We start from the raw sequence: 144,179 nt of genomic DNA on the forward strand, positions 1-144,179 counted from the left end.
CCCAGATTTAGACTTAGGTAAGGGACCTACACAATCTACAAGCAGCCTTTCAAACGGTTCGTGAAGAACAGGAATTGGTTTTAGAGGAGTTACCGGGATGGTCTGATTTGGTTTCCCCACTAACTGGCATGTATGACATGAGCGGACAAATGTAGAAACTGCAGACTTCAAACCAGGCCAAAAAAAGTATCTGCTGATTCGATGGAATGTTTTTGTTACTCCCAAGTGTCCTGCTAGAACATTCTCATGAGCTAACTCTAGTACATGATGTTGATAATCAGTGGGTAAGACAATCTGGCGAACCTCTTGCCACTTTGCATCACAATGCAGAGGTTTCCACTTACGCATCAGAATTCCATCTTGCCAAAAATATGCAATTCTAGCTTTAGGAACTTGGCTGCAATCTACTACAGCATCTCTACAAGTAGCCAGGGAAGGGTCAGTAATCTGTGCAGCAGCTAACTCGCCCTTACCTATTTTCAATGTAATTTTCGGTAACTCAGGGGACTCAATGTTTTCTAACTCAACCTTAGATGTAACTTTTGTCACCTTCTCTATGTCCTCAGGTTGAGAAAACAACACAGTATCTGAAAGATCTGAAACATCACCAAATTTCAGTGACTGAGCTCGTGTTACAGCACAGGCAGGGAATACAGATCGATGCTGAGTCGCAAGTTCAGATACTTCAGTAGCAACAGGTTCATGAGTAACAATAGGACGAGGAAAAACTTTGCCACCGGCAAGATCATTTCCTAGAATGAAATCAACTCCATCTACAGGTAACTGTGAACATACCCCCAGCGTCACTAAACCAGTAACAAGTTCCGACTTCAAATACACTTGATGAAGAGGAATATTGACACAAACCATTCCAAAACCACGAACTAGCACATCAGTACCCGTATACGACTCAGCAGAAAAAGGAAGCCTGTCTTCTAAAATAAAAGACTGCGCAGCCCCAGTATCCCTTAGAATCCTTAACTGTCGTTCCTCTGACTCAGATGAAAGAGAGACAGTACCAGTACAAATAAATGGCTGATAAGTGGTAGCATTCACATCATATGCTTTTGGAACCGATTGCACAAGCGCCACACTTTTGGACTTGGAAGCAGAATTTTTTTGCTTCCACGCCTTACATTCTGAAATTAAGTGATTGGGGTCAAGGCAAAAAAAACATGCTCGCCCATCACCTGCACGTTTAGGACTCAATTTACGTCGTGAACTATAGTCTTGACCGGTGTTAGTATTACGACTAGGTGATCGGAAAATTTCAGAGCTTCCCCCCATGGAAGACTGGCTTTTGTACGATCGTGTTCCTGAAAACACATTTCGATGAGTTAACACAAATTCATCGGCTGCAATAGCAGCATCAGCTAGAACCTGCACTTTTTGTTCGTTAAGATATACAACAACGTTTTCTGGTGCACACGTTTTAAAGTCTTCCAGCAGGATCAACTCCTGAAGCTGCTCAAAAGTTGTGATACCACTGGAAAGACACCACTTATCAAATAGTGTTTTCTTCTCTCTGGCAAATTCAACATATGTCTGTCTGGCTGATTTCACATGCGATCGAAATTTCTGACGATACGCCTCAGGCACTAGTTCGTATGCTCTCAAAACCGCCGTCTTAACTACATCGTAATCGAGAGCTTGCTCGATTGGCAATGCAGCTGAGACCTCTTGCGCCTTCCCTACAAAATTACTTTGCAAAAGTAGAACCCACATGTCTTTAGGCCATCGCAGCTTAACAGCTATCCGCTCGAATGCTGTAAAATATGAGTCTACCTCAGTTTCTCTAAATGATGGCACCAAACGAATGAATTTACCTACATCAAAATCAGGAGGGGAGTCAAACGGGAAATCAGAGGAGTTACACCTTGAGTTTTGAGCAGAATCCACTTCTGGCATTTTCACTGACACAGAAGGTAATCTGGATTGAGGCAATGGAATGGGCCTACGCAGCTTTAAAGCTTCTATCTCTAATCTACGCAGTTCGATATCACGATCTCCTTTCACTTCTACCATACGCAACTTAATACGCTCTGCCTCACATTCTTCCTGTTTTAGCTTCAATTCAATCTCCTTTAACTTAATGGCTAGTAATGGCTCAGAACAAGTATCTTTGGGCTCCATATTAGGATTAGAATCAGAAACTGCAGACTCCACCACAGCATCGGACTCTACCCCAACAATACCCTCCTCACCTGGTGGTACTAGAACGCCAACTTTAACTAGCTCTCCAAATAATTCCTCCTTGATTACCTGTTTACTCGCTTCTTTTGGAATATTAATATGAAAGAAATTTGCCATTTCAATCAAATCTTTTTTTCGGCAACGATTATATACTTCCCAAGAAGGATATAATGTGAACGAAACTAGATCAAATTCCATAGTCTACACAGACTACTCCTCCCTCATCAAAAGTGAATCAGCCAGGCAAACAAATGTGAACAATGCAAAAAGAATGAACACACTTACCTCAAAGAGTTGTCACACACGAAGTAGACAAGTTTGCGATACTACAAATCAACAAAGGGACGAGCCCCCATTTACTGTTACGATTTCCTAATTGGTCTAGGGGAGGAATGAAACAGTAAAAATGGATGGTGGTGAAATGAATGTGCAACAGCATGAAGCCACCCCGTCTCCAGACCCAGAGTTGTTTCACAATAACCACATAGTGATCTCATCCAAGAAAGTAGTTTTATTTACAAATTAGGCAAAAAAAAAAAAAAGAGAGGTATCAAGTTCAGAAGGGGGTATAGCCAAAACAACAAACATAAATCAATCTTACTCCTCATTAATCAGACTACCTAAACTAAAAGAAAAGAAAACAAAAGTACAGCAAAATAAGCTAACTCCCTTGCTAGCATAAACAGGAGAAAAACGTATGATTCAAAATAAATGGCACCCACCTCCCTACTAACCTCACAAAATAAAGAAATAAATGATTAAGTAACAAACTTCAAATAAACCAAGAGAAAATTATCCATTAAGTCAAACAATGATTAAACCATTAAAGGTAACACTCACTTCTGCCTTTAAAGTCTCAATCAGGGATTGAAAAAGAAAGAGACTAAAAAGAGAAAACTACTTCACTAAGTAGTACACACAATATAAGGTAGAGATACACTGTTCACTACTGGCTTCAACAAAGTCTCAGGTCTGGGGTTGAAGAAGGGACCTCATTGCTGCTGCTGCACAGTCAAGCCACCACCAACACAGCTCTGATGGTGTTTGCAGTTTAAATACTCCCAGCATCCAATCACAGCAGGCCATTGATTATCTGTACCAGGTGGAACCATTTCTCCTATGAAGAGAGACAGGGATAGAGAAAGAGAAAGCAGCACAGCTGAACACACACAAACAGAACCTTACGGCTCTGGACGTAACAATTCATATTTAATGTCTATTGTGAATTTGATGTTAGCATTTGTTAAACTAGGTGACAGACTTCAGTGTCCTTATTGTCATTTTAGTTGTTTAGATCAAATTCTTAAACCATTCTAAATTAAACTTAAACCCTTAATTTCATTTATTTATGTTCTGCAGAGATATCTAGTGTAGGTGGGAATTCATGTGGGAAACCATGCCATTTCCCTTTTAAGTTTGGTGATAAGTGGTACGCTGATTGCACTGTGGATGGCAGGGAAGATGGTCGGCTGTGGTGTTCCACAGAAAAAGATTTCAACATCGCTGGAAAGTGGGGCTTCTGCCCCCCAAAAAGTAAGACAACACTGCTATGTTCACTAAAGAAACAAACACTGCGAAAACATTTTGTTCTGGTGGCTGGCAGGAAGTCTGGCCCAGTGTGAAACCGGCATGAGCGTGCGATTTCGAGTTCACTCAGGCTGTACACTCTTCTGTAGACGGGTGTTTTGTGTTGTGTAGCACGTGGTTCGTGTTTATATCGGCCACATGCTTTCATGTCATGTTTTGCCTTGTACTTTAGTACAAGTAAAGAATTCTCGGTTATCAGTATCGGCCAAAAATGTTCATATCGGTGCATCCCTACAATACGCCCATCCTTACTTGGCCATCAAATCTAGTCCCGTGCCGCACTCTGTTGCATTGGGTCCCGCGGTATAATACCAGGGGAGTAAAGGTCTCTAGTTTGAGAGGTGGCTTTATGCGTGCGCCATTTTATATAGAACGATGGGTGAGCGCAAAACCTGTGGTAATGAGTAAAATTATGCCCAGTATTTGCAACCCAGTGCTGAAATTTAGAACCTAACACAAACACTATTCAACTGGAGCGAATGAGACGAGTGAATGAGAGGATATATATATATATATATATAATATTTTTTGTTTCATCTTGACTCTCTGTTTGATGAAAAAAAATGCTAATAAGCATGATGTGTGTTTTATTTCAGATGCCCCAGTGCCCAGCATCGCAGTGTATGGGCAGATGCAGGACAGAGAGCACGTGATAGTGATGTGTTCATTCGGCTGGAGGTTCACTAAGAGCTCTTTCCAGCTGTCAGTGGCGGGTGAACACAAACACACTGAAGAACCCACTGTGTTATTCGAATGAAAAGTGTGTGTTTGAAGTGAAAGTGAGTCCACCTGTTTCCTTCACCTGTGTGCATGAGATTAATTCTGCGGTGAACCGTCAGAGTGAGACGTACACCTACAGCCCATCTGGTAAGACATACTGTGAATACACTACAAATTACATTTTCAAAAGTACTGTAATCTTAATGCTGTTATGATGGCATGTTAGATTTTTACACCTCAACATAATTATGTCAATGTACCTAAACACTTTAAAATTATAGATTTTTCCTGTAGAGAGTTTAATGAGGTTTCCAATGGATTAATGGCAGTAAAACAGTGGCATGTTAGTACTGTTGCATTATTTCATGTTCAGCAATTGTAAAAAGTACATTTAAGCTCAGCCCAGTGACATGAGCAAAACGCATTACCACCGTCAGCATTATTCATTTTTTAATTTTTAATTAAAATTAATAAACTTTACTAGCCATATGGTCGCTACAAGTATACTACAAACACATTTATATTTATGTATTTATATATATTTAATCCTGCAATTAGGGCTGTCACTTTTGAGAAAAATCAAATTCGAACGGATATTGAATATCACGCAATGTATTCGAATATATTGCTCTCTGTGGGGAGAGGTTGTTCAGTCATGTAGTTTTTAAGCTCCTGGATACCATTACTGTTGCGTGTGGCCGAGTCGATCGATTTATACATGTCCCCAAACAAGCTTCCCATGGCACCTAAAGCTGGAGCCACTTCTTCCCTCTCTTGTGCACAGTCGCCGTCGGTCTCACTCTCAGCTTCCTTCAGCTCCTGAGATGAGCTTTCAATTGCGAGGTGTTTCTGCCCAGGCGAAAGGTGAACCAAACGGCTGAACCGGGGATCCAGAAGGGCCGCTTTATTGAGAAGCATTCATTCTGTGTTGTTTTCACTGTAGCGCGGTTTGAAATTGTCGACCATCCTCGCTAAGAATGGAAATAATAAAAATGAATTATTTTATGATTATGATTGAATGATTGTATCTGAAACTAATTGTTTTGTTTAGCTCGTGTTAATAACTGTCATATTTCGATATGTTATATTAATAGGCTTGGGAAATTAGGCCGTTAATGTTACGCATTAGCCTGTGCTAAAAGGAATAAGGAAAAGAAGACACGCGTACCTTTCGTTTCTTTGATAGAAGCTGTCTGTGTTGCGTCAGGAGCGGTCAGCTGAGAGAGCATAACATGTTGTAGAGGGAGGACGGCGGATGCTGTCGAAATGCTATATGCTATATGTTGTGTTCCATCTTGTGACGCAGTCATTTATCAGTCTCTCCTTTTTTAGTCCGAGAAGCTCCTGATTTGCCTCCAACAGGCAGCAGTCAGCAGGAGACTTTCAAAATGAGCTGCTGTCTGTTTATGGCGAGAAAGGGCAGTATCAATAGCCCTCACCTCTAGTCCCTTGCGCACGGCTAGGTTTAACGTGTGTGCTAAACAAGGTACATGTATGAGGCTTAAATCGTGTACAGCTTTCACATAATTCTGCGCATTGTCTGTGGTGACCGCTATTACTGCTTCACGGGATATATCCCAATCGTCCAGGGTGTTGCTGATGCTCTCTGCGACATGGGCAGCTGTGTGACTCCCCTTAGCTCTTTCGTGCAAAGAACGAAATTCTCTAGGTCCCATTTGTCTGAAATGAAGTGAGCTGTGATTGTCACGTAAGCATGTGTGGCCAGTGATGTCCACCCGTCTGTAGTTAGAGCGAGTTTCTTGTCCTGCAATAAGGTCTTAAAGGACAAGTTCGGTATTTTACACTTAAAACCATGTTTACAGATCGTTTCTGATGAAATAGAACGGTTAAGATTAAAATTTGGACACATGCTGCTGTCCCGAGAATTTTAGGCTTCTTTCCAGTGCACCTATACACCCATTCTAGAGGTGGGGGGAAAGCGAAAGAAGCCTAAAATTCTCGGGACAGCAGCATGTGTCCAAATTTTAATCTTAAGTGTAAAATACCGAACTTGTCCTTTAAAGGTTGTCTAAGCGATCCCGGGAGACGTTTCTTCTTGTTGACATTCGAATTATTGTCAAACAAAACGGAGGCTGGCTAGACCCTCCCTCCTCCTCATCCCGTCTCCTCCCTCCTCCCCTCCCTTCCGGCATAAAGGAAAGTCAAAATAGTCACTACAAAGTTAAGTTTTACTGATACTTCATTCAATGTGTAATGTCGCCAAGTTAGATAAATGCTTTTATATATTGCAGAACAGAATGCAGAAAAAGAGAAAAATTATCTTAAAATCGTTTTGCCACCTGAGGTTATAAATAGCTCCCATACAAGGACGCAATGATAGCAAGATAACGTTTAGCTTCGCGTTTCCCAGTGAGCATAAACAACGGCGGCGTTGTAAACCAATTTAGTCAAAGTTGTCAATAGCCTATAAATGAACATTCAAATTCACGACAAACCGTGGGTGAAAACAACCCTTAACTTACACAAATTGTCGCCCTACTGTGAATTTGCTTGATCATTTACAATAGAGATTGATCGCTGCTAGAAACATACATGTTGTATTCACCAAAGTTAACGCTGACTGCATAAATCTAGCTAATTACATCCTTGTGTTGGTTTGGCGAACATGAACGTCAGTTTAGAAAGAAAAGTGGATTTACCTGTTCTGCAAAAACAGAGCAACTGAATGTCGGATAGTAGCTGCTAGCTAATCCCTTCTGCCGGCGGAGGTCTCGCCACATTTCAAAGGTTTTTCCGATGTAAATTCGGGACTTCGCGCGTTCCTTATCCTTGTCCCTCTTGCAAGTTGTTCTGTTCATCGGAACGTCGTCTATTTGGTCGTGTGTCGGCCATAATTCAAACTTCCCTCTTCATCTCTCTCCTCCACACACCCACCTCATGTGCACGCGCACTAACCCCGCAAACGCGCAAACCCCACCCTTCAACACTTCTTGTCGGTTATTGGCTGGAGCTCTGTTTGTTATGTTTCGGGGTGCGGGTGAGCACAGTTTGTTTTTGTTGCCGTTTGTGGAGCCTGTGGTGTCTACAGAGACCGCGTTTTTTTACAGTGTGTTCAGGGGACAGGCAGCTAGCGGATAGTGAGGAGATGTTTGCTGTATGTGACAAAAAATGTTTTGGCCTGACATCGCTTAGACAACCTTTAATGTTATCTTGTGTGGTGTCATACAACTTTACTATGCGGGCTGACATAGTGGTGCGACATGGAATTGTATATCGTGGCTCCAGTTCCATTATGAGGTCCTGAAACCCGTCTCCCGAAATTACACTTATAGGTCTCATATCCCTGCAAATAAATCTTGACATCTTATCGGTGATGGCCTTTACCCGTGCATCTGGCAAGGTGCCGACCGGTTGTGCATGAAGGTATGCAGTCATACGATGTTGGACGCCCGATGCACTGGCCGTCTGCTTTGTCTCTGACTCCGCTGCCTCCTTTGGATGGTTACTCGACAGGTGAGCGCAAAGATTGGATGTGAATGATGTTCAAGTAAACCGTTTTTTGCAAATTCGGCAAACTACTCTATCTTTTACGGTTATTTTACCGTCTACGGTGTAGAACCCAAAATGTTTCCAGACACTACTTTTAAGATGCGTTGGGGTTGTAATTGTCCGCTCAGGCTGGCCGTTCTGTTCGTTGTCTTTCATTTTCAAAACAGTGTAGCTATTGGTATTATTCGCTTGATTTGGTCACGGGCTTACGCTACAATATGTCTAGAGCGCCCTCTACTGGATGAGATGGCAAACAATAAAATAAAAAACAAACGGTCTAATCATAGACTGTAAAAAATGCGCTACACATGGCACTTTAAAAACCGGATAGTTTATTTATAGTTCGATTACGGATATTTCACGTCATGTTCGAATGCATATTCGAATATCGAATAAAAAGTGACAGCCCCACCTGCAATTGCACTTTTAGTATACTAAATTGGTATGCTAAAAGTCTGCTTAATTGGAACAACTAATTTTGTACTAATGCACTTTAGTCAGGGCTCCAGACTAACTTTTTTTATTAGGAGCGCTGTAGCCCCTGACTTAAAATTTTAGGAGCGCAAGCAGAAAATTTAGGGGCACACCTTCACATTTTCCCCCTAAATAACTATTACAGACAAATGCTTTGATAATAAATAGATTAAGCGTACAGAAATTATGGTGCAGTTTTATTTTAAGATCACAGGGCTCCAGACTAACATCTGAGGGCCGCGGCTCTAAGTTCTACAGAAAGTATTTGGTAGCACTGTGGGATGACAAAGCACTGAGATAAATTTGAGGTGTATAGATAAAGTTAAATTTAATTATTATCCTTCATAATGTCTTAATATTATTTCAAAAGCAAAATGAGTGACAAAATAGATATTAGGGAGTGAAAATAGCCAATAAGCACCCTCAGCAGCTGTTTACAATGGTAATTTAGTCTTCTTTTTGAAAAAAATAAGTGTGAGTTTTCCTACTTCTTGAAACTTTCAGTTTTATAAATAGAGACAATCTTTAAAGGATGAACAAAAATGTTTTGGTCGACACATTAAAAAAAACAACATTTTAATAGGATATAGTTTTGAAGTGCTGTAAAAAGATGTGTAGGCTACTTTCATAACCACAGTATACCATAGTTATAGTTATGCCTGGTTCAGAATACGCAATTTTTTTGTCTGTTATTATAGTCAATGTATCAGATTACACGATTTCGACTCCTAAAAATCTTGTCATGTCCTGGACAAGAAACATTGTCAGACTACACATTGCTTTACAACCAGTCATCTCGAGCCGTCTCACACACATATTCACTCGCACATGTACACACGCACTCACTCACATACACGCACATAGACTAACGCACGCACGCACGCACGCACACACACACTCACTCACTCACTCACTCGCGCACACACTCTCTCACTCTCGCTCGCTCGCTCACTCACTCACTCACTTGCGCGCGGGCAGCCGGGCACACACACACACGCGCACACACACACACACACACTCATTCACTCGGAACCCTTCATGGAGGACCGTTAAAAAATTAAACATGCTAGCCTTCTTGTCGTGATGTCGTAAACAAAGCATCGCAGACGCGACGTCGGTTGTCGCCCACTATGAACGAGATGAAATTTACTGGTCGCACATGTGCGACTGGATGTAAAATTTAGTCGCACACTCTCAAATTTTGGTCGCAAAATGCGACCATTTGGTCGCAGTCTGGAGCCCTGTTAGTTGTCCGGAAATAGTGCTGAGGTCCAACTAAAGCTATACTTAAGTTTATTTGATTTTGCTAAAGTCGAACTATTGCAAGTATACTTTAGGTACACTTTAAATATCTTGCATTTAAAGAATTCTATTATACAGTGATCATACTATCCTTAATAACAGTGATATTAAAACACATTTTAGGCTTAATTTTAAGAAATGTGCATTGTGCAATAAAGTAGTATTCCAAATAAAGTTTAATTATACTTCTATTAGTAAGTGTCAAGCGAATGAAGTGATATGTCAGTAAATATGTTAATGGATTTGTAGTATACTTAGTATGAAATAAATGTATTTAATACATTTTTGTATAGGTTTTTTTTCACTAGGGAAGTCACTTACATTTTTCTTGTAACAGTTTAATGGCTATAAATACAGCTTTTCAAAATTGTAAAAAGTAAAAAAACTAAAAAAAATTCTTTAAGCTCAAAACACCCCCATCATGAGCATGTTGTATTACAACACGCAGAGTAAGTCAGCAGATTTGCTGTTGTGCTAATGCATAATTTTTGGTTATTAAAAGTAAGAACTGATTTTATTTATTTATTTCTAAATGAAATTAATCAAGATTACTAATCACCATATATGGGCACATCAGTTACAGCGAGATCTATACAGTCTATCTGGTAAAACATAAATATGCTACAAATGGCACTTTCATTAGATAAAAGAAGTATTGTAATCCTAATGCCTAATACTTGCATGTTGGATCCAGGCTCTTTGAAATAAATCTCATACTATATGGGGCGGACCCTGTGTGTCTCAAGACCTGGGAGTGTAATGTATATTTTTTCTATTACAGAAAAATCACATGAATTTCCCATGTTTTCCACATGTGATCACATAGATTACACATGGGAACTGTTCCAAAACCATATGTTTCCCATATGAAAAGTATGTGTTTCACATGTGACCACATATGTTTTTGCACATGTGAAATTCATGTGGTTTTGCTGGTCCATGTATTTGCTTTCAGATTTTCCTGCAGTCTTGGATCATCACGAGGAAGGAGTTTCTTCATTCTATATTGGATTTTTCTCCTTCATTGTTGTTGGTCTCGTCATCATGACTGCAGCCGTGATCATGGCCACCTTTAAGAGCAAAGCTAAAGGTGTGCATTTCACCCAAACAACTCATATTTCTGATATTCATTTGCACATATAAAATACATAATTTATGTTGTAGCATTTGGTTTTAGAAAAGCTCAAAAGAACAAGAAAACACATCTCAAAAGAGGTCTTTTTGTCACAAGAAAAAGATATTAAACCTGTTATAGTACGACAAATTATTTTTTTGCAACTTATTTCAATATCGTGATAATACTGTATACTGTATTTAAAGCTTTAGCGATTATCGCAACATGAAAATTTGATATTGTCACATGCCTATCCTGGAGTTGGTTCTCCCTCCACACACACGTTTATTTAGCTGTGTGTTTTGCCACATTTATGCTGCTGTACACAACACAATCTTAAACTGTTGCATCAAATCAGAAACAAAATCAGCAGAATACATTTGTTTTTCAACAGGTTCAAAGATTACTGAGGCAGATAACGACTATACGAATGTATAAGGCGGCATCAGAGTTTCTGAAGAGGAAAGAATGGACAACTAATCAATGAATCAATCAATTCAGATTAATCAAATAATTTTCTGCATGCTGAACTGTAATACTCAAACTCACTACTCTTTACTTTCAACATTCAAGTAAAATCCTTATTTCATACACTGTAATCCCAATGTTCAAAAAAATGACAGAAGGCACCTCTTCTGTGAGCAATTCATAACAATGAATCAGATCTCTATTCTCTGCTGTTCCGCAATTACACCTTTTCACTTTTTATGCTGGGGTACTCCTGAAATTCAGCATTGCAAATATTTTTGTATTTTGCTTTTTCCCTCATTTGCTTGCAATTTAGATAGAAGTGTGTGAAAAATGAATATAGGCCTATACATTTTATGGATCCTATGCGTTTGACATAAATTCATATTTTATGTTCTTAAGTGTGAAGTGTGAAAGTGTGAAATGTACTTACATTTGTATTGTTTTTACTAGATTTGTTTATTATTATTATTATTATTATTATTCCTACTAAAGTCTTATAAATGTCTTGCATTTTTTTATTGCACAATAAAAAATAAAAAATAAAGTAAAATATTGCCAAATACCAATATTGTGAATTATTATTATTTTGTACAGCCAGGCATTAGTTACCTCATTACTAAACTCAGTACTGCAGTAGAAATCTTTCACCATCTGTAACATGCCATATCACGAGCACAGTGTCTCTCTCGCATCTCTCTCCAGAGTAACAGTGAAGCTCCTCCCTCCCTCCCTCCCTCCCTCCCTCCCTCCCTCCCTCTCTCTCTGTCTCTCTCTGTCTATCTCTGCTGGTGTTCAGTGGCAGCGTATCTCTTCACTGCAGAGGCAGCTACATTCTCTCCTTCAGGATGTCGGGCCTTCTGACCAACTCTGTTCTGCTTTTCCTCTCTCTGACGCTGTTCCAGATCCTCACACCAGAGGCAAAGGTAAAGCAAACACCACAACAGACCCTCATCATGTGTGTTCGGTGAGACCGATTCCTCTATAGCTACATTTTAACCTGCATGTTTTCTTCCTTTTTGCCTCTATGCAGTTAGAATAAGGTTTGAATTGGCTGATAAATGCTGATTTCATTCTGTTTCATTACTATTTCATTTAGAATATATGTATCATGGCACATGTATTATTGTGAATATGGGAAAGTACACTGTGTACTATTTAGTTGCTTTTTATATGTTACGCTTAGCTGCGTGTTCATTTCTGCTGAACTGATCGAGATCACTCAAGCCAGATTGCGTGAAATAGGGCGTACAATCATCATTGCCTGGCAACAACAGAGCATAATCAACAGGGCTTTCCTGGCGAATAATGAATCCTCATTAAATTCTGGAAATTTCTCTGAAAGGCAGTGTCCAGAAATGGAGGCTCTTGCAAACAACCCAAGATCACATTAAATATTACATGCATCGTTCAATACAGAGCTCCATGTTATTTTATGATGAGAGACAGCATTTGTTGATTCTTCTGCTCTATTGCTGATTAAACCAGGACTGTACAATATTTCGTCATTAACTAAATGTAGGTCTATTCAGAGATTTTAAACATAGAATTATTCCATTTAATTCAATAACAAGTGTTAGCATTACAACAAGTCTTATTTGCAACAATAGGGCCAGTGGTATACTGGTCTCTAGGTCTCTAGATAATGTATTGCAGCACTGATGCATTGGAGAGATCTGTGGGCAGCTGTTGTGAATTAAAGTAACTAGTAGAGTTTGTTTTGACCATCTGTTGCACTCATTAGCGTGTGTGCTCAGGTTTTCAGCACCACGGACAGCGGCTGTCACTGATACAGAGCTGAATATGAAAGCCACAGTGATTTTGGAAATGTGTGAAAGATTATAGGCCGTATCTGAAGGACAACACAGGACAAAATCAATAGTAGAGGAAGCACAATCTCATTAGCAGAACAAACAGCCAGTCTTTCACTCCGAGCGGAGAGGAACGCTGCCATGGCAACAGCTTTCAAAGAGCACACTCAGTTTTCTCACATCCATCCATCCATTCATACAATCCATCTATACTGTAAAAATGCTTGTGCTTCATGTGGCATCATTTAATTAAAATTAAATTAACTGATTTATTAAAAGAAAAAGAAAAATTGATATGACTGAAACTTTATATTTTTTATTTATAAGCTGCACTATATATATATATATATACAATCGTTTTTAAATCAAACTCCTTTTTAAATCAATATTTTGTGTCAAATTATTGATTTATTTGGTGGGTAGCCATGTAATAAGCGGGATAATGTAAAGCGAGGCGGTTGTTATAGCGAATACATCAGCCTGTCGTGGTTGTATTCGCTATAACAACCGCCTCGCTCTACATTATCCCTTACATATAAAATAGTATTTATTAATATTTGAATTAAGGTTTTTATATTTTCAGTTTGCACTTTAATTTTAGTTTAAGTTATAGTAATTTTATAATGTGCTTTTGTTATTTTTATTAGTTTGTTTGTTTTTATATTTCTATTTAGCTTTATTTAATTTTTATTTCAGCTTTAGTTTTAGTAATTATCTTCAGTATTAATATTAGTATTTATTTAAATTAGTTCCCAAGACAACATTTCTATATGTGCTTTTTTTTATTAGCTTTATTTTATTTTTATTTCAGTAAAAATTTGTTTACTTTAGTTTTAGTAATTATTATTAGTAATAATTAGTGCTGTCAAATAAATTAATCACACCTAACCTATACTGTGTGTGTGTGTGTGTGTGTGTGTGTGTGTGTGTGTATATATATATATATATATATATATATATATATATATATATATATATATATATATATATATATACACACACATACTGTATATTAGGGCTGGGTAAAAAAATATTGATTTCTCGATTTTAATCGATTCTCATTTTTACAAAACGATATCGATTCTTAAATCCCAAGAATCGATTAGTCATCCTGTTTTCAGTTGATGAATGAATGTAACATTGTAGCGCGCATCCCATCCAATAAATCGCAATAATCTTTGTGCTTTGTTGCAACTGATATGAAACAAAGTCTCAGATTTCAGTAAATTAGCTTGTAAACAATGTCATGTAACGTCACATTTACCAGTGACCATAAACTCGTTAATCAGCTAGAAAAATTAACTCTAGAGAGGAGCATTTTGCTAAATATATGCACCATATTACATATTAATTATAATTTTTAATGTTCTTACATTTTTAATGCATGTTTGAATATATCTGGCAGGTTTTTATGACAGCCACCATTTAAATGTTTATATTTCATATAACTTTATTATTATAAAAATAAATAAAAGTGTAATTTAAGTGTTTGTACAAATCAGTTAATTTTTACCTTCAATATTATAGTAGGCAACTGACTCCCATAGTTTACAGCATTAGTTAAGAGATTTGTTTTCCTTAAGAAAATTTATCATGTATTGTACCTGATTTACAAAATAATCAATATTGAATCGAAATCGAATCGAATTGCAAGCTTGTGAATCGAAATCGAATCGAATTGTGAAATTTGTGTCAATACCAAGCCCTACTGTATATATACAAACAGCAAACACATTTACAAACTTATGTTAGATGTGATTAATCGATTTGACAGCACTAGAGTTAATAATATTAGTATTATTTTTACATTCTAATATTTGTTATTTTATTTCAATTACTGAAAACGATTTTTAATATTTTTAGTTAACAGTAACAACACTGATTGGCTTACACTTAAACTGTGCTGTAAAATGTTTCAATGTAAACAGTTTGTTACACTATTAATATTGATAATCTCTAGTACATTTTACAATGACACACAACTGCAAACTGATGTGACGCACTTTGGCTGGAGTCTGCGGGAGTTTAACTAGCAGAGGGTGTTTGTAACTTTGCAGAAAGTTGTTCATGTTAGAAATTTCTCCATTGGTGCAGTAATGCGGAGTAGAGCAGATGGTAAGGAACCGGAGGACATCAACACCACTTGAACTCATGGACAACAAGATCTTCCCACCACCCACACACACACACACACGTCAGGGGCGGGACAGACGTCATAATGCGCCAGAGAGTGAGTCATCAAATACACTCGCACATCAGCGCCCAGAGGAATCCTGTTCCTTTAGTTTCATACGTCACTATCTGCCTCATTTATTATGAATCATAACAGCCCTGAAATACCACACAAAGCTCAAACTGAAGAACTGACTCAACACAGAAACTGTTTAATTTATCATTCTGACACAACTGGTGCAGAATATGATCTACAATAACACAAATCTTGCACAGAGGGTAGTTTTTGAACACCACTGTCTCTCAGCACTCGCTTTGCGATTTCAAATTACGCTGCACACAGAGGGTGAAGGCAATGTCATGACTCAGCACTTCATTTCTAACCTCAGGCTTGAGCTGAGCTTTTCAGTGGCTAACATGAATAGAGAAACAGATTTAAGGCTCTCTAGACAATCAATCACTGCTGAAACGCAGGTCTCCTGTCAGTAATGGCTGACATAGATCATCAGAGCCAGTGACAGAACTAATACGCTGAAGAGGAGCTGGTTACTCATACTGTCAGAATGTGCTTGCTTTGCACACTACAGTGATTTCAGCTTCTTGAAAAGCATCTTTCTTTTCTTCTCAATAGTGTGCAAGTGTAATTGAATGCCTGATTCACTGTGGATGGAGAGAAGTGTGAGGATGAGAACAGAAGAGAGGAGAGGAAAACGTGCTTACTAATGCTTCCTCTGAAATGTGGCGAACTGTGACGAATGCATGAATGATTAGTATGTAAAGTGTCACATTGAAGAGGGAGGTGCGTGTTTCTGTGCTCTCAAAGGCAGATGTACTTCAGAACGAACAAATTTAACATATTCTACCCTTACTGCCATTCATCATACAGTTTGTCCTCTGAATATATTAACTGCTAAGTAAGATTCAATTACATTATTAAATTGCATTAAATTATTAACAATACAAAATTAAATTGCATTTATTCAAAATATGTTATAGATGATTTCAGTCAATTTGTTAATTTCCACTAAATTTTAAAAATAATAATAAAATAAAAGTTACAAATAATGAAATAAAAAAATGCAACTCAAATTGCTTAGAGCATCTATAACTATTTTTTATTAATTAAATGTCATACCCAGACAAATATGCATCACAAATTTACTGTCATAGACCAAAAATGTAGGCTATACTATATGAATGCTGAGCCCCATTCCATCATTATTGCTATAGATGATGCAAGCGATTTCAGTCACTATAGTACAAACTTTGTTGTTGTTTTTTACTAACAATCAGAGCTTGACATTAACCTTTTTTCTCACCAGGCAGCCACTGTGGCTAGAGGTTTTCCAAAATTACTAGCCACTCAGCATTTTCACTAGCCACAATTTTTACATCGATAACATGGGGAAAAACTGCCATATATTATCTGCTGTCACTTTAAAGCCCCCCTGAAATCAAAATAAAAAAAATTTAGCTCTTAGGATGAATATGTTATCCCTAATGTTATAAATAAGCTGGTGTGTTCCAAAACAATTACAAAATTCGCATTTAGGAGATATAAGCATTCAAAACTTAGTCTCTCACTTCCACTAAAATGGATCACAAATTTTTATGACGTCACCACAGACTTCAGCTTCTCATCACATCTTCTGTCCAATCCAAATGCTCTCTAGAATCTGAAGCGTCCCGCCCCCCTATGCTATAAACACCCCCTGGCCGAGTAACATAAGGATTGTTCGACTTGAAACGGCGCTGCACGGACCGATCGGTTTGTGACATCAAAGTACCGCGAGAGCGATTCAAAACCATAAGGAGTCGGTACTTTGATGTCATTCACCGATCGGTCTGTACAGCGCCGGTTCAAGTCGAACAAGCCTACGAGCTTCTATACGGTAATTTCTCTACTGTGCAACAGAGTCGCGTGGTTATGATGCAATCGTTAGCCTATTTTTACAAAAACTGCTTCTACAGGGCCATAACGTAAGATACAAGGTAATGGAGCCTTTTATACATTGTCGTGTTTCTTTAGAAATAAACAACGGATAAATAGAGTCTTTAAACGCCTCAGATGTAAAGTTATTCGCTGTAAAAAAGTGATGCCAAAATGAATGGGAGTCAATGGAATGCTAACAGCAGGTGATGGCTTGCTAACCAATGGCGGCCCCGGGGAAGGTACGCTTTCCAGGTGCTGGATTACCCCCTTGTATATACTCTGGGATATTGTTTATTTCCAGTCGGAGTGACTGTCAGGCACATGTGAAAGTGAGTAACTTTAGAAAACTGGATCAGCACTGACTCTGTTTTGAACGATTCAGTTCGATTTGGTGAATTGGTTCAACCGGTTCAAAAGAACGATTCGTTCACGAACCGGACATCACTACCGTTGTCACGTCACGGAGCATTATGGGTTCCATTTTCAGAATGAAATGGTTAGAATTTATTCACACCTCTAACATTACTATTGAATCCAATGTATCAGCGCTCGGATTCGTTTCCATGGTGCTGTCAAGTATGACTGGCAATCTGTGAGGAAAACTTAATGCTATTGGCTATTTGAAAAGGGGGAGGAGCCATTCAATATCTCCCACCTTAGCTTCCTGTTTCAGTGGAAATTATGTCAATGCATCATGTGCGCTTCAAGGCACTTCAGTGGGCCTTTAAGATCTGACACACGGATCCATTATACTGTTGCATATGTGTTTTCTTTCTCAACTGTTTACATTTACTTAAAACATGCCTGACTGTGTTTAAGTAAATACTTGCCAAGAAAGACCCGTAGTATATGCTGGTGCATATAGGCTATTGTTTATTGATGCTATTACATCAATGTCCCACTAAAGGGCAGTGTTATGAATGTTAAGGAAGCAAGTGCATTAAAAGACGATGTCTCATGTTTTTTATGTAAAAACCACGTAAAGAAACCAACGACAAGACCGGCATTTTTACATTATTTTGTGTGTATTTGACTGTTTAAGCGCAATAAATAGGAAACAAATAACTTAATTTAGTACTGAGAGCAGCTTTATGTGCGCGCACTTTGGGTGGGTGAGTAAAATTATGCGCAATACGCGTAATCCCAACTGAAATTCAAGGCCTGTAACGATAAGAGAGGAGAGATTTGTGTGTCAACAACTCACTGTCGGAGAGATGAGAGAGCTCGTAAAATTAGTATTGGAAAGCGTTTCAGATATTCAAGTATAGATAAGTAGAAAAATCGATATATATTTTTGACAAAACTACATTGCACTTAGTTAATTATTTCAGATGCCTTTTTAAAAGACTACAATTCCAAAATGTATAGTTATATAAATTTACTATAGCCTATAGTAGGATTGACTGCATTAACGTTACACGTCACTGCTGAAATCCACCCTAATTTGGCGGGTGTTAATGTCAAGCCCTAACCAAAATAAAAATAAAGTTTAGCTGAAACTGCCAAAATGATTGAAATCGATTATAGCATCTTTATCCATTTTTAATTCATGTAATTTCACAAATTTAACGCTGGCTAAACCAAAACCCCGCCCACCAAAGACATGTCACCAGTCAACGGAACTAATCTTCGGCGCCATATACAGAGTAGACCATTATAAACATAAACATTTATGAATGGAGCTCCCATTCCATCTTCCATCTACTTACCAATGTGCAGACTCCATCCTCCACTCCATCATATCACTGAAAATGCAGCTCTGTCGTTCAGCCTCACTTGTTTCGAGGTTTCTCTTCATCCCCTGGAGTTGCCCATCTCTAACCTAATAAACGTTTTTCAACGGCTCTGATTCAAACGAAAGGTGATACCAAAGGATACTGAAAACTGATTGGCTTGAATGGGCGTCATTTGAAAACTGATTGGCGTCATTTGAATATTCGTTCTGATTGGCCAGTTTAGTAAGTAGAAGCGTTTTTTTTTCTGTCAGCCTCCTCTAAAATTCGAATTGAACAATCGTTCCTTCAGTGATAAAAACGTGCCTGATTTACCGCGTACTAAAGAAAAACGTAGTGTAATTTTATGCTTTATATTATATTTAAAAATACATATATATATATTGTTGTTCGTTATAGGGTTTAAAATATGGGAAACATGATAAAGATTGGTTAGGCAGCTAAAAAAAAGTTTTTTAAAATAATGAAAAATGATATGCGTGTGTGTGCCTGCTTATTAGTATATGGCCTGTGTGTGTGTGGGCTAATATACTGTAGCTTTACAAATGGTATTTAAGAGTGCAATGCATGTAAATAAAAGTTCTCTGTACCAAAATGTGCACAAAGTTGTTTATATTGCTTTAACATGGAAACAGAAGACATTTTTCACCAATCAGCTGTTGGGTTTGTCTTCCTCCCTCTGTTTCTCAGCCTCTCTCTGCCATGCGTGGCGGAGGTCGCAGCTTTGACAGCCAGACAGGAGGAGTGCGTCTCCGAAGAGACCTGCGGGATTCAGTGCCCTACGAGGCCCAGATGATGGCTTATCCAGCTGCTGACTTCAAGAGTCGGAGCAATGATCTGTACTACCAGCCAGAGGTCCTGAGAGCTCAAGGTCTGGGACAGGCCCTCCAGCGCTTGGTGGAGAACGATCAGAGGCGGGAACAAGAAGCAGCTTATCTGGCATCAATGCTACGTCTCCTTAACCAAGCACAGAACAACGGACAGGGCAAACCAGAGGAAGATGAGGAGGATGAGGGGGATTTCCAGGCACCGTACCCTCCGGACTACGATGAGACCGAGCAGGCCGTGAGCATGGCCAAGCCCCAGGGCCTTCTGGATCCTCAGCTTACTCAGGCTCTACTCAACCGCTACAAGCAGGAGAGACTGATGCAGGCTGGACTCGCTCCGACAACCAACAGGATTCCAGAGAGAGAGCAGGACAAAGACCAAGAGATGCTTAGGTAACGGAAACCAAACCAAGGCCTCAGAGTCAGGGTTATTAACTATTACAAACCTTTTTGTTCATTAAAATAAAGTTGAAATAATAAAGTTTAAAAAAAGTGGTAACACTTTACAATAAGGTTTGTTAGTTAACATTAGTTAACTAGTTAACATGAATTAACAATGAGCCGCTGTATTTTTATTAAGTAACGTTAACAAAGATTAACAAACACAGTAACAAATGGATTGCTCATGGTTGGTTCATGTTAGTTAATACATTAACTAATGTTAACTAATGAACCTTATTGTAAAGTGTTACCAAAAAAAAGCTAATTCAAAATCTTAATAAAAAATATAAATATTAGATGAAAACCCAAACTAAAAGTAAAACTAAATCATATTTTGAAAACTAAAACTAAATAACAAAATTGCTACAAATATTAAACTAAAATGAAAATGATATCTGAAAATATTTTTAAATTTATTAAATCATTTTATTAAAGCAAAACATTTCATGTTAACTTTAAGCAAACAAACAACAGTATTTCTGTCTTTGCATTGTTAAGGTACCTTGTTGAGAAGATCCTCTCCGGCTTGGCATCGGGTGGCAGTCAGGGAGGCCCTTCAAACCAGCGTGCCAAACGGGACCTGAGCGCCGTGGAGCGATCCGGAGGACCCGTCCTGAAACGCTCCCGCCGCTCCCTAGACTCCGCCCCCGTCCCCCAGGTGGAGGCGTCACTGCTGAGGGTGAAAAGACTCGATGACGACGACGACGAGGATGACGACAGAACGCCACATGTCGGCCTGCAGAGAATGAAGCGCATTGACACTGACCTGCCGCCCCCCAAAAAAAACAGCCGCAAGCGCAGAGCCCTGACCTTCGACCCCGCCATGATCGCACAGCACATCCTCCAGTACCTGCCAGCCTGAAGAGTGCATGTGAGAGTCAGAGGAAAACAAGGGAAATGTGGGGAGGGGAAATAGAAGGAAATCTAGACAGACAGAGCGAGCTTACAGATACGCCAGCATTCATTGTCATCTGCCTAAATCTAATCTAATCAGGCCTGCTTGCCAAGGTACTCTGATATGATGTTACTCTGTTTCGATGTTATACTATAATAAATTCCACACACATAACAGCTTATGGAATATGCTTTTTGTTTTCCTTCTTTCTTGCCACAATGTACAGGCCTTTTAATTCCTGTTGGTAACCAGATAAGGCTGCTGGTCTCTCACTCAGTTCTTAAAAACAAAACCACAGCTTGACCAGGTTCATGCAAGAGTGCGTTTAGGTGACGTTTCTCATGTGAGTTTCTAAGGGCCATTTACATCTCAGCAGCAACCCAGAATCCCTGAGCTTCTCCACAGATTAAAGGAGCGTTTGCTGGTTCTGCTCCTATCATGCTCCATATATCCTCGTGTGTCAGAGCTTTACTACAGCTGTCTGTGGGTGTGGAGAACCTCTTTGCCCCATTTTCAGATTATAAGCCAAGCAACAGAGCTCACATATGGCTCTATATGGAAAATAAAGTCATTTCTAGGTTGCTGTATTGAATATTTCCTGTAATAATGAACATAAATTAGCCTATAAAACAGCTACCCATTGATAATTCAAAACTTAAACATTGTGAAATCTAATTTACATACACATACACTACCATTAAAAGTTGGGGGTTTATTTTTTGGTCAATAAGTTAATACTTGTATTCAACAGGGATGCATTAAACTGATCAAAAGTGACAGTAATGTTACAAAAGATTTCTATTTCAAATAAATTATGTTCTTGTGAATTTTCTATTCATCGTTGACACCGTTTTCAGTTACAGTTTTCAACATTGATAATAAGAAAGGTTTCTTGAGCACCAAATCAGCTTATTAGAAAGATTTCTTAAGAATCACATGAAACATACCATTTTCCACATTGATAAATATATGATGTTCATCACGTGTAAAATACAACATATTAAAACTAAAGATTGTTATTTTAAATTGAAATAATATTTTACAATGTTACAGTTTTTACTGTATTTTTGATCAAATAACTGCAGACTTGGTGAGAACTCCAAACTTTTGAACATAAGTGACAAAGACATTTACATCCAAAAAGCAATGAATCTACACAGAACAAAACCCGAACATGCTAAACTGCTTAATCCAGAATCAGTCAAATCCATTTTTTTATTTGATTTCACAAATTAATTTAATTTTTATTTACAGTAACAGTACAGTAACAGATCAGTTGGAAGACATACCTAAATCTACTACTACATCTATTGTATGTTCTTTTAGAAATAACATTTTTGTTTGAAACAAATGATTGAGAAACAAAAATCTCGGAAATAATTATATTTATTGCAGAAGATATCTGGTACAGGTTTAAACAGCACAACACATCAGATCAGCTGCTTTATACAGCAATAAGCAGCACTATGTGAGTTTAGGCTCGTCTAAATGTCAAACAGTGAGTTTCCTGTCCTCTTTCTCTGATTGGCTGTTATAGTGGTGTGTCATCTTAATGTCATTTGCATCTGAGCTTGATGAAATGTTTTTTGTCCTCCTTGGCTTGGCTTTGAAACACTCTGTCTGATAATAACTAACCACTGTCCCAACTTTCATGCCCTCTGGGTTTGTAATCTGACTATATGATTTTGTGAAGGAATATGAGTATAGTGCTCTGAGTATATAAACGCTTTTCGATATTCGTGCGGTCCTAAAATCTTGTACAAAAATACATATCTCTGCACTGCAAGTTTTGTCAAACAACAAAAATCACTGTACGTGCTAATAAAGTGTATGTGAACACCAACAGTTTGTTTAGAACTTTGCATTGCTTTTAAACTGGAAGTGGATTGGAAATGACATCACATTTAACATTTAATGCATTGGCTTAATAAAATCACACAAGCACAACAAAGTGACGACTAAGAAAAGGACTTACGTATGTATAAACGGTGGGTGAAGACGATTCAGACGGCATGTAGTTTTAAAGTCGGCATAAAACAGAAGTTGCAGTTGACTTTACTAGCATATTGTGACATTTCCATAGAAACATAATAATCACAGCAATAATGATCCAGTCTTTAAATAGGCAAATAGACTATTTGCCTTTTTAAATCCAAGCAGTGACTTTTTTCAGGGCCGGGCAGTGTATATATATATATATATATATATATATATATATATATATATATATATATATATATATATATATATATATATATATATATATATATATATATATATATATATATATATATATATATATATATATGCGTGTGTGTGTATAATCTGTATAGACCAAAGCATGCATTAAGAAAATAAATAGGTCAACAATAAAACTAATTAAACAGATATATAGAATAACAGGTAACACTTTAATTTAGGGTCCAATTCTCAATATTAACCTCTTGCTTATTAGCATGCATATTACTAGGATATTGACTGTTTATTGTTATGAAGCACATATTAATTCCTCATTTCCGCATGACCATATTCAACATCTCAATACCTTACTAACATTAATTCTTTATTGAGGCAAAAGTCATAGTTAATAGTGAGAATTGGACCCTAATCTAAAGTGTGACTGAATTATAACACTGAAACTGTGACTACATCTTCAGATCTCATCTTTAATTCATGCACAAGAAATGTCCAGGACACAAAACCAAACATCAAACATCATGTAATTGGAAACAACATTCATTTTGTCTGTTAGACTTGGACTATAACTCAAATAGAAATGCACTAAAGAAAATAACCTTTCCTCTTCTCTATTTAAAGCCACCATAATTAGATCAGACTAATGTTCCTCCGTCAGGGGAGAAAGGACTCGGATACAGTTGCCAGGTGACTGTTTCTACGCAGACAGGTTATGTAAGCTGACTTCACAGGATGATGACGAGGTTTCGTGCCATCATTATTTGTCGAGAGTGAAGTTCACAGACGACGTGATGAAACGGCCACCTGAGAGGGTGAGAAAGAACAGTGATGTGAGCTGCAGAAGAGAGGAGAAGAGAGAGGGTGGATGCTTGTGTCCATTAAAAACATAAACTAGATTCCAGTCTTACCAGCAGTTTCTGGCTCAGGCCTCTTTCATGCTGCCAGTAACAAGCCAGTCACTGAGGAGAGAGGAGAAAACAGCATGACTGAAACATCTGGATGTAGAGGATAACATGATAATGAATAGGATTAATATTTAGTACATTTTAAGAATTTAGTAAATTAAGAAAGCCAGAAGTACAGCTCCCCATATCACCTTATTACCACAATATCACAATCAAAAGAAAAGTCAGTTTTCTGTATGTCTGTATTAAAAGAAAAATAATTTGCCAACATTTATTAATATGAATATGTTAGATTATATGATAATGAATGAATATTATATATATATATATATATATATGTTAATTATATAATATATTAATATATAATATATATATAGGTTTTATATTGGCATATATTTTTTTTGTATCATTTATATTCTATTTTAATATTATAATATTTTAATATTTATTAGTTTTCATATTTTATATTTTCAGGAGTCATTTTCATTTTCATTTTAGTAATTTTGTTAATATAAGTTTTAGTTTTTATTAAAATACTACTATTTAGCTTGATCTTTATTTCAGTTTAGTTTTGGTCATTTTAGCAATTTTATCTTCAACTTCATCTAATATTTATGTTTTATTTAATATCAGCTTTATTTCAATTAACAGAAACGTTTTTTAATATTTTTTAATATTTTAGTTTTATTTAACAATAATAATAATGAAGTAAAAAAAAGCATAAAACACATATTTGTATGCATGTATGTATATATATATATATATACATACATATATATATATATATATACATACATATATATATATATATTAATTGAGAATTTTCTTTATAATTTAGTTTAAAAATCATGCGAACTAAACTCTCTTAAAATGGGCTGTAAAACATGAACTGATTTTCCATTTACCATCACCATCCTTGGCATTTTCTGGCAGCAGGGCATCTTGGCGGTTTCCTAATACAAACGCCAGCATGGAAAGTATGCCGGCATCCAGGACCCCCAGCATGGCCAGTATGTACGCCCAGTGAACGGAGCAGTTCCCTGGGGAGAAACTACTCACACGCTCCCCGCACAGCGCCCGCATCTCAGCACACGCCCAGGAGTCTGGGAACAACACACACGCCAGGGCCAAACAGAAGCCTGGAGAGAGTGAGAGAGTGAGAGTGAGAGTGAGAGAGTGAGAGTGAGAGTGAGAGTGAGAGTGAGAGTGAGAGTGAGAGTGAGAGTGAGAGTGAGAGAGAGAGAGAGAGAGAGAGAGAGAGAGAGAGAGAGAGAGAGAGAGAGAGAGAGAGAGAGAGAGAGAGAGAGATCAGATTTCCAGTCAAGAAGGCCACATTTCAGTGTGGAGAGATTCTCAATGTAATATAGCTCTGCAAAGAGGCTGTTATTGAAGGATGGCAGTGCACACTATATAGGACTCCACAGCAAACCTACAGCCTGTGACCCCAGAGCCTCATTTAACACGCAAAGAAGTTGGCCAATCATAAACAAGCTCATTTACATCCTTCAGACGTCTTAAAGCTACAATAGCAAAATGGCATGTTTAACTCTTAGGGTCATAAATCATAAGTAAGGGTCATGATAAAATGAATTATGATGTTTTTGGTGCAATTAAAAAAACTGAATAACATGAGGAACTTTCAGACAAAAAAACTGCTTTAAAAAAGATATTATATGAGCTCTTTAGAGGAAATCACAAGCTTACTTACTACACTAATCTCTGGATCATACTGTATTTCACCTCAAAATCTATCTTTCTACAGGTATCTATCTATCTATCTATCTATCTATCTATCTATCTAAAATTGATTGCATTACAGTAATGACTGTTTGAGGGAAAATTAATTGCTTGATTGTCATGAAAATAGTGATGCAAAACAACTTATTACTCCTAAAACAGGCTTCTTTTTATACCAAGAAATTATATTTGATTTAAATTATATATATATATATATATATATATCAGAGTCTGTAAGATTTGTGACAGACATTTATAATGTTAAAGAAGATTTCTATTTTATATAAATGTTTTATCTCATGTTTATCTAAACCTAATTTTATAAATGCAACACTTTCCACAAAAATATTAAGCAGCACAAAAATCTGAAATGTTTCTTGAGCATCAAATCAGCATTTTAGAATAATTTCTGAAGGATCATGTGACACTGAAGACTGGAGTAATGATGCTGAAAATGTAAAATATATCCAGAGAGAACACAGTTCTTTTAAATGGTATTATCTGCCTTGGTGAGCATGAGAGACTTCTTTGACCTGAAGAAGCGTCTCACCTGCTGTGAGCTGCAGCCAAGCACAGATCTTATAGACCGTTGCTGTGTTGCAGAAGCGGAACAGACACAGGCAGCCCACGCTGGCCCACACCATGGTGAGAGACATGCACACCAGCACAGCGGGAGACTGGAAGGCAGGGAGAGGGGTCAGGGTGTGAAGAGACCCACGGCATTCTGGGACGGGCCAGTCAGTCTCCATGCAGACCTCAAAGAGGCCCAGCGTCCCGCTCGCAGGGGCCGGTCCGCCTCCGCGGTAGTGCAGCTCTCGAGTGCCAACCCAGGACGGCTGGATGAGAATGACCACCTCGATGATAGCGAAGCAGAGCGTACAGATGGCCCACAGCACGCCCACCGCCCGCGCGCTCCGGATGAACTCGGTCTGATACAGACGGGACACCTCAGGCGAGTGATGCTGCATGCTGGACACAGCGGCGGCACGAATATACTCGCTTCTGTTTAATATGAGACAAAAGAATCGACATATTATGCACTCCAGTGACATTCTTAAAAAAATTCTTAATGTCTACAACAACCCATATTAAAGGGATAGTTCACCATGTACTCACTCATGTCGTTCCAAACCTGTATGACTTTCTTTCTTCTGCGAAACACAAAAGAAAATATTTTGAAGAATGTTGGTAGGAAAACAGTTTGGTTCCCATTGACTTCCATTGTGTTTGTTGTTGTGGTAGATTTTTCCCTAAACCTAACTATCTGGGTCTCGTCTGTAAATCGACGTCCCCGAACGTCTACTGTCGACGTTTAGTCTATCTGGGTCTCGTCTACAAATCGACGTCCCCATTCAATAATAGCACTGTTCCCCTAAACTAGCTTCCTTCCTAAACTAGCTTCCTGCGCAGGAATAAATCGACAAACAGACCTGCAAATGTCCTTTAAATGCTTCCCGAGCAGTTCTCAGGGAATCTCTCCCAAAAAGCAAGGCCGGAGGATCTCAGACAAATTCCATTGAGAATCCCACCAGAAAATACGGATACAACAGTTTTTATAGAATCGAGAAAACAAATAAGACTAACATGTCACCTTCAATATGATTGGTTCAATTGGTTCAAAAGCCCCAACCTTTTTCCTCTGTCACTCTGCAAACTGCAAACAAGCAAACTCTGATTTTGTGATTACTTATCACAAGGTTTGAGAACTAGTAATCTGTCTAGTTTCACTTCCCTAATTGTTATTTATACACACACACTCAAAGTCACAAATTTTCCCCAAAGAGTTTGGACACATTTAAAAGCATATGAATGTCGTTCCTGCAAGAAAAACAAATGCTAGTTGATTAATTAAAATCCATCACATTGTCCATACAATGTAAGTCAAAGGGAACCGATGCAGTTTGGTTTACCAACATTCTTCAAAATATCATCTTTTGTGTTTCACAGAAGAAAGTTATTCATACAGGTTTGAGACGACATGAGAGAGAGTAAATAAATTTTACTCAATGGGTCTTTAAGAGTTTAGAAAATTTAGATTTTCCCCTTGTAACCATATTTGATTTTGAAGGTCCTGATGTTGGTTGGTCCTGAGTTTTTTTTTTTTTTTTTATCATACAAAATCAGATTTTACTCATTATTATTTGAAATGTTACCCTTTGAAAGCTGTACCCATGGTACAATGATTGTATCATATGATAATAATATGGTTCTGGTAACACTTTACAATAAGGTACTTCTGTATTAGTTAATGGTAGTAAATGCATTAACTAAAGTTAACAAACAAAGAGCAAATCTTTTGTTACAGAACTTATTATTCTTTGTTAATGTTAATAAAAATACAACTGTTAATTGTTAGCTGAGGTCCATTAAATAATATTACCATATATTAATAATGTATAAGTAAATGTTGAAATTACAATTAACTAAGATAAATAAATGTTTTAGACTTCTTAGTTTATGTTAACTAATGCAGTTAACTATAATTGAACCTTATTGTAAAGCGTTACCGTTTCAATATAGTACTCTGTGGTAATACCATTTATACTTTTTTGTAAGTGCATCATATTCATTTACATTACACTTCAAAGAATTCCGGAGCATGTCCATAAAAAACATGGTGTTACCATGGTACGAAGTACAACCACAGTAATTTTAACCCTAAAATATCACAAAGCATTGCCAAATGATAAAAAGGGACATGCTGCAGGGGAGAACATCTAAGAAAGCGAATGCCTACAGGAAAACGAGCACAAAACCTGATCTCAACATGGTAAACGATGTAAAATAGATGGATGAAGGGTGATTCACCTCTCTGCTCTGGCTGATTCCAGGTCTCTTCCTCCAAAAACAGGAGCTGGGTGACAAAATCACATTCAAATTTAATTACTGGAGAGCAGCATCATGTAAAAGCGTGGGAGTGAGTGAAAGAGAGAAATTGACCTGAATGGAGGGATTGTTCTCCTCCTCTTGGTCCCGGTAGGATCACGGCAGGATGTGCGACATTAAAAACAGGCCCACGCTGGCTGCAACCATCTTCCTCGCACATATGGAGGGAGAAGAGAGTGGGAGAGGGGAGGGGGAGCGCAGGGCCATTCTGATTGGGGGGAGGGTCTCTGCGTGTACACACAAATACACACACGCAATAGCAATGCAATCCAATGATGCACACACAATGAGAAAAGAGTTACAGCTCATTGATTCTAAAAGCATTACATTCCATGCAGAGATGAAAGAGGAAGTGAGAGAATAATACATGGTGCAGAAGTGATGCATTTCAGATGAGCGAAAGATAAATAACACAGAAAGACAGCAGCAGAGAAATAGAGGTTTGAATGGTCAAAGGAAGAAGCTCATCTGTGCATCATTTAGCAGGTTCACTGACAGCCTATGCTATATATGTATGTATGCATGTATGTATGTATGTATGTATGTGTATATATATATATATATATATATATATATTTATATACACTATATATACTGTATATATACTGTATATATATATACACACACATACACATACATATATAGACACACACATACACATATATATATATATATATATATATATATATATATACACATAGTATATAATAACATTGATAAGATTTAAGAGATTGTATAATGCAGAAAAATATTAATGTCATATATATATAATACTAATAATAATATAATACATATTGTGTTTTTTTGTACATTATGATAATGAAAATTAAGGGATAATTGTCATTAATTGTCATGAAAATGCAAAAAATATTTATCTTTTTTATTTATTTTTGTTTTGGGAAGAAATGCACTGAACATGTTTTTGGCAGGTCTTATGCTTTTTATCTTATCACAAATGCGACCATAGAAAGAACTGGCTTTTAAGAACAAGGAACATACAGGTTTTATTTAGATTGCAACATTTACCAACGGTTACAAAGTGAGAGTTTCCAAACGTTTGTCTCACTACACTTGTGCAAAAAAAAAAATAACAACGAGATATATACAAAAACACAAAATATCTTGGTTACATAGTCTTCCGACACTGTTTTGGGAAATATTGCACTTTTTATTGCTTTAAGCTTAAGGTTGTTTTGTAATTTCCACAGTTTGAATGTCTTGGCCTATAGTGATACAATGAAAACAGGAATGCTTCACAACAGTGCAGTGCAAACACTGTTGGCTGTGCATTGAAAACATTTGAAACACTAATACTACAGCTGGTACCGTGCTTCTGCAATAACTTAAAAAAATACTATATCAATTTGCAGAGAGTGCACCTTTTAAAAACTGATTTTCTTTAACATGAAACAAATTCTATTAATAAAAAATGTATTTTTTGGCAGATAAACCTCATAATTGGTACAATGATAATCTATGAAATACGTTTAAGACACATGTAAGGAAGAAAGACAGATGAACTGAAAAAACTTGCTTCCACTGCAGCTCAGTTTGGTGTTATTTTCACTGCATTTATATGTATGCAAACAACACACACAACACGCAAACATACACACACACACACACACACACTTCCTTCTCTCTGTTGGTTTAGCTGAGAGGAGAAATCTCCTCTCCAAACTTCACGAGGTGAGCAGCGTTTTTGGCTTCATGGAGCACCTGTGAGTGCAGATACAGACAGACAGTCACACAGCTGTTTGTGCATGTGTATTAAAAATGTGCTGTTTTTCTAAATCCATCCCTTCTTTGGAAAACATACAGTCACGTAGAGTCAAGTAGCAGTAATGTCAGAATAGATACATGAAATACACATATCAATCTTATGAAGTACATCATTTACTCATGTTGCAGATCAACACTAATGTTGCCATTCATCTTAACAGCAGATTACAGGCCCGTGATCTGGGCGGCACCTACCTTGTTGTGGATGTATGACTCACAAGCGTAGCACCAGACAGACAGATCAGCGAAGCTCAGCACCAGAGGGTGACCCGACACCTGCCCGTGGGTCACCATGTGCTGGTTCACATAACGCCCGCAGAGCACCTGAAAAAAAGAGGGAAAAAACTCAAATAAAATAAAAGCATACTTTGCCGAGTGCTTGTGCAGTGTCTTTATGCAGAGGAACCTCAAGCTATAATGCTAATTTTTTTATCTTACTCTTTTGCTACATGTGATGACATTTAAGATGAACTATGTAGTAGGGATGTCACTTTTTATTTGATATTCGAATATGCATTCGAACATGACGTGAAATATCCGAAATCGAACTATCCGATTTTAAAAGTGCCATGTTTTAAGCATTTTTTACAGTCTATGATTATACAGTTCGCTTTTTATTTTATTGTTTGCCATCTCATCCAGTAGCGGCCGCTCTAAACGTATTGTAGCGTAGGCCCATGACCAAATCGAGCGAATAATAGCCAGCTTGTTTTGAAAATGGAAGATAACAACAAGACTAAAGAGACCGTGCTGTAATTCCTGCCTATTACACACACACACGACCCACAGAAAAGACGCGTGTCAGTATCAAAGTTCTCTTTCGGGCTTGAACAAACCACAACACTCAAATTATGCCAAATGTCCGTTTTGTCGAGTGTCCCCATAAGAGCAGTCTTAAATTATTTAAATAAAGTCTTAAATGAATGTAGAGATTTGAGAAAATGGGACGCGTGTCAGATCGCCAAAGGCCAAAGGTAAGAGAGTACATTACTCACTCAGACCCGGCGCCAGGAGGATTATTACCGGTAGCCTAATAATCATGAATGCACTCCGCTATCTTTTAACACATCTCCGGCGAACGGCTTTTTCACACAAAAGAAAAACTCTTCATGAAGCGCAATTAAATTCAGTGCCATGTGGCGTTTCCTGATGGATCAAGGTTGTTCGTTAACTTCATTTTACTCGTAGATCTTAAAATATATTCGAATACATTGTTTGATATTCGATATCCGTTCGAATTTGATTTTTCTCAAAAGTGACAGCCCTACTATGTAGAAAATTTTATTAAATAAGTTATGTCACAGACTATGTGTTTTTTGCGTACATGTGCTTTCCAATGTTCCTACGTTCTATTAGAAATGTGTCTATTTACGCTAAGTGCAAACAGCCGAGTTGTTTTCTCTTGTTGGCAGAGGCTATTTACACTAACTCCGTCCACTGACTCCTGGTTGGGCCAGACAAAATTTCGGAAGACGCTAGATTGTCAACAGTACCAATAGTGAAGGGGTAAGGCGAGTGGCAGAAAGCTTTAAAGCAAATCGACCTGAGTTCGAATCCGCCTATAAAATAAAGCATTTATTTTCCATAAAAATGTAGAAAATATTCGAAAAGTGGAAATAAAGTGCCTAACGTGTGTTTAATAATAAAGAGTTTACTGGTTAGGGTTAGGAGTAGGTATAGGGAGGGCTTTATTGTCCCAATAAGGCGGCATCTATTTCATAATTTTACTAAATATAATCATTTATACTATGTTATTATCGCATACCATTTAATGTACAACAACACTGAGGTGCAAATAGTATCTGCCACTAGCATCTAACTACTATTTACACTTAGCCTATTGCAAAGAAAATAATGCTATTTATTTATAGTGTAAATAGCATCTATCACTAAGTAAATGTTGCTATTTTAATTTAGTGCAAATAGCCTCTGCCTTGTGTAAATGTTCGCAGATTTCACATTCGGTTAGTGGATGAGACCCAATGTGCACCAATGTCAGCAGTGGGAAATCTAAATCATTCTAAACTTCAATCTGTTACGATTTTGAACGTTGTTAGCTGTTACCTTGTAGCAGAAGAGGCAGATCCAGTTTTCAGCATCACCTCCACACTCTTCACATGGGAGGAAGACATCAATGCCACCTGCAGGCACCGGTCGCACTGACTCCAAGTGTGGGCACCATGGCAACGGGTTCACCACATACATGCCATCCTAGCAACAGAGTAAAACTGAACGAGACGACGGACTGAAAATTCTGAAATTCTGCCACTCTATATATATGAGCCACATTTATCTGCAATCTTATATGAACACATTTACCACATCCGTGGGTTGTTGTCCGAAGACCTCTATGACTGTCTTCACAGTGTTACCACAAGCAGCATCCAGACCACAGCTCTCCTGCTCATTCATGGCAGCTGGATTTCCAGTGACCACAGACACTCGGATCGACTGGTCCTGGTAAACAGAGCATGTTTAAAGACTGAATACATTATGAGTCACCAAAGCATACTGCTAATGACATTTGAGACTGCCTACAGGTGTCTCTGCTTTTACAGCTGCGATCTCTGCATGTGTGGCGTCTCCATCTCCGCCTTTCTCTGACGGGGGTTTCAGGGGTGATTCTGACTCCTGGCCTGATGAATTCCTCTGCGGGTTGGGTTTCACCTTACGTCTGGCTCCTCCAATTGCAACTGACGATGGGCTGGTGTTTGATGAGGTACTTGTGTTGAGATTCAGAGAAAGCAGATCCTCAGTGAGCTCATCAAGGCCGGACTGCTCAAGATTGTGCGGTTTCTGTCCAGGACTCTGAGCGGGGGTGGGCTGGCGAGGCGATTTCTTGCCCTTGCCTGCCGATGCCCGCTTGCCTTTCGGTTTAGGAGACGGCAAAGACAAACGAAGTGACTCTGGAACTGATATAAACAAACAAGCAAAGCATTTTGCATTAAAATAATCATAATTTTCTTACATTTTTTAATTCTTCAGATATGATATTGATGTGAAGGCAAACTCACTCTGTATTCGCAGGGAGCTCCAGAAGGGGGCGTGGGCACGAAGGACGTTGTTAATGGTGACAGCAGCGCTGGTCTTGGGAGGGGGCAGATGGTCTAGAAGTGGAGGGGAGTCTCCCAGCAACATACTGGTGCACATGGACATGGACTCAGAGATGGAGGTGAGGTTATATCCTCCCTATGGTGAAGAGGGTTAGATTATGATGTTAATTCAGCCAGCGCACATACCTGTATTTTCTTCCTGTTTTCGGTTGAAGTCCACAGTTCGATTGTCGAGTTCACACGCATAGGTTATCACGCGCGTGAACTCGACAATCGACTACTGTGGACAGAAAATACAGGTATGTGCGCTAGCTGAATTAACATCATTTTTATTCATATCTTTCACATCTACTGCAGATTCACTTGTGTTTACTCAGAAGGAATCACTCACATTTGCTGTGCACTTGTAATGACACATCAAGGATGTTAAGAGGCTAAAAGCAGGTTTAGTACTTGCCCCATTGAAGTCAACAGGGTGCAAATTTTAAAAAGAGGATAACACGGTGTAGGCAACACCGATTTTTGTCGTTGTTCTCTGTATTGACAGCACTCCAAATGTACAAAAAAATGAGCTCAATGTTAAAATTGACCGGAGTTCTCCTTTAACCAGTGTGTAGGACATACATTACTGTTCAACAGTTTGGAGCCAACTTTTTAATGTTTTAGTAAGAAGTTTCTTATTCGTACCAAGGTTGCATTTATTTGATCAAAAATAGAGTAAAAACTGTAATATTGTGAAATATTATTACAATTTAAAATAAGTGTTTTGTGTATTTTAAGATTTAATTTATTCCTCTGATGCAAATCTGAATCAGCATCATTGCTCCAGTCTTCAGTGTCACATGATCCTTCAGAAAACATTCTAATATGCTGATTTGCTGCTCAAGAAACATTTATTATTATTATCAATATTATTACAGATATCACTTAGCTGCTGAAAATAACGCTGCTTAATATTTTTGTGGAAACCGTGATGCACTTTTTTCAGGATTATTTGATGAATAGAAACAGCATTCTATTTGAAATTGTGGCTTGCAGACATTGCAAATGTCTTTACTGTCACTTTTGATTCAATTTAATGCATCCATACTGATTGATTAAGTATTAATTATATATGATAGGTCAATTAATCATCTGATCTCATTTTGGTCATTTTGAGATTGGGTATTAACCCTGGCCAATAATTGATGTGGTTGGTTCCAAAATCGTTTTGTACAAGTTCCAAAATCTACTAAGTGTTGTCAGTGAATAAACATTTTAACATGATATCAACTAATTTGTATTATAAAGAAAGTATGGCTACCATCAGGCACCATGTTCTCTAGATATTGACATCAGCATTGGCCACTGAAAAACTCAGTAGTAGAAAGTGTAAACAGTGAATGTGTGAGTGAATATAACCCACCTCCAGTATGACTAGCACTCTTCCTGCTGCCAGACCCATCAACTGATGGGTGAAGTGGGCATAGCCCTCGGGGGTCACCTGATACCCTCCTAACGGATCACCCCGTGCCGCATCAAACCCAGCAGACACCAGCACCAGCTCTGGGGCAAACTAGAACACAGACAACACCACTCACTTAGCATTTAACACCAAACAACGCATGCTTTGGTCATCAGGTAAAAATGAGCATATTTTACCTCTCTGGCTATTGGCATAACTAAGTGATGGAAAGCTGCCATGTATTCTGGGTCTCCCATCTTTCCTCCATTCCAGGGGATGTTGACATTGTATCCTCTGCCTTTCCCTTGCCCCACCTTATTATAGTTAGCATCCTCCGAGTTGGGGAAAAACGTCCCGTCTTCATAACGATGCAGAGAAATGTACAGGACGCTGGAAAAAGTGAAAGACATTGGTTAAAAACAAAGGTCTGCAATCTGACCAATGCTTATGCGACTGATCTAAACAAATATATATTTATTTATAGATCAAATGACAACATTAAGAGGATCCATTACCCTTGTCTATTCACCCAGACTATTTTATAAAACAAATGAGCCCTTTTTGCCATTTCTAAATGTTCATGAGGTCACAATGTAATGCTACTTTGCAAACAGGCTGTTATTGAAAGATGGCGCAGCTAAACACTATATTGGACCAAGAAGTTGTTACTTATAAAAATGCAAAGAGGTTGGCCAATCAAACACAAGGTCATTTGCATACAGAAGTCTCCTAGTTACATTAGCAAATACAGAGAAAAATTCTCATGCAAACTAAAATACTACTTTATTGGTGAAAGGAACATCTTAAATTATAAATGGACTTCTTATGGACACCTGACTTTGGAATACATACCAATGTTATTTTAGTATTATTTATATAATATTAAAGTATATATTCATATTTTGAATAAACTTTTATTTTTTATATTTTTCATTTTAATTGTGTTTAATTTAAATGTACTTTTGTCATTTAATAGTGTTTTTCTATTTCTATTTAGCTTTAAATTATATTTCAATTTTAGTCATTTTAATACTTCAACTTAAATTTTAAGTTTCATCTAATTTATATCTTATATTATTTCAGATTTATTTAAATGAACAAAAATAATTTTTGATTGTTTTAGTTAACAATAACAGCACTGATCCAGACCACTATATGTACTAATATGAGATTATAGAGGGACTGGACAAACCTGTCATCCTCCTCAAAGATGTGCTGTGTGCCGTTTCCATGATGAACATCCCAATCGAGGATGAGGACACGCAGGGATTTGTGTGTGATGCTCTGGGCATAGCGTGCGGTCAAAGCGGCTGTATTAAAGAAACAGAAACCACAAGCTTTGTCTTTCTCTGCATGATGACCGGGAGGACGGACTATGGCCACGCTGTTTCTCACCTACCGGACCAAACAAACAATTGAGGACACCTGGGAGCAAATTCAAGCAGTAATGTTCTAGTATACTTTATACTGAGACATGTAAAAGACACAAAAAGACAGACCTGGCCGGTGAGTATGGCCTGTACGGAGTTAAAGCATGAGCCAGCGGCCATCAGGGCACAGGTGTAGCTCTCATTATTGATGAAGATGGAGTTGTAATCGTTCCCCAGTCGGTGCAGATCTCTGGGTTTCATGTGCTCCGTACTCTTAATAGTGCTTATGTGAACAGAACTAGCACAAGAGAGATAAACAGACATGAATTAAATCGAATGCAATGTTGCATTAGTTTTACTAATACAGATTTGTATGTAACTGCATACATTAATGTAATCGTTATTTATTTACTCATCTGAATGCATTTCACCTGTGACAGAGCGCCAGCTCCTCTTCTGTTGCCAAGCGAGCTGGTATCCGATGGCAACGGGACAGCAGGCCCAACTCCTCATGTCGGGAAAAGATCCGTGAAATTCTCTGAGGGAGCTCTGGATGATGACTGTAGGAATCAATACATCCTCATCTTATTTATGCACAACCAAATAATCAAAACACACACAAGTGAGAAAATTGTAATTTTTCAGCTGTGTCACGGGGATATTGTGGTGTTTCTGTTATTAAGCAGCAGTCACTCTCACCCATCCCACATGTTGTGATGAAGCATCATTCTCTGGTCATAAACTAGCCCAGTGATCGGAGAGGAAACCTTCACTTCTGCACATACTGGAGCGCGCAGGGGAGGGACATCGGACAGAGGACCCCCCTCTAAAGGTCATCAAACATACATTCAAGAGCTAAGAAAACACACAAATCTTTCACCAAGGTGCCAACTGTACCAAATGACTGGCAGTTTAAATGCTTGTGCAAATGTGATGTTGGGTAGTGTTTACTGGTTTGCAGAGGAACGCTTTCTTTTTATCTGAAGATGACAGGATAATATAATGTCCCAATGTAATCTCAATGACCAATGCATTTCCATGCTGTTTCCAATAATTTAATAATTGATATATGGGCAAAAAAATGGGCTTTGGTCAGGACAAATGTTTGGACAGAAAATTAGCTACATTTTAGAAAATGCACTACTTAAAAAGACATTGCTGTCTCAGAAAAACATCAAAGACAGAATTAAGTTTTTGGCAGAATATGGGAAGTTTGATTCAGAGTGGTTAAGCAGAGTTGTGTGTGGAGTGATGAATCACAATGAAACACGAGTTGCATGGTGATGCTCCAAAAATCTGGTGAGAAATATAATAAATGCATCTCTACCACAGTGAAGCATGGAGGAAGAGGTGTCATTGTGTGGGGAGCCTTTTTAACTGCTGTATTGGTGAGCTATTTCACTGTGATGTTTTATAAACGCTTCAGAGTACAGGGAATATTGCAGAATGGCTTGCTTCCTACAATTGAAAAGTTGTCATCTAAAGAGGAATGATCAGATGTTTTTTTTCAACAAGGCAATGATCCTGCCCAAATTGCAAAGACAACCAAGAACAAGTCCATCAGGCTCATGTTTTGGCCTGGTCAGAGTCCAGATTTGAACCCTTAAGTGAATATTTGATCTCACATTAAAGTTAAACGAACTGGGAGACTTTTTTCCATTACTCGTGGACTGTTTCAAGTCATTAACATTGAGTGGAACAACACTGACTCTTTTTCCTGTAAAAAAAACGATCTGCAATTTTCATATGTACTATATTTATAAATAGTTTTCATTATGTTTCATGAGTGCACCAACACAATATGGTGATCTGATTTGTATATTTGTAAATAAAAATTCTTGGTTCCTACCAAAAGTCTGAAGACTCTTCCAAAATGGATACAAGGCAGAGATGGTCTTTGAGATGGAGTTCAGGGCACTGCGATAAAACCACAGGAAAAAAACACAGCAAATAGGGCGTAACAGAGAGCAAAATAAGAAAATGTAGGCAGATGTGCTCCTTAGTTCACTCACCTCTTACTCGGAGCACCAGGAGAGGTCAGGTGAGGGCAAGGGTCACCCAGCAGTGACCTCACACTAGCGCAAACACCCTCTGCTGTGGACTGGAGGTTATATCCACCCTAACAGATTAAATACAGTGTGTGAGATGTGAACCACAAAGAAGAATATTTAGTTCTCTTACGGCATAATTTGATCATACCTCCAGAGCCAGCACGAGTCGGCCCTGTGCTACACCTTTCAGCATATGGGTCAGGATGGAGAAACATTGTGGACTCACTTGCATCTCACCCTAGATACACAGATCGTTTTAAATAATTAACATAATTGAATGAGGTTTGGAAAATGATATTAAAGGAATGAAGCTGAGCATCCCACCTTTGGATCACCGGTCACAGAGTCAAAGCCGGCCGCCACTAACACCAGTTGAGGCTGAAACTGTGCAGCACAAACACGAGATCTCGATATATTATTTCTTTATAATAAAGTTAGTTGATATCAAAGGAGACGGACAACCAATTTAAATAATGTTTCTTTAAATGTTCATGTAAAAATGTTTATTCATTGACAACACTGTTAGTATATTTTGGAACGATTTTGGAAGCAACCACTTGTCAATTATTGGCCAGGGTTGATACTCAATCTCTAAATGACCTAAATATCAGACGATTAGATGATAAAACATTAAATCTGATGTGCAGGTGACCGATAAGAAAGGTGTACCTCATACGCCACAGGCAGGAGGAGCTGCTGGAAAGCTGTGATGTAATCTCCATCCTTCATCCCTACCTGGAGTTAAATAAAGAGATCAGGACACATTCAGCACCAGCCTACAAAGACCATATTCTACCACACTTCTGTAGCATTTTATTTTTCATTTATAGTCCACTATAATGTTAGTCAAGGTGGTAATTTAGTTTTAAATGATCTGTTAATCGGTTAATCTCTCGAAATGTGTCACATGAACACTGAGGTGTACCTTGTTCCAGGGCAGGTTGATATTGTAGCCCTGTCCTGCCCCTGAACCCACCGAGCTGCTGTCAGACTCCTTGAGATGCGGCCAGAACGAGCCATCTTCATATCTGTGCACTGAGAAATACAGCACACTGCCACACAAGAGGACAGAGGTTAGATGCTCTTTAAATGACAGACATTAGTTGCATCCCAAATGACACACTATACACGATGTACCTACTATGCATCATTTACATCCGTTTAGTGTATACATTTTATAAGGTTATTATGTTATTCACTGTCAGAGTCTGATAGCCCCTCCCCCTCCTCTACATAATTAAAGCTGTGCCAGATGAGTTCATGAAGTACATCAAGTGTCCAACATTCCACACTTTTTCGATTAATTGATTTCATCATCTGGGTATATAAAGTGTGCTTTTTCTAGTTGGATTTTTCAGTGTAAACACACCACTCACACTTTATTTATAGTAAAAAAAAAAAAAAGTCTACAATAGTGCACAAGCACGCAAATTGAGATGCACCTATTTATACAGAACATTTGTAATATGATGTGCTTGTGCAGTCAAATGTACCTGGGATCCTCTTCAAAAATATACTGGATTCCCTGTCCATGATGCACGTCCCAATCCACAATTAGAACTCTGTATGATTGGAAAAGCAACCATCCATGTTATAGATTCTCAAACCATAAACTGCATTAAAGACAACGTGAAAATGCATTTGAAACACATTCAACTTCTGTAATGTGACATTTTTGGAATATTCAGTGGGAAATAATCCAGAACCAGACTTGATTTTATTTAAGTCAATATCATTTTTTGATATTGGCTTCACAGACAAGGCTTAAATCAAGTCCCAGACTAAAACGCATGTTTTAACTGAAAGCAACTTGCACAGATTTGCTTATATTGCAGATATCTTAAAATATGTCAGTGCCATTGTTTTGTCTCAAGATGCACATCAGTAATATTTTTATTTCTAAGGAATGTTTATAAAAGCTAATTGAATGCCCTAACTGAACTCAACTAAGGCGTAATCCTGGTTTTAGCCCTGTCTGTGAAACCAGGCCATAAAGTGTTAATTAATGTATGATGCTAAAGCAAAATGCAGACACTCACCGTTCAACTCCATGCTGTTTTTGAGCGTAGCGCGCCGCTATGGCCAGATTATTAAACATACAGTAGCCGTTCATCTTATCTGCCTGAGCGTGGTGACCCGGAGGCCTGTGAATATAGGGAAAAAAACAGTAACTGTCAATGAATAAATCAATATAAAATAAAAAACAAAGAGATATTAGTACTGTTGAGAAGAACAGATGCAACAAGACCTGTTGATGGAGAAGCCGTTACGCAGCTGTGATGTCATCACTTTATCCACCAGCTGGAGAACTGATCCCACCGCCAGACAGGCACAGGTGAAAAATTCCTGATGGAATTTAAAAAAATGGATTCTTTCTTATTTTGTTTTATAAAACAGTCGCCATGCTGCATGGAAACCATAAAATAATCAGTTTGGCCAAAGAATAGTTTATTCTTATTATTATCAAAGTCCCTTTTAAGGAAAGTCTGTTCACTTGGTGGCCATACATGCAACGCCTCCAGGCAAGTATTTCAGGCAGCCAAGACCAAGTCCTATCTACTTGAATGGAGAAATTCTCTGAAACTGTTTGCACACAAATAACATATTTCTAAATATTTACATAACCTTCCCCATAAATGTTCTTTCATATGCTCAAATAGCATTAAAAGAGCTTATATTTAAGCCTGGACCAGCCAATGCGCAAGTGCTATCCTGAGAGCATCTCAATTGGCTCTTTAATTTATAAGGCGGGACTTGTTCTGGCTTTATTGCGCATTGCGCTCTTAATAATGAGAACATCATCTTTATGAAACTTTGAAGTATTTTATCATGTTGCTTTTGTCATCATTTGATAAAAGCACTTCATCACTTAGATTCATGATTAAGAACATCCCTTATGGTCAATATTGGTTGGTGCATATGGTCAGTATTGATTTCATGTTGACTTTAAGAAATATCAGTGCATGTACTGGATAATGATTTTTATTTTTATGAACAATTAAACACTGGAACTGGAATCAGCATACAGTAAATTCCAGGACTGGAAAAGACATGTGATTGGGTGACTTACAGGATGCAGGTAGACAGAGTCGTATTTATCAGAGAGAGACTTCAGCTCATCCTCTGTCATTTTCTGTGTGGATTTCATCAGCTCTACATAATCCTTTCTATAATACACAACACATTTCCCCATGTCACATAAGATAATCATAAAACAAAACCAACAGCATCTTTATTTAATCATGCGTATAAACTTACGTATGAACGAGTAATAGCTCGTCTTCTGTTACAGCTCTGGCCTGAAACACAAAGTTAAACTATTTAAAACTTCTCAAAGACAGGAGGAATTGTAAAGTAATATCACTACAGGAGTGTCTCTACCTCTACTCGTACGCAGCGTCCCAGCACCCCCTCCGTCTCCAGTGTCTCCATTACAGTGCTCACTCTCGCTGGACACTCTGGGTGACTGCAAAAAAACATCCAATCCGCTGTTATTTAAGAACTTTTATAATCCTATACTAAGTAAACTATTTGAAATAAAATTAAATATCAAGAATAAGTACAGCTTTTATTGACGCAATAATGCATAAGACCAGAAGATTCTGTCTTTTGCTTCATAGCATCCACTGGAGAGTCTTAAAGTCAAAAATCAAAATGGAGAATTATTTTTTATGAAATACTAGAGTATTTATTACAAATGATTTAGTTTTGTTCATATGCCCTCGTAATATTTAATCAAAATAACTTCCCTCCCGCTGATGACATGTTTACTGACATGTGGGCGGGACAACCTGTCACTCACATGAGGTCACAGCAATAGCAAATGAGAACGATGCAACGATCCAATGAATCCTCGATGGACAATTGGGAGTCCCACCCTACCATTTTTCTTGTTTCACTTGGATATACATCAAATAGGGAAGAAAAGACTATCTGAACTTCTGGTTCATGCTGACGCATGACTCTCTCTGTATTAAAATTCTAAATTAGATGCCAGAATTTTGACAGAATTTCCTTTTTAAGCAAACTATTGTCAATACGAATTCAACCATTCTGAAGCATCACCTGGCATCCCAGAGGCAGTGAAAGTGAGTGAAGGCATCTATATAGACAAGGCCTGTTCCTGTTGGTTTAGTCTTCCCACACACATCCTAAAAAAGATGGCAAGAACAAAGAAAACAGCTGTTTCAAAAGCACTCGCTCCCTGAGCATGCAATCCCACAGTGATAAAATAAAATACTACATGCACATTACTGAATTCGAAAGGGATAGTACTCCCAAAAAATCTGTCATTAATTACTCACCCTTGTGTCATTCCAAATCCGTAAGACTTTAGTTCATCTTCGGAACACAATAGAAAATCATTATTGATGAAATCTGAGAGCTTTCTGTCCCTCCATTGACAACTACCCAACTACCACTTTGACGCTTCAAAAAGTTCAGAAAGAGATTGTAAAACTAATCCATATGAATTGAGCGGTTAGATCCAAAGTTTCTGAAGAGACTCGATCGCATCATTGGTTCTTGCAGAAGCTCAAAAGTGCAGCGAAACACGAGAATGAACCTCATTGGTTCTCACACGTCAAGCGAACATGCTTGAGCTTCAGTTTATCATAACAGATGTGTGTGCTGATGAATGTTTATATGCAGAGGTGTAAAGTCCAGGGGTCAGAAAGTAAAAGTCCTGCCATATGTGTATTCCACCCATGAACTCAGCCAGCTGATTTCACTAATTAGTTCTCTCTCCTGGCTGAAAAACTGTGCTAATTAGCAAATCCAGGTGACTGAAACAAATACTGAAGAGGACTTTTACTTTCTGAACCGACTTTACACCTCTGTTTATACGTGAATAAAAGTCTAAATTATATCGGGTCATCATATAAAGCGATTATGTCTCTCCAGAAAATTTGGACTAAACTGCTCAATTCATTAGTTTTACGATCTCGTTATGAACTTTTTGAAGCGTCAGAGTAGTAGTTGAGTAGCGGTCAATGAAGCTCTCAGATTTCATCGAAAATATCTTCAATTTGTGTTCCAAAGATTAACGAAAGTCTTACGGGTTTGGATTGGAATGACATGGGGGTGAGTAATTAATGACAGAATTTTCATTTTTGGGTGAACTATTCCTTTAATAATCAACTCCATACACAACACCATAAACGTGCATCACTGCCAATGTTGAGGAGCTACTTTGAAATGGTCTTGCCACACTATAAGCTACTTGTAATTTAAAGTAGATAAGTACAGTAAAGCTAGCCTTTTGAGTACATATTAAGCTACATGACAAGACAAGAACTGGGAGAATTGGTCAGGAGAAAAAGGATAAATTGTTAGAAAAATTATGTTGCAATGACAAAAATCTTAATGTTTTATTCATGCAAAATATATTTAGCTTGTGTATATATGTATTTTTTTTTTTTTTTTTTGAGAAATATCAAACAGACATTTTTTGACAGGTTTTAAGAGAAAACAATCTAAGATAATGACTGTGATTAAGTGTTTATTTACCAGGTTTTGTAGATCATCGCTCATCTCCTCCACTTTGCTCCGGTCCATTCTACCCTTCCTCCGTGCCTCCTGTAGACTCTTCTTATGGTTCGGGTTGTTGTTTTCTCTCTGAAGAGCACAAAGGTATTTTAGAGAGAATTACACACAGCAGAGGCCAACACTCTCAAAACAGGAATCCAAATAAAGCACTAGCACACAAAAATTAGCAAAACAAAGCACGACACTGAGTAAATCAAGTGGGCAAACTTCACGAATATCTGTGAATTATTAACTACTCATGTACACACTGACTAAAACACGCAACACAACATTGTGTCATATGAACCACAGGCTGACTTGCAAGTTGCTACGCCACTGTAATGGAGTGTAAACATTCTCTCACTTTGGTTTCTGGTGTTCCTCTTGGAGAACGAGTAGAACCTTTGGAATCTGGAACAGGATCCATCAGTGGAGGATTTTACAGATCCACACCAAAGACCTTGAAAAGTGTTAGTGACAGGTGCTCAAAACATCTACATCAAAAGTCCTAACTTGGGTAAACTGGATGTATAAGAAAGTTCAGTTATATGGAAGATATAATAGTTTAATAATAAAACAGAGGTCATCGCAGATGCTACACCTGTTTTTATTGTATATGCAGAATAAATTACCCATAGATTTGCTGTGTAAAGTTGTGTTTAAGTGTGGCTATGCATGAAAAATATAAAAAAATATATCACCGGATGGCTATTTTAAGGGATTTCATTTTTGTTTTGTGATTCTTAATTACTAACTTTATTCTTTATTACTATAATAACAACACAAAATTAATCAAAAGAAAAAAGTTACTAATAATTAATCAATTAATAATTGAAAACAAAATCAAATCATCCACCCATTCTGCTTCTGAATCATTCCACAAATGTCAAAAAGTGACAGATGTCACAAGAATACATAACAGGTTTTACTTACTGCTTTCAGAAATGTGTGAGGTGTATGAGAAGATAAGAACAGAACTGCTGTCAGATTTTTATGTCGTTGGCAAAAAAACACTTTGAAATTTTAAGAAAAAGGCGGAGCTGCCAGTCATTTGAGCCTTAAGCTTTTTGCTCTCTTAAGTTTCCGTGGCTGTTGTTATTCTCTGGATTGGACATAAAAGTGGAAAATGGACGTAGCAAAATGGGGACCGCCTAGCAAAAACAACTGCAAGGTAAATATGCATTAAGGTGGATACGAAAGAAAGCACAATGTTCTTATTTGGAGATGCTAAAGGCTAACCCACGCCCAACTCTGCACAGCAAAAGCGCAGAATCAGATGTCGCTAAAAGAACTACTTTCTATGAGACGTAAAGCGGTTCCTCCGCTACGGGGCGCGTGAAGGCTCAGACTCAGACAGCAGAATGTGACAGTAGAGTTACATTCAACGGTCAGCACGTCTCACTGGCAGCATTACAACTCTTATTTGAGCGTATAAGCGTAAAACATGTCATTTCAAATCAAGTGGCTTATAGAAATTCTTTCACACCACTGTCTATAAAATTATAATTTCCAGTAAACACAAACGACTGTGATCGGTCCATCCTGACAATGCTGATCTCGTCGATGTGTTCATCTGAATAATTGACCTGCAAAACTTGGTCCAATGAATAGAGAATGGGACTTTACTATGTGAACTAGTGAACAGTTAAAACACACGTCGTAGAGGGCTTATTCATCTTTAAGTCAAGTTCAACTGCCATTCTTCCCACTTATTTTTCTACGAGCAGGCGCACTAAAATTACGTCAGTAAAAACGCACAGCGCGTGCTCGCTGTAGTCCGTGCTGTAACGCAGGAGGTCACTGTTGCATATTTAACGGGCGTTAACAGGAAAATGTGTTTATGAAACGACAAAATTGTTATTTCGCTTGGCTGAAGAGATTTTACATAATAATTAAATTCTCAAAAAAAATAATAATAATAATTTGAATCCAGAGATATGAACACGATTTACCAGTACACCCTGTTTCTTTTTATTTATTTATTTGTTTTCTGTTTTCTTTTTTCTCAATTTATGTAAGGGGTCAGGGGCCAAACTGCACAATAAGACAATATTCAAAGCATCCCATATGGGAGTTTGCAAACTGAGGTCCTCAAGGGAGTTCTAGGGGGACTGTGAAAAAAGAGGTGAATTTTCCTGTGTATTTATAAAATAAATAAGGCTGAATTCAGGTTGATTGGGACACATTTTTGGGAAAAGTGGAGATAAGTTTTTAAAAAAGAAGATAAGTAAATAAGTAAATCAATAAATCTGATTAAAAAAACAAAACAGAAAATTATTAAAATAATAAATAAATCATAAAAATTACAAATAAATAATTAATAGCCAACATCTAACAATACAGTATAGTGAGTAGAAAAAAACATAATACATGTAATGTAATGTAGGTAAATGTAATGTAATAGAAGTTAAATATAATATTTCACACATATTTATAATATTAATTTTTCACTGCATAAATTATACATGATATATAGCTTTCTTTTCAATTTTGTGTCGTACCCTCGCACAAGGATGATAAAATTTGGGGGTCCGTTGCATCTAAAAAATTGAAAACACCTAGGCTAAGCTATTTTCAGTCATTTTGCTGTAATTATGACAAATCTGCTTGTTGTCAAACTTTTTTATTAACAGAAACTGGTAGATTATAGATATATTAAATGAAAGAAACGATGTTCTTCAATCAAATTATTAGTTATTGATGGGGTGGGAGACGAGAAGAAATGAGACTTCATTTACACCTTGATCTTGTTTTTTTAGCATTTTAATTTAAATTAGAGTTCAATTATTTGAATATATTAATTTAATATCTTAATACTTTTAAATCATCCTGCGGCCCCCATAAGAACCAGTGCTCTATAAAACAGTCAGCACTGATAAAACAACTACAATAATTAAATATTTCAAGTTATATTTCATCAGAATGCACGGTTACTTTTGAATGGCTGTCGAAGGAGTAAGATGCGTTTACTATGGGGTCAACCAGCAGTTTCTTGACCCATTGGTGGAGTCCATCAAAAGTAATGTGTAATGATGACAAACTAATCATACCTGCAGGAACATTTGGTTACACTTTATTTTGATGATCCACTTTAGACATTCTACAGACTATAAGCAACTTTGCAACTACATGTCACCTAACTCTCATTAGAGTATTAGTAGACTGTTAGGTTTGGGTTAGTAGAATAAGTTGACATGTAGTTGCAAAGTTACTTAGTAGAATTTCTGTTGAGGGAACATCAATAGATATGAGTGTCATAGATATTAAGCAGACAGTCTACTAATACTCTAATGACTGCTAGTTGACATGTAGTTGCAAAGTTACTTATAGTTAGTAAATGTCATACAGTAAGTGGACCATCGAAATAAAGTGTTACCGAACTTTTCTTATAAAACTTTTCCATAAAGGACTCCAAAAATGCTCTTTTCAAAATTTTGATTTCATGCCAAACAAAATTGGCTTCCAAACAGACTATTTATAATGTGATCAACAGTTTGTACACAGGCAGTTTAGTCAGGCTCTTCTAGAGGAGGGCTCTGACCTTGTGACCTGTGCAGATCACATGTAAAGATGTGATTGTGTGTCTTTGCTAGTCTGTTTACATGAATGGAAAAGAGTTTGCAAGCGCGAGCGCGGCGGAGCTGGTGAGCGCTAACGTACAGGCCTGTACGTGTTGGTTGGACCTGTCCTGTGGTTGCTAATCTCTCCGAGTCACTCAGTACCATTTCCCCCTCACTATGGTGCCGACTCCACCAGATAACACGGCTTCACCCTGAATGGAGGAAGCCGATGACAGAAAAAAGCGAATGATGTGCCTCGTGTACCAGGCTCTAAAAGCTTGCAGCCTTCTTCTGTGCATCTCCTTTTCCCTTCTGCACTTTTTTTTAATAGAGTCCGGAAAACCAGAAGCCGCCTGCGTTGCACAATGAGGCTCCACTAGAAGCCAAGGGAGCAGAGCTATGTGGTCAACCGTGAGAGATGGAAACAGATGGAGGAGAGGGAGGGGCCCTATCTGAGATATCATCACCAACCAGAGTAAAACTGAGACACAAATCCATATTTCACACCGCTGAGCCGTTTTTCCATACCGGCATGGAAGAATTCACTCAGTGATGCCAATTTATTAACTCAAAGAGGCTGGGAAAATATTGTGCATGTGTTTGGGTGAATATCGTGGGCCTTTCTTGACACTCGGTCTGATGACAGCTTGGTCAGCGTTATGATTTTTGACTGGAAAGCAACCACATAGCAACATCTTAATAACACTCAGAACACATTAGCAACTGCATAGCAACACCCTGGCAACCTCACACAACATCCGATCATTGTGCACTGAGTTTTGCACGAGCATTCCTCACAAAAATACAAAGATCTGTCATGAAACTCTAGCATGCGCAGGCTGATAGGTCCTTAATTCAATCTGCTTGCATATGGCAGAAATGTAGTTTTAATGAATATCAAGAATGATACTGTACTGTTTAGGATGCGACATGATAATTTATTTATGCGCAAGGAGGAAATTTATATTTAGCTTGTGACCCTGGACCACAAAACTAGTCACATGGGTCCATTTTTTTTTAATTGAGATGTAAACATCATCTGAAAGCTGAATAAATAATCTTTCCATTGATGTATGCTTTGTTAGCATATAGGACAATCTCAGAAAATCTGGAATCTGAGGGTGCAAAAAAATCAAAACATTGAGACAAATCGCCTTTAAAATGGTCCATTTATGTTCGCAATTGTGCTGCATTCACTTAAAAAAAATAAATGTTTTATATATTTAGGGAAGGACATTTACAAAATATCTTCATGGAACATGATCTTTACTTAATATACTAATGATTTTTGGCATAAAGGAAAAATCGATAATTTTGACCCATACAATGTATTGTTGGCTATTGCCACAAATATACCCGTGCGACTTGTGACTGGTTTTGTGATCCAGGGTCACATATAGACATCAACCTACAGAGAGAGAGAGAGAGAGAGAGAGAGAGAGAGAGAGAGAGAGAGAGAGAGAGAGAGAGAGAGAGAGAGAGAGAGAGAGAGAGAGAGTACAAAACAAAACATTTTATCATTCACACACACACAAATATTTCCACAGAGAGAAATAAGAAAGTTGAACATCTATCAGTTTGCCTTTGACTTGCAAAACTAAGCTATGCTATGATTTGCCAACTCTCACTCATTCAGCGTGAGACTCACTCACGCAATTGACACTTTTCACACGCTCTCACGTTTCACAACATCCATTTTCTCACGCAGAGAAAAATCGCGAAGAAGAGGACACTGACACCGACAGACAAGACGAGATAAGACAGATCGCTGGCGCCTCAGTTCAAGCGGCACGTGAACCGATCATCTCAGATTAGCTACTCTTACTCTTTACTAGTTAATAGTAAATAAACACGAATGAACAATAGGTATGTTGAAAGATACAATACAACTTACCGAAATGTATATGCCGCATAATATCGACCAATCAGTGTTTTTCACCCGAGGAAATGGCCAGTAAAGCACATTACATGGAAAACCATGACCATAGCACGTTAGTTGGCTAGAAAAATGTGGGTGACACTTTATTTTAAGGTGTCAGTATTACAGTGTAATTATACATTTAAGTAGCCTACGGAGTAATAATAATTAATGTACTTACTATAGGGTTAGGATGAAAGTTTGATTTAGGGTTAATTGCATGCAATTATGCATAATTTAGTTATTACCACAGTAATTACATGTAACATAACAATGACACTGTAAAATAGTGTTACCAAAATTTGCTAGTATTTTGCACCAATGCTATATTTTCTAAATGTCATAATCATTTGTTAACAAACAAGTATTCATTACTTCAATGAGCTCATTGTTTCTGCATTAAATTATTGCGTTGTTTAAATTAATACATTTTTAGCTAACTGTGAAATACTTAACATAGACAGTTAACTCTGATAACTGATCACTCTAAATTGTAATGTTGACTCCATGCACTTTCTGTAAAGCTGCTTTGAAATGATGTGTATTGTGAACAATTCTGTCTAACCAAATGTTTTGAATTGGCACTGAACAGCTCATATGTGTAATGGAGAATGACATTACTGAACTGTATCCTTTACTAGCTGGATCACTGCACTATGGAAAGTGCTGGATTTGCATGTGCTGTCATTGCACATTGTAACTGTCTAACTCCCACTACGAGCTAATTCATCCAAGCAGCAGAGCTCACAATGGTGCCACAGAAAAACCACATCAGATTGAAACGTCTGTTAAGATGCAGTGATGTGAAGGAGCCTCGCCGTGTCGATACGGAGACTCTGTTTTGAATTAAATGAAGCGAGTCTTTAGGCTTCTCATTTGAGTTCGGCCGTCAATTACAGCAAATGCAAAAAGAAAAGGTGCTTCATGTAAACTTTTTGTAAACAACATTTATTGTAAACATTTATTTTCTGTAAAACACTTTAAAAACATGCAACAGTTACAAATGCTGAAAAAAAAGAAAGTTGTTAAAGCAAAGTGGTTACAAACACTGAAAAAAATAAATGTAGTCTATATATAAACCACTGTACATATGTTTGGGGCGAGTAAGATTATTCAATGTTTTAGAAAGAAGTCTCTTATGCTCACCAAGGCTGCATGTATTTGATCAAAAATATTATTACAGTTTAAAATAACTCTTTTCAATTTGAATTTATTGTAAAATGTGATTTATTCCTGTGATGTAGAGCTGAATTTTCAGCATCATTATTCCAGTCTTCAGTGTCACATGATCCTTCAGAAGTCATTCTGATATGACGATTTGCTGCTCGAGAAACATTTCCGATTATCAATGTTGAAAAAAAGTGTGCTGCTTAATATGTTCGTAGAAACCATGATATATTTTTCTGTATTCTTTGATATATAAAAAGTTCAAAAGAACAGCATTTATTTGAAATAGAAATCTTTTGTAGCATTATAAATGTCTTTACTGTCACTTGATCAATTTAATGATCCACTAATTCTTCACAAACTGTCATGAAGTGTGTCTTTATTTAAAATAAATGTCACCTGGTTTGATATTTTGCATATAATGCAATGACTTTTTCATGCATCCACATCTGTAAAGTTTCCAAGTATGTTTATGATGAGTATCTGAACAGATGGCTGGGCAGTGTTGAGTGTTTTGTACATAGTCTTTTGTCCAGGTCCCCTCACATCATGCTGGGTAGGATGGCAGGCGACGGGTGGTATGGGTAGGGTAGGGTGGCGTGGCTGTGGAAGGCAGCTGTGGACGGCAGTGAATGGGAAGAATGACTATAGACCCCCAGAGCTCCTGGACTCTGAGGATACATGTCGAAATACTGATCAGAGGCAGGATTCTTGGAAAAATCCCAGTAGAGATTCTCCTCTGCAGTGCTAAACTTCTTCCCTTTTCTGCTCTTGCTGGACACTTTACGGTTGCGTGTCTGAATGCCTTCCTTCTTCATAGTCAGCGGTCTGTTCACCTGATGAGGATGATTGAAAATATTAAGCACAAAATTGCAGTTAAAGGTGCAGTATGTAATATTGACAGCTAGTGGTTGAAATGGGTACTGCAGTCCAAATTCTAAATATATTGGAGAGAGTTGTTTCCCCGGTTTCCAGATTGAGGACACACAACAGGAGCGAGCGCAGTAGTATGGAAGTATGGAAGGTGAAGAGACTTACACACTGTAAGCTGATGAGTTGATTTATCCGCATTTTAGTATACTCCCGTTCATAGAGATTTTCAGATGGATGCAGAGACTTTTTTAGGTCAGGTAGAATTTGCAATATCTGACATAGTTTGTTTGCTGGCTTCAATGGCTGCAATATGTTGTGTTTTCCTCCAACTGGAAACCCGGAGAGTTGAAATACTATTACAGTGGGCGGATCCACACGGATCAAACCAAAAACAGACTTTTCGACACGGAACGCACATTTCAAAGTAAAATAACTGGCTGTAGCATTGATTTTTAGGGAAACAAGTATGTGAACTTAGCATGTTTTGTAAATGTCTTCAAACACATTATGGTATTTGTATGCTTTAGTACAGTCAAAAAAATGACATACAGCACCTTTAGAGCTGCTATGTGTGATTGCTGTGCCATTAGATTTAATATGTAGTCTATTATCCCGCTTATTACATGGCTACCTTCCAGATAAATAATTTGATACAAAATACTGATTTAAAAAGGAGTTTATTGATTTAAAAACAATTGTATTGCTTCCGCTAAAGAAAATATAGTACGCTCCGTCTCTACGGTTAGAATCCTGTGTGTCCATAGCAACGCTCTGTTTTTCATGGCAACGGTGTGTTATACTTAGCAGCCAGCGGCTGTTATCAAGAATTATACCATGGTCTGGGTGAATACTCGATTCTGATTGGCTGCAGGGTGTCCATTAAAAAGTGATAATGTACACCTAGGAAAGGCGTCTCGTCAATTTGCCTGATGACAGTTCTAAATGATTGCGCTGGCTCAAACTCACTGATCAACTGCTGCGGTCGGGTCGCTGTGGCCACGTTGCTTGGCAACGCCTGTATACGGGAGATATTAAATAGTGCGCTCGACTTAATAAATAAAAACACTCACGATTTTTACTCTAAAACACATTAAAGTATTATTAATTGATTAAATATTTCTTTCTTTCGTAAGTGACCATGGTATAAGCGGGTTAATGCCCGACGAGGTGTCCATTGTCGGGTATTAATGGACTCCGCTGCGCGTCGGACGGTTCACGCCTCGCCGTCGTCCATCAATACCTGATAATGGACACCTCGTCGGGCATTAACCCTTACATAACAGACCGCATTCTACAACCAAGCCACGTAATAAATGGTACTATTGTAGGCTATCGCAAGTATTATTTTATTACCCGAACAACAGACCATATTAGTCATAAGATGATTATATCTGCCCTGGTTTATTACGTAATTTCATTTTTGTCAATTGCACTGTGTTGACAAAGATCGAGTTATCGGCGGGGAAAAGCATGTGATGTCATGTAGGCAACTGTCTGAATATTATTAAGTTGAAATAAACAATAGCAAACACTTGTAAAATTAAGCATATTAATTTAGTTGTAATTCCCCACTGCATGGTCAGCATTTATCTAACAGGGCTGGTGCCTATAGTACTGGATTATCACTGTGTAAGAATTGTAGTTAATTATGCAGCCTTTGAAATATTACCTTATTACAATAATTAAATAATTCTATTATTATTACATTTTATTTTATTTAGTTAATTAATTATAAATAATTCAATAATAATTCAATAATTGGCTACAATGATTACTGGTAGTTTGAATAGTTTGTGACAATTCATTTCTTATCTTCTGTCCAGGAAATGCTGTTAAGGATGACAGCCGCATTGACCGTGCAAAAAATTGGTGGGACATTTTTCCCACAGCTGGAAGCAGAAGACGGCACTGAAAAAAGCACAACAGGAGCACAACCTCCCTGAGCACTCACTCATCACAGACTGTCCAACTAGGTGGGGCTCAAGGCAAAAGATGATTGAGAGGGTCTTGGAGCATTTCTGATGTCCTATCAGATTCAGCAGACCGGAAAACACGGCATCTGGTTCCCTTCCTGGCAGGACCTGGATGCACTAGAGTCTGTAAACCTGGCATTGCGCCCTTTGCAGGAATTTACTGATGCTCTTTCCGGGGAAATCAGTCAGTGTTTCATATGTGAAACCCGTCCTTCATCTTTTAAAGACACTGGTTCTTGTAGAAAAGGAAGATGACACAGATTTAACCAAGTCCATTAAAGTGAAAATCCTGGATTACATGAATACAAAGTATGATGACCCAGGAACACAAGAACTTCTGGACATTGCATCCTTAATGGACCCCAGGTTCAAGGTCACCTACATCAGCAGTGAAAAAGCTGAGTATATCAAGAGCAGGATCATGTCAGAAATTAAAGACTCAGCACAGAAGGAGGGGACACCTTCTGAGAACACAGAGGCCCAGACCATGGAGCCACCCAGCGAAAAAAGGACAAAGCGATCATTGGGCAGTTTGCTCAAAACAAATCCAAGCCCCGCTCCAACAGCATCTTTCATGCATCTGGAGCAAGCTGTTGAAGCTCCCCATCATTCACAGTGAAGCAGACCCTTTGGCCTGGTGGAAACTCCACCAGGTCACCTACCCTAAGCTGACCAAACTTGCTCGGAAGTATCTTTGTATGTCTGCGACTAGTTCTCCCTCCGAGAGGCTCTTCAGTACTTCTGGGAATGTGGTAACATGTCAACGTACATGTTTGAAACCTAGCAAAGTTAACATGCTGGTTTTCTTGGCCAAGAACTTAACCAAGAGAGATAACCAAGGCAGTAACTTGTCCTTAGGGGCATATATTTGTTTGCTGGTTTTATGAGCCATTGCAGTTATTTTAAATGGTCATTTTTATTTCTATTTTTTTATTTGAGTATAAAAGTTATTTTCCCCACATTTGTTTTATTCAAAGAGAGATGTTTTTGTTGAGTTTGCAAGACAATATTTTAAAAGGAGCAGGGGAAATTGAACGTTAATTTCTTATAGTTATAATGCCTCATTTATGTGTAATTTGTTCAATAAAAGCATGTCAAAAATGATCTATTTGATTTCTTTATTCAGTGGGAATAGGCTATTCAATGTTTAGGTTCGCAAAGAACCTACACAAAGACATGGGGACAGTATAGCTAACATTCACATTTGAATATTTATTGCAAGTCATATCATCATCGCAATATTAAAGGGGGGGTGAAATGCTATTTCATGCATACTGAGTTTTTTACACTGTTAAAGAGTTAGACTCCCATGCTAAACATGGACAAAGTTTCAAAAATTAAGTTGTACGTTTGATGGAGTATTTCTGTACCAAAAATTGTCCTTCCGGGTTTGTCACAAGTTTCGGAAAGTTTTTTTCGAGTATGGGCATGTGTGACGTCAGATGGGGCGGAATTTCCTTATACGGTCCTAAGGGCACTTCTCCCGGAAGGGCGCGAGCGCACCCGTAGACCAGAGCGAGAGAGCGAAAGCATTACGCCCATCAAAGCGCTGTGCTCAGCTTTAGGGAAGTATTTGCCGGATTTGCAGATCTAATGCTTAAAGGAACACTCCACCCATTTGCATTAAGCTTTGCATTGTTAGAAACCCAGTCATACTATTGAACGGTCGTGCAACACTCTCTCATTTTCCCCTCAGACGGGAGAAATCCGTATTTACCTCTTACACTTCCTCCCACAATGACGCAAAAATCGTCATTTTGCGTCATTGTCGGAGGAAGCGTAAGAGGGGCGGATTTCTGTTGAGACTACAAGCACTAGTTCCCACCCTTTCAAACCCGCCCATAGGGGGTTGGACCTAATGCGCTAAGTAACAGACCTATCACAGATCAGTGCCAGTGCGTTTGATTTCCAATGCCATCCTCTTTTTCCCGGACATGTCCAGCCGTCGAGATCGTCCAAAATGTCCGGGATTCGGCTTTTGCTTTCTGCGGTCGCCATTCATTGTTTACATGCACACCTTTTGTTTCAATCTAGCTGAATTCATTCCGATTGGTGAATCTGAATGTAGTGTTTACATGAACGCTAAACAAGTGATCGGTTGATGTGCGTTTTAACATTGCTAAGAAAATTCCCGCTCCTCCGTGAGAGATGCGAGACCGGTGCGTTTCAGTAATGACGCCACCGGCCTCGCGCCGTTCTCCCGCGCCCCTCAGCCTCGTCCTGCTCGCCACAGTAAACATAATGAATGGCGACTGTAGAACGCAAAAGCCGAATCCCGGACATTTTGGGCAATCTCGAAATCCAGGGCAAACTCATCACGGAGACTCGCTAGTAGCTTAGCTTTGTTGTTTTCAACTGCCCTCTCTTACCGGTAGGCGTGGCTTGGGAGTGGCCTCCTAGGGCAGCGAAGCAAGTGCATTCTGGGAGTTGTTGTCTTTCATCCACATAAGCCAAAAATACATTTTCTGGCTTTTCTCAGTCTAGAAAGCTCCAAATTCAAAAATAATTTCACAATTCTTCTACATAAAGACCTATTTTAAATACACATTCATCTTTCCAGAGGTGAAGTATCCCTTTAAGGATGGAGCAGTCCCAATGATAAAGATTCACGGTCGTGCGTTGGAACCGCAGGCGGTGAGTAAAACTGCTTCAAATGTCTGTGTGTTGTTAGCTAATATGTTGAAATAAATGAATTATTTCATAATAAACCTAGGGGCCGTTCACACAAAGCGCGCTTCTTCATTGAAATGTGCTACTATTCCATTGTTTTTCTATGAAAATACTAGTCTGATGTGCAAAACTGTTCCGCTTGCTACTGCTAAGTCACATACAATAATCCATAAACCAATTCATGTCCTCATAAACCACGAGTAAACACACACAAATGATGTAAACCTCACGCATGACATGGTGTTATAAAAACACTGCGCTCAAGTTAAAATCATTTCTACTTTTAAAAAACTCTCGAGACCTTGTGTTTTCCCTCATTTCACTGCCCACCTCACGTTTTTCTAAGCAAAAACGCGTTCTGTATGTATGCTCGTGATTCTTTAGCTCCGCCCACACGGCACGCTTCCAGCCGCTCGTTTTTTTCCGGAAAGACTCGGTACAGCCTATCTTTCTTTTATAAATATAATAAAACTAAAGACTTTTTGGAGATATGAAGGATGTAATACTACTCTATAGGTACCCCAGATTAACATGAGATTCACTGAAACTGAGTGTTTCACCCCCCCTTTAAACAATGTTATCGCACATCGCAGCTTTTTTTTTTTTTTTTCACATCACAGCTTTTCCTCATATCGTGCAGCCCTAGTTGAAATTGGTGTAAAAAAATTAGTTGAAATGTTGACACATGATGTTTTGAAAGTGCCATAGAATTCCAGGAAGTATCTGACTAAGAATTCATTGTGTGGTTTTTTTTGTTTTAGCACTGGATCCCTAAAAAGAAGTTATGCAAATCAGGCAACGGCACAAATGCTGCCAAAAATGTACTGCTAGGTTTTAAGTGACAACACTAATTCGTCCACTAAAATTATACAAATCAGCCGAAAATTATACTAAATTAACCGAATAAGATTCTGTCATTTTAATACAAAAACAGCCAAGTAAAATGAGTGAAATTGCTCACATTGTGAAGCTTGAAATAGAGTCCGCAAGCGTTACACACGGGCTCTCCGCTGGCGTTGCGTCTCCACAGTGTGGTGGTGCTGGTCTGGCAGTTCGCACATTGAGTTCCTATTCGCTTACTGATGACCTACAGAAAGAGAGACGAAGGCTAGAGTCACTCTACGTCTTATAAACAGTGACAGAAAAGTGACAGTAATGTCACAAAAAGATTTCTATCTTAAATAAACACTGTTCTTTTTAACTTTCTATTCATCAAAGATTCCTGCAAAACAAATGTATCACAAAAGTATTAAGCAGCACAACTGTTGTCAACATTGATAATATTAGGAGCAAATCAGCATATTAGAATGATTTCTGAAGGATCATGTGACACTGAAGGCTGGAGTAATGATGCTGAAAATTCAGATTTGCATAACAGGAATAAATTACAGATTAGGATACAAAAGAGTTCTGTTTTCACAATGTTAAAGTTTTTAATGTACTTATGATCAAATAAATGTAGCCTTCTTTGTAACTTCTCTTGATTATCAGTGAACTGAGTATCAGTAAGGTGTACCAGTCTCTTTTTGGGGCGGATGAGAGGCCTGTTCTGTCTGTTCATCTTTTGGTACAGTCCGCAGGCATTGCAGAGGTAGTGGCCCGTTCCATCACGCCGCCACAGAGGGGTGGCAGTGGCCCCACAGTTCACACACTCACGCGTATCTGTCACCACAAAAGATTGGAGACTATTTAATTTGCAAATTTAACAAAAATACACAATGAAACGTACACTCTAAAGGTTCCAGTTAGAATGCTAACAGACTAATGTAATTCAAGAACCTGTTTAATTTCCACAAAGAACATTATTTTTTTTTAGTAAGACATCTATGTACTGGAGCTTTATTTATAGTTTTTAGTTATGTGACTGGCACAAAAAAACAGATGGGCAAAACATCTATAGAAATGCAGCACAGGCCTAACTTGAAACGTGTTGCATTCATTTTCTGGATTAGTTTCGTTAAATAAGGAGTATATTGAATTTGGTCCTGTAATTTCATCAACCATTTTTTTTATAATGATTTTCTATGGGAAAAGTGATGTACACTGAATTTGGTGTTTTAATATCACTCTCTTAGTACATTAGTACCTGGTAAAAAATAACCGTCAAAGTGGGCATTCATATAAGAATGTGACATCATGTGAAACTATGAGTAGATTTCAGAAACCAATGTGCTGATCTGAAGAACCTATAAGAACCTTATTTTTTAACACATTTTTACTAAAATACCAGAATTTGTATTATTATTATTTACTTTTTAAAATGTATTTATTTTATTTGTTGGGGTGGGAAAGTTCTAATCATTCGGTATTTTGTGTTGATCGTTTGGATGCTATTTTAGAGGTTCCTAATTTTGTTTTTTAAGTTTCGTACAATAAGTTTACATTAATCCAAAGTCAAAAAACACTTAAATTTTCTCATAATATACATTTGCAGCATCACCTCTTTTCTCAAAAGTGTCTAAAAACCGGTTTGATCAAGGATTCGGTCTTTCTAAACTCCTCCTTTCCGAGAGCCTACTCCGCTGTGATTGGTCAGATGGCTTAGTCTGTTGTGATTGGTCGACAGCTTAAGTGCGTCAAAGTAAACGCTCATTATCATATCTGAATTTTAGCTCTGGAGGATTCCTCAGCACTAGTTACAGTGATACGAACAGCAACGTCGGTTTTACCGTATCAATTCGAGCCGGAGTCCTCAATCATTGGAAGTGCAGAAAACTGCGTCTTCTCGACATGTCAAAAACACAAACCAAACTATTCCTGGCCTCAGCTACAACTACAGAGTATGAGGGTCAAAATAGACGTTGTTCATTGGCAGCCAAAGAAGACCACAGACATTATGCAAATTTGAAACAAACCTATGCATGTCTGAGAAGGAAGTAAGACTGGAATAACGACTTGATTCAGGAAGTTCAGAATCGATTCTTTCTTTTGGGAGATAATAACTCAATGTATCGTGAACTTTGAACTTTTACATTCAGCCATATTACACACAATCACATCATGAAAGGTTTGACTCTAGGACAACCCAGCCCACATTACCTGCCTGTTATGATACTTCCTCACCTAAAGGGGAGAATCTCATCTTGCTGCATAATTTCGGTGAGAAGGACGAGGGAGCGTAGAGAGCTGAACTGTTGTAATCTTGCGTGAAGCTCCCGTAGGGACTGATGTGGGCCAGTGACTGCGAGTGTGCTTTTGAGGAGTGTGTGTGAGCATACACACCGCTCACCGAAGGGTTTAGAGGGAACATCCCGCCAAATGCCTCACCTCCTCCAGGAGGACTCAATCTCTCTCCTTTCACACTCTCCTTCTGGTCCAGGACAGGGGAGGGAAGGGCCGAACGAGGCGGTCTGGAGGAGGTGAGGGGCGTGGAGACATGGAAGGATGGGGAGGACGTCTTGGAAAATGCACTGCCATGCCAGGACGACGAGGATGATGGGAAGAGGTTGCTTAGAGAGGATCCGTTTGAACCTTCAAGCCAGGACAGGTTGGCGAGGAATGGAGAGGAGTAAACGGGATATACTGAGGAAGAGAAGGAGGAATACTCAAAGAAAGCAACTGAAATCAGGAAAATGACAAGTATCTAGAGTTAAAAAGAGCGTTTTGATAGCACCACAGAGACACAGAATTTATACTTTTAAGGAGGACCATTAAATGACTTCTCTGCATATTAAACTGCATAAATGTAAACTGGAATGAGTTATTTAGTAAGAGTAGGAGAAAATATTTGGACATCAACTGTATCATTTACATTTCAAAAGTAACAGTTTAATGTAGATGAACTAGAAAATGTATTTATGTATTTTTTTGTACTCAACTTTTACTTAAAACAGCCAATGGCATTCATTTTAGTTTATCTGGTTAAATTAAAATAACTAACATCTGGTGCATCAAAGTTACTAAAGCACAAAAGCACAATTAAATCAGCAATAGTTTTAGTTTCACTAACTTTATGGCTAGATAATTTGACTTACTGACGCAGTCCCATACTTTCACATTTAATTTCTCTGTACTAGAGGGTCCTCTTTATTAGCCTGGCTCCGCCCTCCTGCATACTTCCGCTCAATTTTATTTCCCTTCAGTACTACGTCTGGGATTGTGGTGTATTCTTTGGTTTTCTCCGGCCAGTTTTTGGCAGCCCAATCAGCGAACAGAGGGAGTGTCAGAGAACGATGACGTTGATGTCGTGCGTTAGTTTGAGTTGTAGGGTTATGTCACGACCAAAGGTTAGCGATTGGTTATGGCAGATCCAGAGTGACTCTGGGCAGATCCAATAGTTATAAACTTCAACAGAGTACCCGCTTACAAGGAAGTTAACACTTGTCAGTGGAGAGAGGCCAGACTCTCTGCACAAATGAAATGTATGAGAGTCTGGTAGAACCAGGCTACCTCTTTATACTATTTATAAGCCTTTGGTTCTTATTATGTAAAACTTATCTAAAAGTTAAAAGTTAAAAGTTATCTAAAAATCATGGTATATGAATATGGTAATTTTTCAGTGCTACATTACAGTATACACTACTGTTCCAAAGTTTAGGGTCAGTAAGCTTTTTTTTTTTTAAGAAATTAATACTTTTATTTAGCAAGAATGCATTAAATTGATCAAAAGTGACAGTAAAGACATTTATAATGTTACAAAAGTTACAAAATAAATGCTCTTCTTTTGCAATTTCTATTTATCAACAAATATTGACCACAAAAATATTAAGTAGAACAACAGTTTTCAACTTTGATAATAATAAGAAACGTTTCTTGTGCAGCAAATCGGCATATTTCAATGATTTCTGAAGGATCATGTGACTTAAGACTAGAGTAATGATGCTGAAAATTCAGGAATAAAATAAATTTGAAAATATATTCAAACAGAAAACGGTAGGAAGTGTACTGTATATCAAAGTACCATGTGAATCTAGACCTGTACCATGATACTCCCACAATACTTTTTTGATGGTGCGCTGGGTCACTGACCTGGGCTGTGTTGAAAAGCTCCAGATGGGCGGCCGTGGATGGGGCTGGTGAACGCAGAGGGCAAGCCGCCGTGATCCGCATCAGCGCAGGGGAACATCGAGCTCTCCTCAGTGTGGACCAGATAGCTGGAGTCAGGAGGGTAAGTGGGCATCACCTCTGATGCCAACATGGAGGACGATACCCAGCGAGTCTGCTCAACGGAGCTCTCCATGTCTATCAGCAACACCTTTTGAAATGCATGAAAAGGAGATGATTAATCATGGAAAATGAACATGGACAATCTTGTGTATATAATAATAACATTTTCAATACATTTATATATTTTTATTGTTGAATTGGCATGTTAAAGTGTGGTGCAGTCCAGGAAATCATCCAAATTATGCCTTAATTGTGCCAAAAGACATCTCAATAGCATTACGTGTATTATTTAGCCTAATAGTTTTAATAATTGCAATAGAATATCATCAGTTTAAAGGCAATATAAAAATACATTTGAATACATTCTGAATGTGTTTGGGAATCAAACTGCAATCACAATAACATTTATTCTAATTTATTTATTTTCTATTATATTATTTATTTATTCTATGAACACAATTTAAAAAATATATATTTTAAGTCAGATTCTCACAAAATCCATGCTTTCAAAACAAACAAACCCTTCTACAGTATCTTTAATAGGTGATACTGCTGTAAAGTGCACAACACAAAACTCAACAGCAGTGTCAGTCACAACTTTCCATTTAACAGAAAATACATCTAGCATCAAATTACTCTAAAAACAAGATAAGCATCACTTGCATTGTTTGATTTGCTAATCTGGCTGTAGATATGGTAATGTAGATCATAATAAGGCATACCTGAGCTTATCAGTTCAGTCTGCAGAACAGGTGTCTGTGATGAAGGTGAGCACTGCTGATGGTCAGAACTTTATGTGTGAAGATTTCTGAGCTCTGGCATTGTGGGTGATTGAGGTTACACATGTGGATACGGTGGGTGGAGCCAAAGACAGGTCCACTTCAGCAAATGTGGTGCCTCATGAGTGCAAACGCACTCACAAAGTCTGGAAATATCCCACATAATTTGAAAATCTACTAAAAGTCTGCATTGCAAATTACAATAACAAATATGCAAAGCCAACAAAGAGCAAAAAGGCCAAGACCAACTTTCTCCTCTTCTGTGGAACAGTGTTTTTTGTCCATACAATGGAAATATGTGTATGTATATAACTAGTATGTTAAATATAAACTATTATGTATATGAACTATTTGTTTCCATTAATTGAAATAAAGCTGAAATCAAATAAAATGCAAATATAAGTTGAAAAAGTTAAACTTATTTCAGTTTGTTATTATTATTTTTTTATACATTCAAATTTTTGTTTAGTTTAAGTTGAAGCACTGCTATTAACTAAATTATTAACTGGAAATAAATAAAAACAAACCTAAATAGCAATATTAAATAATAATAATAATAAATAACATGAAAAAATTAATAACAATTAAAAATGTATCTAAAATGAACATAACCCAATTCAAAAATAAAATACATATATACAGAAAGTACAAAAGTATAAAGAAATAACCCCAAAATGAAAATTCTGTCATCATTTACTCTATTACCCCAATGCAGTTTCAAACCTGTATGACTGACTTTCTTCTGTTAAACACAAAAGATATTCTGAAAAATGTTGGCATCCAAACAACACTGGAGACCATTAACTTTCATTGTATGAACAAAAAAAACACTGTTTCACAGAGGAGTGAAACTCATAGTTTTGGAACAACATGATAGTGAGTAAATGATGTTTTTTTTGAGAGAATTTTAACTAAACTTACTATAAGCTCTATGAATTTTAACCAACTTAAAAAAAGCCAAGCAAGTGAAGGAACAAAAGGGAAAGTGGAGCCAATAAAAGATGCAAAGCACAGCTTAATATGTAACACAAGAGGACAGTTGAGCTGATTGCACAAATGCAAATAGAGACAAATGCTGCAATCATTCTAAAGATGCCCAGCCTGGCCACATGCACACAGAGCAGGGCTGTGGAAGTCATTTGTTAATCAAAGCGAACCGTTTTCTTTCCTTTTGTTCCTTCGGTTTGAGGGAAAATTAAAGTGGTCAATCATGCTGTGTGTTCAAGAGTCTGTCATTTAACGAAAAAAAATGTCAAGTATAACAGACTACAACAGAATAAAAAAAGATGACAGATGTGCCCCACTTACATTTTGTTCTGGTTTAGTTTATTTACCCTAACGGTAATGTAGATTCCATGTTCATTTCACATTACAGTTACACTATTTGCATTCACATTTGAGGGAGATGTTGTGTGATGTTGTATTTGCACGAGTGATTTACGGCTATGACTGTGTTAGTGGTTCAAAACAATTAAGAAAAATCTATAAAACAACGATAAGACTGCTTATAGCACTTTTAATAGAAACTAGGTGTTTGCATGTTCACTGATAAGGCTAGTTTCCTCCACAGCTTTTCAACAATGTAATGATCGTTTAAAAGGTAGAATGGTTCTTTATTAATATTAACGGTATTAACAAGGGTTAAAACGTTTGGAGAAGGTATGATTTTTAATGTTTTTGAAAGAAGTCTCTTCCGCTCAGCAAATTTATATTCTGCTCATTTATTTGATCAAAAATACAGTAAAAACAGTAATATTGTGAAATATTATTACAATTTAAAATGCAATTTATTCCTGTGATCAAAGCTGAATTTTCAGCATCATTCCTCCAGTCTTCAGTGTCACATGATCCTGCAGAAATCATTCTAATATGATGATTTGCTGCTCAAGAAAGACTTTCACTTTTGATTCATTTAATGCATCCTGAATTAAAGTATAATTTCTTTTCTTTTCTTTCTTTTTTTTTTAAATCTCACTGACCCCAAACTTTTGAATGATAGTGTGTTACCTGCTGATTTGTCCTTTTTGCTCTAAACTGCATGACCAGACCTGTTCTAGTACATCCGTTTCTATCTGATCACTGTATAAAGTTGTGCCTAACTGAATAAAAACCCAGATCAGTTCATTTACACTGGCTGGTGTTAAATGATAAGGTTAATAGTTGTTGAGCAAGAAGGAAGGAGGTTTTTTTTTTCCATTTTCATTTTACAGTTCCACTGAAGTGGAGTGAGTAATACAGCTTGAGATGCAATCAATTCAAATAAGCTACTCCTATAATGTGTATAGTAAAATGTGCCGTACAAATTTAAACAGAAATACTTCATGAAATTTACACACGCCACTTGAAATTCACTAAAAGTATATTTAAAAAACTACAATATTATATAGCCTATTTCTGTATATTCTAATAAATACTTTGAACGTTTTATTTCTTTTTTCATCGTCCTTAAATGAGCATGACTTAATGGGCCACTTCCTGGTTTGAAAGAGTACAAACCCCTAGATTTCATAAACAACTCCACGCGTGCCTTTGGATCCGACTCGGGTCCACCAAGCTCTCGTGTAAGGGTCGATCCACTGTGAATTCGTGAGGCGGTTGCATGCGCTGTCTGGAGTGCTTTCCTCCACGCTGTGGGATGGGGAGCTCTGAATGATGAGCCGGGAGAGGGTCCGTGAAAAAATACGGATGGAGCAAAGCCTGAGGAAACAGACGGGGCATTATTAGTGTCATTGGAGTTACATGACTGACTGAATCAATCTGTACAAAACTTCAGATGCGCACCTGACTAGCACTGATCCTCTGCTTGGACGGATAGACGAGGAACTTCTTCAGGAGGTCCACAGCTTGTGGTGACGTGTCAGGTACAATTTCCTCCAAAGGAATCGGTGGGTTTTCTTTAAATGTGATCTTATTGTAGTCTGGAAGGTCTGTTATTTCCTAGATTTGGTACATTAAACACAAAACCTTTAGGAGAACGGTTGTGCATCAGGGGTCTCATTTATAAAACTGTGCGTAGGAACCTTACTAAAAGTGTACATGCGCCCGAAAGCCAAAAATGGCGTACGCAAAAAAATATTCGGATTTATAAAACCGTTCGTACGCCAGAACCTGCGCAGAATTCACTTTATAAATCCGAGGCAGCGGAAGATTGTGCGATTCTCCTCCCCAAAATAACCATATATGGAGCTTACAACGCCTAGTTTTACTATGCAGATCCTCATCTGCATATCATTTGCATATGATTATTCATCCACGTGATAACGTTTAATGGTACAAGATACATTACATTAATAAAAATCAAGTAGTTGCCTATCCTTGCCTTGTTTTTGAATACATAAATCAAATAGTGTAAAAATACATTGCAGAGAAAGTTTTTCTCAATCTTTTCCACTGGCCGAATTGTATTTTTAATTGATATTTTTAATGGAAACAGATAGGCCTTGGGCATTATTTGCACGAAACTATTTTCTCAGACAATCTGGTGGTATTATCATGATAAGCAGTTATCTCTGTGGTTAAAACATTAAAACACAGCATGCCAGAGGAAAAGTGTTCAAAAACACTGCATCCACAACAAATATTTCTATTGACTGAATTTGAATATAAAAATGTTGTAACTTCTCAGTAATGATTTCATGTTTAAGCGCTTAACTCCATTAATTTGAATGGCATATTTAATCTAAATGTTTATATCAGAAGTAAAACATAGTTTAAATCATTATTTTATTTATTTGCGTCAGTTTCACAAAACGGCCCAACGCGCTCGCTGGCGCGGACATTTAAGAAGGGATGGATATTTGCTTCAAGTGACAGGCTTGGTGAGTGAAATTATATTTGTATTATCTTTCTGTATATGTTAAATTTTCTTTAGATTTTGTGTCTAAAAGTGACCAAAAAGACACTTAACTCCAGCTCACCATCGGTGTCGCCAATTCAATTGTCTCCAGAATGTGCGTACGCACAGCTCAAAGTTTGCTTAAAGGTGCGCACATTCTCCCGTCAAGTTTGTTTTTTTATAGATCACAACATTTGCGTGGGAACTGGCGTACGCACGTTTCCAGCCCCGTTTTGTTTGTACGCACGCTTTATAAATGAGACCCCAGGTCATTCTAAACAGGCGTAGTGGACATGAAGTGAGAGCTCACGGGCCAGACTTTCTGGTTGGGAGTTCCCAGCACTCGGAGCACACAGCACAACTGCTCAATGTCATTCTCTCCGGGGAAAAGTGGAGAGTTATTCAACAGCTCCCCGAAAATGCAGCCTACTGCCCTGAAACAAGCCAGAGGACAGACACTGACACCAGCTGGATGTAGGATGAGCACTACTGCCATCTGGTGAAGCTTGAGGCAAGACAGAATTCTCAACAACAAAAAAAGACTTATTAGTAGGAAATATTTGCTTTTATAAGAATACGCAATGGTAATGCATTATGAAATCTGACATTAGACACAAATGTAAACTATACATTTCACATTTACAGACTCAAGAATTGCATAAGGATATTCAAACAAACTGTTTTCAAAAAATCAATACAGTGATTTTTAATAACATTCTAAAACATCCAGGTAATAAAAAGTCATGAATTTACATACAAATAACACACTAGATAATTTTACAGTAATTATACCCGATTATAAAAAGGATAGAAATAGATAGAACTGATAAATACTAATCCTTGCTATAATAAAAATATTAGAAAACGTATAGCTTGAATGACTGTTATTAGTAACAATTGATTTACTCAGTATTTTTTGTAATTTAGGAAATCTCCAGGGTTCCTGAAGGCAGCATGAAATAGAAACTTTTCTCCACTATGGACCCTTTTGCATTTCCGGGGTTCTCAGTTCTAAGTCATCATTGTTGGGTAAACTTCTATGGCGGTGAATAAGAGACAACAGCAAATCTAAATTTTTGTATTTCCATTTGGTCCAATAGCAAAAGAAAAATCTGTAATAGTTTCCACAACTTTCCAAAAGAGGGAAAAATACAGAGAGATTGATTAGGTTGGTCAGAAGTGAGAAAGATGTGTAATCTGCAGTCACTCCCTCAAGTCGTTGTATTAATTAGACACACTCATGCAGCAGCGGTAGTTTTAGTTTTAATTAAATAGTAAGGTAATATAGCACAAAGTATAGTGTTATAAATGTAAAAGTATAGTGTTATAAAGTACAGTGTTATAAACCCTCGCAGCAGCACTAATTATTATTTTTTTTTTCATTTACTGACAAGGTAATATAACCCAATATAGAGCGTTATAAAAGTATAAATTACTTTTTTTTTTTTTTTTTTTATGAAAATATGAAAACCGGTCATCACAGTCAGTGAAAAGGATCCATTGTTACATACATCTGAGTGCAACGGCTTCTCTAACAAGAAAAAAAAAATGTAGGGGGGGCACGGTCAATGTTTATTAATTATAATAAACTCCAATCAGCTCATATCAAATGTAAATTGTAGATTAATGTCGATTTTGCGAATAAACTGAGAATATCATTCTAAAAATTCTTACCAGAGATCAACTCCTTCATCATATTTTCTGGCACCATACAAAAGTTCTGGTGCTCTGTACCATCTGAAACACAGCACAGCAAATATTTTTAGCCATATGATCATCTTAAAATTAAAATTCAGTCATCATTTACCCTGGTTTTGTTCTAATGCTGTATGCATTTCTCTTTTTGGGACCACAAAGGGAGAAATTTAAAAAAATAATATCGCGCTCGTCCATATAATGGAAGTGAATAGAGTCCTGTATCAAGCTTTTAAAAAAGGATGTAGAAGCATCACAGAATGATCCCATGTGACGTGCCGTATATATCCCAAGGGTTCTGGGGGTATAAGATAGGGTTTAGTAAAAACAAACAGAAATTCAATGTATTTTTTAACGAAAATCCTGACCTTGTCCATTGGTCTTCTGCGCAGGGTGTACGTTCCTGACACATTAATTAGCACAGCAGTTCACTCCGACTCACCCAGAAAAATCAAGATTAATACAAACGCTACATGTAAAATCTCCAGACCGGGATGTTGGTAGTCAGATGACAGTCAGAATGACAGTAGACAAATGTGAATCCGATAACATCTTGTTGCGACAAACACAATGGATATATTCACATCTGAGAAGAAAGTACATAGATTGTATGTATTACATGTAGCGTTTGTATTTAGCTTGATTTCTCACGGCTTGCCGCTTGTGTGCGTCGGAGTGAACAGCGGCGCTAATAAAGTGTCATCATGAACGCGTTCCATGCACACAAGACTAGCGGTCAAGGTCAGGATTTTTGTTAAATAATACATTCAATTTCAGCTTGACACCAAACCCTATCGTATTCCTCCAGAACACTCGAGATATGAGACGTGTGTGTCACATGGGATCATTCTGTGATACTTGTATGTGTGAGCAAGACTTTTGTGGTCTGAAAAAGAAAGGGCATTCGGTATTAGAACAACACCAAAGTGAGTAAATGATGAGTTAACTTTCATTTTAGGCCGAACAAACCCTTTAAGTACACTATCACCTGGTGGCCACTTGGTGACTGTACAGACGGTCTCCTTCATTTGAAAAGAGCCTCGCCAGACCAAAGTCAGCGATCTTCAGGTGACCCGTTGAGCTGATTAGAAGATTTGCAGGCTTCAGATCCTGCACACAAAAAAAAAACATTCAGAGCACGGATAAAAAAGGAACATGTAAAGCACGGCACAGATTTATCTGGGGACACATCTAATGATAAAAGGACCACAGTTTCACCCTGTGCATGATAGAGTTCTCGTGGCAGAAAGCCACTCCTTTCAGCAGCATCATCATGTAACCTTTGACCTGGGATGCGGTGAGAGGACGCTGGGAATTCCGAATGACTTCTGACAGATCAGATAACATGTACTCAAACACCAGGACAAAGCCTGTGCCGTGAGGGAAGACATCCTTCAGCTTCACCACCTATAGAGATGGGTAAAAGAAATAAAAGTATGTCAAGATCAAATGATGAAAATATAACTTATTGTGTATATCCAAATCATCATAGAATGGAAGCCCATTTCCGCCACAAAAAAAAAGTATTTTGACGAGATTAAATTTAAGATGAAAGTCACAATAATGACAAAAAAAGTTCTAAATATATGGATATTTTTCTTACAAAAATGCATCACTTCGCTTCAGAAAGCCTTTATCATAACCCTCTGGAGCCATATGGATAACTTTTATGATGGATGGATGCGCTTTTTTGGAGCTTTAAAAACTCATTGTAAAATCCCAAATCCCATTATAAAGCTTGAAAGCTTTATATAATTCCGATTGTGTTTGGCTGAAAGAAGAAAGTCATATACACCAAGGATGGCTTGAGGGTGAGTAAATTATGGGATAATTTTCATTTCTGGGTGAACTCTTTAATCTGGTAAATATGACTTTTTATGTCATGACTTAAAATGTCCTCATTTCAATTTATCTCATAATTTCAAACCTTTGTCATAATTATGACTTTCATCTCAAAAATGACTCTCTCATCAATTAGTATGTCTTAATTTCGACTTATCATTGTCAATTTTGACTTTCAACTCATAAATATGACTTAGTGTGTCATCATTTCATGTCATAAATATGATTACAAAAGCATTTTGCGAGCTGCAAAAGAGATCATCTTCATTACACAAGTCTCCAGTGATCAGTGTGCCTGTCTCACTCACATATTGGTTGTCCTCAATCTCTTGCAGGGCTTTGATTTCTCTCAGGGCCTGGTTTGGAATACCATCTTCAAGTTTTCGCAAAGCGACTTTTTTCAAAGCCACGGTCTCTCCTGTCTGAAAACATCAACAGATAAAGCAAGCAGACAGAGGCATGTAGTGAGATACAGAGTTATTATCCTTCACACAGGATGAATGCAGGTGTAGACGGTCTTACCTCGATGTGTTTGGCTTTGAAAACAATCCCGTGAGCGCCTTCCCCAATCCGACCCAGAATACTGTACTGATCCATTCCACTGCTGGACAACTAGCCGGCTAGCAAAGCAGAAATGTACCTTTGTTTTCCATTCACACACTGGCAAATATTCAGCAACGTAACAGAGCAAAATAATAACTGAATGGAAACAATAGCGAGATCACTGATCTATATAATGTCATTCTATATCGATCAGTGAGCGAGATTGATCATCTGTGGTAGAATCCGACGACGCTCCGCTGCAGCTGATGGCAGTTGCTATGGATATCGTTTCTGTACGGCAAGCTAGCGAAGACAAAAATCTTATTAGAACGACCACTTATTCTTACAAACCACGCAAATAAAAGCGGACTAAAAATAATCTTCCAGCTAAAAACGAACAAATAATAAAAAGAAAATTGTTTTAATTGAATTTAAATTTCGAGGCACGTGGCACAATTTTTAGCGCAAGTATGGATGAACAAATCAGAATTGATTGCGCTTACGGTACAAATATAACGTTATTCAGGCTAATTTGATAGATTTCTTGAGTTGATTTACATTCGTATGCCAGGTGCCAGTATTTTGAAAGTAACACAAAAGATTATGATTTTGTATCGTACAAATGGCTCCAGGGTAATGAGTAGCATATCGTAAATATATATACATTTCCCGTAAAAACGTGACTAAAAGCTGATTGGAAGTTTAAACTATTGCTGTCAAATTTGATTTATTTGCTACCTAACATAAGTGGGGTTTTTTTACATAATATTTGAATATATTTATATATTTTGTGTGTGCGCGTCTGTATTAAATACACACAACTTATGTAAACAAAACCTTTTTTTGTGATCTGTGATTTGTTAGCACAGTTTAAACCCAATTTTGTCCAACAATTCTCTAAATACATGCTGTACACTCATGACTCAAAGTCTTAAGCAAAATACATGTCAAAACATATTTGAGGTCAAATACAGTACATTTTCAATACAAAAACAAAAATCACTTGAGTAAAATCGATGTTAAAATCCCAAAGCCACTTTTCTTCTTTTTCCTGATTCATATAATCTTTAATCTCTTGGTGGTCATCTATATTTCTTGTACATAACATTTATTAAACCAAGACAATAAGACACAATTAGCAACACAAATGACAAAAACGCTAAATTAACAGCAGGCAAAACAAGACGAATGAACACAGAGACAGAATTCCATTACTTTTATATGTCAAGACACAAAAGCAATCAATAGATGACAACATGTAAAAACATTTTGTTACAGATAATTATATAAAAAAAGGCAAAGAGATTTTTCGTTTTACGTCTTGCTACGTGAAAGAACTAATTTACAACGGAGTTCAAACTCTGGCTAAACCAACAATCCATTTTTTTCCAACTAGAAACAGGAACAAACTGTTTCTACCTTCCATTAAAAAAAAAAAAAAAACAAGTCATCAAAACCTCTCCTTAATTTCCACCTATTTAGCATTTACACAGGCCTGCGTCCCTAAACATCATCTCCAAAATCCCAAACAGTCCGCAAAGAATGAAAATGGTTCAAACTTTTGCTGCACAGCTTGAGAATCCCAATTCATATCCATCAACTCACAAAACCAAGCATATAAAAGAAATGTGAGATTCAGAAAAGCAAATTTACAGGAAATGTAGACTATTGACAAGAGGGGGGAGGTTTTTTTTTTCTGCAGCAGGATCCTATAAATGCCAAAAAATAAAAATGCTGAGAGGAAAAAAGGGTGGAGGAAGCATCAAAGTTGTCAAAAGTGGGTCATTGTCCAGAACAAATACATATATTTTACACTACAATTCCCAAAATAAAGATTAATGACATGAACATGTGATGCGAAACACTATGGCTCTTAGACAAGCCGCCATGTGTCAAATCCATAAGCATGGAGACTGCAGGAATGAGTGGTGAACATGTTGAGGAGAGGTGAGGTTTAAAACTGCCCTGAAGCACACAATGAGGAAAAACCTTTCTTAAAAAAAATTACAAAAATAAACCACACACAAAGAACTCCTGAATCAATCATTTACTATTTTTGGGGATTTTTTTTCTCTCTCTTTATACAAGATCTGGTTGACGCAATGCAAAAGTAGTATGCTTTTCATCTACATAGATTGAAGTCCTTTTAGTCTTCAGCGTTGCAGTCTTCAATTGTCCCTCACAGCAAATGTATGAACACACAGTGATGAAAAACAGGCTACTGAACTCGAAGTGAACGAATAATTACAGATTCTCCGAATGAACTGAGTCTTTTCCCTCACAAGCATCACCAAGTGCTGATAGTTTTCATTTTATTTTGATGTTTCCCCTGCGCCGTTTTGTCGTCCGCACTCCCTCTTCCGTATATCAGTCTCCTTTCAGCACGTTTGAAGCATACAGACTTGGCCAAGTAATGAAATCATCGACAAACTGACAAGAGCAAAGTTATTTTTCTGTTTATCTATTGCTTGTATTGAAATAAGCTTAAAAAATAAATGAATACCAAGGGAGGAAAACAAAGATTGAATATCTGATTATACAGTTATAATGAGACTGAACGCTGCCATTGGAATCTCTTTACACAAAATTGTCAGGAGAGCAAATTATGTGCTTTTGAGGAGGAACATTTATGTGGTTTTTTAAAAATACAGTTGGAAATAAGGCGTCCATGGCACCAAAATGTCCAGTGATGGGAGCAGATTTCTCAAAAATGGAAACAAACTGTTTTCCTTTTTTTTGGCTGCAGTTTCCTTCCATTTCGTTGCAGAGGATGGAATGGTGTGAGAAGTGGAAGCAGGAAGGTCATTCAGCAGGAAGTGGATTTCAGTCATGGTTCTGCACATAATGAGGGCGGAGTCAGGGGTCACGGTGAGCTCTCACTGGTCAGATCTGGCCTTCTTTGGACCAGCGCCTTTCCTGCAAAGGACAAAGAAATGATCCGTTTCAATAAAACGCATCAGGTTTGGGATATGACAGGCTTGCATTGTTCATTTTGAAAGGTATTAATGGCAACAAACTCACATATCAGGTGACGAGACCGGCCTCTTTGCTGCAGGTTTGGCCGCAGAGCCATCTTTACTGGTTTCTGCAAACAATATTTAAATAAAAAAGGTTTTTTAAATCCATTCCACAGATTAAAGATGCATTTAAGGGTGTTTTCACACCTGTAGATCAAGTTTGTAATGGACGCGCTCATTCAAATAGAACTTGCCGTCTTGCGTCTCCGTTTGTGATTGTATTGAAAATGAAATAAGAGTTGATTTATTATTTACAGTGTTTGATAATATTGTTGTGATCATCTTGTCTGGGCCATTGTTTTGTACGCTGTAAAGTTACAAAATGAATGTATAAACAGGTAAGATTTAAAACATTAATATCAATTCAATATATACACAAATTATGTGGTAAAAAAAAAAAAAATCGGTGTAATAAGTGTACAATGAATATCACAATGAATGTCACTCTTAATAGTCTAGTTTGAACTTGATCGTTTGACTTTGGCTCAAAGTCACTTGCTGCAAACTTTTCTTCGCAGAAGCTTCACGTTTATTTCAAATGAGTGAGAAAATAATTTAACTCAAAACAAAATTTTGTGCCCAATTATTTCCGAGACGTTGTTTTGTTATCGAGGTCAAAGTTAACGTGAGTTATTAAAATCGCGATAATCAAACACGGTTTTTATGATAATTAAATTTTAAACGATAATACTAACCGTCAGTACATTTTATCATGGTTTATAGTGAAACCGGTATTCGTCCCATCCCTAGTTCCAAAACAAGAATTCAAATTGTTACAATGTGCGATTTCTTCTTGGTTTGGTTAGCTTTCACAAGGCAACATTTTGATGAACCAACACGAGTTAATAGAAGTCAAGAGCGGGTAAACTTCCTGTTGGTCAGTGTGCAATTGGTTATGTTTCAGGATTTGGCTCATAGCGGTCATCAGTCAGGATGGTCAGACAACCGCTCCACGGGCTGATTGCCACTATGCCTATCTTTGTAGCTGTCATTATATTACTTTCTCATTTTTACCAAGAATCAAGGCTTCATCTGTATTTTTGTTTTGGCCAGTTGTTCTGAAATATGTTTGTCCGACCAAATTTCAACAAGGCATTTCACTTCGGCTAGCCTCTGTAATTTTGGTGTGGATCTGAGCGCAATTGCCGTGTTCACATATGCCTATGCATTAGGTTCCGAAACAAACCCTCCAAACGAGCCAGGTGTGAAAACGCCCTAATAGACCCTTTTCACATTTCTGGGGTTCTCAGAAGTTGTTGAGATAGTTGGTTAAACTTCTATAGTGGTGAACTGAAACAACAAATTTGTTGTGTTCCCATTTGAAAAAAAAAAAAAAAAAAATCCACAATAGTTTGACTTCCAAAAGAGGAAAATCAAGAGGGTGATTACACTTGTTATAAAAGAGAAAAAGATGTCAAATTTGCTGTCACTTCCTTAGTCGTTGTATTAGAATCACAGCATTTTTTCCACTAGGTTTAATTAAATGCCAAGGTAATATAACACAAAGTATAGTGTTATAAATGTACATAAAATTGTCTGAAAAAAAAGAAAAGAAAAAAAAAATGTTGCTAGATTTACCATGTTGACTGTGGAAGTCATCACAGTCTGTGAAAAGTGTCAACAAAACATTTCCTTACCTTGTAGCCACCTGACTTGCGTGGCGGGGCCGTAGCCCTTCTCATTACGGGCGGCGATGCGGAAGATGATGGCGGGTTTGGTGGTGTAATCGATGTGGGCGTTGGAGAGACTAGACGACTGCACTAGGCAGGACGGGTTGGGACCACAGTACACCCGCATAAAGGCAAGCTGAGCCGGAGTAGACGCTTTCGCCTCGACCGTCTGCGAGCTCTGGATGGCCAGATACACTGAATACTCAATGATCTTCCCTGATGTTACTGATGGAGGCTCCCAGGTCAAGTGGGCACCATCGGGGCTCTGAAGAGAGAGGAAAAATTATTTCAATCACCAAGACAAAATATAAATCAAATGCCACACAGAATAAATAGAATAAAATAAAAAAAACACATGTAGATGAAGCACAAGCTGTTTGCAGTCACCAACCTTGCTGATTTTGATGGCACACGGTGCTCCAGGGAAGCCAGGCAAGCAGGTCTTAAACGCAGAGACTTCAGAGAATGTTCCGCGGCCGCACGCATTGACACCGGCCACGCGAAACTTGTACGCTGTGCCGGGAGACAGTTCGATCTTCTTCATTCGGCTGTAGTCTGGGATTGTGCCAGAATCATCCTGCAACGTCAAGAGGATTAGTGGTAGTCTCATATAGATTTTTTAAAGGACAATGTCCGAATCATGGAGAGCAAGGTGACCGATATACACACATTAAATATCACACTATTTAATAAAACAAATTGTCAACAACACATGCATTATTTGTTTTGCATTTATATTTATTTGGTTCAAGACACTGGGATAAGCTCCACCATTCCTGTGACCTTACAGAGGACAAGCGGTTTGGAGAATAGACTTTTATATTTACATGTTTATATTATTGTTACAAAATAAGAAATAAACGATTTAAATTTTAAAGTTATACTTCAGACCAGTGGTTCTCAATCCTGGTCCTGGGGACCCACAGCTCTGCACAGTTTGTATATCTCCCTCATTTAACACACCTGATTCAGATCATCATCTCGTTAGGAAAGAGCTCTGAACTGAACTGGGTGTGTCAGATAAAGGAGACATAAAATGTGCAGAGTTGTGGGTCCCCAGGACCAGGATTGAGAACCACTGCTTTAGACAACAACTCCTATTATATTATTTTTCATAATTAAAGTTATAATCAACAGTGTACTTGGTAATCACAATTAAACACTCTGGGAATAATTTTCTTAAAATATCTCGCCCACCATATCGGTATTGGCCAATAAGAAAATTTGACCAATATATTAAAGCTGATAAATAATGGATTATTTCCTTTAGCTGAGACACTTCAGATTCGCGCTGTTTGCCATGATGGTTCTGAATTGCTTGAAATATGATTAGAATAATTTTTGCAGTGCAAGTCTGTCATATTTACAATTGTGTGCTTGGGACAAGGCTTTTAATGGTGAGACTTGTTTTTGTATCAGGCTCTAAAAATTATATAAAAATTATGGTTTAGAAAAATCGGCCAAAATATCGGTTATCGACTTTCAAATACAAAGAATTATTGGTTATTAGTATCACCCCTGACAAATGTAATGACTTAATTAGATGTTACTTTAAAGACTTTATATGAATCCATATTTGACTAATGTTGTTGTTATATGTAACAAATATTATAGAATTTGTTGTTATATGTAACAAATATTATAGAATTTGTATTTCTATTATTGTTAAATAAAGACCGTAAAAGTTCTCAGCACCTTCAAAATAAAAGTCCAGTTTCTCACTCTTTTTGGCTAAATAGTAAAAATTAACGGCCTTAATGATATATCTATCAATCAGGTATAGTGTATTTCAATTTGTGCTAAATAACACTTCCTTTTCCAATAAAGGAAATAGTTTTAAGACATAAACAACATAAACAGCACCTTGATTACTACTTACATCAGTAACTGCTGAATCGTCAGCTGGCACATAATAGTGAGTGACAACCATGTTTGTGACCTTAACGAATCCAACATCAAACCACTGATTCTCTTTCTTCACTGGAGGCCTCACGACTGCTGGAGGCGCTTCTTGCTTCTACAATAAAAACAACTGGTTGAACAATAGTCTGAAATAGATATCGGTGCAGTAATCATCAAGTACCACTGGTGAACTCACCCCAGCTGCTGATTCAATCCCATTGGCCACCTCAGCTAAAGCAGTGGCTGCTTGCATCTTGGCAGGGCTGGCGACCATAATCGGCTGAGATGGTGCAAAAGTACTTGATGGGGCTAGAGCTGTCAAGAAAGAGGGACATTTTTTAGCAAGCACCAAGAACCAACACATTTGGATCATAAAGCATCATAAATTAAATCTCTCCAAACCAAATTATTAGGAAAACTTGTAGAAATAAACTTAATTTTTTAGTTTGTGCAATTAAAAACAAATCATTTAAAACTAAAAAAGCATCTCTTACTCTCTGCAGAAGTGCGTGGAAGGAGAGAGGCCACAGCTCTCGTAACAGCGGTTGCCATCTCATGGCCATTACTCTCAGACGCTGGGTCGTTGAGGCTGTCTGCTGGTGCCAAGCCTTCGGTGGGCAGCGCAGCTGCGGCTGCTTCAGCACTCAACTGCTGGGCTGCAGCCGCCTGCGCCTCCTGGAGCTGCTGCTGCTGCTGAACTAGAGCAGCGAGTTCCTGCTGGGTCAAAACTATAGGGATGGTGGTGGATTGGTGCCCGTCATGACCTGCGTCTCCCGCACCTGAAACAGAAAGTCATGCTGAGAATTCAAAGTCTACCGTATCCATCATACATTAAGCATATGGCAGCGTGTCGCACACTTACTGAGCACAGCCTGCTGAGCCGCCTGTAGGACAGCCTGGATGGCGAGGGCCTGCGCTTCTTCTGTTGCCGCAGCCTGTGCCGCAGCCTCAGCCGCTGCCGTCACAGCCAGCTCCTCTGGGGTCAGTCCAGTCACCATGAGGGTAGTTTGCTGTCCTTCTGCAGACATCAGCTCCTGGGGAAGAGCGAGTGCTTCTGAGTCTTGAGCAGCTAGACTCATCGCTTCTGCAGCATCCACACCGGCCTCCATCTGCTTTACCAAGAAAACAGGGAATTGTTAAATATTTGCACATTTGTTTAGGGTTAGTAATATTTTATTCAGTGAGGAAGTATTGAACTGAACAAAAGTGACAGTAAAGACTTTTATAACGTCACAAAAGATTTCGATTTCAAATAAATGCTGCTTTGAATTTCATTCCTCAAAGAATCCTGAAATATTCAACACTGTTTCCACAAAAATATAATTTTGCACAAGAACAGTAAAAACATACCACAAATCAGCGTATTAGAATGATTTCTGAAGGATCATGTGATGCTGAAGGCAGGAGTAATGATGCTGAAAATTCAGCTTTGATCACAGGAATAAATTACATTTTAAAATATATTCAAATAGAAAACATTTTAAATTGGAATATTTCACAATATTACTGTTTACTGTATAAATGCAGCCTTGTTGAGCATAAGACAAAAAAAGACTTCTTTCAAAAACATTAAAAAAAAAAATCTTACCAACTCCAAACTTTTGAACAGAAGTGTATATACCAATATTTAATGTATATATAGCTATATCATGAAAAACATGGTTTTAAAACAAAAATATACAAGGTATAAACAAGGTTTGCAATGCAAAAGCTCTTTTTAAAAATAGTCTATTGAATTTAAGTGTTAAAAAAGGTGTGGAAAAAAGTCTTTAACTGAATTACACTTGTTTTGATGAAAGAAACAATGACTAAAATTGTAAGCGAATGGAAAAAAAGCATCATAAAAGTGTAGATTAACAAAATCACATCATATGCATTTATCTCTAAACCATATGATTACAAAAGCCTGTATACCTCAGCCTGATCTCCTTGACCTGGCTGTGCTTCCATGGCAACATGAACCTGTAGCATGGTGCCCTCGTCACCCGCTGCACTTTCATCAATGGCAACGACCCTGATGGCTCCCTCTTCACTCAGCTCTCCCTGACACTCGGTCTGCATGGGCTCTTCTCCTGCTGATACGGCCTCTGCGCTGGTCTGCTCCATGGCCTCCGCCTCTCCCGGGACCTCAGCCACTACCGCAGATCCGGCCATAGACGAAATCTCCTGCATTGAGTGAGAAAACAATCAGAAATAGAGAACAAGACAGACAAAATAAATTGCTTCATTTAGTGCACATATCTGCATGTATTAGAACAGAATATTTACATATTAATTCATGTATTTGTAAACTACTATTTTGCAATACGAATAAGTAAGGCTATCATCAAAAATCTGCCCAGCACTGCAGCTTTTTCTAGCTGAAATGTGCCCAAATGTGCCAAAAAATGTGCCCAGACAGGAAGGGATTGTCTGTATATGTAAAACGACTAAGCAGCTTTTATGCTCCATCTTTAATAGTATCAGAGATAACCTTGAGAGCAAAGTGGAATATAAATGTGCGTCAGGACCAGGAAATTGCATAAAGCCAGCCGAATCAGATTAGAAGCGTGTTCATACCGGTACTGATGGTCCTGGAGTGGGTGTGGCCTGTGTTACCATGGTGATGGCTCTGCTTTGTGTTGTGGGATTGGCTGGTTCTGTAGATGACGTGGGTTCTGAGCTGGTGCCGCTGTCACTCTGTCCATCACCGCCCTGCTGGGCTAGAGGACAAACACAGATAAGCTTAATTATTAGGGGTGCTCTGAAACTCTGACATTGATAGACAATAATAATTAATGCTGGTAACTGCTTTATAATACGATGACCAATATTATAAATCTATACGTTTTCTTTTAGAAGTGTTCACACTGGAGCAGCATTCAAATATTATAAAATAAGCATCAGAACATTTCCAGTACAAAAGATGGATAATCTATTTAGTACTCTAGAAAGCATGCAAAAACACAGTTTGTGTGTCTGTCCCTTTAAATGCAAATGAGCTGCTGCTCCCGGCACAGAGGGCGGAGCTACAACAGCTTGCGCCCATTTACCTCACACAAAAATGCACTGAAAATTTTAAAAACTTTTAGCCTTTCATGTTCAAATCGGAGTCAGACAACGACGGAGAGACTCAAGAAGAAGTGACAACATGTAGAATGCAACAGGACATTTCTGAATGGTTAGTTGATGAATTTATGTAGCTTATGTGTAGTTATCTTCTAGTCATTGATTGGCATATTCTGTCATGATAATCTATAAATTGCGTTCCCGGGGGCAGGTTTATGTAAATTAGGGTTAGGGTTAGTGATGTCACTAACCCGGGAGGAGTGTTGTGTAGTCCCTACCAGCCGTTTCTTGTAGTCTTTAAAAAGCAATTTCTTTAAAAGCAAATATCTCCCTTGCTTTGAACTTTGAGCGTTGTAACTTTGCAGATGTTGTTTATGCTCAAACGGCAACATTACACACTAACTAAAGTTAGAAAAGTGAAACCATAATCAACCATCCCTTTAAAAACAAATAATAATTATTATTTATTATTATATAATTATATTTATCATTATACTTTAACAACAAAATTAACCAAAATTATGTTCATATTTACATTAAAACAATCTTTAAGTGTTATATAGATAAATACCTGTTCCTTCTCCAGTTTCTAAGTTGCTTGTAGAAGTGGTGGCTGTGTTGGTGGTGCCCGTTTCGTGTGTTTCACAGGGAGGATTGGAACACACAATTTGCACAGCGCCGTTTTGTCCAGCACCAATAGAAGACGAGGACTGGGTCGGTGTGTTGGTAGTGCCCGTTTCATGTGTTTCACAGGGAGGATTGGAACACACTTTTTGCACAGTGCCACTCTGTCCTGCACCCATTGTAGATGAGGACTGGGTCGGTGTCTTGGTAGTGCCCGTTTCATGTGTTTCACAGGGAGGATTGGAACACACTGTTTGCACGGTGCCACTCTGTCCTGCACCCATCGTAGATGAGGCCTGGGTCGGTGTGTTGGTGGTGCCCGTTTCGTGTGTTTCACAGGGAGGATTGGAACACACTGTTTGCACGGTGCCACTCTGTCCTGCACCCATAGTAGATGAGGCCTGGGTCGGTGTGTTGGTGGTGCCCGTTTCGTGTGTTTCACAGGGAGGATTGGAACACACTTTTTGCACAGTGCCACTCTGTCCTGCACCCATAGTAGATGAGGCCTGGGTCGGTGTGTTGGTGGTACCCGTTTCGTGTGTTTCACAGGGAGGATTGGAACACACTGTTTGCACGGTGCCACTCTGTCCTGCACCCATTGTAGATGAGGCCTGGGTCGGTGTGTTGGTGGTGCCCGTTTCGTGTGTTTCACAGGGTGGATCGGAGCTCACCCTCTCTACAACATTGGTTTGCCCACTTTCCATACTGGAGCTTGACTGTGCAGCCGTATCAGTCGTGCCCGTTTCATGTGTTTCACAGGGTGGTTTTGTGCAGACCTGCTGTGCGTCACCAGACTCAGCTGAAGTGTCCGTCTCTTGCGTTTCACTTGTAGGGCTGGAGCAAACAGGCATTAGAGTAGAGGAGATGGAAGCTTGGCTCTTCTTGGAGCTCTGCACCGTTCCCGTCTGGTCAGAGCCCATGTTGGAGCGGGCGGTAGTAGAGGTGTTGGTGGTACCCGTGCGGAGAGTCTCCTGCCGCATGGCACCAGCACCGCCCTCTGTGGCGGGCGTTTCTGGTTCTGAACCAGAAGCTGAGGATGTAGCTGCCGAAGAAGCATCTGTCTTGCTGTTCACGGTGCCCATCTTTTGAGAGCCCATGTTGCAGCTGGCAGTAGTGGCTGTGTTGGTGGTGCCCGTATCATGTGTCTCTGAGGGTGGATTGGTGCAGACCTGCTGTGCCCTGCCCATGTTTGCAGATGCGGTGGTTGCTGTGTTGGTGGTGCCCGTTTCATGCATCTCACACGGAGGGTTGGAACAAATCTGTCCGGTGCCCATTTTGGCAGAAGCCGTTGTCGCAGTGTTGGTTGTACCAGTCTCATGGGTCTCACAAGGTGGGTTGGAGCAGACCAGTGTCACAGTGGTAGCACCGTCGCCAGCGCCGTCACCAGCATCAGCACCAGTGGTGGAGGGCTGCTCTGAGGTGGGAGAGGCCAGGATGGAGACAGGAAGATCCTGTGCAGGCTGGGCTTCAGCACCACTTGGAGTCGTGATCAGGGTTACTTGAGTAGGCTGGGGTGCCGACTGAAAGGAAAAATAAACATTATAAAATGGATTATTAATTGGATATACTATAATAAATTATTTCTTAATAATAATAATAATAATAATAATTTATATACTGTTATTTATATTCATTTATATAAATACAAAAAACAAATATACACAACTGATAAATATAGGTAGCAACTTATAATTATTGTTATTCTGCACTACTGTTCAAAAATCGGGGTTTGTAAAATGTATTAAATTTATGCTTATGCTCACCAAGGCTGCATTATTTGATCATAAATCCAGCAAACATTAACACTTTAACCCTCTGGGCTTCTTCGCCCGAAAACGGGCGAAAACTTGAACGTTTCGAATTGTTTAATTTTTTTGCTTCATCGGATGGGGGTGAAACTTGGTGACTTTTCTTTTATTACCTATATGAACACACAAAAAAATCAAGGAGATGATTCTGATATGTTAAAGGGTCGTAAAAAAAAAAGTCACACTTAGCTTCCTCCCGCCCGAAAACGGGCGACATAGGAAATGAATGGGAAATACGAAAAAATAGGAAAACTCAGAGAAACTTTTGGTGGTACAAGCTACAGATCAGCCACTGTGCTGAAAAAAAGTGTACAGCAATGAAGGGGTGACACTCTAGAACATCAAGAGTGCAAAAAAGACACCCTCCCCCCCACACACACACACCCACACACACAAACACACACACACACACACAGAGAAATGAACTGGTAAGACTGAAACAGCAAATTTTGCCCCAAACTATATAAAAATGATATAATCATAATAACTCCAAAACTATAGCAAGGAGAGTCAAAAGGTAGGTATCGTTTGAAAGAACTCTTTTTAAATTTTTTGAAAATATAAATTACATTACATTTGGACATTGTCCCGCCAAGAAACGGTGGATAAAAGACAATATATATATATAATTTTTATTATGATTTTGCATATCTTTCATATTTGTCATGGAATAACTCAGGAAGGAAATAAGATAGGAGGAAAATTCTTTTTTAGTGAAGTCCCCCTACATGTTAGCTGCATCTGGATAAAAAAATAATAATTTTTGGATAAAGGAATCAAAAATTACAGCATTTTGAAAAGAGACAGCCTTTTTGTACAGTCTTTGACACCCCCTCATGGGCAATTTTTTCTCCATGAAGAATATCTTGTCATAAAAGCAATAGATTATGTTAATTTTGGGCTCATTTTAATTGTAATAATATGCTGTAAAAAATGAAGTGCCATTTTCAATTATCTGAGAATGTTTCATGAGCTGTATGATGTTTTTGACACATTGCAGTACATTATTTTATAGATTATGAAAAAAAGAGAAATTCTATGTATCAGCAAATAACTCAGCAATACTTAAGAGTTTTTCAAAGTGGATACATTCACTGTAAAGTTCAGACTCTAAGCTTTCAAATGACATCAACTTTGTGTTTATCAAGGCAAGGTTTTTGAAAAATATGGTAATAAATATTTTCGCAGCTAGGTGGCGCCTGCTGGCGGTACACTTGGTTTTAGAGGGATTACTCAGCACTCGTTAGGAATTAATACATTTAATTAGATGCATTAAAAAGCTGAGATTCTAAGCTTTAAAATGATATATAATTTGTGTTGTTCCATTCAGTGGTTGATTAGTAATAAATTGTTTTCTTTCCGAATGGGAATAAATCAAATAAATAAATAAAAAAGCTATAGGCCGCCTATGGGCGGTTATAGGACATGACACAAATTAATTCATTTTGAAGCCACTAGGTGGCGCTCTTCTCACTTGAAATATTTTTTTTTTTTAGGCCTGCACTCTAATTTGATGTGAAATGTTGCATTTATTGAAAAATAAAATAAAATAAATAAAATAAAAATATATATATTAATTCTAATGGAAAAAATAGCTCATAAAAATTACATAATTAATGCAAAGTATCATAAAAAATTCTAAAAATTCTATATAATAATCAGAAAACATTATAGAACAAAACAATATTTGAATGGTTATCCTAGGACAAAGTTAAGTACAATTTTAAGGCTTCGCCCATTTTCGGGCGGGAGGAAGCTAAGTGTGACCCAATTATGAAGAAGCCCAGAGGGTTAAATAGCAGTTATCTATTTTAATATATTTTAAACAATTTATTTATTCCTGTGACAGCTAAACAAATTTTCATATTGAAAACAATTGTGCTGCTTAATATTTTTGTGGCGACCATGATACATTTTTTTCATGAATTTTTTTTTATTAATTAAAAGGTCAAAAAAGCAGCAATTGTTTTGAAATAGAAATCTTTTGTAAGATTATAAATGTTACAATGACTCACTTGTATTGTAGCGGTGGCGTGGCTGGTCTGGGCAGCAGATACAGTGATGGCCGTGGGATTGATCACCTGGCTGGACAATGTGGCGATGGAGGCAAGTGTGGTGACAGGAGTAGCCAGGCTGGCATTAGCACTTGCCACATTGACCCCTGCTGCACTAGTTGATACAGTACCAGTTACTGTACCCAGAGTTGTGACTCCTAAATTCAAAGAGGTCATTAATGATATGAAGAATAACAATTTTGCTCTAATTTGCATAAAACTACACCTCAGGGAAAGTTTACAGCCTGAATATTCATACCCGTGGTGCCTTTGACGACCAGTGTGGTAACCGTTGGTTTGCCGGCAGACACAGTGCCTGGTGAAACCAGACGCACTCCGCCCATAGGCAAAGTGCGCAGGATAGTGCCAGGCTGTCCTGGTGCCCCCTTCAGGACCACCTGAGAGCAAATAAAACATTCAGGGACCAATCAAAAGATTAAATTAAATCTACAGTATATGAGCTTAAATGTGCATAAAACAGAGGACAAATGGGCCTCACCTGTGTGACACCCTGTTGTCCTGCACCTGCTGTTAGCTTAGGCACAGCTGTTATGATTTTCCCCGGAGTACCAGTGCCAGGAGTAACAACCTTTGTGGTGATATATGTGATGGGTGACTTGATGCCAGTACTGCTAGTCACACCTAGCAACGAGACAGGGTATCATAACAGGAAATCATGTGAGCTTGCAACGATGCGTAAAAAAACAGATCTGTTAGTTAGTTAAAAACAACATAACAGGGTTGTGAGGCTTAACTCAAAATGCATAAATAACCTATGAGATTCAATTGAACTAAAATCTCTTTAAATGTACGATTACATATGGGATGAACAGTCAGTTGTAAAACAGACCTGTTGCTCCTTGTTGTATAGCAGACATAGGAATTGTTTTAATAATGGTGGTGCCTGGTTTGTTGGCGGTATTTGGAGAGACACTACTGATGCCCAGGATAGTAGGTTTGGTGCCAGCCCCTCCTGCCTGGGTAGTTGTAATGATTGTGGTGGGCTTGCCATCAGCAGATGTGACCAGTTTCAGGATGGTACCAGCAGGCAGAGGAGTCTTTGTCTGAGAAAAAGTGGGGGAACAAGCATAAATACAACATAGAAAATACACAATTTATTTTAAGAACTGTATGTGCTTCAAATGAGCAGCACTACTGACTTGAATTAGAGTGACAGGACTGCCTCCAGCCTGTCCGGTGACCGCAGATGTTTGCACTGGTTTGGTCTGGACAACAGACATCATCTTCCCAAGGCTGGAGATCTGAGAACAGTAATGGGTTATTACTGAGTATAACAAAACTAAAAAAATAGAGTCCGGATTTATAGAGTCAAAACACTAGGGTTGCACATTTTCAGAGAAAAATATTCTAACTGTGATTTTTCTGACAAAAAAAAATGTGATTTTGGTGACGCTGTTATCGGTGGCGGTGGCTTTTGCCCAGACGAGAGTATTCATGTAAACACAGTCAGTTTTAAGTGAAGGTAAACAGCTAGCTAAGTTAATGTCAAGCCCTGCACTTAATATATAAATGACTGTTTATGTAAGCCTTGTGTGTATTTGACAGCTTAAGCGAAATAAGACGCAAAAGAGAACTTCAGTACTCATGTGCTGTTTGACAGGCTTTTAGTGTGCGTGCACTTTAAGTGCAAGTGCAAATAAAAAGTTTAACCAGCAAGGCTTTAAAAAGCATACAAATGATAAACTTATGTGATGGCGAAGAGCCGCAATGTCACAGGAGCGTAACACTACCTCTGCAAAACATGTGATGTGAATGTACATCGCGTCGTACAGTATGATGGGACAGCGGTGCCAGAACTGCAACTGATAGAATGCACTGCAACTGGATACAACAATCTTTCTTCTTAATTTCTTTTTTTTCAGATGTTACACAATAAAGCTTTTTTAGAGGAAAACCACTTCTCTTTTGTTAACAACAGCCAGTTTATAAGCGCTTCTCATTACAAGTTTGGGAAAATGGTTGCACGTTATAAGCGACCCAAACTAAGAGGAGATGCAGAGATGTGTTTGTGTGGAGAAAAAATTTACTGTGAACTAAAACACTGGTTCATGAGCTGCTTGCATGTAAATGAATTAACAGTTTCATGCTTCACTCTAAAACATGCAGCGCATATGTGATACACACTAGAGGATGGATACCCGACCCGAGCCCGACGGGACCCGCCGGTACCCGATGGGCCGGGCCGGGTTCGGACAGATATTTAGAAATTATGTTCGGGTTCGGGTCGGGCTCGGTCACATCAGCGCGATAAGGCATGGAACATTTTATATTTAAAACAGCTTATTATGTAGGTAGCCAATGTGCCTGATGCTTCCACTTGATGCAAACGTTCGTTTTTGTGATTAAAATACATGTAAAATATTAACTTGCCATAACATCTGTCTTCCTGAGTGCGGAAATTTGTTTATGTAGCTGTGACAACGAAACACGTGCATGCACGCCTGTGTTTAAAGGGGGGGTGAAATGCTATTTCATGCATACTGAGTTTTTTACACTGTTAAAGAGTTGGATTCCCATGCTAAACATGGACAAAGTTTCAAAAATTAAATTGTACGTTTGAAGGAGTATTTCTGTGCCAAAAATTGTCCTTCCGGTTTGTCACAAGTTTCGGAAAGTTTTTTTCGAGTATGGGCATGTGTGACGTCAGATGTAACGGAATTTTCTTATACGGGTCCTAAGGGCACTTCTCCGGTAAGATCGCGGGCGCGCGCGCACTCGTACACCAGAGCAAGAGAGCGAAAGCAGTACCTCATCTAAGCGCTCTGCTCGGCTTTAGGGAAGTCAGTGTCACCAAAGAAGTGGGTTTTTGGTTGCCAGGGCAAGACAAACCTGCACAGATTCCCAAAGAACCCAGCATTAAGGCACCAGTGGATGGAGTTTGTTTTTCCGGGGCAAAAACGAGTTGAGCAAGACTGTTTCCCTGCATTTCGACGATGATTGTTTTATAAACAAAGCCCAGATCACGGATTTGCAAGGATCGAGCAGTCACAATGATAAAGGTCCGCAGTCGTGCGTTGGAACCGCAGGCGGTGAGTAAAACTATTGAACAAATGTCTCTGTGTTGTTAACGTTACTAGCTCGGCGCGTTAGCACAGCTTTAGCACATCGCCCACACGGCCCGCCCCCAGCCGCTCGTTCTTTTCCGGAAAGACTCGGTACAGTCTATCTTTCACTAAAAAATATAATAAAACTAAAGACTTTTTGGAGATATGAACGATGCAATACTACTCTATAGGTACTCAAGATTAACAGGAGATTGAGTGAAAATGAGCATTTCACCCCCCCTTTAAGTGCGCTTGTTGATACGGTCTATGGTTGCTCCGTGCGTGCTGATGCACTCATCGTGTTGACATTTCCGAATGCCTTCCTACAGTTGCTTAATAAAAGCGGGCTTTCCACACAAACAAACGCACATGTGTCATTAGTATGAGAAAAAAAAAAATATTTTAACTGTCAGGCTCAGACATAAATATCTTTATGCCTGTCAGGCTCGGGTCGTGTTCGGTTACTGCTCTGTCGGACGCAGGCCGGGCTCGGACAGAAAAATTCGGCCCGATCCGCACTCTAATACACACTAATCCATATTGTGATTTCTGGTTTTATTTTGATTAATCGAGCTGCCATACTTTTTCTTTTGTAATTTTTTTTTACCTTTATCCAGATATTACAGTTGGAAGAAGTAAAGTAAAGTGGGAGAGAGGGGGGTTGTATCGGGAAAGGACTATGAGTCAATATTTGATCTCGGGTTGCCTGAAGCGCAATAGCCTCTTGGGCAGCGCTGCGATACGTAGTGCTAAAAGATTTATTTTTGTCGTTTTTGCCTTGTTATAGGATAGGACAGTAGCTAGACAGGAAGTGCTGTGGGAGAGAGAGAAAGGGGGGACAGGATAGGGAAAGGTCTACGAGCCAGGACTCGAACTCGGGTCGCCTGAAGCACAACGGCGCTACATGTCGGCGCACTTGCCCACGAGGCTATCGGCGCCGACAAGCAGCCCTATTTTTAACAGGGTGTCTACAGATATAAACAAGTTAAATTTAAGACTTTTTAAGACCTTTTTAATGCCACTTTGAATTAAATTTAAGACCAATCCTGTGATGGAAATACACATTATATTACATGCGAATAATGTAATATTTAACCTAAGTAATTGAAATAATTTAATATTCACTACTTGTTTATTGAACTAAAATTAATGTAACATTTGCAATCGTGAGAATATTCAGCAAAATAGCTCCTGTCATGTTATGTTACTCAGGGCTTTTCCTGGCTCAAAATGAGGCGGAGGTGGTAAAATTGTAATAATGTATTTTAATAATAAGATAATTAATTTTTTTTTTTTTTTTGTAGATCATCATATAGCTTAATGTGTTTCCCACATTATTTTTGTGGGTGGAGCTTGGTACCTCTTTGGGGGTCCGGGGGCATGCTCTCTCTTTCATTTCAAATTCTTAAATTTGATCAATATATTAAATTAAAATAATAAGACACTAGGCTGTTACCTATCAAATTAAATAATTTATATTGAAAAATTATTACTGTATTAAATGAGATAATTTTAAATATTTTTGAATATACAAATAAGGAATGTTGAAAAGAATGATACTTTATGAAACTAAACCGCCAGTAGGAGGCAGCAGGCGACCGTCTTAATGAGCGAGTCATTGAGTCATTCATTCAAACGATTCGTTCAAAACGCTGAATCATTCAGTAATGCTGCTGCAACAAGTGTAGCTGTGAGATGCGCAATGGTTCTGCCGTGATCTTTGTTTGGAACTATTTTCGCTGCAGAAACAGAACAAAAACAGTCATTGCGTCTAAAATGTAAGTGACTTAATTTTAACGATTTGTTTATTGAAGTCTCGGTTTCAATCTTGATGGCATTCAGGAAAACAGCTCTCTGGTCGCATGTAGCCTAGGCTATAGTTTCTTAACTATAATATGTTACAAATAAATGCGCGAGCCTCAACAGTGCAACATTGTTATCATCAGTACATTAGGTAATAAATAAAACAGAATCATTCTCACGTTTTCGGTGATTCCCATAGTTATTTGTTATTAACTATGACAAACATTTTGAATTTTTACCTCAGTATGTTTCATGTTTGCCGTTATGCTCATTTGTTTTGATTTCTTCCTATAAAATCGATCACAGACACAGAGACAAGCAGCGCGAGCCTCAACAGTGTTACCAGAAAAGGCCTACATTATCATTATCAATAGCTGTTTATGTAATAAAATCTGAATCAATCTGGCGATTCGATGCTTCACTGGTTATTTGACAGACATTAGGTCCGTCAGACTGGAGAAATTTTTGCGGTAACGTGACCAGAAATATTTAAGACCTATTGAATCTGAATTTAAGACATTTTAATACTTTTTAAGGCCTTTTATTAGGAACTCTTTATTTAAGACATTTTAAGGACCCGCGGCCACCCTGTTTAAGCATAGAAAATCAGATGTGTTGTTGTTCTTACCAAAGCACCGCTGCTACCCATTGTGATGGGGCTCTTAACTAGGGTTATAGTTTTGGTGACTCCTCCGACCATGGTGGTAACAACCTGGGCCTGCTGGGCTACGGTTACTGTGCCTGATTTGTGCACAGTGATGATTGGTCGATTCGGGGTGTTGGGAGTAGAGATAGAGGAAGTGCCGACCTGGGCTGCAGCTGTTTTCAGCATTCGGGTTGCAGGATTAGTAACCTGGAAAGGAAGTAGGAACAAAGACACATTAAATCACAAATAGCTACAAGACAGGAAGCGTATAATCAGGATGAATCATGTCCGGAAGGATGCCAGAAAGGGAAGTTGATTCTATGTATGTCTTAGCATTTTAGAACTAAAATGTTTTTATCCAAAGCACTTTTTGATTACCTATAGCACAACATCAGATTAGATTTAACTTTGCAGGACAGTGGGTCTCCAGGGGCAGGGTTGAAGACTTCTGGTTTATAATGTTTATTCAAAGATCTGGTTATTCAGAGATGACACTTACCATTACAGGTGAAGCTACTTTGACAGTAGCCGGCAAAGTTGTGGATCCAGGAGTAACATTGACGGTTTTCATGATGGTGGCTCCAGCTGGAACATTTAGCACAGTGGAAGAGGGCGGGATCTTCTGTGTGGCGGCTGCAGCTGCAGCTAAAGCAGCCATGCCACTCATCTGAGGGCTGCTGCCCATTGGCTAGAGACAGAAACAGTTACAGTGCATTTAAGGTTTAAATGCAAATTTAACACTGGACACTACAATTGAAGACAGAGCTTGCACGATTTGGGGAGGAACAGAATTGTGATTTTTCTGAAAATAAATAGTTTTTTCCCCCTCCAGATTTGCTGTGCTTGTTTATAGGGCTGCACAATTTGGTCAAAATGTGTGGTTTTATATCAATATGACTATAAATAAATGTATAATAAATTATATCAATAATATTTTATTAATTTTTGTTAGTTAATATAGAAAAATTCTAAACAAAAGAAGATTTTTTTTTTTAATATTGCAGTGTAAAATAAAGTATTTAATAATACATACATTTTATTACACTTTATATACACTACAACTGTAAAATGTACAATTATTCACTTAGCTACTAAAGCAGCCTTTGTGATTTGATAATCACATTAAAACATACTGCGATTTAAGTTTTATTTTGATTAATCGTGTAGCCCTAATTTAAGATTTATATTGATTTTGATCGTCTACATACCGTCCCCTGGGTGCTCTGTGCGGGGACAACCATGCGAACACCTGCAGGAAGTGATGTAACCGTGACTGGGGATTTTCCTCCAGGAGTGGCCTGACGCACAGTAACGACTGACGTCCCGGGGGTCGAATGAGGCGCTGCCACTTTAAGAATAGCTGGAATGAAAAGAATAAGTTAGGGTTGGTAATATCACAAATAGTTATTAGTATTATTATTTACAGAAAGTAAAACACTGCACAGAAGTCTGCAAATTGCAAAAAGCCATTCATTAAGGCATTTGTACCTGGTCCACGAGGTGAGGCTGCAAGCGGGCTGGTTGGCATGGCGGTTGTGGGGGAAGGGACTTGTGGCACCAGTGTGACCCCAGAGAGGGGCATGCTCTGAGCTGCAGGAGCAGCAGTGGCGGGCACCGGACTCCTAGGCGAGTTGATGGGTAAAGACGGGATGGGGTTGACAGTTGGCGATGAGGCAGCTGTTGCAGCAGGGATGTCGTATTTCTGTAGCTGCAGCAGGTAAGTGTCAGCGGTAGGCACTGCCCCCCAGCTCACCTCCAGAGAGTTAGTGTTGGCACGGACCAGCTGAACACGTGATGGGGGCTGAGGACGATCTGATAGCAAAATACGAGATTATGCATTTTAAATGTTGTCTGATATGGTAATACTAGGGGTGGGAGGCAACTCACAATCTGATTCCGATTCTGGAACAATTTTAAAATGATTCTTGATCTACACTTTTTTCATATTAATTAGGGAGTTCTTATAAAATGTGTGCATTTTTATTAAATTAATTACGTTTTTAAATAATTAAAAATTAATAAATCAGGACAAATGTGTGTTAAGAACTATTAACTAACTAAATATAACTAAGTAGACAAGTCACCTTTATTTATATATTGTTTTATACAATACATTAGAGCTGCATGATTCTGGATAAACTGAGAATCAAAAAAAAATTGTTTAAAAGAGATCATGATTCATGATCCAGTTTTTTAAAAATAATTTTTTTTTAATATTTTTTTTTTTATAATCGGTTTGAATAAATGATTAAATTACTCGCACATAAAGACTTCACTTGTTTGAACATATCAGATGTGTTGTCTTGTCCTTAAGGCTTGGGACACACCAAAACCGTTATTGACGCATCATAAAGCATTGGGAGATGCAAATTCAATTAACCACTTATACAGTCGTGCTCCTTCAACAAACAGACAAAGTGCATGTGAGCTTTAGAAAGCAGACATCTATCAGTAAGTGAGTTATGTGCATCAAATTTATACTGCATTCCAAACTGTATAAATCAATTCTTCGTTGAAGACAGAATCGAGATGCATCTGAGAATGGATTTATCAACTCAACTCACCTGTCTCCAAATACCACAGATCTTTGCAGCAAACTTGGTTGTTCCAGGCTTTGCGATAGCCATCCCTTCCACTCCAGACGTACAGCCTATTGTTAATAGCAACAGAGCAGTGTCCAGCTCTGGCCCGTGGGATATTATCCTCCAGAGTGTCCATCAAGATTGTTTCCCACGACATCGAGTCTGAAGGAAAAGGTCAAGATCAGCAATGGTAAAACACATAAGCTGTGAACTATGAGCAGAGGAAGCATTTTAAGTAATCAGAGACAGTTCTCTTTTAACCCGATAAAGCCCACTGTATCATATTTGATACAGAAATTGCTAAAGCCTCTAAATAATCAACATGACCAAAACTTTGCTGAAAAACCACAACCTACTACATGCCTTCTGTAGTCTAATTAATAGGGCTGTCAAAATGGCTGAAGAACTAAAGGTTTTTTCATGTAAATATTACTAATATTCAAAATAATTTCAGTTAGAGGAAGAAAGCTGTTGGTGCAATGAGCAAAATATAAAGGCACCACGTTCATTTTTTTTTTTCAAAGCAATGATGAAAAAAAAAAAAAAGCATAACGTTTAAGATCTTCTATGCATTGAGCTTCTCTATTTCTGCAATGTTTTGAATAAACAACGCAGCAGCTCCACATCTAGTGGTTTCAACTGGATAGGCTAACAAAAACAAAACACAACAACGACTCTTACACCATCACATCTCATGTACCAGTGATACAGCTGCCAGATGCACACCTAAAATTCAAATACACAATTTTTGCATTCGAATGTGGATTTTTTTTTTTATTCGACGAATATTCAAAATTCAAGTTTTAATTTGACAGCCCTAACACTTCATTTTTTAGCAAAATATATTTTATTATAATTCTAAAAGCATCCACCGTCAGGTTGTGGTACAAGTGTAAACTTTTTTCTGTCTTTTTTTTTACAGATTTTCTAAAGGTTCACTTGATTACATAATTTTTAATAGAAAAATCATGTTAAAATCTAAGTATCAAATATGATACATCAGGCTTTTGAGGAACATTTCCCAATCAACATTGTAATGCATTTCATTGTTTTGACCACCACAATAAAATCTACAGAGCTTTGATCATAACACTAAGCATTTCAATATAATTTTACTAAGATATGTAATTGGGAACTATAGAGCGACAACAACTATTTATACAGTATGCATTACGCAAGTAGTCTGTTATACTATTATAAAAATCTAATAGATTTACATTATTTTTGGCCATATGAATATCAGAAACTGCATCAAGTTTGGGCCTCAATAAAATAGAGCCCTTTTTATTTAATGGTGCAGCAAGCGTTAACACTTAAAAAAAACAATGTATTTATTGTTAATATTTGCTAGGTGTATGTGCTGAAAAACAGTGTTTGTACATAGTCCTGGCTGCATAAATAGGAGAAAGAAATTAAGTGGATCAGACCAATCCACAGAGCACCAAAACATTATATTAGCCAATCAGCAATAGGGGGCGTATCCACTCATGATGGGGGAGGAGAGAGCGAGCAAAAGTGAGATATGAATGTTGAAAGAAAGACTGTAGAAAGTGAGATGGCTGAGATATTACCGAAGAGAAAAAGGTCAGAGAAAAATAATTGGAAACAGATGGGTTACGATCAGGCAAGAGCTAGGATCTGCATCAATATTGGAAAATATTTCCAGCGCTAGAGATATGTTAGAGAGCGGGAATTAAGTCCCGAAAACGGATACCAAGGTTGTTTTGCTTTTATTTTGTGCACGACTCCGCTTCCGAAGATGTACAACTTTACAATTACAAAATGAGCCTACAATAGCAGAGATAAGCCTTTAAAAATAATAATAATAATAATAAATCACGATACTAAAGGAAATTATTTGTTGTTTAATTTAGTTTTACATACATGTTCTCCATATTTTGTTCTAATGTCACAAGTAATAATCTCAAGGTTTAATGGGTGTTAGACGATTCTTTGTTTCTTTTGTAGTGTGGGTTTGATGGAGTGTAATAAAAACAAACATCGGCACATGTGTACCTTACTTCTCAGCACTGCTTCCTGATGGTTTAGAGGACAATTACTCTGAGTCGCCGTATGCGTTTTTAAGAATAGCACAACGGCGAGTGCGTCAAGTATTAACGTCTCGTCAGTTTGGGGAGGAGCACGTGCAATCAACAGAGGCTTGTAGTGGGTATCCAGGTAAAAGTATAAACAAGGCTTTAGTGGATCCTGTGTTGCATAGCGTGTTTGTTATTTTGGGGGCGGAGCAATTAAGGGAGAGGTGTGTTTGTTTGTCGATTTCAAATATTAACAGTGTGTCTCAGAAATCGCTTGCTGCACCTTAAACATACCTAGATTTAAGCAGGCCAAAGTGTTAGTGCACTTCCACTCCTTCTCGTGTGTGGCTACTTTGACATCATCCATAACCAGAGGGACCCATCCACCAAACACAAACATCCTACAAACACATGAGACCAAAGTTAATGAAGTCCACACTAAAGTCACTATTAAAGTCAACATGGAAAGGCATTCACAACACATTTTTCTTCTGTGAGGTAAAAAATAAAAACTGTGGGAGGTACTTAATTTTAGTCACTTCCAAAAGGAAATTTGTTATTTAAATGCAAGATAATTTAAACAAACAATTGTTTTAGTGGTCAACCAATGTTAATTTTGTTTAATGGCCACTGCAGATGCCGATATTCGATATAAAGCCGATAATTTGCCAGGTTCGCTGAATGCCAACGCTATATGAGCGCTGCGTAGCACTTGCCTTTTTATTATGAATCACAAACGCAATTATACTTTTTCATACACGGCTTACTTTAAGACAGTAAACGGGGGGGAGGCACTATCATAATTGGCAGACATGAGGGAGTCGCTATCAATATGCGGGGAATTGAAATCACTTTTGAATCTGCTCTCGCTTTTCACTTTCGAATTCGCAGTCACGCATACTCTGTGTATAGGGAGCGGCGGTACTGACCCCACATTTTACAAGATTAGATATTTGTCATTGACGCTCAGGATCTGTTGCGCACCAAATCCTCTGCCATCGTCTTGTCAGTCATCTCTCGTCACGTGATAAGTGAAATCTGACTCCTGCTGCACTGTGCTGCGACTCTGCAGCTCGTGCTGTATGGAGCAAGCAGACGCTTTCAGTTTATAATTGTAGCATCCATCGTCCAACTTAACTAAATAAGGTTTTTATTTCTATAAAAAAGCTAAACGACAGTGGGGGCGGTGCCGTGGTGGGCAGATAATGTAATCAGTGCATGGCCGAAACACCGTGTAACACAGACTACCGCAGCAAGCCTACTCTGAAAGTCATTTATGATTCGATTTCACCTTAAATTCTGCACCCAAAATGCAGTACTGGTTTCTCATCAATCATTTCCAATCTTGAAGACAGTCAATGTTTAAATAAACATTGTAATGTTCAAACAAGCTTGCGAAAGTTATAACTTACTTGTTGGTTATAGTGGTGGCAGAGTGGAGACTGCGGGGCAAAGGTGCCGCTCCACTTATGGCAGGTTTGTTCCAGGTTAAAGTATCTGCAACACAGAGTGAGCGCATTTTAAGTCAATTCATAGTTTTCCCTTGATATCACACCCTTATAGGAACGATCACCTGGAGCAGATAAACCCAGAATATAAACGCAACACGCATTTCCATAGAAAACGATTATCGAAGCACGATACGTTCATTTTCCGGGGTCATCTGCTTGCCTGTATATAGTATGCATGATTAATAAGATGTATACCCTATTTTCCGCACTATAAGGCGCACCTTCAATGAATGGCCTATTTTAGAACTGTTTTCATATATAGGGCGCACCGGATTATAAGGTGCATAGAATAGAAGATACTGCAGTCAAACGTTTGAATGGGTTTGCGTTATGCAGTGGTCACCAACCTTTTCAAGCCTAAGATCACATGCAAAGTCCAAATGTAAACCAACTTGCAAAAAATGATGAAAAAACAAGTGGCTGAGCTGTAAAACCTTGTTTATACTCGGCGCGTCCGCATGAGCGCGAAGGTAATAAAAAAACGAATATCTGTCTGCTCGGGCAGATTCGGCTCAAAGTCGTGCATCTTCGGATGTGGAGGCGCGCGCGCGGCAAAAATGACGTCATTGTAACAGCGCGCGCGCCTCCGCATCCGAAGATGCACGATTTTGAGCCGAATCTACCCGAGCAGACGGATATTAGTACATCTCATCACACCGGCACCCAGTTTGCGCGTCTAAATCAGTTGTATGGTCTGGTGTTCAGTCTAAAACAAAACAGTTGCGTCAAGTATAAATGCCTCGTCTGTTTGGGGAGGTGCGCGCGCAGTCAGCGGAGGCTCGCGCTCCGGTGCCAGGCGAAAGTATAAACAAGGTTTAAGTCAGCGGTTGTTTTACAGACATTAATATAAGGCGCCAGTCGTTTTTTGAAAAAAATTAAAGGCTTTTAAGTGCGCCTTATAGTGCGGAAAATACGGTACTTAATTTGATACTATCACTGTTTTAGTACATTAAGTGATTTTGTCCTGCTGTTTTAAGTGATTGAAATACTGCAGCAGGTGCTGTATATGGATTACAAATGCTCAAAACTTACACTTTGTTGGGTTTTAGTTTTCTTTCTATTGAGAGGTGATCTAAATGCTTGTTGATTGAAACAGATAGAAAATTGACAGGCCTGTGTTGCAGTTCTATGGATGATTTGCCTTCCAGGCCACCGTTTCAGTCATGTGACTGAAAACTATGAATTCTTTCTCTCACCTATGTCTAAAGTCCAGAGGTCTCCAAGACGGCAACCACTCATGCCGCCGTAGATGATGAGACGAGACTTTTTGGACGTTTTCTCTGTGTAGACAACAGCAGTGTGGCTCTCGCGAGGAGGGGGAAGCACACCGTACGTAATAGGGATGTCCCAGCCTGCTATGTTTGACCCCGGGCGTAGTTCGAGTGTGTAGAGGTCATTCAGGTATCTGGTGTAAAAATGAAGAAATAAATCAATTGTGGATCTGCTGCTCAAACATTCATGAATTAGTTTGGTTCTGTCTTTTACCTGGGAATATTGTTTTTGGGATCTTCACTGTCATTTGCCAGTCCACCAAACAAGTAGCATTTGTTTCCAACAAGAGAAAAGCTGTGTCCCAGGCGAGGACATGGTGGTGGGCCATTTTTGGGGGCTTTGGGCTTTAAACGTTTCCACTCCCATCTACTGGCCTGTTTGAAGTATTTGACAGAAATTAGGGAATTATTACAAACATTAGGGCTGATGCTACGAGAAAGAGGTATTGAAAACAACAGCCTCTTCTTTTAAGCTCTACCTTGGAGATTTAAAGATGGTGCTGATAGGCTTACCTGTAGTTCATAAAGATCGTTGCTGTATTTTCCGTACTCAACCATGCCCCCAAACACAAGGAGTCTGGTGCCGTCACACACAAATCCATATGCAGCGCAGCCGGGAGGAATGTCACCCCTGACAGCAGGAATAAACCACTGATTGGTGGCTGTTGAGAAACACATAGTTGCGTCATTGTGGTTTAGATGAATAAAGTTCTTTCAGTGGCGTCTTGCAATGCATCACATTCTTTCAGTCTGTTCTGCACATGGTAATTAGTTAACTGAAATATGAAAACGTTAAAAAATAATATTTTAGCTCAACATTTCTCATTTTAATTTAGTTTAACTTTGGGTAAAAGACTTAAAAACAACAACAAAAATTTAACAAAAATAAAAATATGACTTCAAATCTGTAACAGCATCTAGTACAGACACTATAATAGTATCTCAATGAATGAAACTGGGTCTGCATAATTACTTCCATAAATACTTCCAATTAGCTTCCAAAATAAAATAAAAATGACCCATGAGCAACATGCAAATGTAGGGCATCTTTAAATCATGATCTTAATAATAATAATATATAGTATTTATATATATTTTCAATGTAAAACTATGCTTTTTGGAGTGAATCTACTTCTTACTGATTCATAACATTCCCCAGACCTTATCTATCATTTTCCAACATTATTTAAAAATCAACAAAATGATCCACATCAGAAATTCCGTGAATCACAAAGTCTTCCATTCATCCTAGAAGTGTTCACATGGAAATGCGGGAAATACTGTGGGCGGGGCATGTGTGTTGTGATGACGTAGGTGGCGTTCTTTTAACCCGCCATTTCTCTTTGCATTTTTCTTGGCGTGCCAGTTCCAGTGCTTGGCTAGTGCTGTAGCGTTAGCTGGCTAGCTGACACATAAACATCTTAAAACAAAACAACTCCATAGTGCACACAAGTGCAACGCCATATTCTGCAGATGATGCACCCAAATTAAGTGCGCTAATGTTAGTGCAAACACTAACGTTACTTGATGGTGTGAGTTTTGAATTGCACAAGCAAGTGTACTATTATTGTGTGCACATTCTTTACGGCTAGTTAGCTTAGGTAGCTGATCACTTATGCAGATTTGGTCTAGCCGCTAACTGCGCTAATACACCTGGCTAACATTGTATATGTAAACAATTAGTCCAGAAATTATTGCTAAGCAAAAATAGAAGCAGCTGTGTAAACCTGCATAAATGCAACAATATTTTAGCTTTCAAACAGCGGTTGTAAAAACCAAAACAACACATCTGACCACCAAGACGGACAGAACGGATTTGGCTAATAACATAAGTGAGCTAAGTTAGATGCTACTGAAATAAAGCGCAAGTACGTGCACAAATAACCGCTTTATTATAAAAGAATAGCATCCTTACCTGTATTATAGACGTGCAGCTCATCCACAATGCCTTCATTCCCTCCGCCGAACACCACCATCAGCTCTTTAATGGCCACAGCTCGGTGTCCGTGTCTCGGGCGAGGAACCGGGCCAGACCAGCCCAAAACCCTCTTCCAGCGCGGCTGCAGAACCGAGGTGCCTGAAGAAGCCATGTCCAGTTCTCTAGCGAAACACAAATCCCACGCACAGCGCTGATTTTAGTTCGGATTTAAACAGCATTCGTGTGTCAAAATCTCTGTGCTAACCGGATTAGCCCGCTAGTACAAGGTAGCCTCGCGCGAGCTAACTAGGTCACCAAATTGTGCTCGAATTCCACAAGGTTGTTTCTGGCCAAATGCTGCCTCAAATGTACTAAAAATCCCGTTATAACAAATATTAGTGTTTGTGCGCTTCGGAAACCAAAAGTATAGCGTGTGATTAATGTTGGCCGGTTAGCATGTTAGCCGCTCAAATCTGCGCGAACCGCCATTTTAGCGGCAAAAGACGCTTTTCATCACGAGAAGAAAATAAATAGACGGACGCCGGCGGCTGAAGAAACGCGAATTCCGGGAGAAATAAAGGAAAATAACTACAAATACACAACATCACATGCAGGTGGGCTCCTGTGTATTTTTTTCTTGAATCTCCGTATTGTAAACGAAAAAGCATGTTTGGGTTAAATGTCTCTAAGAAAAAAAGAAAAGCTCGATGAGGATGTGTATGCCGCCATCTTGCAGAGGCTAGCTAAACGCTACCAGCACGAGCGCCTAGTTAGCTGCTAACGAGGCTAAGCTAACACATACAAGCTAGTGAACAGAAATGGGCGGTGGAAAAAATCTAACGCACACAAGCTGGTGAATAGAAATGGGCGGTGGGAAAAATAAAATAAATAAATAGTAAAAAAAGAAAAAGTGACGGTAAGAAAAAAACACGTACAAGCTAGTGTATAGAAATGGTTGATATAAACAAATAAAAAAATAGATCTATTTAAAAAAAATACAAGCTTGTGAATATAAATGGGCGGTGGAAAAATAAATAGTAAAAAATAAAATAAGTGACGGTAAAAAATAATAATCAAACACATATACAAACTAATGTATAGAATTGAGCTATGGAAACCAATAATAATATAAAATAATAGGTGTCGGAAAAAAAAGAGTGATTAGAAAAGAGTGGTGAAAATAATAATAAATTATTTTAAAATATGGGAGGCGAAAAAAATTTCCCCAAAACATTTATCTAAAAAGTAAAGTAACAAACGAACGACGATCCCCAAAAAAGTATAAAAATATTGAAGGTAATATCACGGAAATCATACCATAAAACTAAGGCGCATTAAAAAAAAAAGCGCGCATGAAATTTAAATTTGTTAAAGGACATAAAAAAAACACGTTTAAAGTGCGCATTAAAATAATGCTGATAGAGGTTAATATCGTAGGTTTATGTGATATGTGCATTTTTCATGCCTCTCTTGTCTGGGTGCCGCCATCTTGATAAACAATCCAAACAATCCACCCCTCTGGAAAAAAAACTTAGTGCTTTTTTAATCATCCAAATGCATTTATATATTTATAAAGAAATACACCATATTACTTTTAAAATATACATTTTCTTGCTACAAAACAGCGCTGAGAAGACTAAAAAGAAGAACGTACATCGGCTGCTGCTGTTGTTATCTGTATTAGCCGCATTAGCACTCCATCTAAAATGTTCAATGAGATCCAGGGCAGCCAGTTAGCTTCAATGCTAAATAGCTCATTACAACATTGCAAATTCTACATACTCATTTGGCACAACAGAGAAAATGTTACATGTTTCATGTTTATTTACTGTTAGAATTGCAAATGGCATTTTATTCGAGATGCACAGTTCAATAACCTGTGTTATTGTTTCGTCTCTGGCTACTCGCTTAGCTTCCCTCAAGAAAAATGGCGGATGTACCGTTAGCCGTCACAGAAAGCTGCAAAATATTCGGATTCTGTTATTGCCTGGCACAAAATACTTACTCGTTCCGATTCGTTAACTTAATTTTAAAATCACGAGAGAGGACTCAGAGAACGAATTCAACCCTTGGGTGCGCCTTTCACTGTAGATATTGCTAACTCTACATCTTTTCATGCCGCCCAGGAAGCCGCCATCTTCTTGACAACTGACAAGCGCTCAATAGTTCAGCCTCTAGAGCGCGCGCATCCCTACTGTATGCGCTCAGATATTATTGGATATTTTTGGGAAGATATGACTTGCACTCTTAAAAATAAAGGTTCCATAAGGTGGTTTTTGCAATGATGCAATAGAAGAACCACAAGAGACTTTGAACAGTTATTAAAAGAACCATTTTTTTTTTTACTTGGTGATAAGGACATCTGTTTTTCAACTATAATAATTATATTTTTTTGGTGAAATGGAAAGGTTCCATGGATCTTCGTTGAACCACAGTAAAGAACCTTTATTTTTGAGAGTGTATTAGTTGAAATCTGTCTACTTTTTCTAGAAACCAACCATATTGTGTTTGGAATGTTGTTGGATGACAAAAAGGCAAAATATTTTCATTAATGTTGATTTTGGGTAAATTCTTTATCCATAAATTTAATCAGTGTATGAAGACAAAACTGTATTTCTCTGTATTTAAACGTCATCTTTGTAACAATGTTCTGTTAAATAGGCTATGAATAGTAAACCGGCCAGCAAATTTGCTGGGATGATATAAGACTAATTTTTTTGGAAGATGAATGAAAAGAACCCTCTTTGTTCATTTGTACATTGTTTTCCCAAATTGTATTGGTGTGCCTTGCTTATTTATTTGGCATTTATGAATGGCATTATATTTTTTGTTCAATAAAAAAATTCTACCATCACATTCCATTCACTCATCAACTATATACTGCAATCTGGAATAGATTACTAGTTTACACCCAAATGCCATACATTTTATAGTGTGTTGTAAAACTTTAAATATAGTTTGAATTTGAATTTACATGTTTAGTTTTTTTTTCACAGATATGCCCTGTTGTCTTTTTGCACAATTTGACAAAATCACTGCAAAAAATATTATACCCTCAAGTGATATTTACCTTGAATTGTCAATTTTCTTCACACGTTTTTAATGTATTTACTTGAGCAAAGTCAATAAAATACAAAGAGTTATTAGAATGTAGAATATAAATGAATCTATCTAAATACATGTACATAATCTTTATATCTCTAATAGAGTAAATTACATCTATATATTTTAAAAATATTAATAATTTTCACAAATATTGAAATGTTTTATTTCACTTGTCGTAGTTTTAAACGTAAATATTTTAGGTTTCAGATTGAAAGTTTGGGTCTGAGAAAAGGGAACAAAAAATAATTAAGGGAAAAAATGTGCAAGTTTTGTGATCTTTAATGTGATCTTCATATAATAAAAATATAAAAAGGTGGAAATTTAATAAAAAACCAACCCTTGGGACATAGAAACATCTATTATAGAATATATACATACAGAAATAAGGTAAAATATTTATATTTGTATTATGTAACAAACTACAGCAAAAACAGTAATTTTTCCAGTCAATCTAACGTAATAATTTCTCTAATATTCATGATCTCTGCATGAAAAAAATGATCTAATAATAATATAATTCATGTAAATAGCATAAAACTCTTACTAACACACATAAGAGTTATATTCCATTCACAAAAGCCCAGTGTTTTGATAAATGATCTAAACTTTCAAAACAGATTTCAATACAAAACATTTTTTCAAGTAAAAACATTTTACAAGTCAGTGTTTACAATAACATAAACAAAAATTAAGAGCGAATCAAAAGAAGCTTTTGGCGGTTTGAAAAATGGATCTTTAAAAAGCAATGGGCTAAATGTAGAAATATTGAATATGGCCTCTGATGGAAACGTATGCTGTGTTTCAAATAAAGCCGTTATATTATTGCTGTTGGTTTGCTGACAGTTAAAAATAAAATGTGCATAATGAAAACTGCAAAGGCTAAATGTTGAATTCAATTTATACAACAATCACTAGTTAGTACCATAGAAATAGATGAGTCATTAATGTTAAATAGTACTCATACACGTAGGTGTTTTAACCATAAACCATACACTTGACTTTATGCTATAAAAAGCCATTTGCCACTGAGAACTAAGCCAAAAACAACAGACAAGACATTAGATCGCCAAAATAACAGGCGTATAACAATAAATTATGCACTTTTATATCTTTCCATTTAACTTGTCATTCAAGATTCACAGGTTCACAACTTCAGAGCTTTCATTATCCGTACCACTTTTCACTTGCCATTACCATAAATAAAAAATACCTTTGGCCGAGGTATTTATGGAGGTAATGTCTCTACCATAACCATAAAAAAGTACCATAAAGAATATAATACCATTATTCATCATGAATATTTTGTATAATATTTTAACAATTGTTGGGCGCTTTCTTCCAAACAGCCAGTGTTAAACTGCAGCCGGTGACTGCATGTTGATTCCAGATGTCTCACTTGCAAACTCATCACTCTCTTCTGGCTCCCTTGTTTGAGCACTCATCCCTCGGTCTACAAAATAATGAAAATATATATGTATATTATTTAAATTCAATTAACAGGTAACTTCTATAAGCACAAAAAAAATTGTCTCAACTCATTTTGGAAAGATTTCCTTTCCATCTTTTTAACTCAATATTAAGTAACTTGCATTTGTTTTGTAGATTAAATTATTATAATGTCACAACAAGAAACTGCACTGAGTTCTTCAAACTAGAAGCTTTAAATCATCTCTGCAGAACTAATCTGTTACGCAATGAATAATGTTTGTTAATGTTAATGAAAATTATAATGAAGTGGTTTATAGTGATGAAATATTTGTGGCTTTGATAAATGCATGTAGCTCCACACAAACACATACATGTAGCTCCACACAAACATACACACACACCAAAAAAAAGAAACTTTTTTCCCCCCTCATCCAATTTCTTAACGTGTAAATATTTGTATGAACATAAAAAGATTCAACAACAGATATAAAGTGAACAAATTTCACAGACATTTGACGAACAGAAATGCAATAATGAGTCTCTGGACAATATCAAATAAGTCAGCATCTTGTGTGACCAACAGCTACGTGCATCTCATCCTCATAGATATGCAAGTTCTCTGACGTCTAACATGTGGCTTGGCACTAGGAGGACGATCAGCTGTCTATCCTTTCTCCCATTAGCACTGTCTTAGGCATCTTACATCACAGACGTTGCTCTGTTCACATCTGCAGTCCTCATGCCTCCTGCAGCAGGACTATGGCATGTTCACGCAGGTGATCAGGGACCCTAGCCATCTTTCTCCTGGTGTTTTTCCCAGATTCAGTAGAAAGATTTCTTTAGTGTCCCAAGTTAGAACTGTGACCTTACCTGCCTAACGTCTGTAAACTCTTAGGCCCGGTTTCACAGACAAGGCTTAGATTAAGCCTGGCTTAGGCCTTAGTTCATTTAGGTAGATTTTATAAACGTGCCTTAGAAAAAAACATTACTGGCTTGCATCTTGAGACAAAAAAAATGGCACTGACATATTTTAAGATATGTTAGAGCAAGTTTCTTTTAGTTAAAACAGCTCAAACATGCACTTTAGTCTGGGACTAGCTTAAACCTTGTCTGGGAAACCGGCCATTAGTGTCTTAAGGACTTTTCCGCAGGTGCAATTGTTTATGGTTCATTGTAAAACATTGTTTAAACCGTTTCCAATAATGGTCAGTAAAATTTATTTGGATTTTACAAAATTATATTTAAAATACAGTATCCTGAAAAAGGGACGTTTCTTTTTTGCAGAGTTTATATATACAGAATATATTTGTTCAATTGTATTTGATGGACGTGTACCAGTTTGTTGAAAGCATTCAAATAATACATACAAAATGTGTCTATTGCTTACTGGGCTTGGTTAGATAAAGTATTCGGCCTTATATTTGTCACTACAGTAGCGCTTCAAGTTATAAATGACAATTTGTGACCTGATGCATTCAAAGTACCGATCAAACAGATGCGTTCATGATAACCAGCATCCATGACTATACTACATGGGTCATTATCAGCTCAGCTTGAATGAAATTCCATCTTAAAGCAGCTTCTCGTGTTGCCTGAAGAACCCAGAACTGCCCCCACCAAACATTTGTTTGTATACAGTTGTGGAATCCATTTACAATTGATTTGGACACTTACATAACGAGTCTCCGGATGATAGCAGATCAGAAGTTAAAATCCTGCCCTCTTCATAAAGCTCTATTTTCTCAACCAGTCGCTGCCTCACAGGGTTGATAAACACTTTCTGGTCAGAAAAATCTGTAAAGATTCAGACAGAGAATGAAACAGGGACCAGCAGAAAGATATAACAACATACATTCAGAAAAATGCTTCTTTAAATATTTATGATGTTCCTAATCTATCGGTTTAAATTACAAATATTACCTTCATTCGGACTGGACTGTGATGGGTTTTCCTCTAAAGAACTGCTTATTTTAGTGCTCTGAACACCACAGGCCCCACATGACGGCGACTGAGGTCTGCTACAGTGACTTGTCAAGTACTGAGAGAAGCCTTGACTCTCATCTGATTCACATGGCATGCCAGAGGAATGTGAAGCCCATGATTCAGCATTCAACTCTGACTCGGAGCAGCTAGTCATTTCAGAGGCCAAGGTGGGAAAGATAGGCTTGTGAAGGCAGGGGTATGTGTTCTCTTGAGGGTGGAGTTTGGAGAACTGATGGGCGAGAGAGTCCAGGGAGCTGTTGTCGGAGCGCAGAGGCTCAGGGGTGGATGGGTGAGATGATACAGGAGATATTCTGACCATGGTCGATCTGCCAGAGGTATTCAACCCTGAATGCACATCTTGAAGTGCTTTGAACACCTATAAAACACCAATAGAGCCAGAATAAGTCTATAATTCTAACTAAAACATATTATTATGAAGGGGTATTATTGTTTCTAAAAATGTCCAATTGTTAGCTACGTGACTACTTCAAAAAGTTCAGAAGTTTGGAGTAATTAAGATCTAATTCATGTTTTTTAAAGAAGTTTGTACTGCTCACCAAGGCTGCATTTATTTGATCAGAAATACAGTAGAAACAGTAATATTGTGAAATATTTTATTCTATTTAAAATAACTTATTACAAACAAATAGCATTGAATCGATTCTCCTACTTCTTTCATGGGAGGCCTCTTCTTCCTCCGTCGTTCCAAACATTGACATGCCATTTGAGAAATTTCCATTGATCCATGAGGGTTAGGTGAGTCTTTAGTTATTAATCGAGGATCCAGATGTTTCCTGCAGATGTTCTCCGCTGCGTGAGCATAGGACAGCTCCCGCGAGTGCTTCCCTTTGCTGAAATTTCTCCCATCATCTTCCTCCTCTTTAACCAGATCTTTCTGTGGAAAATAACAGATTTAATCACCTGCCATTAACACCAACTCTACACTAACAAATGTTACTATAATATGACTTCATCTCTTCTCACCAAGTAAACAGCTTTGGATTGGCCATCGACCTCAAGAGCCTGCCGTCCAGTAAGTATCTCTAGCATGACCTGCGGTACGAGAGAAACTGGAGTGTTACTTTATCAAAGATGGAAAGCCGAAAGACGTTTGCAGCATCTGTTTACGGACATGAACCATAAAAGATTTCTTTAAATTAGGGGTGGGTCCTTCTTTAAAAAAACAACAACTCACGCCCATAAGTGGACCAAAAAGTAGTTTTTACATTGGCCTTGAAAGTGAGCTGAAATCTCAATTAGGTGTGATGGAGTCTCAGTCCATTTTCAATTTACAATGGGTTCTTTTTTTGTGGATCTCAGCCCAATTGAATGTTATCGCAATAAAATATTGTTGATGTGGATGAAGGAGAACTTTTGAGTACAATCAGGTGGTCGAAGTTATAATAACTTTTTGCCATTTAAAGGGGTAGTTCACCTTAAAATGAAAATTCTGTCATTATTCCAAACCTGTAAGACTTTCGTTCATCTTCGGAACACAAATGTAGATGTTTTTAATGAAATCTGAGAGATTTCGGTCCTTCCATTGACAGTCTACGCAACTACCACTTTGACGCTTCAAAAAGTTCATGAAGAGATCGTAAAACTAATCCATATGAATCAAGCAGTTTAGTCCAAATTTTTGTCTAAATATGGTGAACAGAATTAATTGTATTACATCCACACATATAAACATTCATCAGGTAAACAGAAGCTCAATCATGTTTGCTTGATGTGTGAGAACCAATGAGGTTTCATTCTCGTGTTACGAAGCACGTTTGAGCTTCAGCAAGAACCAATGAGGTTTGTTCTCAAGCGTCAAGCAGGTTTGTTTAAGTTCACTGATCAACGTTTATATGTGAATAAAAGTAAATCTGCTCATCATATAAAGCCATTGAGGCTCTTCAGAAAATTTGGACTAAACCGCTCAATTCATATGGATTAGTTTTACGAATTTACGAAAGTTTATGAACTTTTTGAAACCTCAAAGTGGTAGTTGAATAGACTGTCTATGGAGGGACAGAAAGATCTCAGATTTCATAAAAAATATCTTTATTTGTGTTCTGAAGAGGAATCAAAGTCTTTCATGTATGGAATGACATGAGGGTGAGTAATTAATGACAGAATTTTCATTTTTCATTTCGCGTGAATTTTCATTTCGCGTGAACTATTTTGCGTAACTACAATGAGATTTTGCTTTCACAATGCATGTCTTAAAAGATGCATCTCACCACTCCAAAGCTGTAGATGTCGATCTCCACTCCTAGCTGTCCATCCTTCAGGTATTCTTCTGGGAGGTATGCGAGAGTTCCCCGTACCGTTGCAGTGTGAGCCACCGTGGACGTTTTGCCTGGGGTTTTGCTGGGGCTCCAACATAAACGCGCCAATCCAAAGTCCCCCAGCTTGGGCTCCAGGTGATCCCCTAAAAGTATGTTAGAGCTGAGGGAAGATGATTGGTTTGTGAAAGAAGCCTGGTGCATCCCTAATGGTTAACATGAAACCAACACATAATGTAATTTGCAACACGAATTTAATTAATTTGACTTATGTGAACAATATATTCAACAAAAAAGGAAAAATGGGGCTGCAGTTGATTTTCTCTTAGTGTGAGAATTCATGCTTGAAAATGTCCCTTTTTCTGGTGCTGGTATTTTAATGAAACCAGTAGCCAACAAGTGAACTGACCCAAAAGCTTGAAGTTATTTTGTTTTTCATGGATTTAAACCCATCCCAATCTAAAAGTACTTCATCACATTTGTAAAACCTGAAGTAACTGCACTCACATTGCACTAAAGGCACCAGCGGAGAATGAATCTGTGTACGTGAAAATGTACCTGGGTCAAAATGATTCCAACCTTTTATGCAACAACAGTGTGATTCTCAGAAGCTCAAGCTATGATGTTTGGCTTTTTAGAGAGAATTTTCAGTAATGTCTAAGTCATTTCATAGACACCTCTTTGCAATTGTATAAAAGCAAAACAAAGTTAGATAAAACCCCACAATTACTGCATTTTCTGTCACTTCCACTGAACTCACAATAATCCAGACCAAACACTGCTGATTCAAAAAGTCTAAAGATCTAAACATACACTACCATTCTAGTCTCTTATGCGAACCAAGACTGTATTTATTTTATCAAAAATACAGTAAAAACAGTAATATTCTGAAATATTACTACAATTTTAAATAACAGTTTTCTTTTTTGTTATATTTTAAAATGTGATTTATTTCTGTGACGGCAAAGCTGAATTTTCAGCATCATTACTCCAGTCTTCGGTGTCACATGATCCTTCAGAAATCTTTCAAATATGCTAATTTGGTGCTCAAGAAACATTTCGTATTATTATTAAATGTTCAAAACCGTTGAGATGCTTAATATTTTTGTAGAAACCATGACATGTTTGTTTTTTCAGGATTTTTTGATGAATGGAAGGTTCAAAAGAAAATGATGATTTTTACTGAAGTCATTTGTAACATACATTATAAAATGTCTTTACTGTATTTTTTTAACAATTTAATGCATCCTTGCTGAATAAAAGTATTCAATTTCTTTCAGAATAAAAAAAAATACTGACCACAAACTTTTGAATGGTAAAGTTCATGTGGTTTACATGTTCTTGCACTCACCTCTTGATATCTCCATGAATAAGTGCAGGTGAGCAAGAATGCAGGTACTGAATAGCTTTCGCAGTGCCCAGTACCACATTTACACGCTGTGACCAAGAGAGGGCGTTGCTGTCCTGAAAGAAACAAGCATAGTGAATAACACAGACCGATGCCATGAAAGGGTTAGATTACATAGAATTAACTTCGGTCATCATTTACTTACCTTCATGGTATTCCAAACACAAATGACTTGTTCAGTGACAAATGATTTGACTAGCGAGATTTAAGTTCACAATTCCAATTTATCCCTCAGATTGATTTTTTTCTTTTTTTTGTATGGCTGTTCACATTGTGGTTTTAAATGTGGCCAATATCAGATTCCAGTGTGAACAGATCATGGTCCCGAACTGACCCGCATGTGCAAGAGAACAATAAAAAGATGTCACGCAGCACACAGAAATAAACAAGGACATTAAAGTAAGTGATTCCGTGTTTATTTATAGTGTGATCTGCCACGGAAGCCACAAACCAGCGAATCTGTGCACAGACGATATAAAAAAACAAAGAGTATGCGAAAAAAAAAAAAAAAAAAAAAACGTTTTATGATACGAGCCCTCATGTTTTGTTTGTATATAGAGCTGTCACAGTAATACTTATAAGTTCTGACACATCCCTGTCCTTCACTCACTACCTTTCGCAACTGTCTTAACTTTGGGTATTTAAAATCTTTGAAGTGACTCCCATGAACGCAGAATTGTGACGAATGTTGCTCTAGAGTGGCGTAAAAGTCGCATGAATTATGATATGCGGTTCAGTCGCATTGCAAAACATCTGACTAATATCAGATTTAGGACTAGAAGTGGCCAAATCAGAATTAAAAAGATCAGATTGTATGTTGTTTGTGAAGAAAAGATCAATCACATTTGAGCAAAAAAAAAAAATCTGATTTGGGCCACATTTATCTGCAGTCTGACTGTGGCCATAGTGACACATGCCATATCTTGTCATTGACACCAAACTTTGCGCAATAAGTTGTGATGCACAATATTTGAATGTACAGGCCTGCAAATGAGATTTGACAGAGGAGATGATTATCAGCGAATAACGATTTTATTTCATTCTATCGTATGACTTCAGAACACTTAAAACACAAGTCATACAAACTGCTAATAGTGGGGTTTTTTTTTTTCTTGTGCTTGACAGCCTTGCCCCACATTCACTTTCACATTATGTCATTCAGGTTTGTAAAACCATGAGGGCGAGTAAAATGATGACGGAATTACGCCTTCAAGTGACATACTAAATCATGAAGCCGAGCCCTAGCAAAAGTGGTAACTCACCTTACAGCGTAGTCGGTCCTCTAAAGAGCCATTCGGCATATAAACATATATGAGACAATAAGTTTGTCCTTCTATACAGTAGCCAACAAAGTCCATTATGTTGGGATGCCTGTATCTGCGGAATAAGAAAACATGTTAGATTGTATTACTTAACATTTAATGAGAGCATTATAGTAGCTGAAGGAAGCAAGGCTTGAAAGTGTGGCTGAAAAATGTGTCAGAAAAAAAATGACCTAATTAAGAGACAACAGGATGACAACTAACCACAAAAAAGATTTGGAGGGTAGGGTGGAGATTTTCATTTTTTGCTCATGAAGAGGTGTTGTGCATAAAGAGCAATCAAATTTCAAGCGGGTAAGTCCCATTCTGCACTTCTGTTGAACAAACATAAATGAATCATAGCCAAACTGAAAAAAGCTAGTTAAAGGCTGGCCCACACTAAAAGATCTTATCGGATGTTTAAGAAAGTGAATGACTCAATAGCAGAACGAGCAAACTCTCATAGAGGTTTGTTTTAGTACCTCTTTCATGTGACAATCCTCTCTAGGATTCCCCCACATAGCAGGATTTCTGATCAAAAAATATTCAACATGTTGGATATTTATGATAAGAGATCGCTTCGGCCCTGACGTTCTTCGGAGCAGATTTAATTACTCTTAACACACCTCGCCCCACCGGAAAATCTGAAGATAATCTGTAGAACTATCAAGATATTCGTGACTTTACCTAGGATTGTCGGAATGGTAAATGGTAAATGGACTGCATTTATATAGCGCTTTCAGACCTATGGCCACCAAAGCACTTTACATTGCCTCACATTCACCCATTCACTCACTCATTCATACACCGACGGTGGTGTCAGCCATGCAAGGCGCCATCCAGCTCGTCGGGAGCAGCTGGGGTTAGGTGTCTTGCTCATGGACACCTCGACACTTGGACAAGTGGAACCGGGGATTAAACCACCAACCTTTTGGTTTGTAGACAACCTACATGAACCACTCAGCCACTGCCGCCCCATATAAAACGGAAGGGGAGAATTGGACCCAAAATAGTCTTAATCATCTTGTAGTGTGTGGCAGCCTTTAGACAAATCAGGAAAGACAGATTTAAAGCACGAGAGAAGGAAGCATAAGCCAGAGGAGCAGAGGATGGACAGACAGTTTCTTACTGTGAGAGTTTTTCCACTTCCGTCCTGAAACTTTCCTTCACGACATTCCAATCCAAATGAGAGTCCTGCTCCGAACATCCAAATGAAAAAGAGAGAGAAAGGACACGGATGTTTAAGAAAGTGAATGACTCAATAGCAGAACGAGCAAACTCTCATAGAGGTTTGTTTTAGTACCTCTTTCAGCTTCTTCACAGCAAACTCAGTGTTTCTCATCACAGCTTGATACACGTGCCCGAAACCTCCTTCACCGATCTGCTTGCAAGGGGAAAAGTTGCATGTGCCTCTCTGTATTTCCTCAAACGGCCAGCTCATCGCAGTGGAGTAAAGCGGCGGGGGATCCACACGGTTCTTGCATGGGCACTGTGAACAAACACAAAAGTGTCAGTGGATTAAGAAACTGAAAGGAAGAAAAACATGATGACTAAAGGAAGAGTCATGCTGACTAATGCCTAGACAACACTTTAAAAACATAGTGATTGCTCAAACCTATCAAGTCTTTTTTTATTAATACTTTTAATGGCTGAATTTTTTAAATCAAATAAAGCACCTCTTCCGCTATATTTGAGGTTCTTGAATCAATGGAGTCCAGATCGGGCGGTGGAGGGCTAGGCTTGGGTAGAGGCCTGATTTCTGGAAAAACAAAACAGCTATATTAAAAATATATATTTTACCACAGATATCATCAAGTGCAAGCACTGTAGAAAGTATAAGATGTTACCGTGGACAGGGAGAAAGTCTTTGATGAAGCTGACTGTACTGGTTTGACATGCAGTGGCTTGTGGTACCGCTGAAGCTGACTGCTGCTCCGAACTAGACTGCGGTTTACGTCTACCTTTGGAAATGCACACAAAAGAACATTAATGGATTTGTTATCCAACTATAATAAATTGCACAAAACTGAAATATATCAGCTGGTCAATTTTTTCTCTAAAATTACACATCTATAATACAGTGTTTTTTAGTATTATTTAAGTATATTATTTATTTATTTTGAATTAGCTTTTATTTTTACTAGCTTTTATCTTTGTTATGTGCTTGTCATTTTTATTAGTTTTTTTATATTATATTTAGCTTTCATTTATTTTTATTTCAGTTTTAATATTTCAACAAACTTATTTCAGATGGTTACAAAGGCAATATTTCTATTTTATTTTTTATTCCTTACAGTTCTCTTAATTTTAGTATTTTTATCTAATATCTAAAGTTGTGTGTGTGTTCTTTATTTATATAATTAAATGCTGTATATAATTTTAGCTTTATTTAAATCACCAAAAACGATTTGAAATCATTTAAGTTAACAATAACAACACTGCTATAATATTATTACTGAAGATAGACAAAAAAAATAGGACAAAATCTTAAAAACATTTTTTTAGGGAATCTAAAGCAAATATAGTGTATAGATGGCTTCATTTCAATCTCATTTGCAATTAAATTAGTCATTATAACAAATCTATCTGCATTCTCTTTCTTTCTCTCTCAGTGTGACCACAGCAGAGAAATGTCACATTTGACAGCATAGTGCTTGTGTGTTATTCACAATTTAAATGTGAAACGCTGGGAGTTCCTTGTCAATAAAGTGCATGAACAAAGACGATGAAGCGAGTTTCGTAACAACCACGAAACCCATCTGATAATCTGTCTGGTTAGGGCATCAGTTGTGGTGGAGACAACAGAAGCAAGCAAATGAACAAATACAATGAGAGGAAAAAAGAAAAAAATCATGCATACATTCAAGGATGATATCACGGGGCCGAAACCACTGCAAGCCTTCAAGAATCTGCACCAATTCCCCAACTGTCCCATTACGGCAGCCCCATTTGTGCATGAGGGTGTCTGTGCGCCTGGGGCTTTGTTCCAAAAGGCGTAGTTCAGTCTGATCAGATATTACCCGTGAAGCTGCAATGGACATAAAAGCACTTTTTAAGTTTAGTTTCCACCAAAATATCTAAATAACTACAGCAAAAAAAAAAAAACATAACGAATTAATATGGAATCATTCATGCCAAAACTTGAAAGAATCCTAATTATGTAACGTTAGTCGTAGCTGATCCCATTATTAAGTTCCAGCTGACATACTAAAAATGGACAACATAGCCATAAAAATAAACTTATTTCAACTAATTCCCAATCCCAGATGATTCCACATTGAGGAAAAGACCAAATACAGCTGTGATTTAACCATGTGACTTCTCAAATCTCAGCATCTCACCTGAATGAATGGACACAACATACGCTCCAAACAACATCAGTAAGCCACGTCTTCTGCTGAACAAATTTTGTTTTTACAAACAAACTTTTTTTAATCATACTAATTCATTTCTCCCCGTTTATTTACTCCAATATCATTCATCATCAGGCCATGGCAACAATCCTCAAACACTTAGCATAACATTCTAGTTACCTCGAATACATTAACAAATATCACTATAGAGATTTACAAAAGTTATTCACAACTAAACGAAATAAACAAACCCTTGCTGTAAAGAAATAAACGCTTCACAAACTGAACAGAAACTGAACTTTTTGACGTCACCGCTCAGATGGCTAAGTGAGTTAGCGAGTGCGCTAATCATCTACTGTTCGAGTTAAATAAAGAAAACACTAGACATAAAGATAAATACATTAATCTTACCGAACAATATCCAGTCTGAGTGTGAAAGTGAGTCCATAATCCGTGTAAAGTGACTCATAACACACGCGGGTAAGTTGTACAGAAACTCCTTGTCAAACTCCGCTCCAGACATTTTCAAAAACCCTCGGTGTTTTAACTTTATTAGATGTGTAAGTCTTGTCTCTCTCTCTCTCTTTTAATATTGCTTTACGTGGTTCTTAAACACAGGAGTTTCTTGCGGCTGTCACTTGTAGTAGTGGTCTTGTTTTCTTCTACCACAGCCGTCACGAATCGTACTAATGGCGATTGCCTGGCAGTGGCTCATGAATATTTATTACGTCACCTATTGTAAGGATGCGTCATCTGCTTAATATTCATGAGCTGCCGTTTCACCGCACGGAAAGATCGCAACCCTGACTACCGCTTTTTTTCTCTTTTCATTTTCCCTTTGTTTTTTTTTTTGGTAATTTCTATTGTATTGTGAAGCATGTGATATGTTATTCTGATGTAATATGGAAGTTACTCATGTACATGCTATTTGTTGATAATAAAGCATAAAAAATAGCAACTGTAATATTCGGGGAAAAAACTGACTACCGCCCAACTTTCTAACGTCAGCAGTTCATATCTGCTTCCAGAGGCCCACGTCACATTACATTTATTAACAATCACAGTCATCACCTTCACCATAGTATTAAAGTAGGCTACTTTCGCCACTTCGTATAACTTACTCACATCTTCCATTTCCTTTTTTCCACATTTAGTAATAGGGTAAATTTCCCTGTGCTCATAAGTGCTGTTTTTTTTTTTTTTTTTCAATATTACAGACAAATTTGTCGGTGGATTCAGCGATACACTATTTTTTCCCCTCTGAAACATTGCATTAGTGATTACTATAAAGGTGAACTCAATCTAAAATATAATCAAGCGTTTTTGTTTGAAGTTAAACTGCAAAAATCTCAGAGAAAATCTCCCAGCGAAACTGAAACATTACTTTTCCAGATTGCAGTTATCAGTGCTTTTCCTAGTTTCATTCACGTTCCTTTTCTCAAATGATTCAATTATTAGACAACAAAGCCCTAATGATGAACAAAATCTGGCTTATCTTATAATGATAACAACACTTACATCGTGTTTTGTTTATGATGTGAGTGAAATAAATGTTAAAGACAGAGAGCAGGTAAATGTTGTTTACTATTGTGTATCTGTTACATACGGCAAACAAATGATACAGTAACACAGTACTATAAAAGTAGACACAAACTATACTTTTCACTTTCAGGAAGGCAAGGACTCAGCTTGGCAGATGGCGAATAACCACTGACACTTAGTCTGTAGGATTGTTTGGTTAAAATAACATTTTTTTTTTTGATACATACTACCCATCCCTTTTATTTAAAACTAAATTAAAAAATAATATGAAAACAAAACAGCTTTGGACAAAGGTAAAAAATACATACAAAAAGTGAATGGGTGTTCTGCCGGGAAACATACTTTATAAAGTGCAGATCTTAGACTCATCCTTCCGGTCAAGGTTGAAGTATTTTTTGTCATAAAATGTCATGTTTCGATTGGAAGATTATGTTTGAGGCCAAGTTTTGTTTTTTTTACGGTTATGTTAAAATGGAGAATATTTCCCAACAAACACACGTCACTCATTAATCTGTGAAACATTCAACATATCAGGGATGAAAAACATCAAAATCCTATCGCTTTTTACATCATCAATATTGCCCAAATACATCTTCCTATAATGTTATCCTTTTTTTTCCTCAATTAAGAAAATAAAGCAAGGCAAACATGTTCTTGATTTCTATAAATCCTTAATACATCCAAAGCACTGAATACCAACAAGAGGCAAACACAGGACTCAGAATAAAAATACAACTACAGTATAAAGATAAATTCTATTACTGAAACTTCAAGGCACAAGACTATGTTAAATAGACCATGAACTTTCTACCACGGTGGAACTGGAATCTATTTCTTATAGTTTAACTTCTGTTTCATTTGACGTTAAATTGTCCTTCTTGCACGATTCAAAGTGCTGCATTTTAGTTAATAAGGGTACATTTCTTTTTACTTCAGTTCTACTGTTTAACAGAGTACAAATAAGAGACATACTAAAGGAGAAAACTCATATCAGATCTGCTGGGTATACTATCATACTATTGCTATCAAGATAAAAAGGTCTATTTCCAATGTTGGATTTAGAATAAAAAAGAAAAAAAAAATGCTAATAATAAAAATAAATCTAACACCGAAATCTACAAATTACTCTAGCCACTACAATTGTTGATACAGCGGCATATGAAGCCCAAACTCAGCTACCAGTTAAATCATTAAAACAAAAAACAAATACTTCAATGAAATAAATCTGTTCATATTAAACAGACCGAAGTGCACAGCTAGCCTTCATTGAACAAACATTCAGTATTTTATACCTCATGAAAACCTTCGGATCCGGTTAGTGTGGTTGGGCTCAGCTCTTGAGAGTGCTGTTTGAAAACATCTTATATATAATAGTAAAGGGCAAGCAATGTCCTATCTTCTAATGGCAATCATGCATATTGATACATGTTCACGTACATAGCATGTATTTTTGGCTACAGGGACACAAGGACATTCCAAAGCATATTTCACTGCCAGAGGCACAAATAACCCAAACAAACAAGAAAATAAAACAAACAAACCAACATATAAATAATAAAAGTAATTTTCTTATTCTGTCTTCACCCATTTGTAGGGCTCCATTTTTGTCAGTGGGCTTTGAGCGCTACAAAAGGCAAGAAGTTCATAAAGCAGAGGGGTTTTAACAATACATCATTCCTAGGTGGGCACAAAGGTCCAGCTGATGGAAGAAAAAAAAAACAAGAAAATGTACAACAATGAAACCTCTAGTTACAAAACACACACACACCAGTGCACATCCTACCTATGAAAAACGACCAAATAAAATCCAAGCGTTTGAGTAAATTCACCTTCCGCGTTGCTTCGTTGGGATAAAGGGGTTTCTTTAGAATCAAAGGTCACTTCAACCACCTTAGTAAGTCTCCCAAAATAAAGGCACTACCCTTTCTGTTTCAGCCAGACTGATGCAGCTTGCGAGTCGACACTTTAAACTAAGAGTTGTCGTGACTTCAATTCATGTCTGGAGGTTTCTTTCCGTCTGCATTATTCTTAACCTGTACCACTGAGAATGTGCTTGCAGAGCTCAAGCTAAAGGAATCCATTCTGCTCCCTCCATTCTCCTGCTGGAGTTTAGTCAGACCGGGGCGACGTTCACCGCAGACAGGTCACAACGTCAGCCGCCGGTTAAGTGAGCGCTCGAACTCTGACGAGGACAGAGAGTGAGCCGGTGCTGTTTGACGACACTTTAAAGTCTCTTGTTAGACCTCAAGCAATTAAACGGAGTTTGCCCTTACGGCGAGGACCGGACCCTGCGTTCCTCTGACGTGAAAATCCATTTCCTTTATCTGCTTTTGACTACTTGAAATGATTACATAGCCCTTGATCCGAGCGGAAACGCTCTTGTGTTCTCTGTGCCCCTTCCCAGTGAGGGTCGAGGGAGCAGGGGGCTGGAGGAAGAGAATGGAGACACTTTCATCCTTAGCAATATTCGAGGGGAAAATGAAAAGATGCAATGCTCCTTGTGATTGTCAATTCTAATTTAATCTCTTCATTTAGAGACGTTTGCTTTAAACGTATTCAAGAGGCTACTCTTAAAGCACACTTGAGAAAAAAGGACCAGTAAGCTCTCTCTCTCTCTCACATGCATTTGAACCCCTTATCGACCGCAAATATCAAAAACATCTCCCTCTAGCTGAACTAACAGACGAAAAGATTACTGAGTGTTATGACGTGTATCAGCATTTATGTCGGTGGAAAAGCACATCCATCACCCAAGCCACAATAACCATGAATGGATAAGATTTAACACACAGACGAAACTGAATGGAATACTTTGGGGAAAAAGGCAAGCCATCTCACTCTGGGACTATTCAAATTTCAAAACAACAACTGCAATATCTAGAATATAAAATATTAATTTGTGATGCCATTAGATTCAGGGGTCTATGAAGATTGGTTATGCATTTATAAATACAGTGGCGTAGCGGACAGGCAGTGTGTGTTAGGGGGTCTGTGATAACCTCCGACCTCTCTTGCCTCCTCGAGCCCATTGACTTTTAACAGAGCCTCTAAAGAGTGTGCGGTGGGGGGTAATTGAGAATGAATGGGGGAAATTCGCGATGCCTCCATTGCGTAATGATTGGATATGTTTGGTTTATGCAATAAATCCCGCCTCTTGTTTTTGTGTGTGTTCCGCGTGCTGTCAGAATCAACAAAATGATGGCGTTAATGGGAAGATTAATTAAAAAGTAAGTAAACAACTCCGCCACTTAGATATCACTGCTTTATGTCACGTCAAAATCAAACTTGACTGTCGGGGCTTTTAGTGAGCGATCTGTTTGGTGAAATTAAAGATATATCTTCGTGTCTGAGACAGTGTTTAGCTTGATGACTGATGATCTGAAAATAAGCTGAAGAGTAAAAAAGAACAGCTTAACATCAGTTCACAAATGAAATATATTGTTACTGCCTTTCATGTTATTTTGGAATAAATGTAAAATTGCTTAAAACACTAACTTGATGAGATTTAAACGTTAAGTGTAAATGGGACATGAATTTACATTTGATTTCTAAAAAGCAAACAAACAAAAAAAACTGTGAGGACTTTGCCTCCTCATTTCAGAACACCACTGCACGCCACTGATATATATATACATAACCAAAAGGGTTGGTTTTAATATATATAAAATATGTGGGTCTGCATTAGAGTAGATTTGACAGTCAAATGTCATGACGTTTACTAACTTTACTGCCACATGCCCCATTATTGGCCATAAATATGTGATATCAAATACTGTGAGTGAAACGTAGTCATTATGTGCTAATTGTATGATTTAGTATATGAGGGGTGTTTTTACAGAGAAAGCAAAACTAAGCTAAAGTATGGCTCTTTATAATGACATTAAACATGCATTCTATGCTAACATACATCTGAAGAAAGGTACAACCTCCGGACATGAAACAGAAGTCTGTGCAATGCTAGAAACAATATATGCAAAAAAAAAAAAAAAAAAAGTTTGCTTCTCACAATTCCAAAATAATATTAATAATAATAATAGTTTTAAAAGTAAGGTGCATTTCATCTAGGAGAAGAAGCGAAAATGGAACAGAAAAAGTGCTGTAAAATCCTAAATGTTACATAAACAAAGAAGAACTTCCTCAGTTTGGTTCAAAATTTCTTTAGAATTGAGTTTCATCCTATCCTAATCATATATATATATATATATAATATTATATTATAGTTAATTACTAAGACACTCATTGTCCAATATCTAACCACTTTGCTGCATGGAGCCATAATGTGCAGTCCTTCTTTTTGATATTTTTGAGCTAATTCTCTGTTATTTTGAAGACTTTAGATTAGAAAACTAATGGAAATATTTCATGATGACATTGAGTTGAAATGTATGCAAGTTTTCTTTCCTTTCTTTGTTTCATAATTCAAAATATATACGTTTCTAAAACGTTTAACCCTCATCAATAGTGCTGTATCTGGTTTTAGAGAAACCTTTACGTATAGGAAAGACAATGTCGGAGTACTGTAATAAATAGCACGCAAAGCACGCAAACATCAGCAACCCATGCATTTGACACAACTACAGCCTGACGAGACATTATATAAATATATAGCAATCTATTAACTTTCCTGTCGGAATCATTTTTAAAACAGCAGCTCTATGGTATTAATCTATAACCACACAGTAAAACCAAACGCTACATTTGAAATGGTATGCTTTTTTTTTTTTTTGTTAGGGATCTGTGTCACAAGAACACAAGGCCACTATTTAAATTGTACTTAATGGGAAAAAGCAGGTAAACGTAACAAATTCCTTTTCTAATATTCTTTTCCTTGAGTTAACATCTACTCCAGACACTACACTGGACTGTGCTTTCAATATTCCCCAACAAATACATTTGTGCTTTATCCTCCCCACCAAAGAAAATGAAAAATAGAGCTTTCCGCTCTAGTTGCATTTTCTCAGGCACATCCGAAACGGTGATTAGGCTAAAACGAACTACTCATAATTAATATACACATGTGCGCTAAAAATACCAACAAGGCAAAAGGAAATAATACTACTGAATTCAATTGATCTTCACGGGCTGGAAATGTCATCTTGGCACAAACCCACAACTAGGAAGTTCTTTTCTGTCAGAGTTAAGCTAGCATGTTTTAATTCAAATGCTGCAACAGCTGCGTCCGACTCAAATGGAAAGGTGGAGATCGGAAATGTGGCCCTTTTTTCTTCAGCTCGCTTTCTTTACGTCTGATTTGCTGCTTCATTTTATGACACAAAAGGGAGGACACACTGATAGGACACCTTTTTGCTAGGGGTTGAGATGACATGACTATGAGGCATTTTAGTTCTTTCGAGAGCAATTTGATCAGAAAGTTTCACTTACTATGGCGTGTGACTTGTGCATCCATTACCACTCGAGTGTGTTTTTACATCCTACAAGCACTGACAAAGGAATAAGGGGTCTAAGTGAGTGCTAAGATATACTAATACAAAGATATAGTGGGAAATAAAAGGAAACCATAAAGAAAAAGGTTAGCAGAGAATTCATCCGGAAGCAAGAGAATTATCGCCTCGCGTCCAACCCACAGAGAGAACGAGACACAACAGCTGCCTTTTGTTTCAGTACGTTTACATTTTTGTATATTTTTGTTTCCTTTTTCTTTTTTCCTCAGTAAAAAAGAACGAAAAATCACTCGTCTTGCTGTGACCTCCTCCGCTTCTTCACACGCAACGCCGCCGCCGATCGGTCACTTAGTCAGTCAGCTCACTGGTTCGCTCACTTGTGTCCGGGACTCAACCGTTTCCTCTCGGCTCGGCCTCGGGACGGCGGAGGGAGGAACAATGTCTCTCATCTCCTTGCCTTCTCCCATCACAGTCGTCTGCTGCCCTCTCAGGTCAGCGGAGGCCATCTTGCTTGCGTTCTGAGCGTCCCTGCTTGAGGAGCTGTCAGTTCTCGCCTCCTCTCTGCAGGCCACGTGCTCCGCTTTCGGCCTGGAGGTGCTTAAGTCCTGGGGTTCGTTTTCCATGGTCGCAGGCGCCGGCGGCCCCCCGTGCGTGGAGTGACCCAGGGAGAGCTGGTGAGCCTGCGGAGTGTAGGTGGAGGGCGGCATGGCCTGCAGGTGGTGGTGTTGGTGGTGGTGATGATGGTGGTGGTGTTTAAAGTGCTGCCCTCGCTGATCTCTCTTCTTGTGACTCTTCAGTCCTCCGCCGCTGGTTGCCGTTCCGCTGCCGCTGCTGCTGCTGCCGTTCCCTGGGTCTGTGGATGCCTCTTTGTGCTTCCGGCCGGGATGCTTGTGAGGCCTCTGTCCTGTTTCTACCTCCTCACCTGTAGGGGTCACAGTTGATGTGATCAGTCGTTTTGCAAACGTCTCCGTCGGTGTGGTTCCAGAGGTGGTAGATCCCTCCAACTCTTCCAAAGTCTCTCGAGTTTTGCGTTTCTTGATAGGAAGCGCCCTCTCCTGAACAGGCTTTAAGGAAGACTCCTTCTGAGCTTTTTTCTTGGCCTCTGCGGTGAGAATGGCCGCGGCGGCGTAGGCGGCGGCTGAACCTGTCCCCACTGCCGACTGCGAAGCAGCTGCTGGCTTGCGGCCACGTTTTTTGGGGGTGCTCGGCGGTTCCTGTTCCGATTTCCGTTTGCGCCCTCGGCGCACTTTGGCAACTGCCGCTTGCCCCAATGGAGCTCCCGGTTCAGTTTTAGGGGCAACAAAGGGCATCTTTACAAGGAGTTTTCCCGGACTCTTTTCTACGACACGCTTTACCGCCACCCCTTCCGTAGCCTGCCGTACCTTGCCACTGCCTTTTGGGCGGCCCCTCCCACGACCGGAGGGTTTGACCACTTTGGGTTTCTTTGGCGGTCTCTTTTCTCTACGAGATGGGCTTCCTCGGCCCGTGACTGTGAAGTCAAAGTCATTGGGATCCGTGGTGGTATCGCCCACCTTTTGGAAGTACGCCATGAGCTCCACTTTGGAACGGAAGGCTTTCCCTTCTGGGCTGAAAAATAAAAACAAACACATTACTATGAAATGACAGTAATTTAATATCAATTTGAAAGAACATTTGAACTTGAGAAAGTCTATGTGTGCAAAATTTGCAACCATACAAGTACATCATACGCACCTGTGGTACAAATCGGAATATTTTCTTTGATTTCATGTCACAGCAACTTATTGAGTATGCTTTAAAATAAAGTATTGTGGGAACTGTGACACATCAGTCAGTGTTCAACAGCATGCACCCTTATTCATCATGTCAAATTATTTGGAAGAATAATAAACTTCACGTCCTTTGATTATTTAGCCATACAACAAAATCTTGCACCGCTCTCTCTTTCTACACATGCAATTCAGATTTATTAAATAACTAATGAGTTAATATATCAAGCTTCAAATACTGCTGGGACCAGTTACGCAACTTGCCTTGGCAACTAGCTGAAATAAAATATTTTTTTAAAATATACTTTAGATTTTATTTCCATTAAGGTTTATTTTATTTTAAGTAACAAAAATGTTGTTTAATGGTCTTAGTTTTAGCTGGCAATACTATACCCAGCTATAAATCAGCTGTAAATCTGTGATTAAGACTTTAGCAACAATAAAATGGGAGGGATTCTTACTTAAAACATTAGCATATTAGTACCGGTAAGTAACATTGGTATGACTTAGTTTGGGCCAAAACAATTTAATTCATAATGTTACAACTACATATACATATGGTGAGAGACCTCACTAGCTGGCTTTGGCATGATGGACAGAAGTACATCATGAATAAGGTTTGAATAAATAATCTATTATATATGTAAATAAAATGGATTTATTTCAGTCGAACGGGGAATATTGGACATCAACTGAGGCCGTATCTGGTTTTCCTGTGTTAACAGCTTTAGTTTTGTTGTGTTTGCAACATGCCGCCTCGTGAATCTTTTAATTAGTAGTCAGTGACTCTCCAAACACAGTAACGCAACTTTAATAATGACTGATTTGTTGCATCTGTCATTTGGAATGCAACATTGTGAAATGAATATCATCACAGTTGCCCTCAAAAAAAATCCTAACTTCCTGTAACTTGTACTAACTTGATCAGGTAGACATCAAATTTGCCAGCAGATCGGCCCGACTTGCGCTGTTTCAGCTTGCGCGTCCAACCTTGAGGCAGTGAAGGGTCGTCATACAGTGGGCCTCTGTCCCGAATGATGGAGCGCCGCTGCTTGGCTGATGCAGAAGATTCTGGAGCGCTGAGAGCGGCTCCAACTTCGGGGTCAATGGGTTCAGACTTCCCTGCCTCCGCCTGTTGTCCGACATCCCCCTGCGTAAAGAGGCGCGGGGGAGGAGGAACAGATACTGTGGCCTCGAGTTTTTCCACATCTTGCCGTTCCTTTTTGTTTTTCTTCTGCTTCTGTGTCTTGTCTTTTGAGCCCTCCTGGTCTTCATTCTTGTCCTCACCTCTGCTGACAACACAAGAGATAAGTGGCACACTGAGACAGGATGACAGTATTACGGGTCTGTATTCTAGTCAACCGCATGTCTAAATGTCTATGAGGTATTTCACTGGACAGAGTGCTGCGTTTGCATGTTAGCCATCATCAATTCAATAGTTTGGCTTCAAAGCATGCTCATTTTCAGGTCACACAAGTTCGATTAAATACCACCAGCAAGCAGGCGGGAAGTGGCCTGAATTTAAAGTGTTAGCGTAAAACTTAGCTGATGCAATTCGCATCTTTACATCTTTGGACGTCATCCTCAGGATGTCTATTTCGTAACTTCAGGATAAGTTCAATTTGATTTCTACTGTGCATACAGACACACGGAAACCACCCTGGAGGTGTAAAGAGGCTTGTGTCTAACAAAACCTCAACGTGGAGGCTGAATCATTGTGTCTTCAGGCGATGAAGGAATTTCCCACCTGTCTGAGGTTACTGATCAACTTTATTTTCCTTAGACTTTGCAGTTTAGTCTAAATACGTATGTTTTTGTCATGACCACATGGTGGCTTGGTGTTTGAGAAACGAACAATGAACAAAATATTAAAACCCATTAAAACATCACAACACAATAAACAAAAAATATACGTTGTGAATGTGAACTAAATAATTTCCGTATCTCCAGCAACTGAGATTTAAGAGAAAAAAATAACTAACCAAAATATGTTGCCTATTTATTTTTATATATAATTATTCTATTTATATTTGATTTCTTTAGTCATCATCGTACAGTACTGCTTCCCTAGTTTTGGGATACAAAACTTCCACAATAAAACCAGATTTAAAGCACACTGTTTTTACTAGATTTCCTTATCATTTAAGTTATTCTGTCAGGGTGGAGACTGGGATCATCGTAACAGAACCAGCATGTTCTTCTAAGCTCAAATGTTGTCACTTTCAATAATAGTGCAGTGTTAAAATTGAGAAGACAAAGTCAAGTGATGAACACATTCATGTGTCAAGCTGGAACGACTGGTTAATCTGTTCTTTTATGTTACACTCAAAAGTGTGTAACAGTCGAAAAAAAAGAAAAAAAAAACACCACAATCACACATTTAAAAAAAAAAATTAATTAAAGATTATTCAAGTTTCATGTGTACGAAATAGCACATCATTATACTATATTGCAAAGAAAGGTGCATATTTCAATTCTATCTAGCCGATTTTTGAGTATAGGATCATTCCGAAACTGGTGAAAGAAATGCATAAAAGAAGAAAGCAAAAATATGAAATGTCGTGAATGTATATTTACTGAGTAATTCACTGTTTTGTCGAGGGTGGTCAAAATTACAATTTTCACACACTCTCCGTATCTCTGGGATTGAACCCGGATAGGGCCTTTAAAATGAAGTGTTTGATAACAACCAAAATCTAAAAGGATATTAAAATATATCTAAATATATCTTGAGTTACAGGCATGCAAACTTGATGCACAAGTGCTTTTCCCCATTTTTGAACTGTCGCCGCTGGCATACAATGCAACAAAGATTTCTAAAGTCAACAGATTTAACTAAATGACCATGTGTAAATATAAAATAATGATGTTGCCATCTTTTTTAAAGTAATTTTTACCCCCCTGTAATTTGGCTCCAAATCTCATGTGAAAATTGTCATTTTGACCCTCCCTCTACAAAACATTGCATTACCCAGTTTGTCTTCAGAAAAAATATTAACAAAATCAAAAATTTGAGTCGGGAAAGCTTCTGAAAATTGGTCGATTTGACATGGAATGACCCTATACACACTGCTCACAGACAGTACGCATATTTTCAGTATGCAAGTGAAGTATAACTAGCATATTTAACTTGCACTATACAGCCTGAGCAAACTATGTGGAGTAGCATTTCCCACAATGCAATGTTTACCAGTTTTTCAGTTCCAGAAGCAGAAATCACATTTTCTCCACATAGGAATTGATTTGTAACAATAACATAAACATTTCAAGAGCTCAGTGACTGTTAAGCGATCATATCTTATATGCTTCTTCTTTTTAAATGATTATTATTTTTTTAATTTACATCTGAATTGCGAGTGAAAAAACGACACTATCCACAATCTTAAAATGAGATCCACACATGATCATTTATGTGGAAATGGAAACCGTGGTAAAAGAGTTCAGCAGCGACCGCCCACTCCCATAAAGCCCTGCAAATGACATGATCAAGTCTGTCTCTCTAATCTCAAAATACTTATTTATTTCCATATGAATATTCTGGAGTATACATAACTTAGAATGCAATGTTTTACTAAAAATCAATCAGTTTTAGTTCGCATGTTTGCCTTATTCAATCGTGTCATTCACAATGCTTTATTGGATGAGTATAATGTTGAGGGTCTAGCGGATCAGGCAACTTTGATATGATCTGAAAGCTTGATGATTGACAAGAGATAAAGAATCCTTCAACCAATCAGGATCAAGAAAGGTGATAGTAAAACATGGTTTCTTTCTAGTTGATATAGTTGATGTATTCACTTTTGAATAAAACAACAAAGTTAAATAAACATGAACAAACACGTCCCTGTCCTGCGCTACATCTTCAGTGACACAACATTTACTAGACTTATTGATTTAGTATATCTTTGAGAGCAAGTGTCATGAAAATACGTTTCTGCAATCACTTTGTTAATAAAGAATTCAAGAAAATACAGTAATAATAATGTTATTTTAGGCAAATCTTAAATTTATTTCATATCAGATGCCTGTTGTGCAAAAACAAAACTAAAAACTGCATCAATTCGTCACATTTGTTGCACATTTGTTGACATAAAACACTTTTGGCAAGTTCACATGCCCTGTGGTGTGACTAGCAAAACTCCATTCATAAATATCTTTTAAATATAAATATAAACTTCTACATTTCACATAAATACTATGCATGCAACTTTTATGACCTGAAAAATGAGAAACTACATGGAATATTTGTACTTCATCTAATATTTGTAAAATCAGTCAAAATGCAGGACCATTTATTGTGAAAGTTATTGTTAACAGTCACAGGACCTAATATAAACACTTTCCCTACACATTAAAATCTTGTTACTTCATTTTACAACTTAATGTTGTAAATTACAACATCATGTTGTGTTACATGCTCCATGAGTTTATCACGAGGGCAGATACTAGTTCATTTGGCATAGATAAGATTAGGGGTGGGCAATATGACCAAAATCTTATATCACCATATAAGTCGTTTTATTTCACGATAACGATATATATCACAATATAGTTATTTTTGCTTTAAATAAGGTTTTTATGATATACTATATTTTTCATAATACTAGGCTAAGTAAAAAAACAAAACACAAGCTTACTGAAGACAAGTAAACAGTCAGTGATAAAATAAGAACAAAGAAACTAATTACAAAAAAATAGGACAAAACTACAATAGAACAAAGAGATAAATTAAATAGACCTGAAAAACTTCTAGCACTAAATAAGAAATACTACATAAATGATAAAAAGTCAAGTCAAAAGTAATTAATGTACAAAATGTCTTCACTGTGTAAATTAAATATAAAAGTATTCTTATTAAAGTAACAAAAGTGATTCAGTCAGGAGTAATTCAGTCAGTTTGATTGACAGGTATATTAGGCTACTGTCACTTTAAGACCGAATGCACTGATAAACTCAACTGTTCACGTTCACTTAAGACATAAATGACTGTGGATACTTCCATTCTGACACATAAGTGTGTGTATTTGACTTGGTCAAGCCCAATAAAGTGTCAAAAAGTACAGTATTCACATGCTCTATGAGCAGCAGCTTCATACAGCGCACAATCGAACACAATACGAGTTCTCATTCGCTGCTTATTGCGCTTCAACAGTTTAAAATCACTTGTTTTAAAACAGCAATGCTTAAAAATGCATACAAAATGATAAGCTTTTATGACCACACAGCACAGCAACGTAACTGCAATAGAGACGATATAGTCCAAAATCTTTACCAGCTGACAAATTTCTACCGGTTAATTGTGTGTACCGGTATATCGCCCACCCCTAGATGAGATATTCTGTTCATTAGCCATGGAATAATTTATAGGTTTGACCTTATGCATGAACTAAGATGAACACCACCACACTGTAAGTTTTCTTTAAATCACAACTTATTGGGGGCAGGTCAATTAAAGAATCACGATGAAAGCTAATCGTTATTGGTCATTATTAAGTTTCACATTATTGTGAATGTTGACTATGCAATTTAACACTAAGTAAGAGCTTCACAGGAGACGGCGGAGGCCTTGAAACTCAGCTGGAAATCAATTAATATCTGCATTAGACAGCTCATGTTCTGATCTTACATAGTTCACCCAAAAATGAAAATAATCCCATAATTTACTCACCCACAAGCAATCCTAGGTGTATGACTTTCTTCTTTCAGCTAAACACAATCAAAGTTATATTAAAAATATTATCCTAGCTCTTCCAAGCTTTATAATGGGGAGTGAATGGAGCCTTTTTGTTTCTGAAGCTACAAAAAACACATCCATCCATCATAAAAGTAATCTATACGGCTCCAGACGGTTAATAAAGGCCTTCTAGAGCAAACCGATGCGTTTTTGTGAGAAAAATATCCATATTTATAATAACATTTCCCTTTAAAAATTCTAATTTTAGACTTCTAATTCGTGACCAGCGTTTTGTTTTGCTCTATCCTCTGCGCTTCAGCGTTCGTCAATACGTCATGCGTCGGGTCAGAGGTCACATTTCTGCCAGAACAAGACTCGCCAACGGCCGTTACCGTAAGCCAGTGATTATAGTTTAAAAAGTTATAAAAATGGGTATTTATCGAACAAATATGCATCACTTCGCTTCAGAAGGCCTTTATTCACCTCCTGGAGCCGTATGGATTACTTTTATGATGGATGGATGTGCTTTATGGAGCTTCAAAAACTCTATTCACTCCCATTATAAAGTTTGGAAGAGCCAGGATATTTATTAATACAATTTCGGTTGTGTTTGGCTGAAAGAATAAAGTCATATACACCTAGGCTGGCTTGAGGGTGAGTAAATTATGGGCTAATTTTAATTTTTGGGCGAACTATCCCTTTAAGAACAATTCATGAATAAGAACAAGTAAGATAAGAACAAATATACCATGCTGGACATTCATCAAGGATCATGTTTAGCCAGCATGGTTGAAAAAACATAAGTCAGAAAGATTATAACATGTTTATTGGAACTTTCTAATGAGTTACTATGATGAAAAATATATTTGCCCCATTTCAAACAACATTATAGTTTAGTGACTGCATGATAAACGTTAAAAAATCATAATCAGAATTAGATAAAACTATAAAATATTCCAAACTCAATGTCATCTAGACCAAATGACCCAGTACCTGCCCTTGTAATTCATGGAGCATGCAACAACAGCAGCAAGAAGTTGCACAGGATTCAAGTTCAGCCTTCGAGACATGTCACAAGTGTGTGTAAAAGACATGAGCAAGTGTGTTTTCCGTGTTACTCCGTTTGTGCAAAATAGCCTTGCGGTCGACCACACACACGCACATATAGACAAATATGATGCTGCTAGATCCGTTAGCTGGTTACCGGAAGTCAGCAGCTCAACAATATCACCAGTCTGCTATCACATGGGAGTGCCTTGTGCACTGCTAAAGCAAGCTGCTCACTATCTATTCCAGTTTCCACTGATGCATGAAGAACAACAGTCGCAAAAACAGTGTTTTGCACCTGGAGTTACATGGTTTGCATGCTGCAGGGGCAAAATGAGCAGCAATAACAACACAGACACACGCAGTGACATCAGACAGAGAAATAGCACATTGGCCAACTTGCTTGCATATGCAAACTTGGTACCTGATGATGTACAGCAACCTACACGGCGCCACACCACAACACTGAACTAAAACGCATCTTAACCTCGTTTCTAAGCACTTAGTCAAGTAATTCCACACCAGGACAGGCATAATCTATCTGGAGCAAATCTCATCTCGGTCCCTTGCCTTGTCCTGCAGCGCCACAAGCTAGCTAACTTACTTCAGTCTGCTGTTTTTGACAGCTAGCAAACACTTCGAATTAAACAACACGGGAGCGGCGTAACGTTCACGCGAAAGAGACACGAATATCAGCAAAACAAAACATGTGAGCGTCCAAACCCCCAGGCAGCCATTCGCGCTACATTTTAGAGGAGTTTTTCAAGTAACGCCAGAAATCGACAGCAAACACACATTGGGATAAAGCGCGCAGCTCTCGTGCCGCACAATGTGTCCGTTGATCGTGGAAAAAGAGCGGGAGAAATACGAGTGACGTATTCTTAACGCCTTCGCGGGCTAGCGCGGCTAACATTCCCCCCTCAGCCTGCCTGACAAAATATCACAGCGACGATCAAAACCTACGCCATCGCCGCTCGCGACGCCTGACATTGGAAGCCGTGACAATGGGAATGGATGCGGTTCACACTTACAGTCTCTCCTCTCCGCTCTCTGCGGCGGCCATTTTTATTTAAATAAATAAATTTCCAAAAAATCACGCAACATCTTTGTGGGTACCCCTCACCCTCCTCTCCCACTCCCTCTAACACAACACCATCCTTCGGACGTGAGTTCTCGCGAGAGGTGGGGTGGAAGGGAAAGGGGGTAACGAGTTCGTTCTCGCGAGAGCTGAGAAGTGGATAACTAGAGAGGGGAACAACGTCCAGGGCGAGGAAAGCTGCATTGCACACCAGAATAACAGTGCATAACTGTATTATTTCATTCTGTGATAAAGCCCTGTTTCCTTGAGATAAATTCATATCAAGGTTTTGAATGTGTTTTCAGATATTTTTGTCTTATTGTGATTAAAGTGCAGATTTTCAAAACCCTTTTCAAACAGGTCTGCACCTCATATAGGGAAGACTAGTCTTCCACTAATAAACAAGGAAACAAATTATGAATTAAATTAAAAAAAATTAAGTGAACAAAAAACTTTTCAAATTGAATATACATTTGCAGTTTTATCTAATTCACACACACACACACACACACACGCTTTGTTTGCATGTTTTTTGGGGACTTTCCATAGACATCGTGATTTTTATAGCTACTGTACAAACTGAATGCTATCCCTTTAGACTAGCCCTATACCCTAAAACCTACCCATCACAGAAAACTTTCAGCATTTTTACATTTTCAACAAAAAAACTAAAAAAATCAACTTAGTAGCCTATATGATTTATAAGCTGTTTTCCTTATGGGGACCAAAAATGACAAGGATTTCGGATATTGACAGCTAATATGGGGACATTTAGTCTCTAGGGTTTACCAGGACACCACACACACACACACACTCATTCTTGTACATCTATCTTTATGAGGACATTCATTGACACAATGCAATCTCTAGCCGCTTACCCCATCACAACTAAATGCCTAACTTAACCCTTAACCTAAACCTACCCTTAACCTAATTATAACCTTATCCCTAAAACCAAGTCTTGACCCTCAAACGGGCCTTTAAAGGGGTCTCAGAAAGTGAAGACTGGCCAAAATGTCCTCACTTTACTCTCTTTGTCCTCACTTCAATGGTCTAAAACTCAAACTGGTCCTCACAAAGATAGTTGTACAAGTACACACACACACACATTTGTGGCATGAAACAGATGGCGCAGGCTGATAAGTCTTTTACTCATTTGGTAGACCACATCATTATCTACATCGCACAGCTGATTGGTTGCTATTACATCAGCGTCCAATGAGCTGCGGCTCAACATTCAAACAAATACTGGGGTGTTGCTGGTACGCTTTCAAAAACCCTCCACCTTCCCCAGCTCCACCTGTATAGATCTGCTACAGCGATGTGTTATTTAATGTATGTTTCATGTGCAGTAGCAGCATGTCTTACATGCTCACAGCAATGTCTGTGAATGTATTAGCAGTAGCAAGTCTAATACTTGCTCTGCAGCAGCAGCGTAGCAGATCTACTCCGCCAAGACCAAATACATTAACATTGCCATATACATTACCACACCAGTCTCTATTACCATACCAATCTCCCGAGAGTTGTCATGACAGACTGACATTTTCATGTGAACAATCAGCAAGTGCCTGCTGTGGGATGTTTGCATGGTTGAAGTTTGTAATTATTTTTTTTCCAACTTCCTCTTTTGACACATGAATGTGATAATGAGGTAAGAAAAAAAATCAAAAGAGGAATTGAGAGTACTAGGGTTCGTCATGTTTTTTCTCACAAGCCTATAAAAGTGGTATATTGACAGACTTGGCAAAAAGCAGAAAATAAATACACAAATAACAGTTACCTTTAAAATGGATTCAACATCAATGCGCGCGATAGCATCAATAAACATTCTCATTTCAAATATATGTCCCGTCCATGTTTAGATTTTACATGGTAAGATTTTTAGAGATTTGGATTTCTGTTTTAGCTTTTGGAGTTGTTGGGATTGTTTTTTTTTTTTTTACATTAATTTGAGCTTTGTTTTGTCCCCCTGCAATCAGAAAACACTTGCTTGGGTACACACTCAACAACACTTGCTGTTGAAACAGTGTGAAACATGTAAAACAGTGAAAACACAATAAATCTGACAGCTAATGTCTTGAGAGGCACTAAATCCATAGGCCTACCCATCACGATAGATCAATGAAATAGAAAAAAATAAACAGATTACTGCACTACCAGGACATATAGGCCTATTGGATCCACATTTTAAATCTAGGGCATTTTTGTAATTTTCAATAGAAATTTTACAGCAAGCACTGCTTAATTTCTGACCTTTCCTGGAAGACACACAAAAAGTAGTGATGGAGTGATATAATGCGAGGCCTAACAGCTCTCCATTTTTAGATGCGGTGGTACAAAGTGGTACTTCCTTCTCAGTACCAAAAACATTTGTAACACATTTTAACAAACAATTACATTTTTGGTCCCAATGAGAAAAACAGCTTATAAATAATATTGATGTTTTTTGAAAATGTAAAAATGTAGAAAGTTTTCTGTGATCAGTATAGGTTGGTTCAAAAGTTGTTGTTTTTTTTATGTTTTTGTCTCATGCTCACCAAGGCTACATTTATTTGATAAAAAATACAGTCAACACAGTGTATTATTGAAATGTATTTTTTTCCTGTGATGGCAAAGGAATATATAATCAACAAATGCTTTAGTGAAGGTTGAACCTATATGGCCTATATGATGAATACATACAATTTCATGATTGTGAATGAATTTACACAAAATTGCTGAAATTAAACACATTTTACACAATATTTGACCCATAATTCACTCTCTCTCTCTCACACACACACACGCGCACATGTTTTATGGGGATTTTCCATAGACATAATGATTGTAGGCTACAAACTGTATAGCCTATTCTCTCCCCTTACACTAACCCTACCCCTCTTCTGCAAACGTATCAAATTGACTCCACATTGAACCTCGCGTGAACTAACGCAACCACAGGCCACATTCACTCAGCCTGTAGGCGGAACCACATCCATGGTTAATGAGACAAATGAACTGAACGCTCAACGCTGGCGTGGTGCGCGTGCTGTGAAGCTTTTGGGTTTTTGTATTAGTCATATAATACAGATTATTTATTTTAAATCACCTCTGTTGTGTGTTCATAAACTCCACGTGGTCTGCAATGTGGACCACGGCATTTTTGGGCATCGCAGTTGTTGTCTGTGCCGTGAGTAGCGACAGAAGTTTAGAGGACAAGGGCCGCGTGGAGTTACTGCGAGTGCGTGAACTGTCGCAGCAGCCGCGTTATGGCGCGTGTTGGTCTCGAGCGCTGGAGAAAATACAGTCAAGCTGCAAAGATTTCAGTGATGATGTGCAGAGCAAGATTGCCTTGTCCTTCACACACTGCCACCTGCAAAGGTCAAGAGCTCATTTTACTGGAATCAACTGAAACTCGTTGAACCATCTACGGTTGTTAGGTGGTTTAAGAAGATCTCGTAGCCTGGCCAAGCTGGTTTTCATCTGATCACCCATCCTGACTAATTCCCAAAACGCCAACAGATCAGACTGGGAGATCTGCAAACCAGTTTAGCCTCGTTTGAGCTCCATTTTGGCTAGTTTAGTCTGTCATCTATCTTTCTATATATCTGTCTATCGTTCTATTCGTATCTCTATTTATCTGTCTGTCTATCTATTGCTCTCTATCATCCATCCATAAGACATTTATCATAGTCTTTTCCCTGCTGTCTATGACTGTATCTGAACTGAACCAGTTGAGAAGCACTAGTTTAGCCACAGTGTTGTGACTTCATTGAACATTCAAATTTCCCTGTATTCTGTCTCTATTTATTGCAGGTCAGGTCGTAGTTTCCCAGAGTGTCCTGAAGGCAGTGATGTCAAAACCTGCACACAAGACATGGATCCTGTGGCCTTCAACACCTACACTGAGTTTTTTACCCATGCACACAGTATATGTCATTATTTGCAGAGTGAGCGCTGGCAACAAAGAGCTGAGAACACCATTTACAGGTACAAAGGTCCCTAGGTGCATATTTTGAATATGAAGGGTATTTATGTGTATAAAGTATTAATGTAAGCCGATGTTCATCTGTGTTTCAGGTTGACTGAGAGTTCAGCAGGGGTGGCGGAGCAGTTGGCATCTACCCAGCGGATGGCAGAAGATCTGGTTGTGGCCCAAAGTGCCGCGCTGAAATCCCAGGAAAGCATCCTTCGCAATGGAGAGGAACTCAAGAGCACCCTGCAGGACTCAACTCAAGGTGCTGGTTGCTATCTAAATGAGAAGTGAATATGCTTATGGAAGTGTGTCATTTGGTTTGGAATCACTGACAGTAAAAGAGTTAGCAATAAAATGTCAAAATATACATTTAAAATAGAAAGATAATACTGAGGTAATCTGAGAAACTTTCATGGCATGTAGTTAATGGGGATGCTACTAGGATGTTGAAATTCTGGCCAGTATATGGATGTATAATGTATTGAATAAAAATAACATTTATTTTAAGATTTGATAGAATTACATTTAACAGTATTATTAATGTTTTTAAAGAAGGTAATTTAAATGTGAAAATTGGGGAAATTAGTGTGCACAATGATTCAATATCAGTAATAAAAAAAAACCTACCTTTAATATTTGCTGATAATAACTAATATGTTAGCAATATATCCCTAGCAGAGGCGGCCTTTGCAATTCAGAGGCCTGTTTCAAAGAAACAGTTGGAGGCCCCCATATAAGAAATAAAAAGTCAGACAAGCATTTCATGCAGTGCGACTGCAATTTTTATTATTCAACAATGGTATCTCATATTTCACTCATAATAGTCTATTTATAAATGCATTGTACCTACCACTATCTACACATTCTATCTCTTTAAACCATTGTGAAATTCTACTTTTAAATATGAAACTAAACCGCCAGTAGGTGGCGGCAACTCATTGTCTTAACGAGTGAGTCATTGAATTATTCACTCAAACGATTCATTGAAAATGCCTGATTCATTCAGGTATGAGTGAGTCGTTGAGTCATTCATCAGAATGATTTGTTCAAAAACATGGATTCATTCAGTAAGGAAACATCCCTGTGTTGCTCGGAGACATGCAATGGCTCTGTTGTGGATTTGTTTGGAATTATTTTTATTGGCGAAATAGAGCAAAAACAGACAATAGAATGTAAGTCACCTAATATTAACTTATTGTTCATTGAACTGTTGTATTAAAGGAATGACATCTGCAAGCATGCTGATATTCTGGAAAACAGCACTCTTGCTCATATGATATTACTTAACTTGCTAAATCCTTTATAAATAGTAAAAACAAGAACTCGCACAGAGACCCTGGCGTCTGCGCGGCGTGATGGCGGGGGGTGGGCTTTTTTTCTAGCACAATCCAAGGCCCCCTTACATTTTATTACGGTTCTTGCAAGTTTCTGCAATTAATTAAATTTATTCTGCAATTAATTCGTGCTTAACCACTTAACATGCAGACTCCATTCCAACTGTTTTGTAGATCATTTTAGTCTAATTTGAGCATGTTGTAGAGATGAGGCAATCACTGCAAATAAAACTGAAGCATGTGCTTGACCTCAATTTGTCTTGTCTTTTACTTCATTCTTTGCATGTGTGCTATAATCCAAACTGAGCTAAAATGCTTGAATGTTTCAGGGCTGAAAGATGTATTTGCGGAGATGAGGCATTCTGCGCAGGAGCAGCAGGTGGCATTTGCGGAAATCTTTAACCGCGTAGCGTTCCTCCAGAGCTTCATCATGTCTGAGACTCACACGTTTAGTTCCCTCTTCTACAACGCTCTGGGCATTGGCGCCTCTTATCTTCTGACCTCTGTGCGACGTACAGCTGGAGCCAGGTGAGTATAAACCTGTCAGTCAGTGCCGACAGTGCTTGTAGAATAGATAATGCTGTAGAAATAGTCAAAAGATTATAATTTTTTTCCCGCTGAGTTTTTTTGCCAAAATATAAATGAGTTTTTCATGACCTTTTCAGACCCTTTTCTGAAGAATTAAGTGGCCCTTTTCTGTGTAAATCTCTATGCATCTGAAATGAGAAATGGTCCTTCACTTTTAGTCAGAAGCTACAGGTTTTGTAACAATGTTGTTTTTAACTGTCATATCCTTCCATAACTGCCTGTATTATATTGTGAGATGATCACAAAACAATCCACACTGAAATGTGCCATTCAGACTGTTAAAGGGGTCCTATTATACTTTTTTACTTCTTCAACTTTCTTGTGTAATGTTGCTGTTGTTTCTTATTCTTAAGAAATAGTGATTCTCTATTCTTCTGGGAACGTACACACCACAGAATTCCTCATTTAAATAATTAAAAGCATGTGCAAAAATAAAGAGCGAGGCCTGGTTAAGTTGCGTTAGTAGTGTGTTGAACCTCACGGTTATGGTAAGGGGCGTGATATTTCCCAAACATGCTCAAAGCGGTGGATGAATCACAACACACTGGTCCAGCAGACCAATCAGAGCGCATCGCACTTTTTGGAAGGAGGGGCTTCATAGAGACAGGAACTAAACGGAGCGTTACAGCACTGGTTTGGCTGATTTCCCCTCATCAGAGTAGGCACCGTGTGCATATGCTCAAATGTGTGCATCTGTCAGACATCTGGGCCCAGTTGTTCAAAAGGGTTAATCTGGATCAGAATAATTTTGGGCCGTTTTACAAAGCAAAATTGGATAATTTCACAATGCTATGTAAAGAACAACAGGTAGAAGAGTCAGTGTGGGTGTTTTTATTTGAAGAGAAGGAAAACAACGTAAACAAACAAACATCCTCCTTCAATTTCCTTTAAACAATCAAATAAAGGGACATGGAGATGGAGAAAAAAATTAAATGGGTGGAAAATTATATATTTTAACGCTTTTTGCTTTCTCTTGCAAAAGTTTTGCGTTCCCCAAAGAAACTTTGCGTACATTCGCAAAGAACTCAAAAGTTTTGAGAGTGAACGCAATGTTTCTTGAGAGAATGCAAAAGCATTAAAATGAATTTTTCCTCCCATCACCATGTCCCAGTAGGGTTTCCGTAGCCATGTGATCCACAACAAAAACAAACAAATATACATGCAACAAGGGATGCAATTGTTAGAAACTACTTGACTTGACTTATGTCTGATGATTGTACCAATGTTGTTTATATACAGCGATTTAAAAAAAAAAAAATATATATATATATATATATATATATAATTTTTTTAATTTTTTTTATTTTTTTTATTCATTTAGTTTGATATTGACAGTTGTTTAGGGGATAATTTTATGCCAATTTTTTTTTTTTTTACTGTACTGTTAATAGGGAGCCTAATGTCTACTTCTAATTTATCTCTTTAACGGTTAAACAGAGCAAAATAAAATTCTAAATGTGTGTATACATTACATGATACGAATGTTGTATTTTTTGACCCGTTTTAAAGTTTTATTACTTTTTTTTTTTTTTTTTTTTTTTTTTTTTGCTGGAATCCACTATTCTGCTGGGATCAGGATAATCCTGTATTTTATAATTTTCTTGGATCAAAGGTCCAAATTTAGGATTTAAGGATTTTAAATTTAGGAAGGTCCAGGATTTAGTAATCCTACTAAAATGAACAGCACAAACTGATGATTTGATTCAGATCAAAACCAAGATTGGTGCCTGGTTTCACAGACAAGGCTTAAGCCTAGTCTCAGATCAAAATGCATGTGTGAGCTGTCTTAACTGAAAGCAACTTGCACTGACATATCTTTAAAAAAATACACACCAGTAATGTAAGACACGTTTAAAGGCACTTAAATGTCCTAATTCACTCAAGGCTTGCTCCTGGCTTAATCTAAGCCCTGTCTGTGAAACCAGGCCTAGATTTTGTGATTTAATTTTCTTTTAAACAACCCATTTTCAAGATTTGATCCAACTGATAGCCGAAATCTAATCAGATTACTTTTGAACAACTGGGCACAGAATCTTCTGCAAGTTTGGAAAAAAAGCTTATTTCCAATAAATTGTCTCTTTGGACTGGGAGGATGTTTTGAAGTTTGAGTTTGTTTCTCAGTACAATGACCTTAAAGGAGAACTCTTTTTGTACATTTGGAGTGCTGTCAATACAGAGAACAACGACAAAAATCGGTGTTGCCTACACCGAGTTATTCTATTTTTAAAATTTAAGTTCACGAGTTCACAAGTTGTCGAGTTCACGCGCGTGATCATAGGTAACTAAACCTATGCGCGTGAACTCGGCAATCGACTACTTTGGACTTCAACCGAAAACAGGATGTAAACACAGGTATTTGCGCTGGCTTAAATAACATCATTTTTATACATATCTTTCACATCTACTGCAGTCAGATTCACTCGTGTTCACTCAGAAGGAATCACTCACATTAGCTGTGCACTTGTAATAACACATCAAGGATGTTAAGAGGCTAAAAGCAGGTTTAAAACTTGCCCCATTGAAGTTAACAGGGTGCAAATTTTAAAAAGAGGATAACACGGTGTAGGCAACACCGATTTTTGTCGTTGTTCTCTGTATTGACAGCACTCCAAATGTACAAAAAAATGAGCTCAATGTTAAAATTGACCGGAGTTCTCCTTTAATATTGACCTTTTTAATAGAAAGTACTCCGACATTGACATTGATGCATCATGTTTCATTTTAGATTTTTCCTTTTTGGGCTCGTGGCTTTGAATATATACCTTGAAAGGATGATCTGTAAGACGGTGTTGGAAAATGAAGACCATGGTTTTCAACAGATGGTAAGACTAATGCATTATACTGAATGTGTTAGAATTGGTCCAGAAATGTATATGGTATAATCTTGATTCTTGTTTACATGACTAATTTACGGTCGGGTTTTTTAACCATTGTTTTGATCAACTTTGTTTTTGTTTTGTTTCTGTGAGTGTGATAAAGAGGCTGAAGTTTGTCTTTCTTTCTTGCTATTGAACATTAAATGCTCCCCTCTTCTTAAAATCTTTTTTTAATCTGTTTTGTGCAGTGTTACGGAGTAGTTGTACTTGGGCCTAAACCATGGTTTACTTTCTTGCACATTGTTGATATGTACAGTTGCAATCAAGTTATTCAACCCCCATTGCAAATCAAGTTTATTGGCAAACTTTACAGACGTTCAGCTGTTTGCAATGAACAATGAATTTGGTTCCCCAAATTCAACTGAAAATGCAACTTTTAATGACTTCCGCACTTACAAAATTCTATCAAATTCTCTGTCCCTTGCATTAGTATGATAATTGCATAAACAAGAGTGTTGCACTTGATTTGATTTCTTTAAACAGCAACAAAAACCTCCCTGGCGCCCTGATATATACTTTTTTTTAATAAAAAGTCAAGCGCCACCGTTGCCTAGGTTTAAAATGTGTGGAATTAAATAATAAAAAATGAATCTGCATACTGTCAATCATGGTTTTATTGGGATTTTTTTGCATAGGAGAAAATCACTTTTTTAGTTGGGCTTCTAAGAAAAACCATGGTCCTTGTCGGCTGCCTTGTTCTGCTGTACTTTTCTCTGCGCTACCGGAACATCAGCCGAGAGAGTCTTGAAATCCTCAAGGAGCTCAAAGAGACCCGCTCTGATCTTCAGCAGGCCTTGCAGAAAGCAGGTATCTCCAAGAGAGCAGGTTCATTGATATTTAAAGGGTTTAGTTCCAGAATCTGTTCTTGATCTTTCATGTGATACCTTCTAGAATGTATCTCGGCGTCTGTGGATGAATGGAAGAGATCCAGACGAAAACAGTGGGAAAGCAAGTGGGAGGAGAGAGATGACAGTTTAGTGATTCTGCATCCCTCTAGCGTCGTGAGTGCGGCCCTGTCGACATTCTCTCCGTCTCATGACAGTAAGCACTGCTTCCAAAAGTGTTGACATTTTAATCTGAGCAGGAGTCAATCTGCATGTTTCACAAGGTGACCTGTGCTCAGATGGTGATGTAAATTTGTTTTATGAAAGATATGCAGTTCAGCATTATGTAATATGGATTAATATTTCAGCTATCACTCTGATATGTTGAACTAGCCTTAAACAGGGTTTCTGTGAGTCTTAATTCGCCTTTACACAAATAAAGCTCTTAAATCAAAGCAGAAAGTCATGGGATTAAATGTTGCATGCATTGCTTCCTTCCTCAGTGTTTTTGTCCTGATTCCAATACGAATATAGAAACGTCTTTAAATCAAGGTGCATTTACTTGAGATGCAAATGTACAATGAAGTCTTGGCAACCTGAGCAAAATCAAGTGAGTTTATACTTGAAACAAAAACAAATATCTGTCAATGAGTTATGAAAACATCCCTATGAATGAAGCTGATTTTTCTGAGTGCATTAACAGATATTTGTTCTGGTTTTAATTATAAACTTGGTTCATTTTGATCAATTTCACAGAAAGCAAACTTTATATTTTGTTATTTTGCATATCATGTAAATGTATCGTTAGACAGTTTATTCCTTACATTTTCTTTACTTGGTAGTTTTTAATGTTGTTTATATGTCTGTGTGGTGTTTTTGATATGCTTTGAGACAAACCAAGTGCAAATTCATAAGTCAACACCATTGCTGAGTATTTTCTCCTTAAAACAGTCTCAAAATCGCGGTTTGAAATCAAGTCACAACTACCTTGCAACCAATCACATCAACTTGTGATCGTCAACCAGTGAATCTGTGAGCTGGCGTGAGTGGAGGCGGGGCTCATTTGCATATTCATAGAACTGCATATACTAAATGAGGCAAGGGTGTAGAGTTGCAATCAAGCTATTTTAAGGCGTGAAGATTTTTTTTTTCAGGGAAAAATGTTTAAATATGTCATTTTGGTGATCAAAGAAGAGTTTTAAGTGATACAATTATTGACTACAGGAAAATTACCTTAATAAAACCTGCAGAAACCCTGTTAAATGAATCCTAATTTCAAGGCAAATTTGTATTGTCATCATCAGCCAGACATCACGAGACACAGTGCACCTCAGAAGCCCTGAAGAGACGTCAGCGGCGCACCTCAGGGTCTCGTTCGCGGATGTCTTCCGCCACGGTCTACAGTGTGCTGGTAGATGACAATGAGGTACTGTAGCACAACAATACATCATTTGTATTCATGTTTCAGGGATATTTCTTCATTATTTAGTCATTATTTACTCACCCTAATGTGGTTTCATTTCAGGAAGTTTGTTATTAAATAACTTCTGGAGGAAGTTTTTGATAATGGGCCCTTTAATACAAAGTTCTGTCATGAAACTCTAACAATTGTGCATGTCTGTGTTTTGATTGCAAATGTCCGTTTGCTAATATATTTGCATCGTTTCCCCAGCAGCCGAGATATAGCCTGAGAAGTCGGAAATCTTTGTGCGGTTCAGAAGTTAGCCGAGTGAAGGACTGATGCAGAATATCTGGAAAATGTTTTATTGCTAATCACTGGACCAGATCTTTGGATGGCAGAGATGCCAGATCATCAGAAAGAACTGAACCCTTTGAAAGGTCAGAGAGATCAAGGACGTTTCATCGGTTCTTAATGTATGTTGTTTTTATTGTTTTATTTTTACATATCCAATAAATAAATTCCAGTGAAACAATTTTAGAAACTGTCGGTTTTAACTACTGTATCAGAAAACCTGTTCCCCTTTACTACGAGTATGACAGGTAAATTGTTTATCTGACTTTCTAAGCAAGACTGACATCTAATGGTCAAACTGTGTAATTGACGCCACCAATTATAGAAAAGGCTCAAACCACCTTCCTAGTCAAATACTGTAGTTAGTGGTGGGTAGGTCCCTTTTGCTCTTTTAAAGTCAAACATGGTTTGAATTCTGTACTATATGACAGATGCAGGAATAGATTTGAAATCATCTGAACCTCATTATACCTGCAATGATGATAAACATCCAAAAAGCGCATTGCATAGAGAGACGTGTGAAGAGATCCAGTCCTGCAGCTGGACAGAATCTACTGGCTCAACTCAACTTGTATAAACATTACAGAGTTTGATGGCGCTCTTTCCACCCATAACATGTTCATTTATGGGAAAACACACTCAGAAGGTTCACACTGCTGACAGAAAGGCAAAGGGTCGGGGTAATGTCAAAAAACCTGTCATGGGCTTGTCAAAAGTTATTTTTTACTCTGAGATAACAAGAATTGAAAAAGATATTAATTATATTGCTTACAGGAAATGACATCTTTTGGTTAGGCCCATTGAGTTTTTTGTTTTTACACATTTTCATGACAAATTGAGTTATTAAATTAATGTTGGACAAAAAAAATTTTTTTTATACATATTTAAGAATGCGATTGGACATGTTGTGCAATTCAAACATTACTAAGTTGAATCTTAAATGCAGTCATAATTCATTTACACGATGAATCATGTGCCATAAAAGGTTATATGACAATGGATTGCTGTTAACCTAATGACACCCAATTATATCCGCCCAAATGCAAAACTGGCTAAAAGTTGAATCGGAGGTTTTTTTTTTCTCCCTCTGAAACCTCTTCAACTTGAGCTACTGGTGCAATGTAGGTCAAATGGGACGAGTCCATGTTTACAACCACTTCAGCTCTATTCCAAAATCCACATATTTTTATGGGGTGTAAATGTTTAATTTATGAAATATAAACGATCTTCCCGATTAGGACACATGAGTTTCTTTTCATGAAGGGTGAATGTTCAAATCCTTTGAAAGTCTTTCCTCTGCCTCAGATTTCAAGCACAAACCCTTAGGAAAAGAAAGGGAGAGAGGGAGAAAAAAAATGAGAAACAGACTTTGGGAAAAGAGGAGAGAGAGATGGAGGGGGTTGAAGCTCGGTTTCATATGTCCTGGTGGAGGAGGAGAAGGAGGAGGTTTTCAGTTTAACACACTTTGGCGTTGTCGAGTCCCACAAAAGAACGGACGAGCAACCGGTGGAGAGCGACAAGAGCGGAATTGTAACATTGTAACAATGGAACGTTGCGACAATGTAACATTTGTTTAGCGTTCGAATCCCGCTTTAAAGACGCCGATAGTCGGAGGAGTTTTCAAACCGCGAATGTGAATTGTGTTTAAAGCAGCTGAGTGTGCATATTTTTGGATACGGTTATTCCGAAAGGAAACGGAGGGGAAACCCGTTGGAATAAGAACGACAATATGCGGCGCCTTAAAGAAGAAGTTTAACGGGAAAGTTCGTTTTAAAACGCGAATGTCACTAACAGAACCAATGTCGTTATTCAAAGCTGTTTTGCATAGGAAACGTCACGTAAAAATGTCAGTCTCTTCTGATGTGGATTCATAACGTCTGTACGTTATTCATTGCGTCTGTTTGTGTACATTCTGTGAGCGCCTATGAGGATGACCGTAAGACTGCAAATGGCATAAGAGGATGATTGCTTTTCATAAAGGTCACTGCGTATTGGGAGTTCTTTATATCACATTTGCTTGGACTTGTGTGAGGTTCTGGTTAAACTGATCGTTGATGGCTGTTTCTGTTGCTCAAAGCGACTTGGATCGGATTGACTCTCCACCGGCTGATCAGGGGGGGATCGATCTGCCTTATCCAGCATCTACAGGAGGAGGAGGCCGTCGGGACACAAGAGTGGCTGGTGGTTTTGCACCTGGACTATTTTGAAGATACGGCTTTTATATCTGGACCTGGAATATAGAGCCCGTTCCCTGGAAATAGCTCGCATCTTGTGCCCTATATGCCTGCGTGAGGGTTTTGCAGGCAGGGATGCAGCTGAATCGACCCAAGAGCGCGCATCTCATCAGCTCCTCCAGTCCGCACAATTCATCCTCCTATTCCAACCAGTTCAAAAGCATGCGCTTCTCTTACCACATCAGCAGCGGCTTATCCAGTCCACAGCCAGCCCTGCGCAGAAC

The 144,179-nt window shown here is 38.0% G+C and overlaps 10 protein-coding genes across 15 annotated transcripts in view; 3 read left to right on the forward strand and 7 right to left on the reverse strand.

Annotated features, from left to right (window-relative positions):
• Positions 1-12,171: 12,171 nt before the first annotated feature.
• Positions 12,172-23,021, forward strand: pcsk1nl (proprotein convertase subtilisin/kexin type 1 inhibitor, like). The gene is made up of 3 exons (XM_081350026.1): positions 12,172-12,294; positions 19,708-20,237; positions 20,784-23,021. The coding sequence occupies exons 1-3, from the start codon at positions 12,217-12,219 to the stop codon at positions 21,145-21,147; spliced, it is 972 nt and encodes a 323-aa protein (XP_081206152.1). The 5' UTR covers positions 12,172-12,216; the 3' UTR covers positions 21,148-23,021.
• A 1,112-nt stretch (positions 23,022-24,133) lies between these two features.
• Positions 24,134-26,986, reverse strand: lhfpl4b (LHFPL tetraspan subfamily member 4b; the record flags this gene model as incomplete). The annotated part of the gene is made up of 3 exons (XM_081348573.1): positions 24,134-24,180; positions 25,187-25,420; positions 26,569-26,986. The coding sequence occupies 3 exons, from the start codon at positions 26,984-26,986 to the stop codon at positions 24,134-24,136; spliced, it is 699 nt and encodes a 232-aa protein (XP_081204699.1).
• Positions 26,987-29,014: 2,028 nt separating this feature from the next.
• On the reverse strand, positions 29,015-45,864 carry hdac6 (histone deacetylase 6). Its single transcript, XM_081348694.1, has 29 exons — positions 45,064-45,864; positions 44,495-44,590; positions 44,113-44,220; positions 42,670-42,755; positions 41,986-42,070; positions 41,863-41,903; positions 41,675-41,771; positions 40,853-40,950; positions 40,644-40,748; positions 40,098-40,166; positions 39,530-39,656; positions 39,274-39,339; positions 38,929-38,988; positions 38,753-38,842; positions 38,566-38,672; positions 38,403-38,470; positions 37,253-37,379; positions 36,985-37,113; positions 36,683-36,851; positions 36,376-36,578; positions 35,381-35,573; positions 35,145-35,294; positions 33,701-33,875; positions 33,225-33,598; positions 33,006-33,143; positions 32,751-32,897; positions 30,882-31,010; positions 30,537-30,623; positions 29,015-29,131 (listed from the first exon to the last, which is right to left on the reverse strand). The coding sequence occupies exons 2-28, from the start codon at positions 44,555-44,557 to the stop codon at positions 30,555-30,557; spliced, it is 3,273 nt and encodes a 1,090-aa protein (XP_081204820.1). The 5' UTR covers positions 44,558-44,590; positions 45,064-45,864; the 3' UTR covers positions 29,015-29,131; positions 30,537-30,554.
• A 4,673-nt stretch (positions 45,865-50,537) lies between these two features.
• On the reverse strand, positions 50,538-62,214 carry gata1b (GATA binding protein 1b). The gene is made up of 6 exons (XM_081349867.1): positions 62,120-62,214; positions 61,260-61,485; positions 59,355-59,813; positions 57,808-57,953; positions 57,253-57,378; positions 50,538-51,611 (listed from the first exon to the last, which is right to left on the reverse strand). The coding sequence occupies exons 2-6, from the start codon at positions 61,468-61,470 to the stop codon at positions 51,318-51,320; spliced, it is 1,236 nt and encodes a 411-aa protein (XP_081205993.1). The 5' UTR covers positions 61,471-61,485; positions 62,120-62,214; the 3' UTR covers positions 50,538-51,317.
• A 1,670-nt stretch (positions 62,215-63,884) lies between these two features.
• On the reverse strand, positions 63,885-70,620 carry cdk20 (cyclin dependent kinase 20). Its single transcript, XM_081349015.1, has 8 exons — positions 70,071-70,620; positions 69,857-69,970; positions 68,925-69,113; positions 68,695-68,816; positions 67,686-67,748; positions 66,322-66,445; positions 64,958-65,113; positions 63,885-64,873 (listed from the first exon to the last, which is right to left on the reverse strand). The coding sequence occupies exons 1-8, from the start codon at positions 70,143-70,145 to the stop codon at positions 64,682-64,684; spliced, it is 1,035 nt and encodes a 344-aa protein (XP_081205141.1). The 5' UTR covers positions 70,146-70,620; the 3' UTR covers positions 63,885-64,681.
• Positions 70,621-71,292: 672 nt separating this feature from the next.
• hcfc1b (host cell factor C1b) lies at positions 71,293-101,186 on the reverse strand. Of its 2 annotated transcripts, none has more exons than XM_081349956.1 (28): positions 101,052-101,186; positions 99,044-99,228; positions 97,642-97,790; positions 97,343-97,503; positions 97,054-97,262; positions 95,759-95,843; positions 94,641-94,747; positions 92,293-92,472; positions 91,217-91,540; positions 90,937-91,088; positions 90,228-90,416; positions 89,711-89,935; positions 85,375-85,476; positions 85,065-85,278; positions 84,714-84,856; positions 84,474-84,612; positions 84,176-84,372; positions 80,300-81,872; positions 79,240-79,382; positions 78,595-78,846; positions 77,543-77,789; positions 77,175-77,459; positions 76,877-76,995; positions 76,658-76,795; positions 75,170-75,355; positions 74,746-75,043; positions 73,113-73,176; positions 71,293-73,007 (listed from the first exon to the last, which is right to left on the reverse strand). In XM_081349956.1, the coding sequence occupies exons 2-28, from the start codon at positions 99,216-99,218 to the stop codon at positions 72,968-72,970; spliced, it is 6,096 nt and encodes a 2,031-aa protein (XP_081206082.1). In that variant the 5' UTR covers positions 99,219-99,228; positions 101,052-101,186; the 3' UTR covers positions 71,293-72,967. The 2 variants fall into 2 exon arrangements, with proteins under 2 accessions (XP_081206082.1, XP_081206081.1); XM_081349955.1 differs by having other exon boundaries at positions 77,543-77,792.
• Positions 101,187-102,414: 1,228 nt separating this feature from the next.
• On the reverse strand, positions 102,415-114,610 carry irak1 (interleukin-1 receptor-associated kinase 1). Of its 3 annotated transcripts, none has more exons than XM_081349482.1 (14): positions 114,309-114,610; positions 113,405-113,572; positions 112,392-112,505; positions 112,221-112,303; positions 111,848-112,033; positions 111,674-111,738; positions 110,506-110,620; positions 109,187-109,299; positions 107,791-107,998; positions 106,547-106,615; positions 106,233-106,457; positions 105,500-105,938; positions 105,254-105,373; positions 102,415-103,601 (listed from the first exon to the last, which is right to left on the reverse strand). In XM_081349482.1, the coding sequence occupies exons 1-14, from the start codon at positions 114,418-114,420 to the stop codon at positions 103,504-103,506; spliced, it is 2,115 nt and encodes a 704-aa protein (XP_081205608.1). In that variant the 5' UTR covers positions 114,421-114,610; the 3' UTR covers positions 102,415-103,503. The 3 variants fall into 3 exon arrangements, with proteins under 3 accessions (XP_081205608.1, XP_081205609.1, XP_081205610.1); XM_081349483.1 differs by lacking the exon at positions 114,309-114,610 and adding an exon at positions 113,886-113,932; XM_081349484.1 differs by lacking the exon at positions 114,309-114,610 and having other exon boundaries at positions 112,221-112,296; positions 113,405-113,542.
• Positions 114,611-119,852: 5,242 nt separating this feature from the next.
• On the reverse strand, positions 119,853-130,477 carry mecp2 (methyl CpG binding protein 2). Its single transcript, XM_081349485.1, has 3 exons — positions 130,342-130,477; positions 123,510-123,878; positions 119,853-122,428 (listed from the first exon to the last, which is right to left on the reverse strand). The coding sequence occupies exons 1-3, from the start codon at positions 130,371-130,373 to the stop codon at positions 121,198-121,200; spliced, it is 1,632 nt and encodes a 543-aa protein (XP_081205611.1). The 5' UTR covers positions 130,374-130,477; the 3' UTR covers positions 119,853-121,197.
• Positions 130,478-133,313: 2,836 nt separating this feature from the next.
• On the forward strand, positions 133,314-141,906 carry LOC308680984 (uncharacterized protein). 2 transcript variants are annotated; one of them, XM_081349487.1, is made up of 9 exons: positions 133,314-133,751; positions 134,187-134,360; positions 134,451-134,608; positions 136,010-136,208; positions 138,994-139,090; positions 139,780-139,951; positions 140,036-140,185; positions 141,273-141,394; positions 141,644-141,906. In XM_081349487.1, the coding sequence occupies exons 1-9, from the start codon at positions 133,516-133,518 to the stop codon at positions 141,707-141,709; spliced, it is 1,374 nt and encodes a 457-aa protein (XP_081205613.1). In that variant the 5' UTR covers positions 133,314-133,515; the 3' UTR covers positions 141,710-141,906. The 2 variants fall into 2 exon arrangements, with proteins under 2 accessions (XP_081205613.1, XP_081205612.1); XM_081349486.1 differs by having other exon boundaries at positions 141,641-141,896.
• A 1,315-nt stretch (positions 141,907-143,221) lies between these two features.
• The window catches only part of fgd1 (FYVE, RhoGEF and PH domain containing 1), a 46,421-nt gene continuing 45,463 nt past the window's right edge, over positions 143,222-144,179 (forward strand). For both annotated transcript variants that reach the window (XM_081350027.1, XM_081350028.1), the window contains exon 1: positions 143,222-144,179. This exon is cut by the window's right edge and continues 2 nt beyond it. In XM_081350027.1, the coding sequence (XP_081206153.1) occupies positions 144,031-144,179 (149 nt within the window). In that variant the 5' untranslated portion in view covers positions 143,222-144,030.

This window comes from Scardinius erythrophthalmus, assembly GCF_964197995.2.
Source record: "Scardinius erythrophthalmus genome assembly, chromosome: 20".
NCBI lineage: Eukaryota > Metazoa > Chordata > Actinopteri > Cypriniformes > Leuciscidae > Scardinius > Scardinius erythrophthalmus.

Coding starts and splice junctions, on each gene's coding strand:
- cdk20 (XM_081349015.1), bottom strand. CDS start 70,145: ATGGATCAGTACAGTATTCTGGGTCGGATTGGGGAAGGCGCTCACGGG. Junction 67,749..68,694: donor AGTCACCAAGTGGCCACCAG/GTGATAGTGTAC, acceptor GCTGTGTTTCAG/ATGGTACAGAGCACCAGAAC. Junction 64,874..64,957: donor AGAGGATCAGTGCTAGTCAG/GTGCGCATCTGA, acceptor CTGTTTCCTCAG/GCTTTGCTCCATCCGTATTT.
- mecp2 (XM_081349485.1), bottom strand. CDS start 130,373: ATGGCCGCCGCAGAGAGCGGAGAGGAGAGACT. Junction 123,879..130,341: donor GAGAGCGGAGAGGAGAGACT/GTAAGTGTGAAC, acceptor TGTTGTCAGCAG/AGGTGAGGACAAGAATGAAG. Junction 122,429..123,509: donor TTTGATGTCTACCTGATCAA/GTTAGTACAAGT, acceptor TTTATTTTTCAG/CCCAGAAGGGAAAGCCTTCC.
- hcfc1b (XM_081349955.1), bottom strand. CDS start 99,218: ATGGCTTCTTCAGGCACCTCGGTTCTGCAGCCGCGCTGGAAGAGGGTT. Junction 97,791..99,043: donor GCTGCACGTCTATAATACAG/GTAAGGATGCTA, acceptor GTTTCTCAACAG/CCACCAATCAGTGGTTTATT. Junction 90,417..90,936: donor CACAGAGCACCCAGGGGACG/GTATGTAGACGA, acceptor TTCTGTCTCTAG/CCAATGGGCAGCAGCCCTCA.
- gata1b (XM_081349867.1), bottom strand. CDS start 61,470: ATGGAGAGCTCCGTTGAGCAGACTCGCTGGGTATCGTCCTCCATGTTG. Junction 59,814..61,259: donor AGCTTTTCAACACAGCCCAG/GTCAGTGACCCA, acceptor TCTCTTCCTCAG/TATATCCCGTTTACTCCTCT. Junction 57,954..59,354: donor GATGAGATTCTCCCCTTTAG/GTGAGGAAGTAT, acceptor TTGTGGTGACAG/ATACGCGTGAGTGTGTGAAC.
- hdac6 (XM_081348694.1), bottom strand. CDS start 44,557: ATGGATCCTGTTCCAGATTCCAAAGGTTCTACTCGTTCTCCAAGAGGA. Junction 41,904..41,985: donor GACGCTGCGTACGAGTAGAG/GTAGAGACACTC, acceptor TTTGTGTTTCAG/GCCAGAGCTGTAACAGAAGA. Junction 38,471..38,565: donor CCTGGTGCTCCGAGTAAGAG/GTGAGTGAACTA, acceptor GTTTTATCGCAG/TGCCCTGAACTCCATCTCAA.
- pcsk1nl (XM_081350026.1), top strand. CDS start 12,217: ATGTCGGGCCTTCTGACCAACTCTGTTCTGCTTTTCCTCTCTCTGACG. Junction 12,295..19,707: donor TCCTCACACCAGAGGCAAAG/GTAAAGCAAACA, acceptor TCTGTTTCTCAG/CCTCTCTCTGCCATGCGTGG. Junction 20,238..20,783: donor AAAGACCAAGAGATGCTTAG/GTAACGGAAACC, acceptor TGCATTGTTAAG/GTACCTTGTTGAGAAGATCC.
- LOC308680984 (XM_081349486.1), top strand. CDS start 133,516: ATGTGGACCACGGCATTTTTGGGCATCGCAGTTGTTGTCTGTGCCGTG. Junction 136,209..138,993: donor CGACGTACAGCTGGAGCCAG/GTGAGTATAAAC, acceptor GTTTCATTTTAG/ATTTTTCCTTTTTGGGCTCG. Junction 141,395..141,640: donor TGCTGGTAGATGACAATGAG/GTACTGTAGCAC, acceptor TCGTTTCCCCAG/CAGCCGAGATATAGCCTGAG.
- irak1 (XM_081349482.1), bottom strand. CDS start 114,420: ATGTCTGGAGCGGAGTTTGACAAGGAGTTTCTGTACAACTTACCCGCG. Junction 110,621..111,673: donor GAAGTGGAAAAACTCTCACA/GTAAGAAACTGT, acceptor CTTATTCCGCAG/ATACAGGCATCCCAACATAA. Junction 107,999..109,186: donor ATTCATGGAGATATCAAGAG/GTGAGTGCAAGA, acceptor ATCTTCCCTCAG/CTCTAACATACTTTTAGGGG.